General features: G+C 46.7%; 8 protein-coding genes, 2 long non-coding RNA genes and 2 pseudogenes across 10 annotated transcripts; 8 read left to right on the top strand and 4 right to left on the bottom strand.

Moving 5' to 3' along the window:
- Nucleotides 1–14,726: 14,726 nt before the first annotated feature.
- On the bottom strand, nt 14,727–20,102 carry LOC112268601. Its single transcript, XR_002959943.1, has 2 exons — nt 19,858–20,102; nt 14,727–16,095 (listed from the first exon to the last, which is right to left on the bottom strand). It is a non-coding gene; the product is annotated as an uncharacterized LOC112268601 (long non-coding RNA).
- LOC100840454 (cysteine-rich receptor-like protein kinase 10) lies at nt 15,297–19,298 on the top strand. Its single transcript, XM_014902981.2, has 7 exons — nt 15,297–16,122; nt 17,168–17,269; nt 17,394–17,572; nt 17,781–17,991; nt 18,074–18,311; nt 18,407–18,557; nt 18,965–19,298. Exons 1-7 carry the CDS (start codon nt 15,312–15,314, stop codon nt 19,247–19,249), a joined length of 1,977 nt encoding a protein of 658 aa, XP_014758467.1. The 5' UTR covers nt 15,297–15,311; the 3' UTR covers nt 19,250–19,298.
- A 23,804-nt stretch (nt 20,103–43,906) lies between the features above and the next one.
- On the top strand, nt 43,907–45,705 carry LOC100839849 (omega-hydroxypalmitate O-feruloyl transferase). Its single transcript, XM_003575843.4, has one exon. The coding sequence runs from the start codon at nt 43,989–43,991 to the stop codon at nt 45,390–45,392; it is 1,404 nt and encodes a 467-aa protein (XP_003575891.1). The 5' UTR covers nt 43,907–43,988; the 3' UTR covers nt 45,393–45,705.
- A 10,663-nt stretch (nt 45,706–56,368) lies between these two features.
- LOC100839239 (probable methyltransferase PMT2) lies at nt 56,369–59,335 on the top strand. The gene is made up of 5 exons (XM_014902979.2): nt 56,369–56,676; nt 56,770–57,959; nt 58,045–58,416; nt 58,548–58,625; nt 58,715–59,335. The coding sequence occupies exons 2-5, from the start codon at nt 56,788–56,790 to the stop codon at nt 58,983–58,985; spliced, it is 1,893 nt and encodes a 630-aa protein (XP_014758465.1). The 5' UTR covers nt 56,369–56,676; nt 56,770–56,787; the 3' UTR covers nt 58,986–59,335.
- A 168-nt stretch (nt 59,336–59,503) lies between these two features.
- LOC100838932 (transcription factor BHLH062) lies at nt 59,504–64,013 on the bottom strand. The gene is made up of 5 exons (XM_010239269.3): nt 63,782–64,013; nt 63,032–63,121; nt 61,693–61,808; nt 60,626–60,753; nt 59,504–60,201 (listed from the first exon to the last, which is right to left on the bottom strand). Exons 2-5 carry the CDS (start codon nt 63,103–63,105, stop codon nt 59,701–59,703), a joined length of 819 nt encoding a protein of 272 aa, XP_010237571.1. The 5' UTR covers nt 63,106–63,121; nt 63,782–64,013; the 3' UTR covers nt 59,504–59,700.
- A 12,739-nt stretch (nt 64,014–76,752) lies between these two features.
- On the top strand, nt 76,753–77,567 carry LOC104584497. Its single transcript, XR_732216.3, has 2 exons — nt 76,753–76,991; nt 77,099–77,567. It is a non-coding gene; the product is annotated as an uncharacterized LOC104584497 (long non-coding RNA).
- Nucleotides 77,568–80,799: 3,232 nt separating this feature from the next.
- LOC100842993 (HVA22-like protein a) lies at nt 80,800–84,796 on the top strand. Its single transcript, XM_003577336.4, has 6 exons — nt 80,800–81,151; nt 82,620–82,646; nt 82,745–82,867; nt 83,256–83,499; nt 83,936–84,408; nt 84,491–84,796. Exons 1-5 carry the CDS (start codon nt 81,096–81,098, stop codon nt 84,395–84,397), a joined length of 912 nt encoding a protein of 303 aa, XP_003577384.1. The 5' UTR covers nt 80,800–81,095; the 3' UTR covers nt 84,398–84,408; nt 84,491–84,796.
- Nucleotides 84,797–85,102: 306 nt separating this feature from the next.
- LOC100842688 (40S ribosomal protein S9-2) lies at nt 85,103–87,963 on the top strand. Its single transcript, XM_003577335.4, has 3 exons — nt 85,103–85,261; nt 86,536–86,917; nt 87,489–87,963. Exons 1-3 carry the CDS (start codon nt 85,234–85,236, stop codon nt 87,664–87,666), a joined length of 588 nt encoding a protein of 195 aa, XP_003577383.1. The 5' UTR covers nt 85,103–85,233; the 3' UTR covers nt 87,667–87,963.
- Nucleotides 87,964–89,013: 1,050 nt separating this feature from the next.
- Nucleotides 89,014–92,204, bottom strand: LOC100838025 (annotated as a pseudogene).
- Nucleotides 92,205–96,186: 3,982 nt separating this feature from the next.
- LOC104584944 (alpha carbonic anhydrase 8-like) lies at nt 96,187–96,522 on the top strand. The gene has a single exon (XM_010240786.1). The coding sequence runs from the start codon at nt 96,187–96,189 to the stop codon at nt 96,520–96,522; it is 336 nt and encodes a 111-aa protein (XP_010239088.1).
- A 988-nt stretch (nt 96,523–97,510) lies between these two features.
- Nucleotides 97,511–112,142, top strand: LOC100837717 (annotated as a pseudogene).
- A 2,714-nt stretch (nt 112,143–114,856) lies between these two features.
- On the bottom strand, nt 114,857–115,264 carry LOC112268640 (BTB/POZ and MATH domain-containing protein 1-like). Its single transcript, XM_024454551.1, has one exon. The coding sequence runs from the start codon at nt 115,262–115,264 to the stop codon at nt 114,857–114,859; it is 408 nt and encodes a 135-aa protein (XP_024310319.1).
- Nucleotides 115,265–116,162: the final 898 nt, after the last annotated feature.

Genomic DNA, 116,162 nt, shown 5'->3' with positions numbered 1-116,162 from the left:
CCGAAACTCTACATCAAGTGAACATAAGCGATATGAAGCTACTAGAGAGTTTGTGTTACTCAGTAACATCTTATAGCGTTCGATTGCAAATTGTGGAGACGGATGATCTGCACAGCTTAGACCAGGTGTTATCATTCAGTAACCTGACAAAGGTTGAGGAGCTTACACTCAAGAGTGCCCACCTCTGGAGTTGACGCACCTTCTGATGCTAACATCATTGAAGAAATTGGTTGTAGAGAGTTCAGATGCTCTTTTTGGGCTATTAGGAGGTCGCGGTGATGTGGAATTGCAGCTAGGACCGTGTGCTCCAAAAATTACATGGCGCTAGTGGGGAAGAATTGACAAAACTCCTCATCCACCTCCCAAGTATCCCAAACCGGTAATCTCTTCCATGTATCCAAACCGTGCCGCAAAGAGTAATTACCAGTGTTTGACTCATGACCAACGAACCACCGGAGATTTTACACACTCAAACAATGAAGACAAAGGGATTTAACCATTAGCATAGATCCTTGTTCGAACATAGAAGGCACTGCCATAATGTCCAAGAACCTGCACACTCACATGGGAACGTATCTCAATTCGGTCGGATTTCCGAACTCTTTCAATTCTTCTTTGAGAAAAATAGACCACTTCCAGAGTGCTTAGCTCTCGTGTGGACACTAGGTTCCCTAATCCGCCCGACATCTTTGTGTGACTATCAACACATAGCCGCATTAATTGTCTTAGCCGAAAGAAACTCAACGATATATCTTATAAACATGTACCTCTTATTTCCAGTTTCTGCAAAACCCGTAACTTCCCTATTCCCATGGGAAGTTCCCTCGTCTTGGTTCTATTTAATCCTAGGTACCTCGGGTCTAGTAAACTCACGAGATGCTAAGATTAATCTTATCTTGTCTTCCAGAATCAAAGAGATCACAACCTTCTAAATCCAATACCCGTAAATCTTGAAGCTGTGGAAGGCATAAGACTACTAGTACGATTAAAGAGGCAAACCGACCGCGCTTGTGGCATGCATGTTCTACGAAGCTATGGGGTGATGAGCTCTACCATGATAGTGTCTTATTAAACCCCAAGATTGTTGTTTATTCCTCAAGCCAGAATTTTCATAGCATGTGGACAAGATGAGAAAGGAAGAAGTTTATAGCCTGAGCATCCCATGCTTGAGAGAGAAGCATGTAAAGCTTTTAGTAATGACATATTTAAAGAATGGAAACTCTATCTGCCAGAGACTGACAAAGGATCTATTATAAAAGAATATTTTGTAGTATTCAGTTTGTCCTCATGAGCACCAACAAGTGTATAAAGGTACATTAAATAAATTCTGTAGGCTGTTGTTAGCCATCATTGTTATAGCTCGCCTTGTGGCTAATAATGAGCAGATAAAGTCAAAGGATCATTGGTGCTATTTGCTTGAGTCTATTGGACGAAGATTTACTAACTGTGCTTTTGTGAAGGCATGAAGAGGAATCATTAATTTAGCTATTGGAACCTACTCTCTCGTTTGAAGGGTTGTTGATTGTATTTAAGTGTTTTTTGTTCAAAGGACTAAGATTGAGAAAGAAAGATTGATCTGGAGGTGGATAGCCAAAGGTTTTATCCACATGAGAAAAAAAAAGTGAGCCTATTCGAGATCGTTGAGAGTTGCTTCAATGAACTTGTAAACAGAAGCATGATCCAACTAAGTAAACATGGATTACGATGAAAAGACCCCATGCATGTGGAAGTTGTTGCTGTGTGCATATATGGCATGGTTATTTATCCCATATGTTCATTGTCACGTGATGAAAAATTTGTTACTCCCTCCAATTCATATTAATTGTCTCAAATTTGCCCAAATATAGATGTATTTATGCTTCAAAAACGTCTAGATACCTGTAATATTTCGACAATTAATATGCTTATGAAGATTTAATTAGACTCATGCTAACGCATGAACAGTTTTTTTTACTTAAATTATTGGCCCATTAGGAGTGCGAGCAGCAAGGTATTCATGAGAATTTGTGAGGCTATACGCTCCATCTTGCCCTCTCGTTCAGGCTTATCAACAGTACCTGCACTGTTTGACAGATATTATCACAAGGAGTTCACCAGTGCTCAATAAAATAATTCAGTAGATCAATGGACCTCACGAGTTTGGTATGCATTAGGTGCAAAAACCATGTGCGGCACGAGATTCTCCATCAGGATCACCATAAATGCATTTTCTAGCTTTTCGTTTTGCATTTGCATCTGCATCAAAAAACATGAGCAGCATTATTCTTCCAATCGCAATTGTTTGTGAAGGAGAAATTTCCCGTGGAAATATGCACAGACAGAAGTATTACTTGCTACTATCAGGTGCAAAAACTTTCGCTAAGAAACTGCAGCATCATTAAAACTGAATCAAGTTTACATACTTCAGATTTTTCTTGTCTTAATCATAGTCGGCAGCATTGGATACTTGAGAAGTTTCTGTGTCATTCGTTTCGAGAAACATCTTCTATGATCCATTTGCTAATTTGATAATCCATGCCTTACCCAATCGCTGCAATCATGTTGACACTTCTCAGCTCCTTAAAGGTCTTAAGGAGACCACATTGAAACACCCCCGAATTATTTGATGGTGCACGCTAATGTCTGGATGGCAGCATGCATTATCTTCTACATAATTTAATGACATAATTAATGTAATGAATGTTGACAGCAGGACAATCTAGTCAAGTATTCAAACCATAAGGCCTGACAAGTTCTTCATCTGATGCAGATCAGCGAAACGCTTCAGAGGCATCTGATAATTGAAAATTCGTAGCACACCAAATAATCATCTTGACCCTTGGCAGTTCCTTCAGTCTCACGAGGATCACCTCTTCTCCTTTGACGAACCCAAATGATTTTGAATAAATTTCAGAAAACTACATCTTTTTGGACTAGAGTTTCACTCAGACACACACAACTCTAGAGGTTTGTAACAGAGAACCACAACTTCAGGGGTAATTATTTCTAGAAAATCCAAATCTACCAGATTAACGAGTTTGACAACGAAACTGACAGACCGGGTCCGCATCCATTTATCAACCAGCCCCCTTGCTTCCTATATATTCTTCTTGTGAATCCATTATCAACCCAGGCCCCTTATTTGGCCGCGAGTCTCGTCCAGTGCGCGCCCGTGCGCCACCGTGGTTATAGCCCTCCTGGAGCCACAGTCACGACGACCCTCCCGGCGTAAGAGCAACTCCAATGGGATCCCTCAAGTTTTGTCCCAAAATGTTCTTTTTTTGGTCATTTGGGGGAACAAGTGGACATATGTCCTCCCCATGTCCACCCTCATCACGCAACCACATTCCCCAAATTCCTCTCCCAAATTAGTTTTTTCCTTCTCTTTATCCTTTCTCCTCTCTTTTTCACTTTTTCTTATTCTTTTCCCATCTCTTCTTGTGGGCTGGGGCGGACAAAAGATAGCACCGGACAATGTCCGGACACCCCAAATCTCCCCCAAATTTGGGACAAGTTTGGGGGATGTATCCGGACAAACATGCCATTGTGTCCGTTTAGGGGATGCCATTGGGAGATGATTTTGGGAGCAAATTGTTCATATCCCCCAAATAGGACATTTGGTATATATAGCTTTGGGGCATGACATTGGAAATGCTCTAAGGAATCAGCCTGGGGTGTCCGAAATCGCCGCCGCCCGCTCGTCTTCTCCAAGTTCGGCCACGAGCCACCGTCGTGCCGATCTCCCTCTCCGGTGACCCCCAGTATTCGGCGCTGCCTTCAACAGAACTCAGACGACCTCTGAGCCTGCCGGTGCTTCTAATTGGTGCTCCGGAGCCCTGCTTCGTCCTCGCGCCATTCTTCTTCTCCGGCCACGAGATGCGCCAACGTCAGATCACTCGACCAATCGGTGCTAATATTGGTATCAAGCCAAATCAGTACTTAGGGCATCTTCAATAGCAAGCCGTTACTAATTTTCATCTCTCTTCTCTTTCTTTTGTTCATTCTCTTCTTTTTTCTAATGGACCCACATGTTATTCTTTTTTCATTCTTGGTACCCGTGCACAAGCTGTTACTTCTGCAAGAAACTAATACTAACTTTTTCTCTTCATCTCTCCGCCACGTAGGACTAGTACCTGCTTAGTAACTCCTATTGGAGATGCCCTTACCCCCGTCATCTCACCCATCAGACTCGACGAATCGGTGCTAATAAGTAATAATATCCCAATTGGAGAGACAGAGAGAGGGTGGTGGTGCACTGGTGCAGGCGTTAATTGTACCTGTACGTACAATGAGTTCGGCGGTTCGGCTGGGCAGCGACTTGCATATATACTCGGAGCGGTGGGTGGTAACAACGAAGATAACCCATGCATTTGCCATATTAGATTTCACTCTTGTTGCCGAGGGCGTCTACAAACGTGTTTAAATTGTCTGGGTTTTACATCGCCACAAACACGACGATGTATGCACTTACAGGCGTAGGGTAAATTGTCTGGGTTTTACATCGCCACAAACACGACGATGTATGCACTTACAGGCGTAGGGTAAGGATATTGCACTATAGAGGTCTGTTTTGGAGCTAAACCAGTTACATATTTCAGCTTTCACCAACAACTCATGTAGTACTGCGTTTCTATTTTCTCGACAGATCAAAATCACTGGTTCAGTCTCATTCTCACAGTTTAGTAGAAATAAGCCAACAAACAAAATATCAAATTTAGAAGCACAAAATTCTGCTCCCTCCGTTTCATAATTCTTGTCTCAAATTTGCCCAAAATGAATATATCTATCCCTAAAAAGTCTACATACATTTAATATTTCGACAAGAATTATGAAACGGAGTAACAAGTACATGTTGGCAGTGTTGAGATGTCTATGTGTTTATATATTGCTTTTGTTATATAACACGAGTTTGGTATGCATTAGGTGCAAAAAACCATGCGCTGCACGAGATTCTCCATCAGGATCACGAAAAACGCATTTTCTAGCTATTCGTTTTGCATTCGCAGCTGCGCATAAACAAACATGAGTACTTGAGTAGCATGATTCTTCCAATCGCAATCGTTTGTGAAGAAGAAACTTCCCGTGGAACCAGTACAGAAGTATTATTTCCTGCTACCATCCTTTCAATAGCTAGCTAGCTGAGGTATCGAACTAATTTAACTTAGAAACTGATGCATCATAAAAACTGAATCAAGTTTACATAATTCAGATTTGTCTTGTCTTGTTCAGAGACAACAGCATTTGCTACTCCCTTTTATCCTAAATTCTTAACTCAAATTTGTCAAAAAATAGATATATCTATTTTTAAAAAGCGTCTAGATACATGTAATATTTCGACAACAATTTAGAATCGGAGGGAGTAATTGATAATCCGTAGCTTTCCCGATCACTACAATCATGTTGACACTTGTCGGCTCCTTAAAGGTCTGAGAAGGCCTCTTCTACTTCGACAAAAACATTGAAACACACCAAATAATTTGATTTGATGGTGCACTCTAATGCATGTCTGGACGGCAGCAGTATTATATATATTCCACATAATTTGATCACACAACCTAATGCCTGTTGACAGTAGGACAATCTAGTCAAGTATTCGAACCATAGGTCCAGACAAGTTGTTCATCTGATGAAGATTAGCTAACTGCTTCAGAAGCATCTGCCAATTGAAAATCCATAGCATACCGAAGTCCGAATAATCATCGTTACACTGGGCAGCTCCTAAATTTAAGACCTCTTCTCCTTTGACGGAAAGGTTGAAATACTCCAAATATATGAGTTTACTGGAGTACACGCTAATGCTGGGACGGCAGCAGCACCATTATTGTTTTCCACGTAATTTTATTACACGAGTTAAAGCCTGTCGACAGAAGCATCTAACAAGTTCCTCGTCTGATGCATTAGGGAAGATACCATCGTTGGGTCAGCCAGCCATGATCATCGTCATCATCATCCTGCTTAGCTACAAGCAGTTCACGGCTGCTTCCTTGGGCAATTAACCTTACCCGGATCACTGGTTTGGATCTTTGGATTGTTACGCTTCCATACAAGCTTCATTTTTTCACTTCTCTGAGGCAGGATTGGATTGGGTCACATTTCGATCATTAGGCGCCATGGCAGCTGCCATGGTTGTCGTCCTCCTGCTCGTTCTCCGCTTCGATCTGGCTCCTGCCGCCCCCATGGCGCAGGACTGCGACACTGGCGGCAACTACACGGCTACCAGCACCTACCGAGATAACCTCAAGCTCCTCTCCACTGCGCTGCGCAACAAGGTCTCCACCGAGCAAGCCCAGTTCGCCGACGTCTCCATCGGCACCGGCCCCGACACCGTATTCGGCCGTGTGTGGTGCCGCCCTGGCGACAGCGCTAACGCCTCCGCCTGCGAGGAGTGTGTTGCCGCCGCGTTCCAGGACGCGCGGCACAAGTGTGGGTTAGCAGACGCATCCATCCTGTACGACGCCTGCGTTTTTTTTTACTCAAAACTGTAGGAAAGATTCCTACAGTATATAAATTAATAAAGGAAATATTTACAAGGGAAGGGGGAGCAGGGAGAGAAAATTACAAGGTGTTGGGTAAGCTCAACTTTAAGGAACAGAGGAAATAGAAACAAGCCAGTCTAGGAGGAGAAGCCTATTGCTATCCGTGAGTCGCACAGACTGACGGCGAAGGTCATCTTCGAAATGTTTGCGCCAGGCAACACGAGAAGGATGTTCCTTATCAAAAATAGATCTATTCCTAAGCTTCCAAATGTTCCAGCACGCCGTAGTGAAGATTTCACTAGCACAATTTGTCGGAAGAATTTGCTTGGCATGAGCACACTTGTGATAAAAAGAACCGAAAGGAAAAGAACCCGCAGACAATCGCCCTCCCACTCATCATTTCAAAGGGAGATTGTCATTCCATTGCCAGGAAGACACTTAGCAGTGTCTTTGAAAACCGAAAGGAGGGAAAGGAGATCGTGCCACCAGAAGGAACCTTTCGAGTCATCTTGAGAGGGTACAATTTCAGAATAGTGACTCTTCTAGATTAGGCTGACCCAGGGAGCATCATGTTTATTGAAAAATTTGTAGAGAAATTTGAGTAGTTGAGCCTCGTTATAGACTCTGAGATCAAGAACACCGAGCCCACCATGTCTCCTGGGTTTACAGACTTGTTCCCATGCAACAAGAGCCTTACATTTGCCAGTAAATTCAGACTTATTCCATAGGGCAATTCTCCTTCTTTTATCAATAGATTCGATAAAACCCTCCTGATCTTTAATGATGCTGAGGGTGTAAGAAGGAAGGGCCGAAATGACTGACTTGACCACCTGCAGACGTCCTCCGAAGGAAAGATATGATGAGCAAACGGCCAATCGACGATCAATGCGATCAATAACGGGCATAAGATCTTTGATCTTAGGTCTAGTGGTTCCAACTGGCAAGCCAAGGTAGGTAAAGGGGAAAGAACCCACTTTACAGTTCAAAACCCCAGCAAGAAGACTAGCTTTGAGAGGGGAAGTGTTGATCGGTATAATGCAGGATTTAGCAAAGTTAACTCTAAGACCAGTGGATTGTGCGAAGGTCTCCAATAAAGCCTTAAGGCAGAGAAGCTGTGAACTGGAGGATTGCATGATCAAAAGCGTATCATCCGCATATTGAATTATGGGAAATTCCGTGTCACCATTGGGAATGGGGAGGGAAGGAGATGCATGTAGAAGGTCTTGTTGATAATTGACTGAAACAGATCTGCAGCCAAGACAAAAAGAAGGGGGGAGAGGGGATCACCTTGTCTAACACCCCTCCTGCAGTGAATTTATTTTCCAGGAACGCCATTGAGAAGAACAGCCGATGTTCCTGAGCTGAGGATGTTGTCGATCCAATCTATCCACTTCTTATCAAAACCCAAACTCTCAAGCATGAGAAGAATGGCAGAGTGATCAATAAGGTCAAAGGATTTCTCAAAATCTAATTTAATTACAACAATTTCCCTCCTAGAATGCTTGCATTGATGAAGATATTCCAGAGTCCAAGCCAGGCAGTCCTGTATGGTTCGAGACTTGAGAAAACCATATTGGTTTTTGTGGATGAGCTTCAGAATCACTTTTTGGAGCCTGTTGGCCATGATCTTGGTGATCAATTTAAGGCAGGAGTTGAGCAACGAAATAGGCCTGAAGTCATTGACCGTCTCCGGGGCAGTGATTTTGGGAATGAGTGTGATGAAAGAAGAATTTAAGCAAGCTAGATCCACATTATGGGAGCAAAAGTCATTGCAGAGATAGAAAATATCCCCTTTGATGATATCCCAACATTTTTTGAAGAATAAACCATTAAAGCCATCTGGTCCTGGTGCTCTATCCGAAGGCATATCCTTGACAACATTTTCAATTTCAGTTTGAGAGAAAGGGGTTGAAAGAAGATAAAGATCCACATCATGCGAGGGGATTAAATCTTCCAGATTGAAGTGCATGTGGCAGTTAGAGTGTTGCCCCATTCTACCCTGAAAAGTATGCCAGAGAACTTCAGCCTTGCCGTGGTGAGAGTCAGCAATGGAACCATCCGAGCGCCTCAGGTGAGGGACTGTATTTCTTCTGAGGGATCTGGTGGCCATCGAGTGAAAGAACTTAGAGTTCTCATCACCAAACTTGGTCCAACGGATAGTGCATCTGCTTTTCCAATAGATACGCTGATTAGTCCGAAGGTTGACAGTGTGCTGCTTGAGGAGTGTTCTAAGATTCCATTCAATGTGACTGAGTTGTCTTAATTCCTCCAGAAGATCAAGAATGATGATGATTGCTTCACTATTTCTTATCCAAACATCAAATTGAGATTTGCGCTTGCTCCAAATTCTAAGGCCTCTTCTCATATATTTGAGTTTGGAGCTAATAACACCAGCAGAAGTACCATGCCTAGTGGGCAGATTCCAATAAGCGTGGACAACTTGAAGGAAGCCCGGCAGGTTAACCCAAAAATTCTCAAATCCGAAGACATTTGCCCTAGGGATGGCTGAAAGAAATAGTAACGTGACAAGGCACATGATCCGAGACGTCACGAACGAGAGGGAAAACCTTGGTGCTGGGATAGTTGATGCTCAAACCACTGGAGGTGAAAAACCAATCCACTTGTTCAAGGAGTGGATTAGTTTGCATGTTGCTCCCAGTAAAAGCTCGACCAATGATGGGGAGTTCGGCCAGATCAAGGGCTGCAATAGTATTGTTGAAGCGTAAAATGTCCTGGCAGTTGCCCCCCGGTTTATTGCGGTTGTCCATTGAGCGATAAAAGTTAAAATCTCCCAGGAAAAGCCAATTTTCAGCTTCATCGATCTCCAGGCCCATTAACCAGTCTAAGAATTCTGTTCTATTGGGCTCTGAACAAGGCCCGTAGATGTTAACAATGTGAAAGTAGTCAGAGGAGATCCGAGAATTCAAGCGAATATAAAGCCCAAAGGAATGGGCTTCGACAACAGCCCCTTCAAAAAGTTTTCCATCCCAAGCAGTGAGAATGCCCCCAGAATTGCCCATAGAACCCAAAGCGGGAACAAAAGCAAAATCAGAGATGTTAGATGGGGCCAAGCGACGAATGAAGAAATGATCAAAGTGAGTTCGCTTGGACTCCTGAAGACAGATAACTGAAGCTCTAATTTGGGAAGCGCGAGCTTTGACAGCATCCTGTTTTTCAGAAGCATTCACCCCCCTAATATTCCAACATAAAAGGTTCCAGAAGCGACAACAAGTGGCAGGAGTTCTAGACATGACCACAAATTAACAAAGCGATCCCACAGTTGGAACACAATTCCAACTCAAAAGCTGCCATAAACAAGTCTGGCACAAAATAAAAAGTCCACCCCAAGCCGTCTTCAAAGGCACCTCTAATCTCTTGGATCCTCGTCTCCATCTCTTGGGTCTTCATCTTCATCATTCTTCTCTGTAACTGGTTGATCAAGCGCTCACACCTCACCAGGGGGTACACCACAGAAATCAGCAGCAATCGAAGCTGCAAGTTGAAGCGTGATTGGGTCGGGCACTGCCTTCATCTTAAGATGCTGACTAGACTCCGTTGGGAGCTCATCCATCTGCAACCCAGAGGCCTCAATATTGAAGTCAGGAAGGGGCGAGGATCTTGTTGGCTTTCCTTTTGCCATGGCAGCATAGTCTCGCTTGAATCCCCGCGACTGCTCCTGAATTCTGGAGCTACGGCGGACCTCAGAGGTCACTCTTGGGCTGGGTCTGGACTTTCTGTGAAAGCGGCCCACATAATCAGATTCAGAAGGGCGGGAAGAAATGTCCCCATGTGACGCCGCAGGGGAGGAGGTCTTCTTGCTCCTGCAGGAGTAGGTGATGCTGCAGCTCTTGGCGCGCTTGGGTGATCTGGAGCCAGCAGAGTGAGGATGCTCCTTGTGAATGAGCTTGGCAGATTCTTCAGAAGACGCTTGAAGGTTGCATTTGCGAATAGGAGAGATCGCTTCTTCAGAGTCCACATCAGGCTCATTGGAGAGCCGTGCCAAGAGCTCATTGAGGTAACGTTGCAGGAGTTTCTTCTTGCCACTAGTGGGAGCAATGTTCGGCATGATCTCTTTGTTCTGACAAATGATATCAAGAACAATAGCGCCAACCGAACCAGTTTCACTGATAGGGGCAGGAACTGGGGGTGTGACGATCGGTTCAGTGGTAGCTTGGTCCCCAATTGGTCCAGGGATCTCCGATTGCCGAGGCATGAGACCCGGGATTTGAGGTTGGATAAGCTGCATAGATTTTTTAGCGAGGGCTGGACCCATGGCAGCACCCATAGCAACAGATCCCTCCCCAAAAGGTCGAACAAAAATCGGTGTTTTCCCTTTTCTATCAAAAGGATTCTCCGGTGGAGCAAGAGACAACTGAAGATTCTGGTCTAATTCATGTTGTTCTAGTAAAGCTAACTGAATCTGAACATCAGAATCAAAGTGTGAAGACGGGGGGGGGGGGGGGGGCATGAACCTCGCCAAGTTGATGCAGCAAATCTTCAGCCGAGTCATCTACACGGGCAGCACGATCTTCTCTGATGCAAATCCCTTGTTGCTTGCCACAGACGGAGGAAGGAGGCATCTCGTGCCCACACGCCGTGAACATCGACCTGGAAGACGGAGGTTCAGAGGAGCTAGATCTCGCTGGCCCCCTAATAGTGTGTCGGTGGAGAATGTTGGGCGCTCGACGATCAACCGGCGAACCCGACAACTCCGGTTCCTCCGGCAGGTCCTCCTGACCTGGCCAGCCACCAATATGGACGGGTCCCTCTTGGGGGGCACCCCAGGTATCCCAGCCTTCGTCATGTGGGGAGGGTGGCATGAGGATGTGCCTATTGCGATTCTACGGGAGCTCCTGCTCAAAAGGGAGCATGTCGTCAAAGTCTCCGACAAGGACAATCGTGGGAACCGTCCTCTTTCGCCCGTCTCACTGATGTGCTCGATGATCGTACTGCGAGGAACCATGAGGTCGTCCTTGATGAGGCAGCGAAGGAGGATGTAAGTCTTCTGGTTGTGCCGGTCTATCCAGTTGAGCGGCACGCCAAATCTTGAGACCGCTCGGCGGAAGAAGCTAGCATCGATGGAATTGAGCGGCCAGCCGAAGTACATGATGTAGTAAATCCGGGACGCGTCGGTGCGGCGCGCATTGACGGCCTCGTCGTGGCGGATGAAATAGAGCTCGCGGCCACCTTCCTTCTGTATGAGCGGTTGACCGACAAGGCGGTCCCGTGCAAGAACATCTTCGAGCTGAAGGACTCCAACTCCGAAGACGTGTGTCCAAGCTCCCTGGACGACGACATTGAAGGGGGGGGGGGGGTGATGATGTTGATGATCTGTTGCAGCATCGAGATGCGCTCGAAGACCGGCACCTCCGGCTCAACAATGGCGATGGCGTGGTCCTCCTGGCGGCGGGCCGAGAGACCGCCAAAGAAAATATGCTCCTCGGGATTCTGTTCCTCACCGCCATCCAGCCATTGCATTCCGCCGAGGACCCAAGGCGTGGGATCAAAGTTGAAGTTGCCCATGGCGGTGTTGGGTGGTGGTGGAGGCGATGGAATGGGGTGCGGCGGGGTTGGGGTTTTCTCCACCCAGGCTAAGCGAGAAGGAAGCCCAAGAGATAGAGGCATTAGAACCGAGGCAGCTAGGAGTAATGCTCCAGTGGGATCCAAAACCCCGAAGCTTACAGGGGGGCCCAGGGGAGGCCACGTGTTCCATCGGGAGAGGGAGAAGCCCATGCGCGGTGACAGCCCAAGAGGGAGCTGAGAAGCTATGCCCCGTAGCCCGCATACCGAACGAAAGGCTATGCGGTAGCCCTCTCGGGACCGAGCAAACGTTCAGGACAGTGGGGCGAGGGGAGTCCTTCGAAGTTGACTTGACTAGGCGAGGACCAGAGATGGAGTGATGCCTGCTCAGGTCATCATTGCCTTGCAAAAGGGGATTAGAATAAAAAAAAACCTGGTTGATAGAACACTCCAACCCGTTCTGTCTCATCCCATCAAGTGCCTTAGCCATGACCCGATTGGCCGGTGCAGGTCGGAGCCCAAGAACCAAGGAGAGCTTGGGTTCAGAGAGCAACGGGACTTGAATCTTGCCGACGGCAAAGGAGGAAGCAGAACGCCGATACCTGGACGCCGGGTGGTCATATCCAGGGCAGAGCATCATAGGAGAGGCGATCCGCGAAAGCCAGGCGCTTGGAGCTTGAACGTGCATGACCAGGGCGCTTGAGAATGGGGCGAATTCCGAAATTAATGCCATTAGACATGGCTGCGAAAGCGGCAGAGATCCTCCGGCGATTTGAACAAACCACTTGCCATTCATCTTCCTGCTCTTTAGACCAAGAAGAGAACTCCTTCCTCCAATTTGGTCCTCCCTCACTCCAGAGATGGAAAAAGCATTTGAAGCTCTTACAGGAGAAGGACCGCAGATGGATGAGCTCGAGGCCAACTTTCTTGCTACAGACAGAGAATCTGAACACCCGTCCGCTTAGGTGGAGGACCTGTAGAAGATTTGCTCTCCCACCTGTAGCAGCTTCAATAGCCTGAGCGACCGATGCGTGGGATAGACGGAAATTAGCCCGCCCGAAGGAAACCACCAAGAGGAAGTTCTGCCGTTGACTGAGGGGATGAACAGGTTGCCGAAGCTTGCGGAAGATTTCCATGGCAAAGGAGTGACCTGGACTGTAATCCAGCAGGGGAAGCTCTTCTAATCCTGACGAAGGAACCGAGCGAGAAGAGCGAGTGGAGGATAGTGGGAGGGAAGGAGGTGCAGGCAAAGCAACGAGAACGAACCGAAGAAAAGCTTGAAGGAACTCCACAAGAGGCGGTGCTGTGACAGGTCCAGAGCGACGCTGAGCGGCATCTTCGCGGCAGACGCAGCGGAAAGCCTCCAGAGGAGCTTAATCCGCGTCAACCAGGTCCTGGAAGAGCTCCACGAAGGAGAAGGATGAAGGCGAGGGGGCGTCAAGGACGGTGGAAGGAGAGGTGAGTTGGTCGAAGTAAGCTTGGAGACGAAGGGCGGCAAGGGTCCAATCCTCATCCGGGGAAGCCAAGGTGGAGGAAGAGGTGAGCGGCAGTGCAGTAGGCCTAGAGGGAGGCAACGAGGGGGACGCGGTGGTGGCCGGAGATGGGGAGGAGGCGGTGGGTAGGGCAGGGGCGGCGATCGCCTTCGGAGTCGCCTCCGGAGGGGAGGAGACCATTGGAGCCATCCCCCCCCCCCCCCCCCACCCCCCACCAAGGTGAATGCTTATTGCATTGGGACTTCCACTTGTCACACCGTAGCCAAAGAGGTTTACTGATCTTTCCGGAGCAGCTCCGGTTCCCCGTCAGCTGGCATGCCGATGCCAGCATCGTCCATGTGCTGACATGTGCTGATCCACAAGACGGCCAAGATGATGGCCAAGATAGCGGCGTACAACTCGACGTCGTCGAGGTACGCCACCGGCTGCTCAACACCAACAGCACGCTCCCGCGGCTCTACTCTCTCGTGCAGTGTGCGCCGGACCTGTCGTCGACTGACTACTCGGACTGCTTCCACAAAATCAGTAGCATAGTAAATGATCACTTCGCCGAAAGGACTGGCGGACGGATTGCTACCGTGTGGTGCGACTTCAGGTACAGCACGTTTCAGTTTACCAGGGGGAGCCCAGGCTGCGCATTAGCTCACCCAATCCAGTAGCTCCTGCGACAAACACGAAGGCCAGCCAGGTCAATGGGAGTAAGAAAGGTACAAGGACATATTAGCTCGTCTTCTCTAGCTAGCTCTTGTTTTTTCTTCTAAACAGCACCTGCTTCCAGCAAACATGAATAATGTTCTATCTGTCTATGCCTGATAATTTCTGTATTTACATCACTTTTAAGGTTAAATGAGCTTATTTTCTATAGAACTTGTCCATCTCCCCCATTTTTGCCCCAAATTTGGAGAGAAGGGGGTGGAGTGTCCACTTGTTCAAACTTGTCCACTTATCCGACTGGCTCACACATTAAGACCCATGAGAAGTACAAATGAGAGCTCTCATGGGACACCATGCTATTTTGCCCACCCCATTTGTCCGAAAACCCTCGAAATGGACAAATGCACCCCCCCTCCCCCCCCTTAAGATGCCCTTAGATTAAATATCTTATTATGTTGCCCTTTTCTTGGTACTTGGATGTTGGCTAGTTTCTCTTCTGAACTACACAGATATTGTGCATCACATGGTTAAGTTGTTAATATATGCCACTGATATAAGGATAACTTTTTAAATTACTTTATTAAAAATAACATAGCGTGTGATCTATCAGACAAATAACACATATGTGACTGTACAATTTGGTGTCCCAATATTCTTAGTTATTTTAATTCATAAACAAGGAACTGTAGTAACCAATGTAGAGTTCCACAACTTAACACAATTTTAGGATCCAATGCAAGGAATCGCCATAGTGAATAACGATGCCATAGCTTGGCAGCTCCTTCTAGATCTAAAGATGTCCTCCCTTGAAAGGAACCCTGAAAATACCTCGTTTGTGTCGCATAAAACATTGTTTAGTTAGGCAACAAACTTATACTGACAGTAGCCTGAGGTCTCAATCTGGCAGCAGCTGATCCTCCAGTATGCATAGCGTTGTTGTTAATAGCCTTTTCTGTCCTCATCGCTGTACCGGTTTCCTCTTCCAATCTTAATAAAATTAGACCGGCCACGGCCAGCAAGAAGACTAATCAGTCAAACTATCAGGACGGGTAGGTTCCAAATGATGCTGATTAGGAATTACTTGACCTGGGCAATTAAGCATTTGAGTTGCAATAGAAATGATGAACACAAACTGCGTGCTGTGCCGAGACAGAGATAAGAGCAGATTACCAAGTTGGGTTACCCAGCCATGATCCTCCTCGCTCTGCTCATTCATGGCTTGACGCTCGCCGCCGGCACCTATCCAATTGCCCTCACCTGCAACACCAGCAGGGGCAACTACACGGCAATGAGCACCTACCATACCAATCTTGAGCTCCTTGCTGCTGCGCTCCCCAAGAACGCGTCATTCACATCAACCCTGTATGCGAAGAGCTCAGTCGGTGCCGCCCCAGACACCGTCTATGGTCTCACACACTGCCGCGGTGACACCACCAACACCTCCACATGCAGTGAGTGTGCCACTGCCGCGTTCTGGAACGCCCAGGAGCTCTGCACGTTCAACAAGGACACAACCATCTTTTATGACATTTGCATCGTTCGCTTCGCTGATTGGGACTTCAGTGGCGCTGCCAATCATGCCGTACTCTGGAGGAACCCACGTGACATCGAGGAGCCCATGTTGCCAGGTTGGGATCCTGACAACTCTGAGAGTGTCAGCATCATCATCAACATGATCAAGGTGCTGCTGCAAGGCACAGCCAAACAGGCGGCGTACAACTCGCCGATGAGGTACGCCACCGGCCACATGGATGCCAGCAGCACTTTCCCGCCGCTCTATTCTCTGGCGCAGTGCACGCCGGACTTACCACCCAGTGAGTGCTGGGCTTGTTTCCAGGAAATCAACAACCAGGCAACAGAATTTTTCAACGGGATTCGAGGTGGACGGGTTCTTGCTGTGCCGTGTAATCTCAGGTACGAGACATCCAAGTTCTACCAGGGCAATCCCATGTGGCAAATAAGCTTGCCAGCTGCTGCAGATCCCAGCCAGAAACACAAGAGTAAGCAATATGATGCATTCAATCTTCCCCCAAAACTAAGAATTTGTTATTAGAAGACCATTTACAAAAGCACAAACAATATATGTCAATACTTCTCCGTACCATTGCATAACTAGTGGAGTTGGACAATACCATTTATGTGCACTTGTAGAACTAATAAGTTTACTTTTTCAGATCTACAGCGATACGGTAGTGAGCTATTTTGGCACCAATCTATATGATATGTCTATTGTATCATCAAATAGCATGTCAGATTTACATGTCACCAATACGGTATTTTAGTTTTTTCAAGTGTTCTCTTGCTCAAGGTGTATTGCCCCTCGGGCCTCCTTTTGGGAATATATTCAGATGGGGATTCCCTCCACCCCCCCCCCCCCCCATCCACCCCACCCCCCATGATCTCTCAAAAAACAAAAGATTGACATGTCACACTTAAATATCACGAATATTTTGGAATTGTGCTACTTCAAAAGATAGCATTTTGGAAGAGATGTAAGAGATGGCATCACAGAGCTACTTCTGTGCTTGTTTCTCCATAGTTTTTTTCACTTTAACTTTGCTGGGATTGCTACCCGCATAATATTTCTTTCCAACAGCTCATTCATCCTACCAGCATCATTAATAAAGTATAGCACACATAAGAGGAGGTGATAACAACGACCCAACAAAACCATAGAAAAATACTGAAGTAAAATTTGGATTGGAATAAATTCTAGTGAAGTAATTCCATCTATTAGTGTGGCATTTCTAAGAATGGCATATATCAAAGGGGTACATATATATAGATTCCCCGATATTATTTACAAGTTTTTCTTAAAGTTGTGTGGTTCCCTAACTCACCACTTCTAGTGATCAAAACTAGGTGTGGGAGGCTTTCCGTTCCCGCCTCTCCCATAAAGTGACTAAGTGAGACAGCTCATCATTGTACACTAAATATAAATATGCATGGATTACATTGTATAAATACTGTGTAATCATACGGCCATATGCATGAAACTATCTAATGAACTAAGCATTTATACTTATGTGAAATCTTCCATGCTAGGGCGTAAGATCAAGGTTCTCATAATTGCCACAGTTGTTCCTCTGCTGGCATCAACTATATGCTTCATATTTTGCTTTGGATTGATCAGAAGAAAAATGAAAGGTTGGTTATGTAATTGCTGTTGACTGTTCTACTTCCATGCCTCTCCAGCGACTGAATCTTAATTAACCGTATGTGCATCAACAATAACTGAAAGGATGCCATTCATTCTGATTTCTGGATTTAGGAAAAGTGAGCCTACATGACAAGCCTAACATAAATTTGCATGAAGAAGAACTAGTTTGGGGGTTAGAAGGAGCCAATTCAGAGTTCACATTTTTCGACTTCTCACAAGTATCAGACGCTACAAGTGCCTTCTCAGATGAAAATAAATTGGGGCAAGGTGGCTTTGGTCCCGTATACAAGGTAAAAAAACTCATGCATGCTAGCTATGTTGCATCAATATCTCATCAATGATTACATTGAAAATAGTAGCTTTGTATGTTATACAAGCAACATTAATTTATTTTACCCAAAAAGATGGTCAGGAGATAAGTCAAACTAGAATAAAAATACTGAGAAAGAAAAAGGTTATTACTGAACAACCTATTCGGATTTCGGAACTGCTCTGCAGGGCCAGTTTCCTGATGGGCGGGAGGTAGCTATTAAAAGACTTGCTTCACATTCAGGGCAAGGTTTCATGGAGTTCAAAAATGAAGTTCAACTTATAGCCAAGCTCCAGCATACAAATCTGGTTAGGCTCTTGGGTTGTTGCTCGCAAGCAGATGAGAAAATACTGATCTATGAGTATTTGCCAAATAAAAGTTTGGACTTCTTTATCTTTGGTATTAGTACTTCCTGCAATGTACTATTTCTTGTTCTGAAGCTACTCCTCTACAAAAAATTAATATTTTAACTGATGTGCAGATGAAACAAGAGGAGCTTTACTAAATTGGAATAAACGCATTGTGATAATTGAGGGGATAGCACAAGGACTTCTATATTTGCATAGGCACTCTCGGTTACGGGTCATACATAGAGATCTTAAAGCAAGTAATATTCTTTTGGACAATGAAATGAACCCTAAAATTTCAGATTTTGGGCTTGCAAAAATATTTAGCTCAAATGACACTGGAGGGAACACAAAGAAGATTGCTGGGACATAGTAAGCTTTTCCTATAAATTATATTACAAGTCAACAACCAATAAAAACAACTTGATATCAATTTTTTTTCCTATTTGACTCATATATCCTTTCAGTGGTTATATGGCCCCTGAGTACGCTTCCGAGGGCATCTTCTCAGTCAAATCTGATGTATTCAGCTATGGTGTGCTAATGCTTGAGATCATCAATGGAAAAAGAAACTCATGTTTCCATCAGTTTGGAGACTTCTTCAACCTTCTTGGATATGTATGCATTCTCCATGTCTGATATGTACAATTAGGCCTCTTTGGATTGTAGGATTTTCACAGGAATTTTGGAGGATTCTAATCCATAATGTAGGAAATTTGCCTGCAAGGGCCATTTGCTTCATAGGATTGAGGTTGTCATATTCCAATGGAATGCGGTTCCATATGAATCTCAACATGAGCCCAAAGCTAATGTCATTTTTCCATTGTGAAGTCCACTGCACTCTCTCCATTCCTCCAAAACTTATGTGTTGGTTTCCTATGCACCATCTAAGTGTGTCATCTGTAAAAAATCCATACTACCTGGTTACGTTTTCTATTCTTAGTTTTTCTAATTCCTTCAATCCAAAGAGGCTACTATTTTCTTTATAAAGTAACCTTAACGTATTGGGTTTAAACTCCTTGAAGGCATGGAAGTTATGGAAAGAGGAGAGGTGGCTTGAATTTGTCGATGCAGCAATAGTTCCAGAGCTTCATGCATCTGAGGCAATGAGGTGTATTAACATTGCATTGCTGTGTGTGCAAGAGAATGCAGCTGACAGACCTACCACGTCAAGTGTGGTTGCAATGCTAAGCAGCGAGAGCGTGACCTTACCGGAACCTAATCATCCAGCATATTTTCACGTAAGGGTAACAAATGAAGAGCCGTCTAGTGGCAATGATGTGACTGTGTCTGTTCTAGATGGTAGATAGTTTGTATTATCTGGATTATCTTTTCTGTACTACTATTTTTTAAGGGATCTTTTTCTGTTAACACTCAAATTTCCTGCGTATGCATACTGTCTAACGCGCATAAAGAGCAAAGGATGACTAATGTATATAACGAACCATATGCCGACAACTCAGTAGATCAGTAGTGACAACTCTGTGCTTATGAATTGTGAAGTACAGTCCATGGTTTGTTTGACTTTACAGAGTCTCTAATTTGTTCTTTCACCACTAATTTATGTAAGCCACATATTAAAATAAAAATTGTATTGTCACACTCTTTCATTGCAAACTTACTGCATTTATTTTGGAACAGGGCTACTAACGTTTTGCCTTCGGGTTTACTTCTGATGTACAAATGGTAATGCTTAATCATACAAGCTATTTTAGGAAAATCACATGGTGAATGCCGACAACAAAACTTGGCATCCCCGATGTGGTGCGTCAGCCGATTCAGAGGGCTATTTTGCATGCATCCAATCGATTCAACTCACTGGAGTACTCGATTCCATACCAGAAACCCCCCAAAAGCCAACGTCGCGAGTTGGGCAGCTGGGTCGATTCGACAAACGAGGGCAAAATCGAGGGCGCACCTTTACTCTGGACGATGAAGCTGGACTGCTGGAGAGAGACCGTCCCTCGCCGCCACCACGGTCTCACCTCCAGATCCGTATGCGGGATCGACGCTGGAGGTCGCCGTGCTCGTCGCGCTGCTCGCCGCTCGCTTCTGCTTGGTGGGAACGAGAGAGAGGGAGAGAGAGACGCGGACGAGGAGTTGCGGCCGGCTTTCGCGACGAACCGATTCAAAAGCGACCGGAACAGAGAAAACAATTTGCCTTCCCTTGACTCTTTCGTCTTACGGAGTATCTTAGTTCGGGGGAATTCCACTTTTTATTCACTAATAACACATTAAAAAATTTATTACTCCATTTCAAAAACTTGAAGCAGTTTTACTCATTCTTACATGTTTGCTTACCTTGAAATAGTGGTCCCATATGTTAGGCTTGCATGGCATCTCCAAATTGGAGTTTGAGGGGTATCTTTTGATTACGCTTCGACACGATTTAAAATGAACCCCAAAATTTCAAAATCCATTGTGGAATTATTTTGACCGAAAATTCAATAAATCTAGACGATTTTTTTTCCAAATTTTATGGCACGGGCGGATGGCGCCCAGCGACGCTGCCCCGGCGAGAACCGAAAGGAGGTGGAGAAGGAAGAAGCGCATGGTGGCTAGTAGTTTTTTGGTTTCTGCTTGCAAGGTGTTTGCAGAAATGGGGATGAGGTCGTGTGCTTTATATAACACGTAGGAAAGAAAGGTCTCTCTCCGTTGCAAGTTGTAACCACGACGAAGGATATCAGGAATTTTGTTATTCTGCATAATCAATTTAGAATCTTAAAAATCACAAAGACTTTTGCAATAGCGAAATGGTTATATTAGTTGTTCATGCAACAAAGGTTTAAGAAAACAAATACAATTATTTCCTGGTTAATCAAAAAGGAAGGGGATATAGAGAAAGTTCGCTCATTGATCATCAAAATGAAGGTTTCAGAAACCCAATAATAGTCTTTACAAGAAAAAAAAAATCATCTGTTGGCTTTCGGATAAAAACAGAAAGAGTATTAATTGGCTAACCAAAGAAAAGTACCTTGAGATAGCCCACGGGGGATTTCAGATACTACGAGACCACATTTATAAGACAAGAAAAGTATCTTGTACTGCTTTTAAGCCTTTAACTGCTGTTTCGGTGTCAATCGTTTCTCTTGTGCTATGAATACCCAATCAAGAGAAGTATGATAAGGACTTTTTTTCTGGGACGGACGGAAGGTGTTCTATTGTGAGCGCAAGTTGTTCACGGCCGTATTCAGACACCTCTAGAACTGCTTTTTTTGCAGGTATTCTTAACCAAAATGTGTGCAGGTAAATGCAAACATGAAACATCATATCCCTATATTAATCAATCAATCAATCATAGAATATATATGTTAAATATAAATTTTCCTGATATTATATGTCAAATCAATCATAATCGAATGATTGTAATAAAAAATATTTATAACATAAAATATATGACTACTATTCTGATGCAAATAGTTCTTGAACGAAACGAGTAGATTACCAACAACTTAATTTTTTATGAGTAAATATATAGTTATTTTACTTCCAAAGATACTTTCATACTTACCGACCTAAAAATATCAAAGATATTTTGCATAATAAACAACACCTTTTCCATATTTCAAGAGATATGCTATCTTATCAACAAAAAATTACACGATCTGAAACATGGTCTGTTAAAATCAGAACTCACTAAAAGAAAAATACACGACCTAAGCATGATTATCACATCTTCTGTTATCAAGTAAGATGATTTTTATATCAACTTTCTTTTTTTACAACATTTCTATATCAACTTTCTTTTTTTACAACATTTCTATATCAACTTTCATTAAGCAAGAAATACAATTAAAGGAACGACAGTTAAGACATCAGTGAGCAATCGTACATGGACATCAATACCAGATAGCCAAAATAACTATAGTACGGGAAGTTGGGTCTCTTGAAGAGCCGGTCTTTGTTGGCCATATCGCCGTCGATTGCACAAAGGCACGTTGGAATGCACACGCACTGCCTTATGTGGGCGTCTCCGTCGAAGTACGCAACAATTGACCTGCCGTTGCTGTGTCCTATGACATTTTTCTCGGACCTGGTCCAAATGCGTAGCTTGACAAGTCATCACCGGCGTTGTCTCTATTGATCGAGAGTTAAATTAGTTGAAACTTTAAATATTTATTTTATACAGAGATGCAAATACAAATTCGCACAAACAAATGTACATCTAATAAAGATTTAATAATTTGTCTTAGAATTAATTCGAATAGCTAACAATTTGATGCAATTGTTACAGTACCTAACATGATTTTGTCATTCTTTCGTCTATCATGTATTTCTTAAACAGTATCACTAATCCCAGTTTAATACGTTGTTCTTGCGTTTTATAAGTTTGTGAACCAAGGTTCAAACAAGCGCTAAGCGAGCGGTGAGGCACCGATGAGAGGAATTGAATCTTAAGCCACTACTCCAGAAAACCCCTCCAGTGGCGGTCAAAAAATGGGGTTGGTGGCGGTGATCACGCCCGTCACCAACTTTGCGTCACTAGAGATTTTGGCACCGGTGGCGGGTAAAATACCCGCCACTGCTGCTCCGAGATCAACAATGGCGGGTAAAATACCCGCCACCGAATACCCACAAACCGCCACTATAAACACCCAAAAGTACAACTTTTATATTTTTTGGGAATGCAGAGAATATAATAGGATTATAATAGTGCATTCTGAAATAATTACCAGTGGCGGGTTTAAAGAAAATAACCGCCATTGGTGAGTTGGAGAAGATTTGGAAAATCACAAGTCCTGCAGCACACCAGTGGCGGGTTTTAGCGAAACCACCGCCACTGGTGTCTGCTTCCAGTGGCGGTTTTCCTGGTAATAACCGCCACTCGTCCACTTCCAGTGGCGGTTTTCCTTGTAATAACCGCCACTGATGTCCTTCTGCGGGCTCCGTGCGAGGCGAGGTGGGAGTTTAGTCCCACCTCGCTAGTTTACACGCGTTTCAACCAACATATAAGACTTTCTCCCATCTGTGCATTAGCTTCCGATTAATCATCTCGCCTGTCTCCTGTGCTCCTCGCCTGGCCCGTGGGCCCAGTGCCTGTAATGTTCTTTGTGGGCTCGGTTAACTGCCCTGTGGGCCCGGGTCCGCTCTGGCCTAGTTGGTAGTAGGCTGCTCCCGGGTTCGCCTAGCTGGGCCCGAACCCGAACAGCCTAATTGACCCGAGCGGGCTTAAAAACTTTTTTTTCTCCTTTATAATGATGAAACAAGCAAATAAAATATGCATTCACAGTAGAAAAATATTGCGAACAAATTTACGGCATTTGTTTTCAAATTTGAACAAGTTAAGATTCGAACCTCGTTAGAATTGAAATTACATTGAAAATCATCAACGAGCATAGCGAACAAATTTACGGCATTTGTTTTCAAATTTGAACAAGTTAAGATTCGAACCTCGTTAGAATTCAAATTACATTGAAAATTACACAAATAGTGAACTATTGGACAATCTTGTCTTTCTTCTTTGTTGTCTTCTCTTTCCTCTTATACATTTGGACCTCATCGTGGCTGCTTCTGGCGTAGCTAGGCGAACCTTCTTTCTTGTCTGGATCGTCCGTCTTGCCACCTCTTCTTCTTGCCTGGTCGTGGGATCGGGGAAACCTTCATAGTCTTGTTGTGAAGTTACTCCATCGACCCCAACAATGCTCCTTTTACCTCTCCTCACGACTACGCGGTTTTTCGCTATCGGTCTTCTACGAACAAGACTTGTTTGCATTTGGAAGCAAACTGCCATGGTTCATGCCGTGCCGAGATTCTTTTGACATTCACCTGATGACGGGGAATCTCTTTTGGCAGAATCATTGTTGTGAACCTATGATCTTCATGCCTGACATCGCGTGCCCATCTGATGCGAAACATGGCGATGGTGGTGAAGGTGTAGTCAAGCTCCCAGATCTCTTCGACCACGCCGTAGTACGCTTCAGTCTGGCCTTCGCTGTCGGTCCCCGTCTCAGCTACGAGCACTATACCGTTGTTTTGGTACGTACTCTTACGGTCTTGAGCCTTGGTGTAGTACGTATACCCATTCATTGCGTACGACTGATATGTCACGACGTTGCGGTCGGGAAGCCGTGACAACTTCTGGACAATCTTCTCATCTTCATTCGCCGCAGCCCTCGGATACCAAAGATCCTTCAGCCACATGGCGAATGTAGAATTGTGTTTTTGCTGGATCCAATCATCATTCCTGTTAGGGTTGAGGTTTCGAAGTTCTTTGATGTGCATGTCGATGAACGGCTCGACCTCTGGTGTGAGTTGCAGCAACATTGTGTGTGCTCTTATAAAGTCGTCCATTCTTTGGCGGGCATGCACAACAAGCTCCTTCCGGCCAAGCCCACCTTCACCTTCTAGCTTCCCCTCATGTCATGATTCGGGGACCCCTATGGGTTTGCGGTCCGCCAACCAATCAGTGCAGAACTCAACGCACTCTTCTGCATGATAGCCTTCCATGATGCTTCCTTCGGGACGCCCTCTGTTACGAACATATCGCTTCAGCACCCCGTTGTATCGTTCGGGCCCAAACATGTTGTGCAGGAACGATGGCCCTAACAACAAGATCTCATCGGCGACGTGGACCATCAGATGGACCATAATGTCGAAGAACGTTGGGGGAAAGAACATCTCACATTCGCACAATATCTGTATCATTGCGTCCCTCAGTTGCAGGCAACGGTCCACCGTGATGACTTCTGGCCGATCGTGTCGAAAAAGTCACAGAGCTTCATGACCGTCTCTCTCACCCATGGCTCCATCTAGCATCTTATTGCAACCGGAAGTAGCTGCGTGAGAATCACGTGGCAGTCATGAGACTTCATGCCAACCAGCTTGTGGCTCTTCATGTCAACGAGTTTCTTGATGCTGGATGAGTAGTTCGATGGAACTTTGATGCCATGGAGACACTCGCACATTCTATGCGGCTCGGCTTTGCTCAGACTGTAACACGCAGGTTTGCATCGCGTATATATCGTGCGTTCACCATCCTTGTTTTCCTGCGGCGCCTCTTCCTCTATCGGCCACAGCTTCTCCCTTATCCCCATCCACTGCAGGTCCTTCCGTGCCTTTGGTCCATCTTTTGACTTGTCCGCGTGGTGCATCATCAAGCCCAACAGGCTGTCGCACACGTTCTTCTCGACATGCATGACGTCTATGGTGTGACGGCTCTGTAAAAACCTCCAGTAAGGCAGGTCCCAGAACACAGACCTCCTCTTGTACGTAAGGCCGCCACCATCTGGACCTGCAGCCGGCTGTGCTTTCCCGGCCATAACTTCGAGGTTCCTGACAATTTCGTATACTTCGTGTCCAGTCAGCTCCCTCGGTTTGTGCCGCCTCTCTGCCCTCCCGTTGAAGCTTTTCTTATCATCCCTCCACGGGTCCTTCATCTCCAGCCACTTACGGTGTCCCATGTACACAATCTTTTTTGATTCTGGCAGGAACAACCCGTCTGTCTCGTCCCCGCACTTTGTGCACGCTTTGTACCCATGTGTTGACTGGCACGATGAGTTCCCGTTCGCCGGGTAGTCATGCACACATGTTAGGAGAGCTGCTCGAAGGGTGAACTCCTCCTTCTTATGAGCATCTCAAACCTTTCGACCCTTCTCCCAAAGCTCCTTGAGCTCATCCTTCAGCAGCTCCAGATACACGTTCAGATTAGCTCCAGGCTGCTTAGTGCCCTGTATGAGCATTGATAGGTGCATGTACTTCCTCTTCATGACAAGCCACGGGGGGAGGTTGTATATGAACAGGATCACCGGCCATGTGCTGTGTTTGCTGCTCAAGTTTCCGAACGGATTGATCCCGTCGGTACCCATCCCGAACCTGATGTTCCTGGGCTTTGCGCCTATAAAATTCCAATTTTTAAAACCCTTCATATGCATTGCATTTTATAAGCATCATGTCACCCTTGCATTTAATCACATTTAAAACCCTAAAGTTTAACTCGGGAAACCCTTTAACAAAAGTACTTTTATTTGAATCTGGCTTTCTTGTTGCTTCAGTTAATTGCATTTTAACCCATCAGGGTTTTGGCATAAAAAGGGGTTTAATGCAGTTATAAAGCTACCCCATATCTTGGCATTGAATTTGATTTGAAACACTAATTATTTTAATAGCTAAAAAGTCCTGAAGGCTAGTTTATAGGCAAAAGTATTTTTAAATATTTTATTTTGAGGGAATTCTTGTCCCAAAAGTTGAATCATATAAAAATATGATTTTACAAATTTTGTTGCATTTTATTTGGTTTGAATTGGAGCTTTGAATCAAAAATTGGTATTCAAAAGAAGAAAATAGAAAAAGAAAAAGGAAGGAAGAAAAGAAAAAAAAACGGCCGGCCTGGCCAAATGGGCCGAACCGGCCCACCTAACGCGCCCGACCGCACCAAGCCGCAGCCCCGGGTGCGTGCGCCCGAACCGCCAGCCACTGACAGGTGGGCCCCCGCAGTCAGCCGTCGTCCAACTGCACGCCGAAGTTCCCGGCCACGACCGCGTCCGAACCCCGCACGAATTCGCCCGTTTTCTCCGCGCACACAGTCCCATCTTTGATTTTGAGCGCGTCACCCCGAAGCCCACGACCCCCTCTCTCTTTTCCCCCTCCACTTTCGCCCGATTGCGCTCCCACCTCGCTGGAATTCCTCGCCAATTTTCGCCACTGCCGCCGCCGATGACTCGCTGAGTCCCTCACGCCGCCGCCTACTTCTTTCTCATCCTCTCTCCCTGGCACTGCTTGTGACACGATTTATTTCGTTTTTGGAGCTCCGCAGTCGTCGCCCGTCGTCCGCCCGAGCTCCGCCGCCGACTTCCGGTCGTCCTAGACGTCGCTGCCGTCGCCCCCGAGCGTCGCCACCGCCGTCATCTTCCTCACCGGAGCGAGCCGCGTCATCCCCGAAACGCCACGCCGGCGTCTTCCGTCGCCGTCGCCGCTCGCCGGATCCCTAGCACCGCCGTCGGTAAGCCCCAATCCTTCTCTTCCGTTCGATCTAGGTTAGACGGCCGTGATTTAATCACTTACTCAAACCGGTACCGGCCAGTAAATCGTGCCATGTGTCACCCGTTAAAATTAAAACTTAATTCCCGGCCGAATTTATTTAGTAGTTTTGCAGAAAAGTCCTTGGAACTTCAAATCATCATATCCTTTAAACCGTTTGACCAAATTTAAAGTTCTATACCTTTCTGGAATCCTCACAACGTGTAAAATCTTTTGGCGTAGTTTAATTTTGACTTTGAATAACTTTAACCGAACCAAATTGCAGGATGCTTAATTATGGTTTAAAAATTCATATGAATTGTTTCAAACTAGTTTTGAACATGTTAGCATGTTGAAAAATGTTTTGAGTATACTCCCTGTCCATTATGACCAGAGGGGAAATTATTTTGTAAATAATATTGCCACACCAAAATTAATCTTGCAGCATGCCTTGTAAAAAGCAAACAAGCTTTTAATTAAAGCTCACCTTTGTTTTCTACAAAGAAAGCATCTTCTTATTATTGTATTTATTATTGTATAATCTGTCCAAACCTTTTGTGAAGCTCCTTAAAACAGAAACTAAACTTGTTAAGTTTAGAACCAACCTAAGTGTGCATCATCATGACAATTGCATCATAGCATGTTTTTGTGTTGAATAGCATGTTTATGTGTGTGTGTATTTTTTTATTTTAGATTGTGTGGATTGTGAACCTTGTTGTTGCTGCAAAGAGTGCGAGAACTACCACAGCCTTGGACAAGGCAAGTTCACTTTGATCATCTCCCAAATATTTTCACTATGCACTAGTTGCTTTATTAGTTGCATTAGGAATATTATTTGTACCTCTATGCTAGCTATAAATCCCAGGTAGTATAGTTTTACCCTTGCCATTACCTTGCTACCAATTCGCCATCGATTGTAGTTGAATGCTAAGCTATAATAGTATCGTGGGGGAAATTACTACATTATGATAATGTCATGTTTATAGAAATGAGATGTTTTATTAGAGTAAGGCAAAACTATTAATTTAATGAACCATCCTAGGTGGACGGCTTTGAGGTTTTAGATGTTATGCGACGTCAGGTCCATTTCTATGGGTCCATTTCTATGAGTCGTCTTTCCATGTCTATGGAAGCACCTGCGTCGCAAATGTGGAATGCCACCTGGGGTAACCGAGACTGGACTAGTTTCCTATTTAGTAGCTTCCAGTACAACCACATGCTAAATGGGCTCTGTCAAGATTGAGTAAGTTGTTTGAACCCAGGTCCGGAGAATTTTAGTGAGGTAGCATGTGTAGGGGGAGCGTGATTCTACCGTGGTCTGGGGAATGACTTCTGAAAGTCTTGTAATCGATGCCGTTGCTACTCTACCCTGAGGACAGTAAGTGATTAACACGTCAATTTCTTGTGGGGAATGTGTACAACCTCTCGAGAGTGTCAAACTAAGTACTTAGCCATGTCCTCGGTCGTGGACAATTTTGAGCAACTGGATAGTGGAGCTGTAAAGAAAGTCTCACTCACTCTAGTTTCTTAAATTAAAATGAACGGTTTGAACTTGGGATAGGAGCACTCGTTGATGTCTATCCAGTGTCCTTAGTTTAATAGGAGCATGGGTGTGTCTACCCCATGTTCAATAGTGATAAAGTTATTTTGTTTAAAATGATAGGATGAAACAAAGATGCTTTTATGCAAATAGCCTGAACTCCACCTTGCCAGATTATGCATGTACTTGGTAGGTTCTGATATAATTATTAGTGATCTTGCCAATACATTCAATGTATTGACCCTAGTGGCTGCATTGTTTAATGATGCAGGAAGCTCCGACGAAGAGTAAGGGTACGTTCTGGTCTTTGGATTACGAGCCTACATTCCAACACGCTCTCACCGTGGTGTTGATGTAGCCCTTGTGTCTTTCACTTTCCGCTGTTGAACAATTGTTTTACTTCCAGCTAACCCATGGGGTTATGCGAGTTTGTAAGTACTCTTAAATTCTGGATGATGCGTTGTAATACTTGAGACCTTTGTTCTATGATAGTACATCTTGAAACTGTGTGTGCTAGTGAGTCGATCCAGGGACTAGCACTAAAAGCACAGAGATCAAATCCGTGTACGGGGGCGGTCGCTTCAGATGGTATCGGAGCATTGTGTTGCCTGTACGAACGTGACCCTACCATGGAGTAGACCAAAAGAGACCATAGGATTACTCTATGTATTTCATACCCCTTTGAGTTTGCATATTGAGTTACATTCATATTCATCTACACTTGCAAAACATATCATTGTTTAGTACATACATACTACATGTGTTTTACTTCATACTACACTTGCAATATTATCTCTTCTCATGCATCTTCAGATTTTATATGCATTTATATCAATCTCATACTACATTGTCATGTTTATACCATTGCATCTATTCGTCATGTTTGCATAACATACACACCACCTTGTCATTGCTACCTTTATGCATTTACCTACTTGAGCATATATCTGATTCTCTCCTTCCACCAAAAATCTTGTAGATGAACGGCCCACCAAATTTCGGCGACGAACCTCCCTTCACTCACGTCCACTACCCAACAACCGTCTGTACTCATCCCGAACGGATTGATCCCGTCCGTACTCATCCCGAACCTGATGTTTCTGGGCTCTGCGCCGAACTCGGGGAATTCGTCGTCCAGAGTCCTCCATTGTGCCGCATCTGCGGCGTGTCTGAGGACTCCATCATCGTTGTGGTACACGCCCTCAGGATCGATATCCGCCTGAGTCGCTTCGTGGTAGATGAACCACCTGACCTCCTTCTCGTTCTGGAACCAACGCTCCAGCCTGGTGCCACACGAGAGATACCAGACCGTCTTTGCCGCGGCACCACGCTTCAATTCTTCCTCCTCGCCGCCGTCAGGATTGGGGTCTTTCTTCCTGTATCGGGATGTTTTGCATACTGGACAGTTGTGCATGTCTTTGTAGTCGCCCTTATATATGATCAGTCCAGCGGACAAGCATGGTATCTGATGGCCTCTAACCCGAGGGGGCATGTAACTTTCTTTGCCTCGTACGTGCTCTTAGGCAACTTGTTGCCCGGAGGAAGTATGTAGGTAACTCAGAATCTCCATGAATCCCGAGTCCACGATGTTGTATTTTGCCTTTATACGCAAAAGCTCGAGCGTTACTTCTAGCACACTGTTATCCACACCGGCATTTTCATATAACGGTGTCTCGGCATCCTCCCTGAGCTTCTCGAACTTACGGGACACCCTCTCATCCTCGGGGTCATCCAACTGATTCTGCAGATGCTGATCGTCCAGCATTTCAACCATCTTACCGGTTGGAACGTCCTGTACTGGATCCTCGCCACTGTATGCTTCTTCACCAGGCTGGTCGTGAGACTCCATGTTTTCCATCTCAATGCCGTCATCACCTTAAATTCCATCCTCCGCGTGAGAAGTCCACCTTGAATAACCAGACACAGATCCTCGCATGAGCAAGTGCATCTCGACATCCTCTGGCTCGTACAGCTTGCTGTTCTGACATCTCACACAGGGACAGCACATCTTATCGCCCCCTTTCCTATGCATATCTTCCACGCCGGCATCAACAAAAGTCTTCAGCTGCTCTATCCACTCAACACGTAACCTGTCCTCGTACATCCAAGCACAGCCCATCGAGCTACAACACAATTTTTTTAAAAAAAATAAACAAATCAGCTTGATCGACAAAAATGGAAAATTTCGGCATGACCTTTGCTAAAAAAATAGCATTTTGCACTACGAAATTCGATGCCTGCATAAAAAACAAATTACCCCCACCCACATCGACACGACGGCCGGTATCACATCACATAAGAAATACACGGCACGAAGGCCGGTGTCAACACACATTTAATATGCTTAACATGCACGCACACCGGTCCCGAGGTTAAGCTTAACCCTAGGGCTAACCCCCAGGGGCTAAGCTCCCCCATAAGCAGCAGCGACCATGGACTCCAGAGAGAGAGCTAGAGAGAGAGAGCTGCAGAGAGAGAGAGCTAGAGAGAGAGGGAGCTCATCGGAGCAAAATTAAAGCAAGAGAGAGAGGGATCCGGGAGGGAGGGCCCTCACTAGGGTGAGGGGAGCTCCAGAGACAGCGGGGGCAGCCCGGGAGAGCCGCTGGAGAGAGATTGGGGCCGGATTTGCCACCACTGGCCACCGCGCCATTAATGGCTTTTTGGCCAAATTGAAGAAGAAGAAGCGGAGGAAGAAGGGAGAGAAAGAAGAAGGAGAGGGGGGGGGGAGAGCTACCTTCGAGCCACCGCCATCAATTTTGCAGGGCTTCGCCGTTGGTGAGGAGCAGAGCCACAGCTAGTCCAAGACAGACGCGTGAGGTCGAACAGCTTCGGGCTCGCACAGTACTTATATATAGGAAGGTCACCAGTGGCGGGTGTACGGATAAACTGCCACTGGTGGCCTCTAGCGGCGGACGGAAAAATAAACCGCCACTGGAGGCCCCAGCAATGGCGGGTAACCTGAGGCCCGCCACAGGTGCTCTCCCACCAGTTTCCCCTCTTTAGTCCCACATCGCTAGTTTACATGAGTTCCGACCAGCATAAAAAGGATTCCGCCGTCCCACTTACCGGTGGTTACTACTCAGTGCTCAGTGAGTTCCCCGTTCCGGTTGAGTACTAAACGAATGATCGGGCGGTTCTTAAGGGGTTCAGGGAAGGTCACTGAGACTGAGTAGTACCATCATGTATCGGGTGGCCTACCAGTGGCGCATCTTTTTTACAGCCGCCACTGGTGGTTGTTAGGGTTCCATGGCCATTTTTAGTGGCGGTGACAAACACCGCCACTGGTGATGGACCACCATTGGCGGTGACTTGTTTCGGGACAATATTCACCGCCACTGATGGTGGGGCACCACCGCCACTAGTGGCGCTCATGGATGCCTCGAGAGGCCTCCAGTGGCGGTGTGTTTTTTGGTCCGTTTTAACCGCCACTGGAGGAGGATCACGGATGAGGTTTTCCGTAGTAGTGGGTGAGCAAAAACTCTTCTTTGTAACGCTACATAATTTTTGACTTGAGTTTAGCTAGCAAAGGAATAAATTTCAGCAAGAAAATAGCAACAAAAACTCAGCCTAAAAACAATAAATTTCAGCAGCAAATCCCCTTATTTAACTTAACATCACAGTTTTCAAAATAAATTCTAGCATAATAATATACCCAAATACATCATATTTCACAACCAAAATAGTGTTCATATAATATATTCAAATAGTGTTCAACATTTGGCACTTGACGGTCAACTAAGGGTCAGCTAATGTGTACTCACAATAAACTGAAGGTAGTGGTTAATCTGGACACGATGCAAAATTTGAGTGGTGGATTCGGAAAACAAAAATTCTGAGTGCTATAGCGATTTGGAATACAAAATTTCTGAGTGCAATAGCTAGAACCATGCTAATTTGACAGTTGATACACAAGAATTAATTGGGCATCTAAAATGCTGATGCTGTGAAAACACGGTGAAGCCAACAGAAATATGTATGGGTCACACCTGCATGGATAGTCATGCTACGCATGCCTTGCAGCTTATATATGATGGGTTCGTTGCATGGAAAACAAAAAATTTCCTACGAGAAGTGCGGAAGAAACCCAAGATCATATCTACTAGATGTAAGTAACGAGAGGGATTATGAGCATCATACCCTCGTAGACCACAAAGCGTTACGATCACAGGATCGTTATTGGCGAAGTGGAACTTTCGATGAGATCAATCTCAGTGCAGAACCGACGACACCTCCTTGGTATCCACATGTTCAGCTTCATGTCGTCTCCTCCTTCTTGATCTAGCAAGCGAGGGAAAGAGGTTGATGAGATTCCAGTAGCACGACGGCGTGGTGGTGGCTATGGTGGAGAGCTCCGCGGGCAGGGCTTCGCTACGTGCGAGAGAGGAGGAGAGGGGCTCAGGGGAGAGAGATCCAGCTGAGGGCTTGGTGTGTTCTCTCCCCCTGCCCCTCACCTCTATTTATATAGGGGGTGGTGGCCAGGGTTTGCCCCTCCTCCAAGAAGGGGCTAGTGCCGGCCAGGGGAGTCCCGAAGGATTTCTCCTTCTGCCCGGACTCCCCACGTATGTGGAGTTCCACCACGTGGTGGAGAGCTCCACCGAAGGCTTCCTTTTCCCCTATGGGCCTAAGAAGCCCCATCAGGGGATAATCCGGAACATTTCAGAACCTTTTGAGAACTTCCGGAACCTTCTAAAATATTCCCGGTCAATACCGAAAATACCCCGAACTTTTTCGAAACCCTGAAACAGCTTTTCCATATATAAATCTTTATCTCCGGACCATTCCGAAGCTCCTCGTGATGTTCTGGATCCCATCCGAGACTCCGAATCAATATTCGATATCACCATCTATTATCTCATCGAACCCTAGCGACATTAAGCATTAAGTGTGTGACCCTACGGGTTCGAGAACATATGGACATGACCGAAACACCTCTCCGCTCAGTAACCAATAGCGGGACCTGGATGTCCATAAAGGTTCCCACATATTCCACGAAGATCTCATCGGTTGAACCACGATGTCGAGGATTCAATTAATCCGGTATTCAATTTCCTTTGTCTCGCGATATATTACTTGCCCGAGATTCGACCGTCGGTATCACCATACCTAGTTCAATCTCGTCACCGGCAAGTTCTCTTTACTCGTACTGCAATATAATATCCTGTGACTAAACACATTAGTCACATGCTTGCAAGCTCATTAGGATGTTATATTACCGAGAGGGCCCAGAGATATCTCTCCGTCACATGGAGTGACAAATCCCAGTCTTGATCCATACAACCCAACAAGCACCTTCCGATATACCTGAAGAACACCTTTATGGTCACCCAGTTACGAGATGACGGTTGATGTCCACAAAGTATTCTTCCGGTACTAGGGAGTGACATGATCTCTTGGTCTAAGGAAATGATACTTGACATAATAAAAACATTAGCAATTTAAACTTAAGTGACATGATCAAAAGCTATCCTTAGGTTTGGGTCTGTCCATCACTAATTTGTTGCCAGTGATGTGTTTAATTAACAACAGTGACGGGTGGCCTGCCGGTTACTAATGTATAACCCATCACTGGAGGGCACCAAAACACGACCGACACTGATGTAGTTTTTGGAAAAAATAAATACAAATGGCCCTAATCCCAAATCCCTAATCCCTAATCCACGGCAGCGACTCCATGACGACGAGACTCCATGGCCGCTCCACGGCGGCGAGACTCCACGACGGCGGCCTCGTCATCTCCACCTGCAGTACAGTGAGAGAGAGGGTGTGAGAGAGAATCGAGAGAGAGAGAGAGCAGGGGGATACGGAGATACCGGCGAAGCGTGCCTCGCCGTTGGAGGTAGGGAGGCCGGATCCGGCCGTTTTGGGGCTGTAGGAGTCCGGATCCGGCGATGGGACGGGCGGCGGGCGGCGGTGGATGGCCGCCATGGCTCCCTGACCATCTCCTCCGTGAGCTCCAGCCGGATCCATGGCCTTGGGGATCCATGGCGACCGAGGTCCACCATGCTGCAGTAGAGAGAGAGAGAGAGAACGAGAGAGAGAACGAGAGAGAGAGAGAGAGAGGGAGAGAGACTAACGGAGGTCATGGGTTCTGGGGCTCGTCGGGCGGCAGCCGGGGCTTGGGTCGGGGGCGGCGGCCGGGGATGGGGCCTGGGTCGGGGGCAACGGCCGAGGTTGGGATCGGTGTCGGGGGCGGCGGCCGGGGTTGGTGCCGGGGCCGGGGGCGAGACTGGGCTCCAAGCGGGGTGGTGGGAAAGAGGAAGGGAGGCGGGCGGGATGGAAGGGAGGCTGGGAGAGAGGAGATCGAGAGGGAGAGGGAGGAGATGAGTCGGGTGAGGGAGGAGTAGGTGGCGGCATCGTGTGAGGGAGGAGTGGGTCTGTGGGTGGCGGAGTGGATTTTTATATGTGCCCCCAAAACCCTAAGGGCAAGTTGGGCTGGGCCAAAATCTTCAACGGTCTTCAGGGGTCATCAGTGGCCGCCACTGATGTGTAATTTTGTGAATTTTGCAATTTTTCGCAGTAGGACATTAGTGGCGGACCTTCCGTGCCCGTGACTGATGTACCATCATCAGTGACGGGCGTAGTCTGCCCATGACTGATGTACCATCATCAGTGACAGGCGTGGTATGCCCGTAACTCATGAGGGGTCATCAGTGACGGGCCTGACGCGCCCGCCACTGATGTGTGGTCATCAATGACGGGTTTGCTATGCCCCCGTCACTGATGACGCGTCACCTATGTTCTGTTTTGTAGTAGTGTTCCCCCCTCCAATTCCAGAACGTTTGTGCGGAAAATGTCACTTTAATCTTCCTTAGTGTTTTCATGTCACTTTAATCTTCCTCAGGGTTCTATTAGCACACGGGGCATGAAAAAGCAAACATCTACCCCATGGACCGACTAAATTATGTTCCGCCGGTCTGAATTGAGAGTTTCCCCTCAAGTGTGGAACATTCATGCCCATTCGCTAGTATATATAGTTTGCAAAGGAAGTGTCACATAAGGGCTATGGATTTGATTTTGAAAGGAATATGCCCGAGAGGGCATAATAAAATGGTTATTATCTTATTCCATGTTTATGATAGATGTTTATTTCTCATGCTAAAATTGTATTAACTGGAAACATTAATGCATGTGTGTCTAATAAACAAACAAGAGTTCTTAGTGATGCCTCTCATTTAACTAGCTTGTTGATTAACGGATGATCAAGGTTTCCTGATCATGAACATTGGATGTTGTTAATAACAGGGTCACATCATTAGGAGAATGATGTGATGAACACACACCCAAAGTAGGCATAGCAATACGATCAAATCATTAAGTTACATTGCTATATCAAACACATACGAAGTAGCCCTAATCCTTAGACCATGAGATCATGTCAATCACTGAGTGCTTTGATGACATTAAACATCACACCGTAACAGGGTGACTATAAAGGTGGCGTTGAGTACTCTGAAAGTATTATTTGAGGCTCATGGATCAAGAGTGGGATTTGTCCATCCAGATGACGGAGAGATATACTTTGGGCCCTCTCGGTGATATCACATCGACACCGCTTGCAAGCACGTGACTAGGTCACAAGGATGTCATATCACGAAACGAGTAAAGAGTACTCGTCGGTAATGAGATCGAACTAGGTATAATTGATGCCAATGATCGGATCTCGGACAAGTAAAATATCGCGAGACAAAAGGAATTGCTTACGACGTTTATGGTTCACGCGAGATTCATCGTTGAATGAGTGGGAGTCATTACGGATCTCCAGATCCCGCTGATGATTATTGATCGGAGATATGTATGGATCATGTCCACATCATTCACGAACCGTAGGGTGACACACTTAAGGTTCATCGACGCTTTTGAGTGGATACGGAACACCAGAGAAAAGATTGGACAGTTCGGCGATTGTTTTTGAGGAGCACCGAAATTGTTTCGGAATATCGGAATAGTTCAAGGGGATAAGTGTTAATGTTTGTTGATTAAATGAATTGACAAATATTAAATAAAAGAATTAAAATGTTTTATTCATTTATGGGAGAAAAACCCCTTCATTTTGACCAGAGTTTTACACCCATTATGGGGACTTTTGAGTTTGAGTGGAGTGTCCACTCACATGAAGAGGGCAGAGGTGGGGGAACCCCTTGGGCTGCTGTCCTTCCACTCCTATATATAAAGGGGGGGTGCTCCTCTCTCTCTTACACACTCATTTGCACCTCTTAGTCCCTTCCTCCCGCTGCTCCACCTCACGAGCCATGGCTTAGGTGAAGCCCTGCTCAATTAGTTTCTCCACCACCACCACCATGCCATAGTGTTGCTGGAGTTCCCGATGGATCCACTACTTCCGCTGCCCCGCTGGAACGATGGATCGGAGGTCGCAGTTGAGCCGTACGTGTGACCGAGTGCGGAAGCGCTGCCCGTTTGCACCGCTCATCTTCGTGATCTTGAGATTCGCAAGTGATCGTCTACATCATTCATGAGAACCGTTCTCGTTAACAAAGCTTTTGGTCTTCGAGGGTGAGTCCTTCTAAGACGACGGTTTACCCGTTACTTTCATCTCCTAGATATTATCTTGGCCCGTTTGTGGTTTCAACCGTAGGAAATTTTTTGTTTTCTATGCAACGAACCCTTCAGATTTTAACATTAACACACCCTTCGTTCACGTATACATGGCATACCATGCACAAGGGGAAAGCCGGAAAACCATTTGTTTCGTCATTTCATGCGTCGATGAACCGATCGTAACCAATTAACTCACGGGTATGCAAATTTATGATTTGGGAAACTAAATTTTATAAGTACAAATTGGGTTCAATCTAAACAACAATATATGTTGCTCTTTGTGTTTACAACATGGTTCATTTACATCACAACTAGACAAAGAAAAAGAAAAAGAAAAAAGCTTTGCCGGCGGCCATTTCTCGGGGCCTCCGGCAAAGCAATCTTTGCCGGCGGTCTTTTCTCATGGCTGCCGGCAAAGAGTACTTTTTTTTTGGATTTCCATCGGTTGGCGGTTAATTTCGGACGGGGAGACGCGGGAAAACAAATAGTTTGCCGGCGGCCTGCCTTCGGAAAAGAGTTTAAAAACAAAAAAGGGAAATCTGAAAGATTAAACTAAAAAAAGTGAAAGCGAGCTTTGCCGGCGGCCTATTCTCGGGGCCGCCGGCAAAGATTTAATAAAAAAAAAGTGCCCGCCCGGCCTGACCAAGGCTCAACCAGGCATACCCGGGAGCAAAACGGCCAGGTCGGGCCCACGGGGCAACGAACCGACCCCACATGCAAGCGTACGGGACACATGCTCCACAGGGCAGCGAACAGGGATCAAATAGGGCGGTACTAGTGTTTGGAAGGAAGTCAACCCGTTAAGGGTGCTTCCCTATTTAAGCTGGTCGGCGCCCCCTTAAAGTGGCGAGGTGGGACCCTGCCCCGCAAGGCACTGCGTGCGGGCAATCGGGCCGCGCTTGGCCAGGCCGGCCCAGGAAACGGCCTGCACACGAGCAGGTCAGGCCAGGGGCCGGGGGGCTATTCTTTTTTTTCCTTCGCGCCTGCGTCAAATTTCGAACGGGAATGTGCGGGAAACTAATTTCTTTGCCGACGGTCTTTTCTCGTGGCCGCCGACAAAGAGTAATTTCATATTATTTTTTCAGCCGCCGTTTCGCTCGCCGTTAACCGCGCAAGCGGGCCCACGTGCAGGGTTCATTTGTCGGCAGCCTGTTGTTTGCCATGGGCCGCTTGCGCTCTTTGCCGTGGGCCACGCTTTGCCGACAGCCTTTTGCTTCCTTTGCCGGCAGGCCGTCGTTGCCGTCGGCTTATCAGGCGGCCCACGGTATATTGATCACTTTGCCGGCGGCCCGATGGAAAGCTGCCGGCAAAGCCCGGTTTTCCCCTAGTGGATGGAGGACGTGCATCCCTAATCCAGGCCACTGCTCTTGCGTGCATTGCGTTAAGCAAGCAACCAACCAATCAAGATATCACCCACTTAATTGGTGATCTGGTGGAGCGATCCATCATTTCGGTGCAGTTGTTGTGGTTGATGGATTCGTCACGACATGCGCGAAGAAGCTGTGTGGTGGAGCCTGCAACTAATGTATTGCTCCCTCCCTCCGATTTATAATAAATGTTATTTAGTACAAAGTTAGTATAAAACTGTACTAAATCTAAGATATTTATTATGGATCGGATAGAGAATATGCTGGAATGGTCTGAGTTTGTTTATATGGGCTAGCTAAGCAAATACTCCAAGGGAGAATATGCTGGAATGGAGTACTGACATACTGTACACCAAGGACGATCTCAAATGTGCATCCCCAGCTAGCTTGAGCCCTGAGCTTAGTGCTTAGTATAGCTGGGCAGGCATGCAGCCACGTATGCTTGCTGCAGGTGAGTTGGAGTTAATTTCCGGGTGGTTGCGCTATCCAGCCTAGCTAGCCGTTGCACCCCCGGCAGGTCACCGTCCGTACGTCCCATACGTACCGCATCTGATCGGTCGATCATTTTCCTTCTTCTTTTTCTGCTGAAGAACATTAATTATCCGTGGCTACCTTTAATCTGATTTTCGATTTTTGCGTGCAATTAATGGTTCTAATTAGATGGAACAGATGCATGCACGCTGGGAACTTCATCAGATCGACAGCCCTTTTAATTAGTCAACCACTAGAATTGGATCTATGTTTAGTAAACTAGCTAGCTTGTGGCCGGCCGGACCATTCACTTTTTGGTGCTGTATTGGTACACGTATGTACGTGTCTGTTTAGATATTGTGGTAGAGCAGATAAGCAGAGTCATTAAGGCTACGTACCTAGATCTAGGACTTTGATTAATCGGAGCATTCCATTCTAGATCCATGCTTTCCATACCCTTTTTTTTCCTAGGAGATTACAGCTGATATGTGCTTCTTGTTTTTTAACAAGGATGTGGCTTTATTGATTTCACAAAAAAAAAGTTGCAACTAACACATTGAAACGAACATCAGTAGTCTTCGATAAAAACAAAACACTTGTGTGCATGTTCCTGACGTATGTGTGCAGGTTCCTGATGCTTCCATGGCTCTCATCGACGGTCGCCCTGTCACTGGCGATGCCGAGGACCCTGAGGCCGACACGGAGGTGGGCTTGGAGGTGCCGGACGACTGCACCCTCGCCGATAGCTGTGCCGATCCTCTCTTCGCCGACCCCGTCTGCGCCAACCACGGACAAGGAGATCCCGCCGGCTCCCCCAAGACGCAGCGGGCGCTTGGCCTCCAAGAAGAAGGCGGCGTCCTGTTCTGCTGCTGTCCAAGAGCTTCTCGCGCGCGTCTGCGGTCTCATGGACCCTGATGCCACCTTCGACGACAAGAGCCATGACGCCTGCGTGTCGCTATTCAAGACGCCGCTCTCTGCCCCTGTGATACATGCCATTGAAACCTTGGTCAAGCAGGTGAAGAAGATCAGAAGCAAGCCAAAGGGGACCAATCGCAAGGCTGCTGCACCTAAGAGGCTTCCTGTTGCTGATGATTAGTGCCTGCTACCAAAGGTGGTGCATGGTTCTGCCTGCGTGTATGTCTCTGCATGTTTGTATCCCTAGGATTTCCCCAAGCAGAGGGGGTCTCTCTCATGTTTGTGTGTCATCGTACTTCATTAAGACTGTCGTCGCCTCTTCTATTTGTTCTCGATGTTTCCAACTTCGGCCGCAGGCTGCTGCACTGCGCTACTATGTTGTTATGTCGATTCATAATGTTAACCTCCTGTGTTGGAACGTCAGAGGCCTCAACAACCCGGCTCGCCGCTCCGCGGTCTGCGACATCATCCGCGACACGCATGCCACTGTGGTTTGCATTCAAGAGACGAAGCTCCAGCTCGTCGATGGACGCCTCATCCGCGACATTCTCGGACCCAAATTCTGCAACAACTTCGCCACTCTTCCTAGCGCAGGGACTCGCGGTGGGATGATCATGGCCGTCTCTGATGATTACTTCATGCTCTCTGACATTCATTTGACTACTCACTCGATCACGGCCACCGTCACTATGCGCAGCGAGGGGATTCCTTGGTCTTTAACGTCAGTTTATGGGCCCCAGAGTGATGCCGAGAAACTCCTTTTCATCGACGAACTTAGGCTACTCCAGCCGGTGGTGAAGGCGGAATGGGTTCTCATGGGCGACTTCAACCTCATCACTAAGGCCACAGATAAGAACAACACGAACATCAACCGTCGGCTCATCGGCAAATTTCGGGGGGCACTGAATTTCCTGCAGCTAAAGGAGATTAGCCTAGGGAGGCGACGCTTCACCTAGTCGAATGATCAGGAAAACCTAGTACTCACAAAAATCGACCACATCTTCTGCACTGACGATTGGGATGTGTTGTTCCCGAACGCCCTCCTCCAGGTGTTGCCAACGCTTTGCTCCGACCATGCTCTCCTATTTCTCCAGGGGGAGCCGACCTGGTGGCATCGCCCGTCTTTCAAGTTCGAAGAGTTTTGGCTGCAGATGCCTGGCTTCTAGGACACGGTGGCACGTGCGTGGAACAAGCATGTTGTGGCCCAAGATGCCCTTCGCAGGATCCACATAAAGCTCAATCGCGCGGCGAAGGCTCTTAAGAAGTGGCAGAAGGAGCGATTTGGTTTTTTGGACTATCAATTGGCCTTTATCAAGGAGGTTATTTGGCGTATCGACATCGCCGAGGAAGAGCGACCGCTCTCGGTGGAGGAACGGGGGCTGAGACGGCACCTCAAGAACAGCTACTTGGGTCATCTCTCCGTTCAAAAGGTTAAAATGCGGCAACGCTCCAGGCTTACTTGGATCAAGACAGGGGAGGCCAACACCTAACTTTTCCACATCCGGGTGAATGATAGGCGAAGGAAGAACTTCATTCAGCATCTCCAAACGCCGCAAGGGATGGCCATCACTCAGGCTGACAAAAAAACGGAGCTCCATTCCCACTTCCAGAACCATCTTGGTGCGGCGCACGTCAGAAATGAGACTCTTGACTGGACTGCACTTGGCTACCAACCGGCTGACCTGTCTGCTCTTGATGCCGATTTCTCTGAATCTGAGATTAAAGAGGCGGTCTTCGCCATGCCCTCTGTCAAAGCCCCCGGCCCGGACGGCTTCATTGGTGCCTTCTTCAAGTCCTGCTAGGAGACCATTAAGAGTGATGTGGTGGCGGCCATCCTCCAGATGGCGGAGCTGCGAGGAGACTGCATTATTCTCTTGCCCAAGAAGCCTGATGCCGCTCGGGTTGGCGATTACCGCCCCATCAGCTTGATACACAGCATGTCCAAGATTTTCTCCAAGATGTTGGCTTTGAGACTTGCCCCGGAGATGGGATCGTTGGTGTCCAACTATCAAAAAACGGTGCATCCATGATAACTTTCTCTTCGTCCAGAATTCAATCAAGGCGCTTCACTCCTCTAACACGCCAAGTCTTTTCCTCAAGCTTGACATCTCAAAGGCCTTTGATTCTGTCAACTAGGCTTACATTCTGGACGTGCTGGAGCAACTTGGCTTTGGCCTGCGCTGGCGGAATTGGATTTGTCTATCTTTCGCCTCGTCCTCTTCGCGGGTCCTCCTCAACGGCTGCCCGGGAACCCCCTTCCGGCATAAGCGGGGGTTGCGCCAAGGGGATCCCCTCTCTCCCATGCTCTTCATTTTAGCGATTGATCCCCTCCAAACCATCCTGCGCCGGGCGGAGGAGTGTGGTGTGCTCCAACAGGTCGGGGCCCGGCCGGTGCGCTGCAGGATCTCTCTGTACGCGGATGACGCTGGCATCTTCGCCAACCCTTTCAAGCAGGAGCTCGCGACCATCTCTGCGATTCTGGAGCACTTTGGAAATGTGAGTGGCCTCATCACGAATGTTTCCAAGTCTGAGGTTTTTCCCATCAGATGTGAGGGCATCGACCTCATAGACATTCTGGATGACTTTCCGACTAAAATCTCGGCCTTTCCCGCAAGTACCTGGGGCTCCCCCTCCACTTCCATAAGCTGTGCAAGATTGACTTTCAGCCTCTCATTGATAAGTTTAGGGGTTGCCTTGGGGGTTGGAAGGGCAAGAACCTCTCCCGTGTCGGCCGGGTCACTCTCGCCAAGTCTGTCCTCACCTCCACAGCCACGTACCAGCTCACCGTGCTTAACCTTTCTAAATGGGGTAGGGCCACACTTGACAAGATCACCAGGGGTTTCATTTGGAAAGGCAAGGACAGCGACACTGCGGGCGGCGCCCATGTGCTCGTCAACTGGAAGACGGTTTGCAGGCCGAAGGGCCTTGGTGGCCTGGGCATGGCTGACCTTGAGCGGTTTGGAAGAGGTCTTAGGCTTCGCTGGCCTTGGCTAAGGTGGACGGAGCCGGATAGGCCTTAGGTAGGCTCTTGCCTACCTTGCGACAACTCCGACATGGCCCTCTTTCATGCTTCGACCCGTGTCTCTATCGGGGATGGTAAAACGGCCCTGTTCTGGCATGACAATTGGGCCTTGTGTTATCGCGTCCCGGAGCTTTTCAAGATCGCGTCCAGGAAGAATAAAACTGTTCACAAAGAGCTTCTCCAGGACAACTGGATTCGTGCAATCAGTCAACTTTCGACCGTTGCCCAGTTTCAAGAGTTTGTTGACCTGGCTTCGATGCTCAGCGACATCACTCTGGACCCTCAACGCACAGACTCCATCACTTGGAATTGGACCTTTGACGGTATCTACTCTTGTCGGTCCGCGTACCTTGCCCAGTTCATTGGCTCCCACTCGAAGTTCTCTGCTTCTAAGATTTGGAGTGCTCATGTTGAGCCTAAGTGTAAGATCTTCTCCTGGCTCCTTCTCCAGAACTGTATCCTCACTACCGACAGGCTTGCTATTCGTGGATGGCCCCACGACCCGATCTGCCAGCTTTGCCTAGGGGCGCCCGAAAACTCTACCCACCTTTGCAAGGACTGCCAATTCACAAGGAGTGTTTGGCGTCTGGTGGCCGATTGGACCGGGGAGTCCGCGGCCCCGGCCGACGAGTTCGGTTCCATCGATGGCTGGTGGGAGGCCTCGCTCCAGCATGCAGGCAAGGTTCCGAGGAAAAGGCAGCGCTCCTGCCCGTTCCTCAAAAAAAAACACGCTTCATCAAGATCCTTCAAAATTGACATATCTAAATCGATTATTATCCCCACTATCTTCCATGTATTTTCCTATTGCCCAGTTAAATGTTTTCTGGATAGTTAAAAATTGGTTTTTGGATCTTATTTGTTATGTCTGGTAATACTTTCTGAGGTGCCATATATATTGTGTGTTGGGCTTGAAATGACCACAAAGATGCAGTTCACTGTGAATCATAGCAGATTTTTATGCATATGTTAAATACTTAAGTGGTTTATACATCCAGCTAATAGCCGGCTTACTGGTGCAGTGGGCTGTAAGTTGCCTTTTAAATGACATGGCATGACTATCAATCGATCTTGCTCTTAGTAGTCTAGCTAGCTGGGCTAGGCCGGTATCAAGGACTTGCTATAAAATAGGCAAATGTAGAGAGACTAGAGACGCATCGATCGGTAGTACGTATCTGATTCTTCTGGAGCTAGCTAGGCCGGGCGGGCGGGACAATTGAGTGGGAATGCATATCCGCGTGGTGAGCCACCGGCTGGTGAAGGCCTCCGATCCCTCCCTGAACAAGCCACGGGTGGATGCCGTTTCCAACCTCGACCTCGACCCCAACTCCATCCAAGGCTCCGTCACATGCGTATACCCCAAGCCTGCCAAGGGCGGCGACTTCAACGGCGTCGTGGCTGCCTTCGAAGCTCACTTCCCCACCTTGCTCAACCATTTTTACCCTTTGACAGGCCGCATTGTCTTTGACCCCAGCTCCCCCATGATCCCCGAGCTCCACTGCCACAACCAAGGCGCCGAGCTCATCGTTGCCGATGCCGGCGTACCCTTGTGTAGCCTCGACTGGGGCTCCTCGGAGGAATCCTTGAAGAGGATCCAGCTGCCGTACGCGGAGGAGATCCCACTATCCGTGCAACTCATCTCCTTCACCTGCGGCGGTTTCGCCGTGGTGTGGTCCGGCAACAACCTGATGGGCGATGGGAATATGGGGATGAATCTGGTCAAGATGTGGTCGGAGCTCGTGCGCTCCGGCGGCACGTCCTTCACCGGCCAAGCTCCAAACCATGACCGCTCCTTGTTCCGCCCTCGAGACCCGCCTTCGTACCGTGCCTCCATTGAGGGGCTCTTCACATCATCGTCGGAGGGCGGCATGGTCAATGCCCTCACGGCTGAGCAGAGCTTCATCGAGCGCCTCTACTACATCGAGGCCAGCGACATCGCCAGGCTGCGCCACATGGCAAGCACCGCCTCCCGCGCCCAGGCTGTGTCCGCTTACCTGTGGAAGGTCTTTGCCGCCGTGGTGGGCTCGTCCAAGCTCCTGGCAGAGTCGGATAAGCGTTGCCGCATGCTATGGTGGGTGGACGGGCGGCGGGTGCTCGCCCCTGAGCTACGGTCCAAGCTGGGTAACTACGCAGGTAATGTCGTCGCGTATGCGGTGCGGGAGGCCGACGTGGAGACGATCCTGGAGAAGCCGCTGCCGGAGTTGGCGATGATGGTGCGGGAGACCATCGCATCCATAGACGGCGAGCACATCCAAGGTCTCGTGGACTGGATAGAGGTGCACAAGCCGCACAAGTTCATCGAGACACCCATCGTTGGGCTCGGGAGCCCCACGCTGGGGCAGACCATGTGGTCTTCCTTCCCGACCGACACGGATTTTGGCTTCGGACATGCCTCGCTGGCCTTGCCGGTGGACTCTAGGGGGAGACTGTGCGCCGGTGTACTGTGCATCGGCCAGCGGCCTGGAGATAGCGGCTCGTGGGTTCTCAGCGCATACATATGGCCACGTCTCGCCGCGGCGCTGGAGGCTGACAAGGAGCGCATCTTCAAGCCTCTAACTCCCGAGTATCTTGGTTTCACCCCTGCAACTGCAAAGTATGATCTTCTGCCAGATCCCAGACCTCGTTTATGATCTTCTTCAATTCTTCGATCCTCCTGTGCTGGCGCGCGCGCGCTTCTGGAGATCGATCGATCTCCAGAATTGTGCACGTGGATATCTTGTGTTTTTCTTTTGTGTCTTTGAGTTGTAAAGGAATACCGGAGTACAAGGTATGTCCTAGTCGTACGCGTGTCGCGTCTCGTATTGAGTCGGTGTGGTTGAGTCAGTTTAAAGCGTGTGATTGAATGTAGGTCATGGCCCGCGTCGTCTTAGGCGCTGTGTTTCACGTCAAGTTGGGCTGTAAGCACGTTGTTGCGGCACAAAATTCACTCTCCTCTTAATCTCAGGGCTTTCTTGCTCTCGTGTAAATGTTCACGGAAAGTTGCTACAGCGAGGTTCTGGCCCGGCCAACAACTGGTATCAGAGCTTTGTTTAGATGTCCAAATTAAGAAAATGGTTGATCACGCACGTCAGATGAAGGTACATTGAGTGCGTCGAAGTAGGCGGTGTCAACGGCCACTTACCCTCTCCTTGAGAAATTAAACACATTGACTATGCCGTGTGGGTACGTAACGAAGATGACTTGTGTGCCGGAGGCACAAGATATGTGTGAGGCCGTCGACTCTAGTGGAGCGTTGTCTGCGAACGGAGCAGTGCAATATACCTCAAGGATCGACAAGCCTTGACAGTGCCAGCATCGCCAGCGACTCACGGCCTCGCTCGCACTCGTCAGCGACTCAGCGTTAACGAATATCTCGACAGCAACAGCTTGATCATGCCTCTTGTGCTCACGATCTTCTTTTTGGCCCCGCGTCCACGACCAACTAATGTAGATCCATGTGCTGTTGCCCATGCTGCAGGATCCCACGGAGGTTGCTCACCGCGAACACGTTCTCTCCATCTCGCCAGGATCCAGCATGCCCAAGGACCGGATGAACCTCTCGCGGAGCTCGTGGACGCTGCTAACGGCGAAAGAAGGAGCGGAGCCTGCCAGCCCCGACCCGGCGACTCGAGGAGGACCGGATCTGGCATCGAATCCGCACAAGCATGCCGAGCTTAGGGTTTGATTAGGTAATTAGGTTAGGGATTAGGACAGGATCTGACGCAGAATCCGCACAAACAGTTTTCTCCGGATTAGTGGGTTAATTGATCGGGATTCATTAGGTCAGGGGCCAGAACCCGGGATTAGAAGGTCAGGGACTTCAAATAGTTGTGACTTTGGTGTCACCGTGGATTCGAATTTTATCTGTCGCAGAAAAAAGAAGAAGATGGTGACGAGCAGTAAAGGGGCAGCGATATGTGTGGCACCTGCACGTTGCGCCTGCACCAGAATCAAGGCCCAAAGTTTACGGGCCTCTTCCGACGCTTTGCCATCTCCCAAATGGCCCAAACAAAAAGAAAGAAAGAGAAGCCGCGTCGTCCCGCCAAGCTAGGCGGCAACTGCCAAAGGGGTTACCGCGCGGGGAAGAAGAAACAGGCAAGAAACTCAACTCAATTCGGCGGCCGGACACGGCTACATCAAATGCATCCTAGAATGGATGAAAACCCCATCAATATAAACCCAGGGCATCCTGCCTCCGGGTGGACGCCAAGCCAGCTCGGCCCAAGCTCGCCGCTGGCGAGCCGAGCCAGGCTCGGCCCGAAAACCTGCCGAGTCATTTTGGCCGGCTCGGCTCGGCCCGACACCTAGCTCGGGCTGGCTCGGTGTGGCTCGGTCCAGGCGGCAGAGCAGCGTTAGCAGCAAGCCGGCAGCACAACAGCATTCAGCAGCAGCCAGCACGGCACAACAGCAGCAGCGTTCAGCAGCAGGCAGCAGCAGCACAGCAGCACAGCAGCGATCAGCGGCCGGCAGCACAGCAAGCATTTGCCGGCAGGCAAAGCAGCAGCAGCAATCAGCGGCAGCAGTAGCCGGTGGCCGGCAAGCAGCAGGTAGCAGCAGCACACGCACGCAACAGGCAACAGCGGGGCCTTGTTCTTCTCCATGGCGGCGGCCTGCGCGTGGTCGGGCCGGGGATTTCCACTGGCGGCGGGCGGCGGCAAGATGCTGGCGGCGGCAAGATGCGGGCGGCGGCGGCGGAGTCGGGGGCCTGGTGAGCTGTCGGCGGCGGCGGGCACTGCCTTGCCTCGCTCCATGGGGATTGGGGAACGACCGAACGAACGGGAACTTGACTTGGGCCGTGCAAACATAAACCTAACCGCGTAAATGGATTGGGCCGAGAGCATCGGGAGCGCTAGTGGGCCAAATTCGCCAGCTCGCCGAGCTGGACCGAGCTGGCTCGGCTCGACTCGAAGATTTAAAGAGCCATTTTCGTGGGCTCGGCTCGGCCTGAAAAAAAACGAGCTCGGGCCGAGCTGGGCTCGAATGTCCACCCTAATCCTGCCTCTCCGGCTCTCCCCGCATCACAAACCCTCACCACCATTTTCCTCCGATCGTCTCGACTCTCAACCATCCCTCCTGCAGCTTCATTCCTCTCTACTTGCTCTAGGCACCAGCCGCCGCCAGAGCAAAGAGATCCTGATCCATCCATGGGAAAGAGGAAGGCGTCGGTTGAGGTCGAAGAAGAAGGTGCAGAAGCTGGCGACGTCCTTCTCCTGCCCGTTCTGCAACCACGCCGACAGGCTCCTCGGTCAATTCGGGATCTTCTCCACTCCGTCCCGACTGCACCATCGACCTCAAGCTCAAGATCGCCGAGGTCGCCTGCCATGTCAAGGAGAGCTACTCCACCAAGGCGCACGAGCTCACAGAGCCCCTCGATGTCTACAGCGAGTGGATCGATGAGTGCGCGAGAAGGTCAACGTGCCCCTCTCCGATGACGACGATGACCAACGGGACTCCTCCAACGGCACACGAGCTTGAGCCTCTCGAGGTCGTGCGCCGGCAGGAGGCACAGGGCCATGTCCTCGTGCGGCCGCCCCGTGGAGACCCGGCTGTCCTCGTGGACCACCTGTTGGAAAATTAAGCAATTTCGAGAATAACAATTCAATGAATAATTTCAGAATATAGATTATGACAACAGTAGCAACTAACAGATGCATCTCAAAAATAATAGAAGTATTAAACAGCCCAACGAACAGCAATATGAACTCGCAGATCATAACTAAACAACAGATCGAATCACAATGTACATACTGTTGCGGTGGACAGGAAGCCGTTGCTGTTGCGTTCGCTTGACGAAGTTGTTGACGAAGAAGACGGCGGCGCGTCGCACACGCACCGGTTCGAGGAGGTAGATGACCCGTGGTTGCAGGGAAGCGAGCAGTCGCGCGAAGCGCTTCCCAAAAACCTTATTCGCCCTCTCACGTACAGAATCGCAAAGGCAAAAGGTTCCGAAGACCTGCTCTTCCGATCGCTGGTGCACGCCGGCGCTCGAGATGGAGTAGACTACGACGACGGCGCAAAAGCGAGAGACGGGCGAAACCCTAGCTTGGTTGTATTGCGTACCGATCGGTGGGACGGGGCGGCTGTATATATAGTCACGCAGGTATGGGTCGGTTCGGTTTAGGAAACCTGAACCGACTCCACAAAATCTGCACGCGTCCATAACAGATTCCAAAAATACGTCGCGCGCGTGACAAAAAGATAAGAAGCCCGGCCCGAACTCAAACTGGATCCACGAAACGCGGCACGCACGCGTCGTGACGACGCGAGGCGAGCGGAGGAGGAGGAGGAGCGCGCGTGGAGATTTCCCTTGCTCACTTGCTCAATACTCCCTCCGTTCCAAAAGACAACTCATATAGATTTGTGCACTTGGATCAAGACAGCTCTCGTTCTAGTGCCTAACCACTCATATTGGATTAATAGTAAATGGATGTGAGTAGTTATTAGCCGGGTGTGGGTATCAAGAGAAAAATGAGGTATGTTGTGGAACAAATGAGAAAAATCTATATGAGTTGCGTTTTGAAATGGAGGGAGTAGGTGAGAACCAACATCCTTATATGTTGGTCTCACTCACTCTAAACTAGCAAGGTGGGACTATTCTCATTCCCACTCTTCTCATCCCATTTCATGAATGGGCTTTTGAGATTTTCAGAATTTATTAAAACTTCGGCTTGGACTGATCAGACCCACCAACACCAAATTCTAACAATCCCCCACCGGATCTCAAATACCCATTTAGAGATTTACCTGTTCTCGCTACTTGTTTATATACTAGTGTTTCAGCAGAGACTGTTAAGTTGAACTTCTGTCTAGAACTTTAAGTTACATCCATCCACATTCACAATGGACTAAGCCTTGAATTGCAAGCTGGCGTGAAATAGATTTCAGTCACAGTCAAATTACAGCAATTTGAGAGTCGCCAACTTGCCTTACGGCATTTGAGAGTCGCACATCTTCACATATAGAGGGTTATAACATACTCTCCTCTGTTATACCGATAGCTTCGCTCTTCACAGATCCTACTTCACGGGATCTCCGATCACATAGGTTGGGTTACCACTATGGCACAGCGTTCATAGGTCTCAACCCCATCTCCCTCGATGCACTCTCTATCACATTACATGATAGTCCCTTGGTAAAGGGATCTGCCAGGTTTTTCTCTGTTTGAATATATGTAACAATTATCACTCCAGAGTTTTTCAATTTCTTGACAGACTGCACACGTCTCCTCACGTGTTTTGATGACTTCGCGTTATCCTTTGAACTGTTTACTTTAGTAATAACCGTTTGATTATCACGGTTCATCAGAATAGTCGGCACTGGTTTTTCAACCACCGGCAAGTCCATCAAAAGATCTCTCAGCCATTCTGCGTCAAAGGTGGCTGTATCTAAAGCAGCAAGCTCTGCTACCATAGTTGACCTCGTCAATATGGTCTGTTTGCAAGATCTCCATGATACTACACCACCACCAAGTATGAAGGCATACCCGGTTGTGACGTAGAGATCATCTGCTTCAGAGATCCAGTTCAAATCACAATATCCCTCAAGCACAGCCGGATGCCCTGAATAATGTATTTCGTAACTCATCGTACCTTTTAGATAGCGCAATATCCTTTCTAGTACACACAAATGATCTACAACCGGGTTTGACGTAAACCTACTCAATTTTCTCACAGCAAAAGAGATATCAGGCATCGTAGTGCTAGCTAAGTACATAAGGGAACCGATTATTTGAGAGTATCTCAATTGATCTTTCCCTTCTCCATTGTTCTTCTTTCTGAGTATCACGCTGGGGTCATACGGTGTTGGTGAAGGTTTGCTGTCAGTAAAACCGAAGCGACTCAATACCTTCTCAACATAGTGGGATTGCAATAAAATAATTCCACTCTCATCTTTAACCAGCTTAATGTTAAGAATAACATCAGGCTCTCCCAGATCTTTCATATCAAAGCAATTTGACAGAAAGGACTTGACCTCATTTATCACTTTTATGTTTGTACCAAAAATCAGAATATCATCCACGTACAAACACAAAATAACACCTTCGCCCCCACCATGGCGATAGTACACACATCTATCAACCTCATTAATGACAAAGCCTGCAGAAGTTAAAGTTCTGCCAAACTTCTCCTGCCATTGCTTAGGTGCTTGTTTTAGTCCATACAAAGATTTTAGTAACTTGCACACCTTTTCTCTCTTCACCCTTTACCACAAATCCATCTGGATGTTCCATGTAAATTTCCTCTTCCAACCCTCCGTTAAGAAAAGTTGTCTTTACGTCCATTTGATGAACGACAAGACCATAGGAGGTAGCCAGGGATAGTAGTACTCGAATGGTAGCAAGTCTAGCAACGGGTGAATAGGTGTCAAAGTAATTTTTGCCTTCTTTCTGAGTGTAGCATTTCGCCACAGGTCGTGCTTATACTTTTCAATAGTACTGTCAGGCCTTAGCTTCTTCTTGAACACCCACTTGCAGCCTACTGGCTTGCAACCGTGGGGTCGCTCAGATAGCTCCCAAGTCCCATTAGAAAGAATGGAATCCATCTCACTCTGGACAGCTTCTTTCCAGTTATCTGCATCCGGAGATGTATATGTCTCTGCAATGGTTTTGGGAGTATCCTCCACAAGGTACACAACGAAGTCATCACCGAAGGATTTTGCAATCCTTCGTCTCTTACTCCTGGAAGGAGCTTCATTGTCATCCTTCTCAACATCATCCTCAGAATGTTCAGATTCATTATCAGATGTATTAGATTCAGGTATGCTAGACTCAGGTAATATTTCAAAAGAAATTCTAGCAATGCTATGTATATCTTTCATAGGAAAAATATTCTCAAAAAATGTTGCATCACGAGATTCCGTGTGTTCACAGCCTAAACCGACTTCACAAAATCTGCATGCGTCCGTAACAGATTCCAAAAATACCTCGCTCGCGTGGCGAAATGATAAGAAGCCCGGCTCGAACTCGAACTCGATCCACGAAACGCGGTGCGCGCGCGTCGCGTCGTGACAAGGCGAGCGGAGGAGGAGGAGCGCGCGTGGAGATTTCCCTTGCTCACTTGCTCAATAGGTGAGAAGCAACATCCCTTATATGTTGGTCTCACTCAGTCCAAACTAGCAAGGTGGAACTATTCCCATTCCCACTCCCCTCATCCCACTTCATGAATGGGTTTTTGAAATTTTTAGAATTTATTAAAACTTGGGTTTGGGATGATCAGGCCCACCAACACCAAATTCTAACACCACCGCCTTGATCGTTGCCGTGCCGTTCACTCTAGGATGTGAGATCAGGCTGTCCTCGGCGAGGAGCTCTTCCATGGCTCCTGCGGCTGTGTCGTAGCTGCAGAGCTGGTGGATGGGCTTGTTGTCTACTAGGGCCAACACCGTCGACGGCCTTCTACCCATCAGCGTGCCAATCAAAACGCTGTGTGATTTTAAAATTTTAATTCATTTGGTTGAACAAAGGTACGTTGAGAGTCACATTTTTTGCGGCCCTAAGTCCACCACCCCAACTTGACGACTTCTGCAGCATATCCCAAGACCCCGACCCCGATGGCCCGATCGATCAGCCCATAGTCACCACCCGATCTCAGCCCACTGCCCACGCCCGTCCCTGCGTCCCAGATGCTGCTGCTCGCCGCTCTGCAGGATTGGTACATAATAGTCCTATAAATCCTCCGCGCGGTAATCAGCAAACACAAAAATCTGATGCACACTCCGAAACCCGGTGCAACCAAGCATGAGGGCACTGGCCGGTTATTCCCGTGTGTTCAGAACTTCAGTGTGCAAGTTTTCTTCAAAAACATATTTCAAAGTGCAACTAGTGGATTTATATAGGTATAAACTAAAGTTCCTCAAGTACTTATACTTCTATTGTATCTGTAGCTTCCGTTTCAGTTGCATTTGCATGCTCCCAATTTAAGTTTGTCCATCTATCTGCACACACGCACATTCTGCTTCAGCTTGTTCGGTCATACCATAATCGAGGTTCGGTCAGGACTCGGTGATGTTGCGAAAACATGCATGGTGAAACTAACAGAACATGTATAGGCCACCACATTCATGGATAATCATGCAATACATGCCAGATCAATGGTACCACTGCACCAGGGGTCCGATTCCGTCGGATGAGAAAAGGAGCAAGATCTCTGACACATCATAAATGTTGTGGTTTCCGCTTAAACAAAGTGCCAGCGTGCTAATTACCTCTGGGTTTGGTGGTACAGAATCTATCTCGAATCCTGGGCCTGAAGCTTTTATGAATGCCAGTGGCGATTCCGAAAACAAAAATTCTGAGTACTGTAGCGATTCGGAAAACAAATTTCTGAGTGCAATAGCTAGAACCTTGCTAATTTGACAGTTGATACACAAGAATTAATTGGGCATCTAAAATGCTGATGTTGTGAAAACACGGTGAAGCCAACAGAACTATGTATGGGTCACACGTACCTGCATGGATAGTCATGCTACGCATGCCTTTGCAGCTTATAGATGCATGCCAGCCAAACCAATGGTGTATAGAGGACAAAAGCAATATATATTGCGTAGGAATCCTCAATCTCTCAGCGCCTTTCCTGTCGTTGTGGTTACTGTAGCCATGTTTCACGTGCAATTAAGGTAGCCCTGGCTCACCTTCTTTCCGATCCGTTCCGCCTCCCCTGACTCTCTCGGTCTCCCGTTTAAAACCCACCATACCGAAGCTCCCTGATTCTCTACCCCATCGACCCTCCTCCCTCCCTGCAGATCTCCTCCCTCTTTCTCCATGGAACCATGGGAACATGGAGTACGTCTCAGCATTTAGGGTATCACAAGATGAGATGTTGGTGAACGCTGAAATGGCTACGCCGTACGGAGAAGAGTCGAGGTCGATCCCGCTTGCCGGATTCTCTTACGGCATAACAGAGCATGTAACCAAATCACACCTCATATTGAGTGGTCCGGGCCAACTTAGTCACCAAGTGCAAAATGTGTTGCCATAAGTAACCGTCTTGGTCGAAAGCTTTTGCATAATTAGAATAATCGTCTCACTCTATTGGAGTGTATTCACAAATTTATAAACTCTATAAAGTTGAACCCCACTAAGTGCAGTTAATTTAGCAAACTAAACAAGCAGCCTATCCACATCATCATTCTCTCAAAAAAATCCACGTCAGCATTTGTATCTAATTTTTAATTTCTAAACCATGTCACCCCTTTTCGTACGAGTTTTTCAGCCATACAACGTCGTCCCGGACTCCCGTTCCCGCATGAGGCTTCGCTAGAATCACGAATCTACCAAGTTCACAGCCCACCCAAGAATCTGGCCCAAGTTTTCAGCCCACCACGTCCACCAGACCGTTCTCATGGGCCTTCCAGCACGCACCTTTTATTCTCCCAAACGTTGCCGTTTCCTCTTCTTCTCTACCGAACGTTCATTTACTTCCCACATTCATCGGCAGCATCTAATCCGTCGCCACGTCGGATACTCTCCCGAACCGACCAATCAGTCATGTTCCACTGTTCCCTTTAAAGGCCTGCCCCCTCCTCCTCTGTCACTGCCCCGTCTCTAGGATTCGCCCGTCGCCGTGATGCCCCAGCCTCAGCCCGGCGTCGCCTCAACAGGCGACGTGGGGCACCATCCCGTCGTCCATGCCGCCGCTGCAGCACTGCGTGCCCCCTCAGCAGCACCAGGGGCCTCACTCGCCATAGATGTGGGACCAGGTGCCTCCACCCTAGCAGGCCGCTGCGTACAGGCAGGTGCATGTCCGCCTCACCATGTCGCCTTCTACGGTGCACCGGCAGCCCCTGCACTGGCAATGGCGTCGAGGAGGCAAATGGTGATGATGACAAGCCACCATTAACACCATCGCTTATATGAGCACCTGGTGAGTTTCCGCAGTCCTCGACTCGATTTTACATGCTAGAGGGGTTTCTGACATAAGCGATGGTGTTCCTGGTGGATAGGCTACAATTTCAGTGTGTTTGATGCAATCATCAATCAGCCCAATATGATTGCTATTGGGGTTAGGCATGTTTGATGCAATTTTACTATCGTGCCTAGGATTAGCAGGATTCACACGTTCAAGCTTGTGGCTTCAACAATGTTGTGCTCCATTTATTTCTACTGCAGGTCTCTGTAGGCCGTAGCTTCTTGACTCTAATGCTTGGTGTTTCCATTAGTACACAAGACCTATATTTTTTTCGTTGCTGCTACTCATATGTTGCAGGAGATATGGACTACAAAGACGAGAACATCACATGTTCATGTATCATTTTTAATGTACTTCACAAATTGAGGTTAGTACCTTCAATTTCATCTATTTTTTTTCTTCGCAAAGAAAATTCATCTGTTCTTTTCACTTAAACTTATATTCTTTCCATCTTCGTTACTCTCATTCAGCTTAGCATAGTTCAGAATGTTTTAAAAAACATTTGACGGAAAAGAAAATTTAAATTTTAGAAAGTTAAAACATTGAAATTTTGCGGCGTATTTTTTTAGCAGTCGAACATTGCTTCATATTTGAGGTCCTGCTAATTTTCTATCTTGCAGATGTAAATGTGCAGATAATGATATTCCCATGGGAGTAAATTTTCTAATTGACACTTATTAGTTGACTTTTACCATAACCGATTGCTAATGTCTCAGGCTGCAATAAGTTTCTGAACTGTGGTCTCTACTGGGTGAGAGCAAAAATCAAGTTGTCACACCCATGACCAAAGAAGAGAGCTACATGTGAGTTAAGCTGGTGATGATGTGCATACCATAATCTGACGACAAATGAAATTTGGTGTTCAAACATATATCCGAAGGACGACTAAAGTTTATGTGAACATGTTCCAACTACTTCCAACGAAGGATTTCATTTCCATTCTGAATTGTAAGCATTCATAGGTTTCAAACCCACTACACGGCAATACTAAATTTATGTTAAGAGTGTCATGCAATGGACTTTCTTTTAACCATGCTTTTCCGCGGCAACGCGCGGGGAATTCATCTAGTTAACCTATGATTCTAAAGCCTGAAGGGGTGTGAAATCAGATGATACGCTGAAATAGCCGGATGAATATATTGAGACTTGTAAGCCAGAAATTGAATTTAGAGAGAGCCCGAAATTTGTAAATGTGGAAAGTTGATGATTATCTATATAGAATTTTTATGTATCTCTACGAGTGTGTCTTCAAATATCCAAGATGTAACAATACGAGCCAAACATAAGCCAGACTCGTGAACTGCTTAAAAGTTTGGTTCTGGGGTATATAGACAATTATTCATTTGTACAATATATTTCTTATAATTAATCGGCAGTCGTGTTTATTAATTCTCCTGCACTTGGCAAGTCTTTTTTTTTTATGGAACAGCACGGGCGTTCTATTCACATGTCAAAGAGGGTCGAAAAACCTCATCCCGGAGGAGGTGGTGATTCTAGGAGGATTGGAAGGCTGTCAGTGTTGGTCTCTACGGATGATGATTGGGAATGAGGTTTGTGCGGTAGCGAGGGGCTCTTTTGCATAATCTGCATGCAAGCATTTCACACAAGTGGTCAGCTTAGGTGTAACGCAGCACAACTTAAATAAATTAGGGACCTAAATATGCATTTTCAAACAAATTGGAACAACTTGGAACCTTCGTAACAATATTAGGACCAGGAATACTTTTTACTCTGCTTCATTTGTTTTAAAAAAATGATTCTCGACTTGAGTATACTACTGCATTTGCATGCTCCTAAATTTCTGTATCTGCCGGCCTCCTTTATCTCACGCCTCTTCTCTTCTGTGATCCCAAGATCCGCTTCTTCCTCCTCTTCTGTTGTGCATTCCGAACAAACACTAACCACATCTCCTCCTCTCTCCCGCAACTCTGATCAGATGCTACCGCACTGTCCCAAATTCATCACTCCACCTCACATTTTGAGTGATCCTCTAAAAACTACGGCTTGATCGTACCATACCATAATCAAGGTTCGCTTCGCCACTTCGATTCGATTGATCACTCACCTTTCTTCCCTTGCTCGATCGATCGATTATATTTAATCCGTTCTTGACATGTCGCAGGCTTTCGATCCCTGAGGCATGGCGATCAAGGGCAACTCGGGCGAGTCCAAGGCGCGGAGCCCGGTGGCCATAGTGGCCGCCGTGGTCCTGTGCTGCTTCTTCTACATCCTGGGCGCCTGGCAGCGCAGCGGCTACGGCAAGGGCGACCGCATCGCCGTCGCCATCACCCACCAAACCGCCGCCCCCTGCTCCATTTCCTCCTCCACCCCTTCCTCCAACCTCAGCTTCGACACCCACCACACCTCCCCCAATTCCACCGCCGCCGCTCCGCCATTACCGCCCTTCCCTCCCTGCCCCGCCTCCCTCTCCGACTACACCCCGTGCCACGACCAGGACCGCGCCATGAAGTTCCCCCGCAAGAACATGGCCTACCGCGAGCGCCACTGCCCCGGCCCCGAGGAATCCTCCGCCCGCCTCCGGTGCCTCATCCCGGCGCCGTCCGGGTACGTGACGCCGTTCCCGTGGCCCAAGAGCCGGGACCTGGTGCCCTACGCCAACGCGCCCTACAAGAGCCTCACGGTGGAGAAGGCGGTCCAGAACTGGGTCCGCTACGAGGGCGCCGTGCTCCGCTTCCCCGGCGGCGGCACCCAGTTCCCCCGCGGCGCCGACGCCTACATCGACCAGCTCGCCACAGCCATCCCCTTCCCCTCCGGCGCCGTCCGCACCGTCCTCGACACGGGATGTGGCGTCGCCAGCCTGGGCGCCTACCTCGACTCCCGGGGCGTGGTCGCCATGTCCTTCGCGCCCAGGGACTCCCACGAGGCGCAGGTGCAGTTCGCGCTGGAGCGTGGGGTTCCGGCGTTCATCGGCGTTCTGGGGTCAGTCAAGCTGCCGTTCCCGGCGTCGGCGTTCGACATGGCGCACTGCTCCCGGTGCCTGATTCCCTGGGCCGGCAATGGCGGGATGTACATGATGGAGGTGGACCGAGTGCTCCGGCCCGGGGGTTACTGGGTTCTCTCCGGCCCGCCGATCAACTGGAAGGCGAATTACAGGAAATGGGAGAGGACGGAGGAGGATCTTGCTGGGGAGCAGGCGAGGATCGAGGAGTACGCGAGGATGTTGTGCTGGGAGAAGGTCGCCGAGATGGACGAGATCGGCGTCTGGCGGAAGCGGCTCGACACGGCGGCGCCATGCCCGGACCGGCCAGCCAACGTCCGGCTCTGCGACACGCCCAACCCCGACGACGTCTGGTAATAATGCATCCATCACCGTCCGATTGAAAAGTCAACGGCCAACATTCCATCCTGACCGTTGATCACCCATTCTTGCGTCCAGGTACAAGAATATAGAGACGTGTGTGACGCCGACCACGGCGGCCATCGGAGGCCAGCTGGAGCCGTTCCCGGCGCGGCTGAAGGCCCTCCCGCCGCGGATAGCCGCCGGGGCCGTGCCGGGGTACACCGCCGAGTCGTACGAGGAGGAGAACCGGCAGTGGGAGAAGCATGTCAGGGCGTACAGGAAGGTGAACTACAGGCTGGACTCGGAGCGGTACCGGAACATCATGGACATGAACGCCGGCGTGGGCGGCTTCGCGGCGGCCGTCTTCTCGCCCAAGTCGTGGGTCATGAATGTCGTGCCCACTGCCGCTGAGTTCGCCACCCTTGGCGTGATCTATGAGAGGGGCCTCATCGGCATCTACCATGACTGGTGATTAAGCTCGGTGCCATGCCATTCTTCCCATTTCCCGCCTTGGCTTCAAGACTGAAGCATCATGCAGATAAACGGTGAATTTTGTTTATGGAGTTCTTCTCCTTCTTCTTCTTCTTCTTCTTCTTCAGGTGTGAAGCATTCTCCACTTACCCAAGGACATATGACCTCATCCATGCCAATGGAGTCTTCACCCTCTACAGGGACAGGTTAGTCACTCACTCAAATGTCTGACCAGTCTTGCAAATGTTGTGTTCCTTTCTGAAAATCTGATGATGGATGGATCAATGTGGAGCAGGTGCAAGATGGAGGACATCCTGCTGGAGATGGATAGGATTCTGCGGCCCGAGGGCACAGTGATCCTCCGGGACGACGTCGACGTGCTGCTGCAGGTGCAGAGGGTGGCGACCGGTATGCGGTGGAAGATGATGATGGCGAACCATGAGGACAGCCCGCACATCCGAGAGAAGGTGCTCTACGCTGTCAAGCGGTATTGGACCGTCGACAGCGATAAGGTCTCAGAAGAGAAGAAGCGAGGCCCTTCGGAGGGAAAGGATTCGGAGGCATGAAATGGTCAGTGAGCCGAGCTGAGGCTGGTGTTCAGGACTCAGGAGGCAACCAGGGAGCAGCAGGATTTGGGGGTAGGCATGTGATTACTTCAAGTTATTGTGGGGATTTTTAGAGGGTAGCAGGGTCATGAACAGGTGCATTTCTTCTAGGAGTATTACATTTCGTAGGATGGACAATTCTTTTTTTTTTCAGAAAGTAGAATGAACAATTGGACTTAGCATTTCTGCCTGAGTGTAACAGATTTCAGAAATGTGTTATTACACTCACAATTTGCATTTGTTGATATTTTCTCAATTGTGAAGACTGTAACAGTTATCAATAAGAACACCTGGGGAACATACAAGGGTGAGATAATGGGCAGATAGTGGAAAGCAAAAGGATACGTAGGAGGCATGAGAACCATCAAATCACATCATCCCTCTTCCAGCTAAAGAACTCTATCTATACTGTTTGGTATTCTAGTGATCCATCTTACAGTTAAGAACCTCGGTGAAAATACGTCGCACAGGCTAGTGACTTCTAGATTACAAGTTTGATTACCCTGTAACAATATTATATCCAAATAATTGTACGTTATTCGATTAAAGGCTACAACCAGACATGTTTCAAATAGAGAGCAACTATAGTTGGTTTGAAACAGTAAGGTGAGTGGCCTCTTGGTATTTACAGGAGAGGTGTTATCACCAAGTAACGTTTTTTAACACTGTCAATTGGCTAACAATTTTTTCGTTCTTTTCTATTTCCTGACACACCACTGCTGCTGCTCTCCCCTTGTGATGCTCGTGGAAGACTGAGACGAAGCTGTCCAGGCATGGAATCAGCAAGGCTTGAAGAAGTAGCTGGGTTGCTTCTATGTCGTGAACGTTCTCGGTCCAGTGATGCCGATGTCCCTGGGAAGAGTTGGAGCTCCTGTGGCCGTGATGCAACCTCACCAGAACCAACAGAGTGCGGATGCTGATTCTGCAACAGAGACGGTGTGTTCATTGGGTGCGCCATGGGCAGAGTGCTTAAATTAGAAGCATTGCTCCATGTATGACGCGGTCTGGGGTGAGTTGCTAAATTAGTGCTGTTGCTCGCTACTGGATGTGACATTCCAAGACTGCTTAGATTGAGGCTGTTGTTTCCCATCCTTGCACGAAGCTCATCCTGTAGTTGCATTATTTGAGCTTTGAGTGTAGTATTCTCGTCCTGCAGCTCATTCTTCTCTGAACCGACCTGTTAGTAAGTGTAAATTAGGCTTAGCAGTGAAGGCAATGAAGCAAGTAACCTGAAACAACCATAAAAGTTTAATAACACAAAAAAGAGGCAATATTGTATAGCAACCTCCAATTAAAAAGAAGTAATGCTAATGGCAATTAATTTTACATGTCAGCGCATTTCACATATACAGTTCAGTGAAGTCATTGGCTACAAGTACAACAGACACTTTGTTTCCTTTTAGAAGCAAAACTAATGCTAGATGTACATCCTTATAGTAAACAAGGAAAGCCATAATCCTGTAAGGCATGTTTGTGTTTGACAGGTTTCATTGACCCTTTTGCCCTTTGGAGTTTGGCATATAATTTTGACTGTTCGGGAAAGACAAGGATCCATGGAACATATAACAACATATAAAGGCACTTGAGTTTTGAAAACTCACGTATTGGCGTTCAGTTAGAAGAGCAGATTGTTCCTTTCTAAGAGATTCTACTTGAGTAAGCAAATCTCGTAGTACTCGAGCAGCATCACCCAATACTGTAGCTTTTCCACTATTTTGCCGATCGAGATCTGAAATAGCAGAACTATGTTCATTAGAATAATAATATGTCCTCGCAAAAAAAGAATAATAATATGTGGTAGACTTTCTTGTACAATCAATAACAATAAGCATGCAAAACTGTACAGGCAGCCATAGGCCTAGTGAGTACTGCATAGTGATAGCATGACTGACGCCAATGGATGAATTACATACAAAAGGTCTATTCATCATTCATGGCATGATTTATTCATCATATACAGTAATGTGATGACCAAAAAAAGGACAATGCAAATAATGGCTTTCAGATACTTTCATGATGACTAATAACCTTCTATAGGGGCTAAAGAACAAGTTATCAATGACAACTCTCCCCTTCATAATTGTTCTCAGAGCAACATGTGGTGGACCACTCAAAAGTGGGCTTGGAAAAAAGCAGGAACCAGCCCTTCTCATGGGAATATTTAGCAATTTCAACAAAGTGGGGCCTGTATAGACTTTTAGAATCCTAGAAAGGATTGCCAGGATAAATGATGAGATGAGTTTCACCCGAAAGAAAACAGGAAGATGCTCTTCCTGTATGCACCCCGTGCAATGCTTAGGAGACAGCAGCGAATAATTAAATCAAGAAATCAACATATGCTCTCTCTCTCTCTCTCTCTCTCTCTCTCTCTCTCAGTTGCTGCATCAATACTATGAACGGGTGCACACACACTGCGCATCGGATACGCATGACGCTAGTAAAGGAAGATATAAACTAATTTTAAGGTATACCTTCATCCTCTCAGGATCTAAATATATTGTATTGCTTGCAAGTTGCTACCATTGAGTGACTAAAAAGACAAATGACTTCAAGTGGAAGGAACAGAATGAAGGACTCTATGTGCAATAACTGGCAAATATCTCAGAAGATCAAATTGAATCTATTACAGATATAGCCATTTATCGATTATGCACTGTAGTTCACTAACCTAGCATACTGCTGAGCTCAACAAAAAGGTCATTCAACTGGTCACGCTTAAGTTTCTCCCGTTCAGCCTTATGGTTTTTCTTTGGAGCTTTTTCCTGGGATCTTCTGTCGAGAAACCTGCAGAACACAAATATTCAGTAAGAAGAAGAAAAAAACATAGTTGCAGCAAGTGAGATCATTAGAGGAAATAAACATGTGAAAATAATGGATCACTGATTACAAATATGAAGGTTCAAATGTACAAATATAGACTAACTTCAAGTAATTGCCAAAGAGGTAAAGACTACTGCTAAGCAACTGTAACTCTGAATTCTGAAAGATGTTTTAATAAAAAAGAGTAGCACAAAGCATTCAATAACCACATTATTAGCAACTCATGGTAGAGATTCACTTAGACCAGATTTCCATGCAACAAACCCTACAGTTTCATACAAAAGGTTCCCAACTGCAAGTTTACATGGTGAGTACTGTGTAGTGAGTACTGCTCCCAGCGTTCAAACAACTGATCACAAGATAAAGGGGCAAGGGCTAAACTGCAGAACCCAGCGGTTACTTTCTTGTCCTATTTCATAAACTAGCATAATACCCATGTGTTGGTACATACTGAAAAGCTACACTATATGCTTAAGATCTTTGTGTCGTTCATGCCAAATCAGAATAACATAGCCACTCACATTTCAACTGTTTATGCCAAATCTACATGTGGTGTAGGTGGGCAGACTGCCACCACCAGATATCTATATAGGAGTAAAGATAGTCTTCAGTTCTAAAGGAGTTCTTCCATTTATGCTTGTATGTATAGAAAATTTTGATCTCTTGGATTTATCCGTTTATAATTTAATTTGTACTTAATAACATTTTTCTATTAAAGCTGGTTTTCGGTTCAGATAACAGAATCCAAAACAAATTACAGAAAACAACTTCCAGCCCCTACATGATGGAGATGCAAATGACTTGAATGACTTGTCAAAGTAATCAGGTGAAAATTAGAGTCGAATATGGCTAAGCTAAATGGTAGTAACAAGTGATAACATGTCACTTGATCCTTTATTGGGTAAAGAAACAACTACGTTTGAAAACAGAACTACTCAGCATGTAGCTTTATGGTTACCAAAAAATAAGCATAAAGAGGAGAACTGGATTGAGCTAGGAAGTTTGTCACAAACTATGCAAGTTTCAGCCTATTAAGTACTGGATTAGTCTCAGTGTCGCAACTTCTTAAGCTTTTGAAATATCTATTTAGAAATTACGATGAGTATAATATTGGGTCCAAAGTGACAAAGCGAAACAGACCACTGCTACAAAATTAGATACAATAATATAAGTAATTAGAGACCAACCCATCAACACGCTTCTCGGCAGCTGAATTTGAGCTGCCAGACGGTGAATCTGAGCTCTCCGTGTCAGCCACCATCCCAAGATTCTGGTTCCTGCATCACATAAATGTTTATTAGTGTTACTAAAAGAGGTAGAACTCCAAACCAAGGTAGCAAGAAAGCCAGCTAATGTAACTCAAGATAAGAATCAAGTGCTCGTAGTACCATCAAGAACTGCACTTTTACCACCGCAAGCAACGAAGTGGAACATAGGAGCACCGCAAGCAAGGGAGTGGAACATAGGAAATTACAGATTTTTATTTACAGGAGGTAATGAATAGGAGATTAGGAGCTGCATATAATACCACCAAGATAACAAATTTCATTTGGAGAAAGATTTAAGTCAATAACACAAGCCTATCTGGATTCATACTTCCATACCAATAACTAGCTTCAAAGAAATGATACTACTATCAATCACACCCATGATACCACGACTCCATGAGTCAGCCCTATAATCCGCACAAACAGAATTCATCACGAGCTGTTCATGGTACGCTAGGCCCAGACCACCCCAATGAATCTCAACCAACACCCCAAGAACACGGGAGAAACCAAGCTCTCGTCTCCATACTCGGCGCCACCTTAAGTATAACCAGCCTTTCGACAAACTAGCTAAGCCCACCGAAAGAAACCCACACGATCTCCTCCCACCAAACCCCACCTGAATGAATTCACGACTCAAAGGGGCGACCTTTGCTTTGCTTGGCCTACCTCAGTTTTGCGGATCTTGATTCCGCCGGGGTACTGTCCTGTCCTGCCGGGCGGGCGGCGCGCTGATGAGGGTGGAGGCGTGTGGGGCTACTAGCGGGAAGGGGTTGGGGGGCCGCCTAACTGGGGGAGGAGAAGAGGGAAGGGGAGGGAGGCGAGCACGCGACGGGCGTGTGGCGGCCACCCACGCCCGCACACCTGTGTGATGCACGCGCCAGCGCGGTGACACATGGCGGTGCGCGTCGCCGTCGGACCCCACGGGGATTCCGGGGAGATGACCATCGGCTGCCGGTTGGATCGGGATGGTGATGGAATGGAATGCTCGTGCCATGCTTCGCTGGCAGCTGTGGTGGGCCTTGACCTTGTGCCCGGGCCGGGCCGGGCCGGGCTAAACAGCCGGGCTGGGCTGGGCGGGGCGGGGCGGAGACAAACCGGTTTTCTCAGTTTTCTCAAATAAACGTCACTTCCCAAATTACATGTTTATTGCTCTACCAATTTATGTAATATAATAAAGTAGATTATTTGTTAATGTAACATAAAAAGTAAAAATAGTACAAAAAGTAATTGGAGATGGAGGAATCAAACCCCGAACCTAACACAAGCGTTGCGATTGCTCTACCAATTGAGCTACATCCCCTTTTTAATTAATTAAAAAGTACTTCCTCCGTTTCATAATTCTTGTCTCAAATGGATGTATTTATTTCAAAAAGTGTCTAGATACATGTAATATTTCGACAAGAATTATGAAACGGAGGGAGTGATTTTTAATGTAAACATGAAAGTAAAAATAATATGAAAATTAACTAAATATGCGAGGAATCGAACATGTGCCTAACACAAACGCTGCAAGTGCTCCACCAACCCTTTATTTATTTATTTATAAAGTAATTTTGAGTATGAACATAAAAGTAAAAATAATACGAAAATCAATTGGAGATGCGAGGAATTAAACCCCTTTTTTATTTATTTATAAAGTAATTTTGAGTATAAACATAAAAGTAAAAATATATGAAAAATTGGAGATGCGAGGAATCGAACCCCGTACCTAACACAAGCGCTGCGATTGCTCTACCAATTGAGTTACATCCATTTTTATTAAATTATAAAGTAATTTTTAATATGAACATAAAAAGTAAATATAATATGAAAATTAATTGGAGATGTGAGGAACCCATACCTAACAGAACTGTTGCATTTGCTCTACCGATTGAGCTACATCCCATTATTTGAATATAAACATAAAAGTAAAAAAGTAATACTATGAAAATCAATAGGAGATGCGAAGAATTGAACCCTGTACCTAATGAAAGCAGGGCATTCCTCTACCTTGAGCTACATCCCCTTTATTTAATTTTAAATAAACCAAATTTTAAGCTTCTCAGGGGATTGTGATTGAAGATTAATTCGATGATTAGAAGGTTCTGGTGGGGAAGCAAGGGGAAGCAAGAATGGCAAGCGCAAGACTCATTGGGTCTCATGGGAGACAATGACTATGCCGAAATATATGGGCGGACTTGGTTTCAGAGATATCGAATTGTTCAATCTGGCTTTGCTCGCAAGACAAGCATGGCGACTACTTACGAGTCCTAATACTTTGAGTGGAAGGATTCTCAAATCTATTTATTTCCCTGACTGCAGTTTGCTTAATGCTCAGCTTGGGCCTCGGCCATCTCAGATCTGGCGTGCCGTGGTCGAAGGATGTGGAGTGCTTAAACTCGGCCTGATCCGCAGAATAGGTGATGGTAAATCAACGTTGATTTGGGACCATAACTGGATCCCGCGGGATGATCGCATATCACCTTATACTGCAGGTTTGCATGACTCTCCGACTTTTGTTTCAGAACTGATCAATGAAACTGAAAGGGCTTGGGACTTGCAGCAGCTGGAACGTGTTTTCCTCCCGATGGATGTGGAGTCTATTCGCACCATACCTCTAAGCACAGTTAATTACGGTGATTATTGGGCTTGGCACTTTGAGAGCACGGGTACTTTCTCTGTTCGTTCTTGCTATAAGTTGATTGTTGCCACTAAAAAAGTGAGGGAGGATCGGTTGGAGCAGAGGCCTGCCACGAGCTCTACCCAGTCGGAGAAAGCATGGACAAAGCTATGGAAGGCAAAAGTGCCATCTAAAGTATTCCTCTGTCCAACAAAAGATGTCTCAATTTTGATTAAATTTGAATGCATCTATACACTAACTCATGTCTAGATACATTCAAATTTCGACAAACTTGAAACATCTTTTGTTGGACGGAGGGAGTATGTGTTTTTGCATGGAGGTTAGCTCAACACTCTCTGCCGACTGAGGATGTTCGTCACCATCGTCATATGACTGTATCGTCGCTTTGCCCAATCTGCAAAACAACGACTGATTCGTGGCGCCATTCGCTTGTTGACTGCACTATGTCACGGTGTGTGTGGGCTCTCGCTAATGAAGAACTTACAGAGCATCTGTGTGTCTCGGCTTGCCCTAGCGCAAAGGAGTGGTTATTTCACCTCATGGAGACTGTTTTGAATGCCGAGTTCGTCGAGATCTTACTGACATTATGGGCTATATGGTCTGCTCGTCGTAAGATCGTCCATGAGTCCATCTACCAGAGTCCAGTTACAATCCATGGCTTTGTGATGAAGTTGATGTCGGAGCTTCAGGTGGCTCGTATTGCCTCACAGGTGAGGCCGCACATCTGCACGCCGTTGGCTCCGCGTTGGGTGCCGCCCCTGCCTGGTTTCTTCAAATTTAATGTCGATGGTGGTGTGGCCAAAGTACAGAACAAGGGCGCGTCTGCGGTTGTCTGCCGCGATGGCAAGGGGCAGTATCATGGTTCATCCGCTAGGGTTTTCGACGCTATGACTGACCCTCCCACCCTTGAAGCTCTGGCTTGCTGCGAAGCGCTCGCATTGGCAAAGGATCTCCAACTGCAGAAGGTATATATTGCTTCTGATGCATCGGTGGTGATCAAAGGAATTATTGAAGCAATTCTTCGTGAGATTGGAGTTAGGAGCCAGGAGTTCCAAGATGTTTGTTTTGTCCATGAAGGGAGAGCTTCGAATATAGATGCCCACAATCTAGTTAAGAGTGTTTTATCCCTTGATCACGGTCGTTTCGTTTGGCTGTCCAAGCCTTCGGATGAATCAGTTGTACCTATTTCAATTTATTAATAAAAGACCGTGTGATTCACTAAAAAAAAACTCAAATAAACGTCACTTCCCAAATTACATGTTTATTGCTCTACCAATTTATGTAATATAATAAATTAGATTATTTTTTAATGTAAACATAAAAAGTAAAAATACTAAAAAAGTAATTGGAGATGCAAGGAATCGAACCCCGTACCTAACACAAGCGCTGCAATTGCTCTACCAATTGAGCTACATCCCCTTTTTAATTAATTAAAAAGTAATTTTTAATGTAAACATGAAAGTAAAAATAACATGAAAATTAACTAGATATGCGAGGAATCGAACCTGTGCCTAACACAACGCTGCAATTGCTCCACCAACCCTTTTTTATTAATTTATAAAGTAATTTTGAGTATGAACATAAAAGTAAAAATAATATGAAAATCAATTGGAGATGCGAGGAATCAAACCCCGTACCTAACACAAGCGCTGCGATTGCTCTAACAATCGAGCTGCATCCCTTTTTATCAAATTATAAAGTAATTTTTAATATGAACATAAAAAGTAAATATAATATGAAAATTAATTGGAGATGTGAGGAACCCATACCTAATAGAACTGTTGCATTTGCTCTACCGATTGAGCTACGTCCCATTATTTGAATATAAACATAAAAGTAAAAAAATAATACTATGAAAATCATTAGGAGATGCGAAGAATTGAACCCTATACCTAATGAAAGCAGGACATTCACTCTACCAATTGAGCTACATCCCCTTTATTTAATTTTAAATTAAACCGGATTTTAAAATTAACATAAAAGGTAAAACAAAAATCAATTGGATATGGGAGGAATCGAACCCCGTACCTAATGAAAGCAACTCTACTAATTGAGCTACTTCCGCTTCAAATCCTCTTCATTACCGATTCAAAAATAAAATATAATTTTAGATGCTACGAATTGAAACCCACCTAATTGCCAAACTTAGCATTTGCTCTCTTCTTTGGGGAAACATAACATTTGCTCTATCCATGAAACACAGGGCCTGAAATAAATGGCCTGAAACGAGTGGGCCGAAGCAGTTACTCATTCCTGTGTCAGGCGACTTACCGTTGTCCGAACAAGTCCATTACACATTGAGCCTCTGTGATACGATACATTTACATGTTGTCCAGATAGATTTGTACTACATGTTTTGTTGGCTTGGTTTGTCCCTTAAGTCTTAATCATATTTCACTTAGCTAAGATAGGTATTTGTTATCCATGCATTTCAATCTGTATAAAAAATTGTTGAATTATGCTCACATTAGATACATCTTGATCTGCTTTAAAGCTTCCTCATCTGGCTCATCGAAGTTTCAATTACGATCTGGATGGAACATTCAAAAATCGACCAGTAGCTACCTTGCTCCTTGAAATAACAAGGGAACCCAAGCAAATTGGACAAAATCGAAAAAGTTACGCTTTCGACAAACAAACACACTATCTACAGTTCAACAAACATATACTTGTTATTTGTTATAACTAGATCCAAATGGTGTGCGTTGTCGATCTGTCAATTTGAACAATAGAATGGAAGGAAGAGTTCAAGTTAATGAAATGATGTATCTACTTTTCAGTAAAGCAGGAGGGGATGTTTGTTAATAATGAAAATGTGATTCTTAATTGTTCTAAAGATATTTGGGCCTCTGCTTGAGTGATAAGTCAGAAGCAATTCTTTCATTGTGTTGGTTATCGGTTCTTTCTTGTGGCTCGGGTGATTGTATCGAACTTTTTTTTCCCGAGTTTTGATGATTGGATCGTACTGCATGAGGCCGTGAGCTTCTCGAGGGCTAAATGATTGCCTAATAAAAAAATTATTGTTGATGATCTACTAAATGAGTTTTGCGTTTCATGTAGGTGAGAGAATCCCCAACTATTAACCGGTGGCCATCAAAATTCCTATAACAATAACAAATCCATGGCCTAGGACCTGGTTAGCGGGTAGTGTGACGTACACTTGATGAGTTTTGGGTTTTCTGCTGGAGAAGAGCCAAGTAATCACTGGCCACCGAATTGAATAGCATCCCGTCAGGACATATGAAAGGAAGTTTGGCGCTTAATGGATTTCGTTTTTCCATGGGAAAAAAACTTAGTCAACCACTGGCCACCGATTTTGTTTCATAGGAATGTGAAACCTTAGTATATTTGGTCCATATTGTGGGATTGTGTTGCGTTGAATGTATAGTTTTAAATAGCGCGCTATAACGTTTGGAGAGTGCTCCCGCTAAAGCTACGTAGTTTTGGGATCGTTAGCGCGCTAACCTAAGAAAAAACGCTACTAGCACCGCTAATCACGCTATAGCGTTATATTTTGGGATCGTTAGCACACTAAGCTGCCCCTCTGACAATTCCTTTTGGGCTTTTGGCACAAGCGCTGCCTAAAATTCTATCGCATCTCAAGCAGTGCCTTAGCTCATTGTAGTTTTCTAGATTTGAGCAAAAACATCATATTAAATGTTGCTATTGTCCCAATATATGCACTCCTGGCATTACTAGCGTTAGGTACCACCTTGCTGGTATTACAAGTGGTGTTTCTAAGTGTCTAGAAGTTCCTACTGATGTCAAGGAAGAGAATTTTTTTTTATCATATAATGCCTCATTTGTTGATACTTTTGTATGATTTTTAAAAATGTCTTAGCACCGCTATAACATCGCTATAGCACGTATAGCTTCTGGATTAGGCTGCCGCTAAATGATTTAACCGGTTATTTAAAACTATGGTTGAATGTTATGAACTGTCCACCTAATGGCTAGAAACAACATGAGAGGTCTTATAGGATGTCTGGTTTTAATGTTCTAAATAAATACTCCCTCATCCATAATAAGTGTCTGAGATTTTGTACTACTTAGTACAAAGTTCTACTAAATCTGTGACACTTATTATGGATCGGAGGAAGTACTCCTTTCATTCCAAAACACAATTCATATAGATTTTTCTCATTTGTTCCACAACACACCTCATTTTTCTCTTGGTACCCGCACCCAGCCAATAACTACTCACATCCATTTACTATTAATCCAATATGAATGGTCAAGCACTAAAAACGAGAGCTGCTTTGGTCCAAGTGCACAAATCTATATGAGTTGTGTTTTGCAACGGAGAAAGTAGTTCTTTAGGACATGTAAACATAAGGGAGTGACCCGATGGCCTCTACATGAGGATGGCCTCTACATGTTGGCATATCATTTTGGATGACATCATGGACTGTTTTCGGGCATTCCATGCACTTGATGCTCATGGCTTCGACGCGGTCAACCAAGCCTATATTTGTCTTCCTCCCAAGAAGCAGGACGTGACGTCGATACGTGACTATCGCCCTATTAGTCTTATCCATGGTGTGGGGGAGTTGGTCTCCAAGGTCTTGGCTAACCGTCTCAGCCCAGAGCTTCTGAGACTTGTGGGGTCCCATCAAGGAGCCTTCATCCGGGGTCGCTGCCTACACGATAACTTCCTCTTGGTGCAAGGCACAGCCAGGAGGTTATCCGCTTTGTGACGTCCGGTAGTCCTTCTGAAGTTAGACATCACGAAGGCGGTTGATTCCGTCCACTAGTCCATCCTCTTTGATGTTCTACGGTGGTTGGGGTTTGGCAACAAGTGGCTATCGTGGGTTGGTGCTGTACTTGGCTCAGCATCGACACGTCTGTTGATCAAAGGAGTTCCCGGTGGGTCGATTGAGCACAGGCGTGGACTGCGACAAGGTGATCCTCTGTCGCCAATGTAGTTCATCCTGGTCATTGATGTGTTGAACTGGGTTTTGAAGAAGGCGGAGTCGTTTGGCCTCTTTGAGCATCTTGCCGCACGTCTGCTCTCTCAGCGTGCATCCTTCTTTGCGGACGATGCCGTGATCTTCATGCAACCTGTTGAGAGGGAGTTGCGGGCTGCTGTGGTTTCCGGGCTTCATGTCAACTTCCAAAAGACCTCGGCACATTTGATCCATTGCTTGGATGAGCACGACCAGTTGGTGAGTGGAACACAAGGTTGTGCGGTGAAACCGTTTTCTTGCACCTACTTGGAGTTACCGTTTGGGCTTCGCAAACCGACCGCATCCCAGCTTTCCCTATGGTGGATAAAGTGGCGAACAAACTCCAGGATGTGGTCGGCACCAATGCTTACCCTTGGTGGTTGGCTCACTCTTGTTAGATCGATCCTCTCAACTCAGGGTGTGCGTTCGGTTTTTCGGTTCGGTTTTTCGGTTAATACGGTTTGCATACTTCGCTTAATACGGTTACGTATAAAATTACGGTTCGGTTTCGGTTATATACAAATTAACCAAAGTTGACATGAATTTTTGAAAGACAGGTAAATTTTTACAGACATATTTGCTTCCCTGAAAAAAAAATGCACTGCGTCAGTGCGTCCGCAGCTGGGCTGGCCGTCTGGCCTATTTGCTTTAAGTCCAAATCAAATTTCCTCAGATTCGACCCATATGCCCTATAGCCAGCCCAACCGGCCGGTAAAAATCACACAAAATATTGCTGGCGGAGTGACTCGAACTCACAACCAGCAAGCAATTCAAGCGCAGTACAAACCTTTGGGACAATGCAGTTCACCGGTTACCTATCACACGATGAGTTTTATATCCCTTCGGCTTTTTTCGGTTTAAACGAAAAAACCGAATCCGATCCGGTTAGCTGTTTGCCTAACCGGAACCGAAAACCGGGAAAACCGAATTTTTGGTTCGGTTTCGGTTAATTTCTTCCGGTTTCCGGTTCGGTTTTACACAGGGTGACTCTCAGCCATGCTGGTCTACGCCTTGATGTCTCTCGATCTACCTATGAAGACCATTGTGGGGATCGAGAAGATATGTCATGGCTTCTTGTGGAAAGGTAAGAAAGATGTATGTGGTGGGAACTACTTATGATCCGTTTGTTTGGGCTTTCAGAGCAGCTTTCAATAAAAAAAAGCTGAAGCTCAACCAAACAACGAATTTGGATCCACTTTCTCACCAAAGCCCAAAGCTGCTTTTAGTTATATTGAACAAAGCACGTGCACGAGGCACTTCTCGGGCTTCTTGAAAACCCACGTCTGATGTCCACTGGAACTTGATAGAAATTACCAGGCATATGCCACCGCTAAAATGAATTCAGCCCGTTATTTCTCTCTCGTCTCTACTAGCCCGTGAAATATCTCTCCATCTCCCCCTCGATCGATCCCATCTCCATCAAGCAGGGTCTCCCGCCGCACTCCTTCCCCGGCACCCCTCCTACCCCCACGTGCCTCGCATCCTCCCGCCCCCGCCTGCCCTCCCAGTCGCTGCTGGCCTGACGCCCTCCTGGCCCGGCGTTCTCCCGACGTTGCGCTCCCTCCCGCCGATGCACTCCCTCCCCGACGCCCCGCCTGCCTCCACGTCTGTATCTCTCTCTCCAGACCAAGCCGTCTGCATCTCTCTCCGGCGCCCGCCTGCCCCCGCCGTGGCCTGACCTCATGCCGCCGCCCCCAGCGCCCCCTTCGTTCTTGTCGTCCTCGTCTCCTCCGGACCAAGCCGGCATGTTTTTCTCTAATTTTGTATGCTTGGTTGTGCTTTGATTGGTAGTATTTGTTGATAATTTTTGGCTATAATGGTACTTCTGTGATGTTGTCGTTGTTAATTTGTTGACGGTGGTCATAATACTCTTGTATTGATGTTACTAGATAATGCCGCTAATGTTGTCGGGTGCTTGTTGTATGATGCGTTGTAATTATGTTGCAACCATGTAAATATATTTTTGCTAACGGATGGGTCAATGCAATAGATGGAGAAGGCAGTTTGGGACGCATACCATACTAGAATCTTTTGTGAGGTATGTGCAAAGGAGGTTCAACTTGGCAACAGGCCAGGGCCGTTCTTGAGTTCAAAGGGCTATAAGAACCTTAAGGATAATTTATTTACTATTACCAAGAAAAGTTATGTGAAGAAGCAATTTAAGAATAGATGGGATGCACTAAAAAAGGATTACACTCAATGGAAAGAACTGAAAATTGCTGCATCTGGACTTGAGTGGGATAACAAGCTGAATACAGTTGATGCTTCGAGCGATTGGTGGAACACTCACATTGAGGTAATTTTTTATTTGTACTATTTTTTTTAAGTTTGCTTCTGTTATGCTAACTCATTGTTACTTGTAAAATTTTCAAAAATATCCAGATCATGCAAGGTATAGGAATGGTGGACTGGCCAATTTGGATGAGATGGATATCATGTTTGATGGTCGTCATGGCACCGGTGCTACATTCGCTATTCCTGGAGAAGTACCATCTAATATTGTTGATCTTGTTGCTGATGATACCGATGAAGATGATGTGCCTATGCAAAAAAAGACCGGGAAGCGAAAGAAGTCCTCTCATGATGATTTCGCAGCAATGGAAGAGAAGAACCCATTTTTTCGATGTACAAGAAGGCTACTGATGCGATATGTGTTACTGCTGAGGCCACTACCACCAATAGGACTCCACCTTCAACCGCCCCTAGTATGTTGGAGGCAATGGAGATGGTTCGACAATGCGGAGTGGAGGAAGGGACTCCTCTATTTTTCTCTTCTAGCATGCTTTTTATGAAGCCTGAGTACAGAGAGATGTTTGCTTCGGTGCAGACCAAGGAAGGAAGGTTTGATTGGCTTGAGAGGGCACATGATATGTAATTTTTATGTTAGATTAAGTGTTGAGTTATTGGATAATGGTATGTGTTGTTTGTGTGAACGTACTATTTGTATTATCGGATAATGGTATGTGCTGTTATTTTGCATCATTTACAAATAATGAAATTCTATGTTGTTTTGCATCAGTTAACTTATGGTGTTGCCATGTTGGGCCAGATGGCTACTCACTACAGTGACACATATTTGAATAAGAAACCTAGGAGAATTGCAGTGCAAACTGGCCATGAATGGGTGATGGAGAAATTACAGCGTCCAAAATCTTGCTACAAGATGTTTAGAATGTACCCGGATGTTTTCATGCGCTTGCACGATCTTCTAGTGAGTAACTATAATTTGCGGTCAACAAGAGAGATGGCTTCGATAGAATGTCTTGGCATGTGCTTGTGGATGCTTGGGGGTCCTCAAACATTTATCCAAGCCGAGGATCGCTTTGTTCGCTCAACCGAAACAATTCACAGGAAGTTCAAGCATGTCTTGGAATGTCTGAATTCATTGGGAGGAGACATCATTAAACCAACAGATCCTACATTCACATCCGTGCATCCAAAAATTAGAGATAAACGTTTTTGGCCTCACTTCAATGGTTGCATTGGTGCGATTGACAGATCACACATCCCCGTTATTGTTCCTGCTAGTCAGACAGTGAACTACACAGGACGACATGGTTACACAAGTCAAAATGTGTTGGCAGTATGTGATTTTGACATGAGATTTACCTTTGTTGTCGCCGGCTGGGCAGGGTCTGCACATGCCACACGGATTTTTAATTATAGTATGGACAAGTATGCGAGTACTTATCCCTCGCCTCCTGAAGGTAATTTATATGTTTATTACCTATGCAATACCAATTTATTATTTTATTATGTACGTGTGGCTAATAATTTTTGTCCCATGGATGTAGGTACGTACTACCTTGTTGATTCCGGTTATCCAAACCAGAAGGGATATCTAGCTCCTTTTAAAGGCCAAACGTATCATCTTCCGGGATATCTAGCTCCTTTTAAAGGCCAAACTTATCATCTTCCGGAATTTCGGAATCGACGTCCACCGACTGGGAAGTTAGAGGTGTTCAATCATGCTCGCTCTTCTCTTCGGAATGTGATTGATCCCTCATTTGGTGTCTTGAAACAGAAATGGCGCATTCTAAGGGATGTGCCGCAGTACAAGATCGCGAGTCAAACGATAATTATTAATTCTTGCATGGCGCTTCACAATTTTATCAGAAATAGCAAACTATGCGATAAAGAGTTTGACAAATGTGATGCAGATGAAAACTACATGCCTGGAGGTGAACGAGTTACACCCTTGCTTGGCGAGGACGTTTCAATTTCACACGACGAGAGCAACATATGAACAACACGCGTGACAGAATTGCCAACTCTCTCTATATCTCCCGACAAAGATAGACTGTTACATATTTTAGTAATATGAAAAACACTTATCTATATGAAGTATTAAATGTTTTTGATATTTTTAGGACCATACAAGAGATAAGCAAGCGATTTTTGTGAGTGCATGTGTTTTTGTATTTGTGTTGGTTGTCATGCACATGTTATAGTGGTTTTATCATTAAAGAGTCATTTCAGGTATTTCTTTAGCTCGCAGCTACTACACAGCTATGTTGCCAAACGGCCAACCTTAATCACAGCCGCTTCCCCAGCACAGCCGCTTTCCCAGCACAGCCAGTCCACAGCTGCTTCCGTCACAGCCGCAACCCAAACAAATAGAGCGTTAGGACTCCTTCTAGACAGCTTGTCATATGGTTTTAGGTCCCAGAAAACCTTAAGGGTCCGTTTGTTCATGATCTGTTTGTTTAGGCTGCAGCTTGTGTTTATTTAACTTCGAGACACAAAAGGCTAAAAAGCTAAAACAAACCGCAGCGGAAGCGACAATCACCAGCCCCGTTTGCACCATTTGCACTGCCCCGTTTCGGCTGGATCTGCAACAAATTCCCACGCCCTAATACCCTTGTCACTTATTCGCCATTCACGCCGAAATTGCCATTGGGTCAAATATCAGCCCGAATCGTTTTTTCCTCTGTTCCCGTCCCCTCCCCTCCCCTCACCCCAACTCCCGAGCAAGCGAGATCTAGACCGAGCGGGCGAGCGGCGGCGGCCCGCCTCCGCCGGATCCGCCACCTTCCATCTCCTCCGACGGCCTCCTCCTTCTCCCCCGCCGGCCCGTGTCCTTCCTCCGCCGTCCCGAGTCCGTCCCCTCCAACGAGATCCTGGCCGTGATCCCCACTGACCCGTACGAGCAGCTGGACGCCGCGCGCAAGATCACCTCCATGGCCATAGCCTCCTGCGTCTCCCGCCTCGAGGCCGACCTCCGTGCCCGCCTCCGACTCCGTTGCCTGCCTGCTCCAAGCGACGAAGTGTTGTGACCGACGACTTGATTTTTCTGTGCTCATAGTGAAGGCCCCGATGGTAGATAATGAGTTGCTCTGCTTCCAGCCTCTCATGGATCCGGCTGGCTCATTCCCGTACAGGAGGTGACCTTGTAGAACATGCAGAACACGAATTGTGCTACTGCTCCGAACTGCCTCCGATGTACTATTCTTTATCTCAATTCGTGTGATTGTTCAGTTACAGATAACCTTGTTAGGGCTGGTTGTCTGGCGAACAAATTTTTCTTTTGATTTTCTTCTTATCCAGTATGGTTAGCACTTTACATAATGCAGAAGTCAAAGGACTGCAAACTACTTTTCGCAAAAAAAAGGACACAATTTCAGTATGGATTTTGACGGTGTACGTTCCATAATTCTTGTCGAAATATTACATGTATCTAGTCGCTTTTTAAAAATAGATACACACATATCTGAAATTTTGAGACAAAAATTATGAAACGGAGGAAGTAGTATTTTCTCATTGTCAAGCTTAAATTATATAATATTTGAAATCAAGACTCGTGCTAAATCTATCCAAAACACACAATTTCAGGTAAACCCTATTAACAACACCATATTTTACTCTAAGAACAGTTCTTAAACTCGTTATTTATACTTATATCAGCAAATTCAGCACTTGATCAAAATTTGCAGCAAACGGGGATATTTCAGACATTCTATCATTACTATACTAAACGAACAGCAAGTCAGTTCCAGCTCCAACCTTCAAGTTACAGCAAAAAATTAGTTTGCTTGTTTTCAGCTCCAGACTAAACAAAGTCGGCCAAAACGGAAAACTTCTCGGTAGCTTATTTTCGGAGCCCATGTCGTTGGTACCCGGAAGCACCATAAGAGACGCTTCCCGAGATGCCATTTCCCGTATCGCCCCCCTCCCCTGCCTCTTCTCCCGAGCGACGGTGCCATGACCATGCAGCTCCCCTGCCCCTATAGACCCAAGCCTCCACGCCAGGATGGGACCGCCGGCGAGCATCCTCCGGTGAATATACATCACCGGAGCATCTCCCCCGCTGGTGAGCTGTTTATTTTCTTTACCGCCGTCGAGTTCCGCCGCCGCCACCGAGTTCCTCCGTCGCCGTCGGTCGCTGATCTGCAACTGTCTTCTTCCGAGCACCTGCAGGAGGATACCCCCCCTGCACCACCCTCGTCCTGCTCCGCCTGCACAAATTCACTTCGATCTGCTCTGCCCTGGCCCAAGGCATCTTCGCCCTGCACAGATTCACTTCGATCTGCTCTGCCCTGCACCAATTCACTTCGATCTGCTCTGTCCTGCCCCAAGGCATCTTCGATCTGCTCCGCCCCTTCTTCTCCCGTGTACTGCTGCTAGCTCCAGATTTATGCACTAGCCAGTTTGTTGGGAATTTCATGTGTATGTACAACTCCAGATTTTTTATGCGTCCGCTCTAATGCTCTGAGCTTCTGATGCATCGTGCTGATGCAATGTGCACAACTGATTTTTGCTTTGTGCATTTTTGGGGAATGTCTAGCTGTTAAACTTGTCATTATGTAATGCTAGACTTTAAAAATATATAATACTCCCTCTGTCCAACAAAGAATGTCTCAAGTTTGATAAAATTTAAATGTATCCAGACATGACTTAGTGTATACATGTATTCAAATTTAGTCAAATTTGAGACATTTTTTGTTGGCCGCATGTTTGAAATTTATTTCTTGCTCAGCCGTGCGTGGAAACAGTATTAGCACAAACAGGTCCGACTTTGCACAATTCTACGGAGAAAGTAAGCTGCAGTCCAGAAGCTGTTTGAAACACTCAGGGCTTCTCTGCACCGGAGCTCGTGTGGAGCTCGTGTGGGCAGTTAAGCTTAAACTAGTTTTTACACAAGCCAAAGCTGTCTAGTGGCATGGAACGAAGTTTGCTCTCCTCAGGAAGTTGGGGGGCTCGGCATCCCCAGTTTGAAGCTTCTGAACTTGGCGCTTAGGGAAAGATGGGGCTGGCTGTGTCAAGCGGACCCGGTGAGGCCATGGTCTTAAATCAACATTCAAATCCCGGAGCAGGCCGACGCTCTTTGTGTGGGGGCGGTTGAGATTATCTCTGAAAATGGCAAGTCCTTACAATTCTGGCATGATCCGTGGCTTAGGGATGGGCGTTCGCTTGCGGATTTGGCGCCAACGGTGGCCGAAGCTTTGGACGGCAACGGATGGCTCCGGGCTATCCAACCTGAGCTCTCACTCCAGGCATTGGTGGATATACTTGCGATTTACGATCTCGTTGCCGGGGTGACACTTTTCAGAGGATGATGATGCCTTTCGCTGGAAGTGGAGCGGCAATGGGAGTGACACGGCCTCCTCGGCGTATGCGGCATTCTTCCGAGGCCGTGTGATCTCAGCTGGGGCTACGGTGATTTGGCTGTCCAAGGTGCCGATGAAGTGCAAGACCTTCACGTGGTTGGCCCCGAGGAATAGGTGTTGGAATAGACTCGCCAAGTGAGGTTTGCCCCATCCGGCTCGATGCCCTTTGTGCAACAAGGAGCAAGAAACCATCGACCATCGCTTGGTTGCGTCGTGGCCAGGGAAGTGTGGTTGTTCTTGTCGAGGAGCTGGAACAAACTTTGCTGGCCACCATCCCTGCATGACTCTCTCGCCGACTGGTGGACGAACCTCGGGGTGCAAGGCAAAAAGGAGAGGAGGAATTTTAACACTACCATCACTCTCATTTGTTTGTGCCTGTGGAAACACAGGAACTCGGTGGTTTTTGATGCGGTGACGCCAAGCGTGCTAAACATCAACGGATGATCACTCTGGGAAGGCAGGGCGTGGTCGAGTGCGGGTACTTTTCATAACGTAGATTTTTTGCTTTCTAGTCTAGCGGATCCTGTGTGGAATGTAATAGAGTAGTCGCTTTACTTTCGCCTACGGACATGTAACCGCGTCGCGGTATTCTTCTTCAACATATGAGTGTATTCTAAAAAAAACAATTTTATAGCACGAGAAAGACTGGTACATTTTGACAATAGTGGAATTGCATCCCAGTGGCCAACCATGTGCATAATTAAAGCGACCAGTGAAAACGAGTCCCTAAAAGTGACTAATGTTAACGATGTTCTATTCGCAGGGACAGGACAGATGATGACAAGGAAAGATACAAATGAAAACAAATTAGTGCGAATCAGTATTAAATCTGAAATATACAGGAGCTGACCGGTGGTTTGCTCATCGAACTCCCCCTCTTCTTGTTTAACAACCTCTAATCTAGCTATTTATTTTCTCTGCTCCAAAATATAAATGTACTTTATTTTGTTTTCTTTGATCAAGAGTTAAATCAAGAACCACACATAATTTATGTGACATAAATAAGTGGATTCAGTAACATAATATGAATTTTACGTCACATGAAATATATATTAATATACTGATAATTGGTCGAAATCTTACTCAAAGAAAACAACATGCATTTTATGTTTTGAACAAGGGAACACATCTCCTTTTTTGGCTAAGAAAAACTTGTCCTGTTCATGGAACATCAAAATATGTTGAAACGACCAACAAAGATTATCATAATCCCAGTCCAAGGCAATGTACATCGGAGCAGCCGAGCTCTGGAAACATCGACCTACAAGTATTTAGATACGGTAAAATCGAAAATAATAACCACCTCATAGATTGCCAAGAAGGTACCAAATCCCGGATATTCACCATTCTTTACGGCGATTATTGTAAATAATGACATATACGCCATGATCCAGCTAATAATGGAGATGCGATATACTCCATGAGTATTCGATCGATAATTTTGCACGATACAAACAAGATCGTCCATGGAATAAACTCGTGGATTATGCTCCCCTGGAAAAGAGACGGTTGGATTATACGGCTGCAGAGCATGGAGCCCTCTGGCGGCGAGTGCGTGTGCCAAGGACAAAGGAAACAGAGGCCGTGCAATTATGGCCTGCCTCACATGTATCTTTCCTTTCTCACATGTGTTCCTGAACTAACCTGAAATTATATTCAAGTCCTATGTGTCGGAAGCCAAAATAATCAAGTTTCTACGTGGCATGCAAATCCGGCACCCTATCTGTTTCTAAATCATAATGCAAATTGTTTTAGATACCATTTAATCATATGTCTGTATAACTATATTAGTAAAAAAAAAAAGAAAGGCCGTCAGTTGTCGCAATAGAGAACAAGTTAAGATCTCTCTCGTTGAAACCACTCAACTCAATTGCCTTGTAATGTTGAACATCAAAATTTAATTTAAACCTTGTCTAGAGATGAAACATCAATTTCATGACTTACACTGAACAACGAAAATATGATAAAATAGAATCGATCCTTTTATCTTGATTTTTAAGTTAACTTTAGCATCATGCGACACACTTGTTCGCATGCAACTTTGGTTTCTATAGTCCAAACTTGCCCTGCCAAATTTAGCTTTTCAAATAATTTGACAATTTTTGTTTGCCCATTTTCCCATAAATTGGCGCTTTTGAGAAAAAAAATGAAGTAGAGTTGGTTAAAAAAAAATGGACATGCCAAATAATTGGTATCCATCTAAACAAGACCAAATTTCTGGTCATAACCAAAAAATCGCCACGATATTGTTCGGTAACAATCCAAACTTAGACTAGTAATCCGAACTTAGACTTATTTGCCACACCGCTCCATTGTCGAAAATGCCATTGTCGAAAATGCCATTGTCGAAATGAATCCAGATAAATGTTCAAATGTAGCGGTTTTAATAATTACTCTGATTTTAGGGGCTTAACTGCATAAGCCGTTTTGAATCGACACGACTTCAGGGGCTTTACTGCATAAACGCATCCTCTGTACGCGTGCCCAGTTCCACGCGGCCACGCCGATATTGCTCTGCGCCGTTTCGTCATTTCCAAGCCGGTCTGGTCCTCATCTCCGTCTCCGTCTCCGTCTCCGTCTCGTCTTCCCCGCCTCCACTAGCACGCTTTCTTTCCTCTCCAGTTTTTGCTCCCCTCGAGACGCAAAAAGCACCGAAAGGGTTGGGAGAAAGGACAGGTTTCGAGGACCTCAGAAGCCGTTGCTATCTCCATCTACTGCTGAGTAGAGCTCTAGGCTCCCAGCGCCGATTTTCTTGATTTATTCTGCGCATTTTCGTTTCCTCCCCAAGAAGTGGAGGAGGGGGAGGCATGGGCTCTGGATCCTTGCTCAAGGTTCTCGCCAAGAACTTCGATGTTCTTTCTGGGTCAGTGTTTTCTATTCATTTCGTTTTGCCGTTTTCTTTTTTATTCTTTGTATTTTCGTTTTCTCCCCCCTTTCCTTTCTTTGCTCCTAAAATGGCGGCGTTAGCAATAGCTTCCGGAAATCGTGCGATTGAGATTTTTGATTTGTCTTTGGATTGCCCATTTCCTTTTGGGGAATAAACCGATCCGCTTACGGTGTTTTTCATGAAGTTTCGCATAATCTCATTCTCACGAGAAGAACGCCTCCATCGATACAATCCGCACTTTTATGGATGATAATCCTTGCCAAAGCCCAAAATTAATGAGTACACAAAGTTATGTGTTGGCCGTGTACTAATGTAGATCGCAAATTCTGAAGTCTGAATATGCAGGTCAGCTGTAGAGTTCCACTTACCGTTGGATTCTGACCCTTTCTCGGTGCTTTACAAAATTATTTTTTGGTTTTGTAGTTTGGATGCTGAGTAGCACAATTTTAGGTTGGTCAGTCTATTCTCACTTTGAAGATTAGTTTCTCTTTGTCTGGTTTAACTTTTTCACATTCCTGATTCCTCTGTGATGTGTAATAAGCAAGTCACATGTGGAAGAATGGCTCTGCACAGATTGGTATTATTTCTTACTCCTATAATTTAGTAGATCTTGATTCATGTCGTATAGTGACCACGATTTATTATTAAAAAAGGAGCTTCTGGGCACTGGATCACTTTTCACAGGACACTGTTAATTTTTAATGCCACGACATGTCTGTTGTACCAAGGCACACTAACTCATGGATCTGATTTCACATTCAGTTCATATAACATATTTTAATTTGATATGTTGTACTAGAAAATATGACATTTCTTGTACGCTGTGCCATTCCAGTGATGTACTGTAAAAGCAACGGAACATAATATATCAGTTTTATTTGATCACCAATGCATATGATCTTCGACATTGAATGGGTGTTTAGCAACAAATTATTCATTTATTCGTCAAATGGTCTATGATCATGGACCATTGGATCTAAAACGTGTGGTGCAAATTATAGGTTGGGAAGTGTTATCAAGCATAAGATAAGTACAGGGGGTTATGTGAAAAATGTGTTTAAGTGGGTGTTTTGATTTTCACCTTTGATCTGCACCACACGTTTTAGATCCAATGATTCACGTGACTAGTTTGCAAGTTTGCACTGGATGAAGGTTTGCACTGGATAGCAGCCTAGGATTATAGGATGCGCATAGGTTTCTAATTAACTGGCCTACGGTGTGCGTAGGTTTCGAACTGCATACTTTTTCTGTTGGCTGAGATATATTGCTGACTTAACAAACATACTATTTGACACATGTATAGTGGAAATGTTTGTTCTTTTGTAAATGTAGAGCTACTCTGTTTTTAAGTCCATAGATTGCTTATATGATTTCAATTGTATTACTGAGGCCTGTACATTCTAATTCGCCTTCAGGCTAATCCTTTAATACTTCTGTCTTGCAGGCCTTTGGTTGCACTGGCATATCCTTTGTAAGTTGCCTATCATTTTTACCTTTTTCCTACAAGTTCATTTTTTGTATGAAGTTATTGATATTTGTAAGCACAAACATAATACAGTGCTATTACAGGTATGCTTCGGTTAAGGCAATAGAAACCAAGTCCCTTGTGGATGATCAGCAATGGCTCACATACTGGGTGCTATACTCATTAATAACTTTGTTTGAACTTACTTTCGCATCAATTATTGAGTGGTAAGTACTCAAAATCTTTTAGATGTCAAACCACCATCTTGCCTTCAGTTGGCTAGATATCCACTTTTCACTTTGCAAGTGCTTCCTGAAGGAAAAGGAAAAACTTTGTGTTTTGGTTCATGCTTTGTGAAAGGTGTAACACCGCGGTCTAACCTGCATGATTTGGAATAACGCAACTATGATGTTATATTACACATTTATGACATGGTGATTGCCGGATTGTTCAACATTATATTAAGGAACATAACGTTTCCCCTAATTTTCTATTTGCCTACTAATTTATTTCTTCTCTATATCTCCTTTCTTTCTGTCTTGGCCTACACTTAGAATTAGTTATGATGGTTGACTGACTTAAAATCTATGGTCTTGCCATATTTGATTTTTACAGGCTTCCCTTTTGGTCCTCCATGAAATTGATTTTCATTTCCTGGCTTGTCTTGCCGTACTTCAATGGTGCAGCCTATGTGTACCAAAATTATGTGAGGCCTGTGTTTGTTAAGAACCAGATGGTCAACATTTGGTATGTCCCTCAGAAAAAGGGCCTTTTTGGCAAATCAGATGACTTTCTCACAGCACTTAATAAGTACATTGAAGAAAATGGACCTGAAGCGCTGAAGAAATTGACAGACAAGGTACATAAACCTGAACATAGTTGTATGTGCCCCTACTTCATGCACTAAATGCTTGTCTATTGTACATTACTATTTTGAATGTCATGCTGCTCATGCCAGTTCATGTTGGGGATAGGTGGTCTTCAGTAAGTCCCAGTTACATCCTTTTTGTTTTCGAAATTGGAATTTGCTTTTTGGTGGAATTCATTTTTTGTGAAAATAATAAAACAGGTAGTTCAACAAGATATTGAAAAATATATGAAGTGCCTGGTTCTAATGTAGATGATACTTGCAACTCAAATGTTGTCAAAATCTATTGTTGTGCCTGGTTCTAATTTCTTTGGGGTCGTTTGAACAGTACACCTGTTGTTTACAGAAGTGTGAAGTCCAGAAAGTTGCTCGTTCAAAATGGCAAGCTGGCTATTGTTGTTCTGATGTCCTGTATCATATGTTGTAGGCTGGCAAGTCATCCAAACAGTCCGGGAAATTGTGGAAAGGATCGAAAGAATCAAAATCGTCAAAGGAGTCGAAAGAACCGAAGGTATCGAAGCCATCAAAGGACTCAAAGCCCTTGAAGGATTCGAATGAAAAGAAGAAGCCAGTGAAGGATTCGAAGGAACAGAAGAAGGCGCTGAACGACTCAAAAGAACTGAAGCAGTCACTGAAAGACTGGAAGGAGCTGAAGAAGGCACTGAAGGATCCAAAAGAACCGGAGCAACTGAAAGATTCAAATGAACCTACACCAAAGAAGAGCAGCAAGCGTGTGACATTCGCAGAGGTTGAGCCTGAGAAAGAATTCAGGGTCTCCAACAGTTACTGGAATCCATCCACCGACTACCACAGCACATACCCCGAGCATAACTCATGGAACAGTAGCTTTATGATCTTTGACGAAGGACATAGTTACTGGAACCCCTAGTTTCTATACTGGTAAACCCTAACTTCTCTAACCATCACTCTGCCTCAGAACCTTAGCATGTGCTGATCGTTGCGTTTCTACTTTCTTGTTCAGACCAATGCAGCTGCAGTAGGGTTTCGGTTGATTAGAAGCGGTGAAAGGGCGTGTTTCGTCATCAACCATGGGAATGGAGCTCACCCCCTATTGTCTTTTCTTTTTCGTCTGCGGACCGTCCGCTCTGACCTGTCGTTGTGTAATATATTTGTCCAGTGTTTTGTGTAACAGCAGATGAGTATATGCACAATGCAGTAAACGTAGGTCTATGTAGATTGGGTTACAGTGGTGATGCTGTTTTTGAAGTACTGCTGAACCTTATTATTAGCTGGAATAGTGGAGATGATACCGAATCCATTATCAGGACGTGTTGCATGTGCCTTTTTAAAAAAAAAGGTGTTGCCTGTGGCTGTGTTGTGTATTCTTCTTTCTTTTTTTCTGTTTTTTTGAGAGGAGTGTATTCTTCTTTCAATCCATTTTCTGGGTCTCGTACTCTCGTGTGGTTATCAAAGGGGCCGAGGCCAGTCTAGCTGAATAGTTCCTCGAGCCAGGCCGGAAGGGCCGACCAAATGGAAAGCCCCGAAGCCCAACATTCCAACTTCAGCTAGGCCCAGAAAGGCCACACGGCCCACAACATAACAGCCGAGCCGAGTCATACGACCCGACCCGCTAACCTCCCCGGTGTACATCAAGGGTGGGAATTTAGGGTTTCCCCGAGCCGCCGCCGTATAGGAGCCTTCTCCTTCCTCCTCGCGAACGACAGCTTCAGCAACCAGCGTCGGGGCACGGGCGGAGCTCCGACCATGGTCCACGTCAACTTCTACCGCAACTGTACGTGCCCCCCTGTCCTTCTCTCGCCGTCTCCCGTTCCACAAATTTTGGTTCTGCGATTCTGCGAGTGGCGTAGCGAGGAAAGTTGTCGTGCGCAGGCGCAGCGCGGCGATGCTTCCGCTCGTTAAGGTGATCTGGATGGTGGCTGGTTGACGTAGTCGTTTCTAGTGTGATCATGCTTGGATCCGAAGCAGCCTGACGCGGATTAGTGTCGTACTAGCGCTGCTGGAATGTTTGATATGTTTTCTCTTAGAATTCAGGATGCTCGCAGCAACATGCTTGTTTCACTTGGTTGCTTGTGTTGCCGCGTTTGAAAGCAAGTGTGCTCGGTGTGTGCTGTTTCTGTTTACCAGGTGGCGGTGATGGTAGTCATGTAGTCGTTGATTAGAATGGAATGGACATTGATGTCTGATAGCATCCATGTTCTTATGCAAGAGCCTGATCTGCATTGTCACGGATGAACGAGAAAATAGTAGCGAGCTAGTGTACTTTACAATGTGTGAGGCAGTCAGTGCTGGACTGTTGGTGGATATTGAGCACAAGAGATTGTTGCGTTTTTGTCACCAATTGGGAGCATATAGTTTGAAACATTTGTTACAAAATTTGATGATGCTCTAGTTTTGCACCGAAGACTTTACAGTACCTGGTGTACTCATGGTTTTTGTACAAAAGTAATACAACGATGATAAGCACTAATGTTGTTGATGCCACCCAATTATGACAGAATTTGAGTATGGAACTATTTATATCCATGGATGTGAACTTTGTATGAAAATGGAGCACCGTACTTACTAAAGGATATATGAATTGTTAAAAAAAATTGTTTTTGAATCATGTTAAATATTGAGGCTCATGTTACAGTAATATGAATTCTCTTTCAAAATGAATACTGTAAGTTGTAAAGTTTTATGACCTCTTAGTAAGTTGTAATGGACCATTTGTGGGTCTGGCTTAGAGTTGTAGTGCTGATGTATTCCTAGTGCTGATGTATTCCTAATTATATTGCATAATAGTTTGAGCTGTGGTCTTTGAACCATTTTGCTTGGATTGATAACTTCTGAACTTCTATAGTATTTGGTTGTTTTGTTTCTTGTTTGGGTACTTGGGGTTGTTTTTCTCCCTTTTTGTTTCGGTGCAAGGAAATGCTGGGGCTATAGGGCTTCTTCCTCATTTGTGGGCTTCTTTCATTCGTGGTTTTATCTATAGTGGCTTCTTTCTCCATTATTTTGTTGAAGTATCACTGAGCAGTTTTATCTATAATGCTTTTAATTCAGATGGTAAGACATTCAAGAAACCAAGGCGCCCGTATGAGAAGGAGCGTCTTGATGCAGAGCTGAAGCTGGTGGGTGAGTATGGACTGAGGTGCAAGAGGGAACTGTGGAGGGTTCAGTATGCTTTGAGCCGTATCCGCAACAATGCAAGGCACCTGCTTACACTTGATGAGAAGAACCCTCGCCGTATCTTTGAAGGGGAGGCATTGCTCCGCCGCATGAACCGCTATGGGCTCCTTGCTGATGGGCAGAACAAGCTTGATTATGTCCTGGCCCTTACTGTGGAGAACTTCCTTGCAAGGCGTCTTCAGACTCTTGTCTTCAAGGCTGGTATGGCGAAGTCCATCCACCATGCCCGTGTCCTGATCAGGCAACGCCACATCAGGTATGTTTCTGAAATTCTCATTTTTACATCTTACTTTGGTAAATCTTACCACCTCTAATTATTACTCCCTCCTAAAGTTGTACTAAATCGGCGACACTCATTATGGATCGGAGGGAGTATGCGTTTATTTGCTTTGCTCAGCCAAGTATTCTGTGTTAGTTCTTGTAGTTTATTAGCATTATTTTCCAATGTAGTAGTGTCAACATATGCTATCTGCGAATGGTTTGTTCTATTACTGATGTAGTGAATGAACTTCGAAGACTTGAATGGCTAGTTTGTTTCACTTCATTACGTGTAGTTTGGAGGCTCTTTTCTGAATGCAAGTCGATGATTTTTTAGGTTGAACTGGAATATCAACTAAGCAGGTGATGTCTTGTGATCGGTCTCCTAACAACTTATTTATTTCAACAATGTTCTCTGCTGCTCCGAACCAGAATATCACTTTAGAAATCATGTGCACTGATATTTGATACCATAGTGCAACCATGATAGTACTGTTTATAATTGCTTATACCGGTGAATCGATATCTTTTCTGAAGACCAATTACTGACATTAAAAATCACTATGCAGGGTTGGCAAGCAAATTGTGAACATCCCGTCGTTCATGGTGAGGGTCGATTCTGAGAAGCACATTGACTTTTCACTGACAAGCCCATTTGGTGGAGGTAATCCTGGCAGGGTGAAGCGAAAGAACCAAAAGAAGGCAAGTGGGGGTGGTGGCGGCGGTGAGGAAGAAGATGAGGAATGAGTGACTAGCTGGTTCCTATAAGAAAAATAGAAATCTGTTGGTATGAGTACTTAAACCTGAGCTCCAAAGCTTTTTGGCTCGAGTTGTAGGGTACTAGGGTTTCAGAATTTCGGCAGGTTGACATTCTTATGTGTTGTTATGTCAAGTAGTGCAAGATAAGATATGTTCGGAGATGTTTGATTCTGGTGCAGAGTTATATGGCGGAGTATATGTTGTGTTTTTTATGCATGGTTTGGTTGATGTATTTTGGTGGATCCTGAGTTGCATCGTTTTTCGTAGTTGGTGTTGCTCGCTTGCTTACCTACAGTGGATGCAATCCTGTTTATCGTTTGCTCATCTCTTTTTTTACAGCTCGTTTACTCATGTATTAGTTGGGTTTTCTTACTTTGAAATTAGATCAATGTATCTCTTATGAATATGTCAAGTCATTGTACTCTGTTTGGCTATATAGGAACGAGTATTCATAGATCATCAATTTGACCGACAAAATATGAGTTATATGCCCTTGAAATATGTAATTACAAGCATGTAATGATATATTTTTGGTGGCATATAACAGGCATTTCGTTAGTTAAATTATTTATCTAGTAACACACACAGGTCTTGTATACCCGAAGCGAACGCAACCGGAGATAATTACAGAGTAGAGGAAAATGCTAAAAAGGGACTGCAAGAAAAGAAATGTCATCAAACGTGTGCTCTGTTTCAGGTACTGAACCACATGCAGCAGCAAGGTATTTTTACTCTGCTTTCCAAATATTCGGTAACAACAACAAAAATATATAATGGTTCTTTTGAACGTCATAACTATTTTACATCATTTTATGTCCTTTTATTTTCATAATAATATTTGCAGTAGCCTTTTAGTGTAATAAATCCTCTGTGTTTTGTTAGTCGAAGTATTTTGTGCTCTGTTCAGCTACAGAAACCACGGTAGAAAACTATTTTTTGGCTGCTCTGCTTTTGAAGCCAGCCGTTTGGAGTAATTAATTAATAATCTTCAGTGTTAGTTGGCAGAAATTTGTGCTCTGCATCTGCTTCAGGTGCTGAAACCACATGCTTGCTGCATTAGCAAGCTATTAAAAGTTCATCTAACGAAAGAAAAGGTTGTAACAAGAGCACAATGCAAAATAGCTCTTCTGAGTCTTGAGAATTCTTTCACATCATTTCTATGTGTTTAGTATATATTGTATATTCACACTCGGAGTAGGATGAATCTTATGTTTCCTGTTAGTTGAATGCTTTGTGCTCTGTTTGTTCAGCTACAGAAATTCAGAAACCATAGCCGAAAACAATTTTTTTTCTCTGCTTCTTTTGAAGCATGTAAATAAACAAAACCTTCTGGGATATGGAAATCATTTGTGATCGTTTGCAAAAGGAGAACACGGTGACAACAAGGACATAACACAAATTAAAATAGCACATCTGAATGTCAACATTTGAAAAGACAGGTGCTAATTTAGTGATTACTTGGATCGTAAATCACACTTATGGACAATATAACAATATCAACAAAAGATAACAAGATATTCTAGATCAACCCCCATTTATGTAACTATGCCGACGTATGGCAACTCGACGGAGCCCATGTAGTATTTGCCGTTGCTCCTCTCAATTATCTTCGTCGGCCTCACGCTCTTGGGCCCCCTCATCTCTTCGACTATTTTTCCGTTGGGTCCAACCCTCACGGCGAGCAAATGGCTACCGAATTCAAAGGGAAGCTCATTCTTCTCATGGTGCAACGCCATCCAATAACCACCCCTCCTGTCTTGCCTCACGTTGTCAGGGTAGCCTGGCAGGTCGGCAAACGGCTCGGTCTTGCCAGAGTTGGGCCCTTTAATCCAGTATCTTAGGAGTTTGCATGGGCCCGTAAACTCAACCACGAGGTGCGTTCGGTCATGGGAGATAGAGACGCCATTTGGGTACGTGATGCCTGACTGCAACGTAGTAACGTCATTCGTCTGTGGTCATACCTCATGAGACGGCCCGTTGAGTCCCCTATTCTGGTAACCATCTCGTGTTGCGACCTCTGATAGTTCATGGAACTATCCGTGAAATATACTTGGCCGGTGATTTGGTCGATGTCAACCCCGTTGGTGAAGGGGAGAGGTGCACCATCCACCTGATTGACCAACACCGCCGCCTCACCACCGGCAGGCCCAACCCGCATGAGCCCCTTGTAAGCGTCAGCTATGTATAGGTTTCCAGTCTTATGATGAAACTGCAGGTCGAGTGGGCGGCTGCAATGGCTCTCCGTAACGGTCTCCGGACGAAGCTTGGACGCGGTGCATGCCTCGCTACTGTAGTCGGGGCCGTGGGCATAGTTGGTCCAGCCGATCTTGTTGCCGTTCCACTTGAGGACTCCGCCATCGGGACGCCGCTATAGGGGCCATGGCCCTGACTGTCGAAGGCGACGCTCTCCGGCCCACGCAGATATCCGCGAAGGAGTGGCAAGTGCTTGATGGGTTCGTTGCATAGAAAACAAAATTTTTCCTACGAGAAGTGTGGAAGAAACCCAAGATCATATCTACTAGATGTAAGTAACGAGAGGGATTATGAGCATCATACCCTCGTAGACCACAGAGCGTCACGATCACGGGATCGTTGTTGGCGTAGTGGTACTTTCGATGAGATCGATCCCAATGCCGAACGTACGGCACCTCCTTGGTATCCACACGTACGGCTTGATGTCGTCTCCTCCTTCTTGATCTAGCAAGATGAGGGGGAGAGGTTGACGAGATTCCGGCAGCACGACGGCGTGGTGTAGGATATGGTAGAGAGCTCCGCGAGCAGGGCTTTGCTGCGCGCGAGAGAGGAGGAGGAGAGAGGCTCAGGGGAGAGAGATCCAGCTGAGCATTTGGTGTGTCCTCTCCCCCTGGCCCTCCCCTCTATTTATAGGGGGTGGTGGCCAGGGTTTGCCCCTCCTCCAAAGATAGTCTAGGGCCGGCCAGGGGAGGGAAAGGAGTCCCGAGACTCCTTCCCACGTGTGGTCTCCCCACATACGTGGTTTCCACCTCATGGTGGAGTCCCCCACGGTTCCCTCTCTCCTAATGGGCCTAGGCTCATTAGGGGATAATTAATTAGATTGCTCCAATTAATTCATATAGAGGCCCAATTAAATTCTTAGGAATATTCTGGAACATTTCAGAACATTCTGAGAACTTGCGGAACCTTCTAGAATATTCCCGGTCAATACCGGAAAATATCCCGAACTTTTCCGAAACCTTGAAACAGCTTTTTCATATATAAATCTTTATCTCCGGACCATTCCGAAGCTCCTCGTGATGTCCTGGATCCCATCCGAGACTCCGAATCAATATTCGATATCACCATCTATTTATCTCATCGAACCCTAGCGACATAAAGCGTTAAGTGTGTGACCCTACGGGTTCGAGAACATGTGGACATTACCGAGACACCTCTCCGATCAATAACCAATAGCGAGACCTGGATGTCCATAATGGTTCCCACATATTCCATGAAGATCTCATCGGTTGAACCACGATGTCGAGGATTCAATTAATCCGGTATCCAATTCCCTTTGTCTCGCGATATATTACTTGCCCGAGACGAGATTTGATCGTCGGTATCAACATACCTAGTTCAATCTCGTTACCGGCAAGTTCTCTTTACTCGTACCGCAATATAATATCCCCGTGACTAAACACATTAGTCACATGCTTGCAAGCTCATTAGGATGTTATATTACCGAGAGGGTCCAGAGATATCTCTCCGTCACATGGAGTGACAAATCCCAGTCTTGATCCATACAACCCAACAAGCACCTTCCGAGATACCTGAAGAACATCTTTATGATCACCCAGTTACGAGATGACGGTTGATGTCCACAAAGTATTCTTCTGGTACTAAGGAGTGTCATGATCTCATGGTCTAAGGAAATGATACTTGACATAATAAAAGCATTAGCAATTTAAACTTAAGTGACACGATCAAAAGCTATGCTTAGGTTTGGGTCTGTCCATCACATCATTCTCCTAATGATATGACCTCGTTATTAAATGACAACACATGTCTATGGTTAGGAAACCTTAACCATCTTTTAATCAACGAGCTAATCTAGTAGAGGTGTATTAGGGACACGGTATTTGTTTATTTATCCACACATTTATTTAGTTTCATGTTAATACAATTATAGCATGGATAATAAACATTTATCAAGAACAAAAAAATATGATTATAACATATTTATTATTGGCTCTAGAACATATTTCCAACAATGCTGGCTGCGTGAAGCGTCGAAGCTGGAGACGGCTACCACCATGGCGCCTGGCATGAAGAGCAGAGCCAAGATGACGAGTGAGATGGTGGCCTTGGTGAGGCGGCTCATGCTGCACCCCATGGTACGTGTGTTTGCTTGGATTCGATTGGTGTCGTCTCCCGTAGTGTAATCGCTGGGTGGCGAGTTTCTGTGATCGATGTATGGATCTCTTGTTTGCTGGATCGCTGGAGCGATTGATGTTTGTGGGAGAGAAACGGCTTGGGTATGTTGTGCAATTATAGTCCATGGGCAGCTGATCGATGGCAAGTACGACTCGGTGTATTCCCTGTGGGCCTTACGCACGTCCGAGATCTAGTCCGAGTCGATGTCCGACTCCGAGCGGAGCCAAAACTTACAGAGTTCAAACGAAACGAGAGCAGTAACTAAATGGTACTGTATGCTTTTCAACAACAAAGATTATCAAGATCCAAGATTGTCAGCGTCACTCAAACTCACACATCAGTCCTTTATTGTCTCAGGTTTCAGGAGTGACCAACTCTAAAGGTACCGGTGAATTGAGAATTCAATCGGCTCACAAATATAACAAGACTCAGTATCATAAGACCAAAGCTGGTCCCATTTATTTTCTAAATGGTGATTACAAACAGAGCTCTCGGCCTGGAAGGAGGGGATGCTAGTATTTCGCTAATATATGACCAAGAATATCCAAGATTGTCAGCGTCACTCGCTCACTCAAACTCACACATCAGTCCTTTTGTCCCATGAGTGACCAACTTTTTTTGAGGTAAAAGGAGTGACCAAATCTAAAGGTACCGGCACACAAATATAATAAGTAAGACTCAGTATCATGAGACCAAAGCTGATCCCATTTATTTTCTCGGTTGATTGGTGGCCGCAGCGCACCAACAACTTATTTCCATGTGGAGGAACACAACACTACTATTGTGTCAGCACTCAACAGATAGACTGCAGCAAACAGGAACAACTGCAATTACAAGACCAAGATGCCAACTTGAACCGTTGAAATTCCTCCTCTCTCTTCATACATCAGGACGTCTTCGGGCTCGGCGCTTTCGGAGCCGGTGGTGGTGGTGGCGGCAGCAGCACCATGGCGGCGGCGACAGGAGGCGGCGCAGTTGCTGCCGGTGGCCGCTGCCGGGCAGGAAAGGGCGCCGGCGTTGGAGGAGGTGTGGTAGGGGCCATGGATGGCGGCGGGGCGATGATGGGGCTTGGCACCGGCGCCGGGAACACGTTGGCGGCAGCGCCGCAGTGGCAGGGCGCGTGGTGGTGGTATATGTAGCCGGCGCCGAAGGAGGCGCAGATGATGACCCAGGTGAGGACGAGCCTGGCAGCCTGCCACGGGTAGAAGGAATCGCACGTCGGCATGGCTTATGGGCGATGGATTCTTCCTCTCCTCTCCTCTCCTCTCTTCTCTCCGCTGCTAGCTGCTGCTCTTGCTGCTCCTGCTAGGCGCAGCTCTCATTCTAGTGAACATTTGCAAGTGAGTGAGGTCTATTTATCATTCCTCTAATTTGGACCCATACAATATTTATTTTGAGCAAAAAGCAATACACAATTGGTACCATTAGTAATAAACCAGGAGAAAACTTGTATTCGTCGGCGTTTCTAGTGTGTCACTTGGTGCCAGGTTCACTGCTGTTCACTTGCGAAGCACGGTGTAGGTTCCTTTTTCAGATAGTGTGTGGGCGAAGCATGAAGCCGTTTGGCGTAATCCGAGGTGGTACCGTCCACGCCACCTAATGCTATCGTCTATCTTCTCGTCAAGAAGCGCAACATTATATGAGCAGTAAACATGTGTCATCTTTTTCTCTACTTTTCTCTTCACAAATCATTCCCGAGACATTTCTCTTGTCATTTGGTACCAACCCGGTGCCGTTTGCTCGTGGAGTACGTAAAGTAGTTCACTTTTTAGGTTGCATGTAGGTACAACAGTTGGACTTAAGCCGATGTGGTATCGTCGAGGCTATCTAATCTTATCATCATCTCCTCTCGAAGAATCACATCAGTAAAGAAACTTATATTCACCAGTTTTTTTCCTCGTTTTATGACAGTAAACCGAACATGTCTCCTATCATTTGGTACAAGCACGCTTCTGTTTGCTTGTGGGCTACAGAGTAGTTCCCTATTTAGAAAACTATATATAGGTGTAGTAGTTGGATGTAAGCCGAGGTGGTATCATTGATGGCATCTAACCATATCATGATCTCCTCGGGAAGAAGCACAAAGGTAAATGAGGAGTAAACTTGTTTCATCACTTTATCTTCTACTTTTTTTTTTGACAAATCAATCTAAAACGTTCTCGTGTCATTTGGTATCAGCTTGGTGCCATTTGCGTGTAGAGTACGCAGTAGTTCCTTTTTAGGGAGCCTGAAGATGTAGCAGTTGGACGTAAGCGAATGTGGCCACGTCGACGCTATCTAAATCTATCGTCATTTCTTCCGAAAGAAGCACAAACCTGATGGGGATTAAACTTGTATCATCTCTTTCTCTTCTTCTTTTTCTTAACAAAAATAATGTACAACATTTCTCTTGTCATTTGGTATCAGCTTGGTGTCATATGCTTCATGAGTACATGTGAATTTCTTTTTGGGGGAGCATGTGGGTGGAGCAGTTGGACATAGGTGGTACATTTGATACTAGTTTGGTTTTACAGTATAGCAACTCACGAGCATTTATTAGTTACTATTTATTAGATACTAAGTTTATATTGTTGTTGTAACTTATCGAAAATGTTATACATAAAAGTGGCGACGATAGGACAAGACTACCATATGGAATGTTATCCCAGAGAAACATTTACAGTGTTGTGCATCTTCCAGAGGTGATGACACATAGCATCAAGGTACCACCTCAAGATATGTCCAATTCTTGCACCCACGAGCTCACGTAGAAATTTTGTAGATTGATTTGTCAAGAAAAAGAGAACAAGAGAAAGTAATGAATACAAATTTTCTCTCGCTTATTGTTGTGTTTCTTCCGGATCAGATCTAGATATATGGCATATCGATGGTACCACCTTGGCTTGTCTCAAATGTACCACCTATGTCCAACTGCTCCACCCACATGCTCCCCCAAAAAGGAATTCACATGTACTCATGAAGCAAATGAAACCAAGCTGATACCAAATGACAAGAGAAATGTCGTACATTATTTTTGTTAAGAAAAAGAAGTGAAAGAGATGAGACAAGTTTAATCCCCATCAGATTTATGCTTCTTCCGGAGGAAATGACGATAGATTTAGATAGCGTCGGCACGACCACATTGGCTTGGCTTACGTCCAACTGCTCTATCTAAGGCTCCCTAAAAAGGAACAACTGTGTACTCTACACGCAAATGGCACCGGCTGATACCAAATGACACGAGAAACGTTTTAGATTGATTTGTCCAAACAAAATGTAGAAGATAAAGTGATGATACAAGTTTACTCCTCATTTACCTTTGTGCTTCTTCCCTGAGGAGATCATGATATGTTTAGATACCATCAATGATATCACCTCAGCTTACATCCAACTACTACACCTATATATAGTTTCCTAAACAGGGAACTACTCCGTAGTCCACCAGCAAATTACAGAAGCCAGCTTGTACCAAATGATAGGAGACAAGTTCAGTCGACCGTCAAAAAACGAGGAAAAAACCGGTGAATATAAGTTTCTTTACTGATGTGATTCTTCGAGAGGAGATGACCATAAGTTTAGATAGCCTCGATGATACCACATAGGCTTACGTCCAGCTGATGTACCTACATGCCACCTAAAAAGGGAACTACTTTACGTACTCCATGAGCAAACGGCACCGGGTTGGTACCAAATGACAAGAGAAATGTCTCGGAATATTGATTTGCAAAACAAAAGTAGAGAAAGAGATGACACATGTTTACTGCTCATCTAAAGTTGCGCTTCTTCACAAGGAGATAGACGATAGCTTTAGTTGCCGTGGACGGTACCGCCTCGGCTTACGCCAAACCGATTCACGCTTCGCCCCACGCGCTCTCTGAAAAAGGAACTACGCCGTGCTCCGCAAGCGAACGACGGTGAGCCTGGCAGCAAGTGACACACGAGAAACGCCGATGAATACAAGTTTTCTCCTAGTTTATTACCGATGGCATCAATTATGTATTGTTTTTTGCTCAAACATAAATAAGTATGGGTCCAAATTAGAGGAATGATAAATAGACCTCACTTACTTGCCAGTGTTCACTCGAAGAGAAGCGAAGAGAAGAGACGAGAGGAGAGGAGAGAAGCCATCGCCCATCAGCCATGCCGACATGCGATTCCTTCTACGCGTGGGAGGCCACCAGGCTCGTCCTCATTTGGGTGACCGGGGTCATCATCATCTGCTCCGCCTTTGGCGCCGGCTACAAGTACCACCACGCCACACCCTGCCACTGTGGCTCCACCGACAACGCACCGATGCCCAGGCCCATCATGGCCCAGCCGCCATCCATGGCCCGGCCCACCACAGCTCCAACACCGGCGCCCTTTCCTGCCCGGCCGCGGCCACTGGCAGCAACTGCTCCGGCCGTCGCCGCCATGGTGCTGCTGCCTCCACCACCGCGGCCGTCTCCGAAAGCGCCGAGCCCGAAGGCGTCCTGATGTATGAAGAGAGTGGAGGAATTTCAGTGCTTCAAGTTGGCATCTTGGTCTTGTAATTGCAGTTGTTCCTGTTTGCTGCAGTCTATCTGTTGAGTGTTGACACAGTAGTAGTGTTGTGTTCCTCCATGGAAATAAGTTGTTGGTGCGCTGCGGGTACCAACGAATCAACCGAGAAAATAAATGGGATCAGCTTTGGTCTTATGATACCGAGTCTTACTTATCTTCTATACCTAAGTAGGAGAAACCCACTACTTGATTTCTCTCAATATGCAAGCATGCCACATCATCACATCATTAATTTGTTCACACATCTATTTAGTGAGAAACTCATAATTTTTGCACATGCATGCATGTTACTTTTCATCAAGTTATTTCCATCAAGTGAAGAATGTATAATCTATCATACAATTACATTATATGTTTTCAATGAATACTCTTTTGTTGCTACTTTTTACTCATGTATGTTAACTAAGAATTTCTTTCAACAACATGGGCTCACGTATGTTGACTAAAAATTTCCGCGACAACGTGCGAGGCATCATCTAGTTATATTTGTGTGCCGATCGAATTCAATTAATTCACCAGTACCTTTGGAGTTGGTTACTCGTGAGACAAAAGGACTGATGTGTGCGTTTGAGTGACGCTGACAATCTTGGATCTTGGTAATCTTTGTCGTTGAAAAGCGTACCATTGAATTACTTCCCTCGTATGAACTCTGTAATTTTAACTCGGAAAGAATATCGGGCTCTGCTCGGAGTCGGACATCGACTCGGACTAGATCTCGGACGTGCGCAAGGGCTACCAGGAATACACCGAGTCGGACTTGCCCATCGGCTCCCCATCGACTATAATTGCACAGCATACCCAAAGCCGTTTCTCTCCCACCAAATATCAATCGCTCCAGCGATCCAGCAAGCAAGAGATCCATGCAGCGATACGCTACGCGAGACAGTCAGACAGACACCGATCGAATCCAAGCAAACACACCATGGGGTGCAGCATGAGCCGCCTCGCCAAGGCCACCATCTCGCTCGTCATCCTGGCTCTGCTCTTCATGCCGGGAGCCATGGCGGCAGTCGTCGCCAACTTCGACGCTTCCCGCAGCCAGCACTTGCCACTCCCACACGGATATCTGTGTGGGCCAGGAGCGTCGCCTTCGACGGCCAGGGCCATGGCCCGTATAGTGGCGTCTCCGATGGGCGGGTCCTCAAGTGGAACGGCAACAAGATCGGCTGGACCAACTACGCCCACGGCCCCGACTACAGCAGCGAGGCGTGCACCGCGTCCAAGCTTTGTCCGGAGACCGTCACAGAGAGCCATTGCGGCCGCCCACTCGACCTACATAAGACTGGAAACCTATACATAACTGACGCTTACAAGGGGCTCATGCGGGTTGGGCTTGCCGGTGGTGAGGCGACGGTGTTGGTCAATCAGGTGGATGGTGCACCTCTCCGCTTCACCAACGGGGTTGATGTCGACCAAATCACCTGCCAAGTATACTTCACGGGTAGTTCCATGAACTATCAGAGGTCACAGCACGAGATGGTTACCAAAGCAGGAGACTCGACGGGCCGTCTCATGAGGTATGACCCATGGACAAATGACGTTACCACGCCGCAGTCAAAAATCACGTACCCAAATGGTGTCCCTATCTCCCATAACTGGACGCACCTCGTGGTTGCCTCTGCCGACCCATGCAAACTCCTAAGGCACTGGATCAAAGGGCCCAACGCCAGGAAGACCGAGCCGTTTGCCGACCTCCCAGGCTACCCTGACAACGTGAGGCAAGATAGGAGGGGTGGTTATTGGGTGGCGTTGCACCGTGAGAAGAATGAGCTCCCCTTTGAATTCGGTAGGTGTCGTGGTGGTGTCACGACAGATGCCATAGGATGGCTTAACTTGGGACCGATGGATGATGGAGGATCCGGAAGAGGGAGGACGTGAAGAGAAACACGCACAAGTTGCACAAGCACACACGGATTTACCCAGGTTCGGAGCTCTCTTGCCGAGGTAAGACTTCTACTCGTGCTTTGTTGTATTAGCCAAAATAGAGAAGCTCTACAATGGCACTCCTTAAGTTGTATTCTTGAAGAAGAAGGACAAACCCTAGATGTCTAAGTGCCCTTCTCTTTTTACAGAGAGGTAAGGTTTTATTTATAGGCCGCCCATGTCACACTGACATGTGGGCCGAGTCTAACGTCATCTTCTTTGGGCCCCGCCGGGCACGCGGCTTGGTTCCCTCCGGGTGGCACCGTAGGGGACAAGACAACTTTACTTTTCCCTGGCACCCTGCAGAAAGTACCGCTATCCTCTGCCGGCTTTCGTCAGAGATTCTCTTTCAGTGCTTCCTCTCTGCAGTCGCCTGGCATCGGTACGTAGGCGCTGACCGCTTTTCCTGAGATGATGATGGCGCTGCTTTACTTTGCACCGCGTGGTCAGGATAAGACCGTTGAGAGATCTTGGCTATCGCCGAGATCAAGATGCTCGTCCTTATCCTGCAAACTCATAAGACAAAATAGCCATGCCGGCATACGCCTGGGATGCCGGCTTAGTGTTAGTTTGATTTTACGATGCCGGCATATATAACTATGCCGGCCTTGCCTTCGTCATTTCGGCTAGAGTTGTGTCGCGATGACCCTACCCGGGGTCATTCCCCCGACACTAGTCCCCGAAGTTGTTGCGGTCCGACAGAGAAGAATGCCGGGCCACGACAGTTTCCCATAGACAGGCCACCAAAGCCTACTTGGGCTTGGCCGAGAAAGATGCCGAGACAACCCTAGGTTCTCCTAGCCGAGATCAATCCATTCGGACATTCCGGGTCGGCATGCTTATCCAGCCCTTAGCCGAGATTTTTTTCTCCTCCATGGCCGACAGTTGAAAACTTACTACTGCCGATATAGATGCCACCTCTAACTTGGATAATACACTCCTTTAAACTAACGGGAGGATAAGGCAGGAGTTACTGCCTTTGCGCTTTTTGAGGCGAGCGCGCCATCCCATCAGACAGTAAAGCCGACAGAGCCATTAAGTGGGGAATTTCGGTTCCCACACAGACACTTATCCTCCCGGATCTTGCAGGATTCTCGGCGGCACGCCGCGCAGTAACCAAGCGTGCACTTTGATGGGAATAACTGCCCCAAATCGTGCGCAATCTTCCCGTTAGCCAGTGAGGTGGTGGGCATGGGGAACCCACACCCCATTACTGTGCCACGGGTATAGGTAGCAGGGGAGGGCGAGGGCAGAAAACCCTTCACACTCCTCGCACTCTTCGTCCTCCTCTGTTCTCCTGCTCCTCGCGCACTCCTTCGCCACCTGCTAGCTCCGAGCTTCCCCACCGCCGCGGTTTCTCACCTCCGAGCTCGCTGCTGTCGGTTCGCTCGCCCATCTGGGTCTCTACCGCATTAGCTTGCTAGCCCGAGCCTTGCCCAAGCACCATCTTCACCGAATCCTCCAAACCCTAGATCTGTTCTCCATCCATGGCTTCTTCTTCTCTCAACCCCGCCGTCGACCCTGCTGCTCAGCAGGCTGAAGAGAGGGCCGGCTCTGAGCGAGCCGGCTGGGAGGGCTCGGACATCACTCCGGCGGACATCCAGTGGCTCCGCCGCTCCCGGCGGATCACGGAGGACGTTGAGTGCCGGATTCCCGGCGGCGAGACCGTGCCAACTCTAGAGGCTGGTGAGCGCGTTGTCTTTCTTGCTCACTTTGAGTGCGGTTTTGCTCTTCCTGCTAGTGATTTTCTTAGGAATTTCCTAAATTTCTTTGGCCTCCAGCCGCACCACCTTCTGGCGAATGCCATTCTTACTCTCTCGGCATTCGTCACTTGCTGTAAAGGCTATCTCGTCCTTTGGCCCTCCATCGACCTATGGTCCCGGTACTTCATGTTCCGGCCACAGGTTCTTCCTGATAAACACAATCCCGGCACCGCGAAACCGATGACCCAATGCCACTGTCATTCCTCACCGAGGTTCCACTTTCCCCTGGATTCAGGGTCTTGAGTCATGTAAAAAATGGCTCAAGACCTTTTTCTATGTTAAAAATTCCTCTGAAGCCGACAAGATCAATCTACCGGGATTTGAAGTCGGCCCCTCGGAGGAGAAGAGAAACTGGTCTTACGACCCGAAGGAGGGCCTCCCGGAGATCAACGAGATCCACGCCGTCATCCTTGAGCTCAAGGACAACGGGATGACGGCTGACGATCTGTTGGCCATTTTTGTGTACCGGCGGCTGTGTCCACTCCAACAGCGGGTACACAAGATGTGTTTCTATGGCGGCCAATTCGACCCGGACAGGGTGTCGACCTTCAAGCTCACCCACGCTGAAGTCCGGCGCCGGGTCAAGGCGATCGCCAAGACGAACATGTCCGAGAAATGGACATGGGGTATGCCGGCATACAGCCGGGATCGCCGCGCTCCTCCGGTAAGTTTTAATTTTTACTTATCTCCTGTTCATATCCGACATATGGTTATGCCGGCCCTTATCTGACGAATACCATTCTCGGCTCAATGTGACTTCTTTGTGCAGAGGTTCTCTCTTCAGCGACGCGAAGACAGGAATTCCCCGGACAAACGTTTCGCAGCCCCGCGCAGGTCTATCGACGCTGAAGATCCGGATTCAGAGGACTTCTTGCCGATCGCCCATGCCTGCCCTCGACGTACCGAGAGTAAGGATCTCCGACATCCCCTTGTAATCCTTACCATACTTGTTAGCAAAGTATTTACTCTTGCTTTATCCCGTAAATAGCCGACTCGGACGAGCCTGCTGCTGAGGCATCGGATGCAGGTGCCGCTGCGGCACCGGTCCGGGAGAGGCGCGCAGTCTCGAAGCGTGCCGCCGAGAAAGATCTTCCGCAGAATGTGAAGCGGAAGAAAACTGCGGCACGCGGCCCCAAGCCTAAGCCCCTGATCACCGGGTAAGGCCAATATTACCTCAACCTCTGATGTCGGTTTTCTTCTTTTGTTGTCAAGCAAGCAACTAATTTCTACAGGGAGGCTCTGACGGCCACGCAATCTCAGACATGCATTGCGTCTGAGATCCCGGCGGCTCCGTCTTCCCATGCCGAGGCTTCAAACCCGGCCATGGGTGAGGCCGAAACCACCGCGGATCCGACATCCCCCACCCGGGACGTCGGCCGAGCGTCGACGCCACGGTCGTCGGCCAGACGGAAACTCCTGCGGCCGGAGCATCAGCAATCGGGGCCGCTCCTTCCTCGGCCGCAGTCGAGACGTCGACGGAGCTGCAAGCCTCGGAGACGCCACGGCAGCCGTCAACGGGTCCCCAGGAACCCCAAGGACCACGGCCGACTTCGACGCCGCCTCCGTCTCCATCACAGCCGGAAGCCACCCAAGTTGCTGCCGCGTGGGCCAAGAAGGCTAAAGGCCCCGCTGCCGCAACAGGATCAGCAGCTCCGGGTTCCACTGGTCCGCAGCCTTCCGGCAGGCATCAAGGGGTTCCCCTCCGAACGACCAGCGGGCACAGTTGGGGGTCACTGGGCCAGTTCGTAACGGACTGGAACAATGCCGACAGTTATGAGGTGACCTCCAGCACCCTCCAGGCGGCTCGGCAAAGCCCGCTGGTGGGACCTCCACCTGCGGCGACTCCAGAATCGGTGGCCACACGGATGTACCAAGCAAGGGTGGCCTTGTTTGAGGCCAACCGATCTGCCAAGGTATGAAGGATTCCTTAAAATATTTTTCTTTCAATTCCAGTATAGTACCCATACTCCTAGTCCCCGAGTTTTAGGGCGAGTAAGAATTAGTCGGCCTAAAGCTTAACCCCTTAAAATTTGAAACACTCTGCAACACTTTGAAATGTCAAACACTTATTCTCTGAGACTCAGGCCGGGTTTAGAATAGTCGGCCTGAAGCTTTAGAAGCTTCAAACACTTATTCCCCAAGATTCAGGCCAGGTTTAGAATAGTCGGCCTGAAGCTTTAGAAGCTTTAAACACTTATTCCTCGGGATTCAAGCCGGGTTTAGAATAGTCAACCTGAAGCTTTAGAAGCTTCAAACACTTATTTCCCGAGATTCGGGCTGGGTTTAGAATAGTCAGCCTGAAGTTTTAGAAGCTTTAAACACTTATTCCCCGATATTCAGGCCGGGTTTAGAATAGTCGGCTTGAAGCTTGTAATTGCCGACTTCTTTACTGTACCAAACTTATCAGCGAATTGTTGCTTTGCAGTCCTGCCTGAACAAACGCACCGCTACCTTCAAGACTTTGCTTGCAAAGTACAAGAAGCTGGAGGCGGAGCACGAGGCTCTGAAGGCTGACCGCAAGAGCCAAAGTAAGTATATTTTATCGGAATAAGATCTTTGTCCGAGTATCAATGTTCTGCAAAGACTAACACTTGTTCTTGTTCACAGCCGGGGACACCGCTCAAGTGGCGGAGCTACTGAAGCGCGTTGCCGAGGTCCAAGGTAACACTTCATCCCTATTCTGGGTTTCATCCATATTAGATGTCAGCCTCTGTAATATATGTCTGCTAAACAGATGAGAAGACTTGACTGGCCGAGCAGCATTGGGAGGAAATAACCCGGCTGCAGGCGCAGGTTGCGGCGCAGACCGAGGCGCACCAAACCGAGGTGGGTTAAGTCACCTCGGCCCTCTCTTCCCAGGCCGATGAAAAGATCTGCCTGGAAAGTGAGGTGAAAAAGTGCAAGGGTCTAGTTGCCCAACTCGAGACCCGCGCCACTGCCGCCGAGTTGGAGGATGCCGAGAAGACCCAGCTATTCAAGGTCGTCCGGCACGAACTCATCAAAATTGACAACATACTGACAAGTAAGTCTCCTTGGTGCAAATCTCCTTATCTGATCATTTGTCCGAGTAATAGCGATAGGGTGCCGAAAATCACTACTATTTGCCTGTCTTTGCCAGAATTCTTCCCTCAATCCCTCGAGGGTGCCCAAGAGGCCGTGAGGACGGTCCGCCGAAAGAGGGATCCGGCAGCAGCAGCAGGGGTGCCGTACGAGTATGACTTGGTGGACCACCTGGTGAGCATTGCGAGCCGGGTCAAGCCACTCAAGTCATTCGGCGTCAACATGCTGAATGCCGGCATCCGGACCTTTCGCGCGCTGTGACCGGGAGAAGAAGCTCCGATGGACATCCCGGAGTTGGCCAAGTGCTTGCTGGAGGTTGAGTCTCAGCTGAGTGACGGGCGGGAGTCGGCCGCGCGCATCGGCGCTGACGAGGCACTGTCGTTCGTACTGTCCTGGTACAACAGCATCAACCTCGACATGCTGCAGTCGATGCGTGTCGGCTCCCCCTATCTCACTGATCCCGAGTTGGTCGCCAAGCGCAAGGAGCGGGCTTACTCATTCATCTAGTATGCCAATGTGCATACGTTTGTGGAAGGCCCGCCATCCGATGCCGAAGCCGAGATGACCGACGGGGGCGAAGAAGTAGCGGACGAGGAAGCTGTTGTGGAGTCGGCCTCCACCGCGACGGATGCGTCGAGTTCCGGCGCCAACAACCCCTCCGTCTCTTCTTAGCTAAGTTAGAAAAAAACTTTAGAAATATCAGATCCCTGAAATGCTGGGTACAAATGTAGCCGGAATACTTTTGTTTGTAAGACATCTTGTTTTTAATTTAATTAAGTCTTTTGCTTATCGAATTCCCGACCGAGTCCCCGAGTTCATTTTTTCTCTTAGTGAAATTTTATGACTTCGGTTCTTTTGTCTGCCTTGCCGGCGTTCGACGTATGAATCGCAAAGTGATAAAACCACCCTTTCGAAAAAAATGACTCGACAAATTCGCTCGGCAATAACCGAGTTAAGAAAGAAATGCCGAGTTAAAATAATGTGTTCGGTTATTTTATACCCGTCTCTAGCTTGCCATGAAGCCGGGTTGCGGACAGCAGCGAAGTCATAGAGGGGATTTTCAACACCGACACACTACTAGACCGACATAAGATTACGCAACTAAGCCACGCCGACATACGAAAGATAAATGCAATTCAGCACTTAAATGATATGGAAGTCCCCGAGTTTCTTTTAAGAACTCGGCGGATAATTTCACTGTCTTAAAACATTCAGCATATGGAAAAAATGATACAAATACTCAGCTCTCAAGTATAGAATGAACGAAGCAAAGCTACGTTCCATGGCCTCTTGGTCTCCTCGCCTGACCGGTCCATCCTGTTCCCCTTGGGGTCTTGTGCATCTATAAGATAATAGGAATCATTGTGGAACGTTTTGCTCACAATGAAAGGTCCTTCCCATGGAGGTGATAGTTTGTGGATGCCAGTTGTGTGTTGCACAAGTCGGAGGACAAGATCTCCTTCCCGAAAAACTCGCGGGCTAACCTTTCGGCTGTGATAACGCCTTAGATGTTGTTGATAGATGGCCGACCGAGATAAAGCCAATTCTCGTGCTTCTTCGAGCAAGTCGACATCATTTTCTCGGGCCTCTTTTACCTTGGCTTCCGTATACATGTTACTCATGGAGAGTCATGTTCAATGTCGGCTGGTAGGACAGCTTCCGCCCCGTATATGAGGAAGAATGGCGTGTAGCCTGTAGAGCGATTAGGAGTCGTCCTGAGACTCCATAGCATGGCCGGGAGTTCGTCGCCAGCATCCCGGAGTACGTTCCAATGGCTCAATTAGCCGAGGTTTTATGCCAGCTAAAACCATGCCGTTTGCTCTTTCAACTTGTCCATTGGATTGAGAATGTGCTACGGAAGCGACATCTAGCTGGATTTTCTTCTCCGCACAGAATCGTGCGAAAGGTCCCTCCGCGAAGTTCGTTCCATTATCCGTGATGATACTGTACGGGTACCCATATCTCAAGATGATGTCCTTCAGAAATGACACCGCGGTTTTGCCGTCACACTTTTTTATCGGCTTCAACTCAATCCATTTGGTGAACTTGTCGACCATAACCAGGATATGTGTCATGCCTCCTCGCGCCCGCTTGAACGGTCTCACCATATCCAAACACCAAACAGCAAACGGCCAAGTGATTGGAATAGTCTTGAGTTCGGGTGCCGGCATATGAATCTTGCTGGCATATCTCTGGCAGCCGTTACATTTCCTGACTATATCTTCTGCTTCCTGCAGTGCACTCGGCCAGTAGAAACCATGTCGGAAAGCTTTGCCCACTAGCGTTCTCGAAGACGCGTGATGACCACACTCCCCCTGATGAATATCCCGGAGTATTTCTTGCTCTTCTTCCATCTCGACGCATCGCTGTAGGACGTTAGTGACGCTCCTCTTGTAAAGCTTGCCATTAATGATGGTGTACGCCTTCGTCCTTCTCTGAATTTGTCTTGCCGACACTTCCTCTTCCTGGAGATTTCCATCTTTGAGGTAAGACATTATCGGTTGCGCCCAAGCCGGCACATGACGAGTAGTGAAGATCGGCTCATTCGGTACATCTATATCCATTGGCTCAACCGCCATTGCTTCTGCCGAATTAAGGCACTCAGTCCCCGGGTTACTGGAACTGTTGCCACTGTCAATATCCATGGGGGTGCCGTCGGCTTCTGAGCTCGCCGGGATAAATATGGACTCCGATTCTGGTGATGGCTTGATGGATGGTTTGCGTAAATGCTCTAACGCCACACCAGCCGGAATAGCCTGTCGTGTGGAGCCAAGTTTCGACAATGTGTCGCCTGCCTCATTTTCCGCCTAAGGTATGTGGTGAAATTCACACCCTTCGAAGTGGCTACTGATCTTCTGAACATGGAACCGGTATAGTGCCATGTTGGCGTCCAATGCATTCCAGTTACTGGAAGCTTGCTGGACGACCAGATCGGAATCACCAAAGCATTGAATCCGGCAGACTCCAATTTCTTTCGCCATCTTTAGTCCGTCCACAAGTGCCTCATACTCGGCAACATTGTTAGATGCCGTGAAGTGAATTTGCAATACGTACTTAAGTTGGTCGCACTTTGGCGAGGTCAGAACTATGCCGGCACCAGGCCCACTTTTCATCTTAGAGCCGTCAAAATGCATTTTCCAGTAGTTAATTTCCGGGGGCGGTGGTTCATACTCCATCTCGGCCCAATCCACCAGGAAATCCGCCAGAGCCTGAGATTTCACGGCATCCCATCTGTCGTACTGCAGCGCATAGGGTGCCAACTCGACAGCCCATTTTGCGACTCAGCCGCTCGCATCTTTGTTACTCATGATATCCGAGACGGGCGCCTCACATATAACTCGAATCTGATGTGCCTCAAAGTAATGCTTTAGCTTCTTTGCCGCCATATATATGCCGTGCGCCATTTTCTGGTAATGGAGATAATTCTTGGACGACAATAACACCTCGCTCAATTAATATACCGGCCTCTGCACCGATTTGCCGTTTTCATCCCTTTCCACTACGATCACGACACTAACGACTCGGTTCGTTGCTGCTATGTATAACAACATAGGCTCCTTCTCCATCGGCGAAGCTAATATTGGTGCCGTAGCAATCATCTTCTTCAGCTCTTGAAAAGCTAGGTCTGCCTATGGCATCCACACAAATTTGTCGGTTTTCTTCATCAGTTGATATAAGGGCATAGCCTTTTCACCTAGCCGACTAACGAAACGACTCAGCGATGCTAGGCATCTAGTGAATTTCTGCACATCTTTGAGGCACTTCGGCAATTTCATTCTTTCTATAGCGGCAATTTTCACATGGTTCGTTTCTATACCTCGGCTTAATACCAGGAACCCAAGCAATTTTCCTACCGGCACACTGAATGTGCATTTGGCCGGGTTCAGTTTCATTCAGAATCTCCTCAGATTTGCGAATGTTTCCAGGATATCATCCAGGAGCATGGCGCTTCCCTTGGTTTTTATGACGACATCGTCGACATATACTTGCACATTTTTGCCGAGTTGATCGTGCAAGCATTTCTGCATTTCTCAAACCGAACGGCATAGTGCGATAGCAATAAGCCCCGAACGGGGTGATAAATGTTGTCTTTATTTGATCATTAGGGTTCAGTGGTATCTCGTGAAAACTAGAGTACGCGTCTACAAAAGACAGCAACTCACACCGGGCAGTGGAGTCGATCACTTGATCGATCCGAGGTAACGGAAATGAATCTTTGGAACATGCCTTGTTTAGGCTCGTGTAGTCGATACACATGCGCACACCTTGGCAGCAGTTGGGTCGTCTTTCTTCTTCTCGACCATGACCGGATTTGACAGCCAGTCAGGATGCAACACTTCCATGATAAAGCCAGCAGCTAGAAGCCGGGATACCTCTTCCGATATGACTTTCCTTTTGTCGTCAGTGAAGCGTCGAAGGGGCTGCTTCACCGGTCTTGCGTCTGGTCTGACATGCAATGAGTGCTCAGCCAACTCTCTCGGCACACCTGGCAGGTCTTGAGTTGACCATGCGAAGATATCCTGATTCTCACGGAGGAAGCTGCTGAGCTCGCCTTCCTATTTCTCTCTCAGGGCGGCACCAATGATGACGGTGCGGTTCGGGAACTCGCTATCAACCTGTACCTTCTTTGTCTCCTTGGCTGCCTGAAAGGCCACACTTCCATGGAGATTGGTCATAGCCGGCAGGCCAATTTGTGCCGCCTGAGCCATCGCAACAGCGTCTTGTAACTTCTTTTTCTCGCCAGCGATGACCAATGACTTGGCCAAAGCAGACCCGGCCGCTGCACATTCCATTGAGCGTTTGTAGTTGCCAGTGATAGTTATGGTACCATTTGGTCCCGGCATCTTCATCTTCAGATAACCAATGTGAGTAGTAGCCATGAACTTGGCGAGTGCTGGTCTGCCAAGCAGCGCATGGTATGGACTGCTAAGGTCCACCACCTCGAACACTAAGTTTTTGGTCCGACAGTTCTCCCTGGTGCCGAATAAGACGTCCACTCGGATCTTGCCTACCGGGGCACAAGACACTCCCAGCGCAATACCGTGAAAGGTAGTCCGGCTGGGCTCAAGCATGTTATCAGTAATGCCGAGCTTAAACATCGTGTCCCGGTACAGGATATTGATGATGCTCCCATTATCAATGAGAACCCGAGTGAACTTGACGTTAATGTCAGGCCCGATGAGTGTCGGGTCGACCACCAGGGCATATCCGTTAGGGTTGGGCATAACCTTGAGATGGTCTGCCCGGTTCCAGTTGATCTCCTGCTTCGACCAATACATGAATTTTGGAACAGCCGGCATAACAGCATTGGCCTCCATCTCTCGCCTACGCTGACTTTGCTTGTCAGTGGGCTCAGTGATGAAAATCATGTAGATCTGGTGATGCTCCTTGTACTCATTTCTCCTAGCATACCCCAGGATTTCTTGTTCTTCCACCTGGTTGACTGCATTGTTTGCCTGAGGGGGTCCCTGGATCTGTGCGTTTGCGCCTGTGAGCGGTGGAGGAGGGGGTAACCGACTTGCTTCGCCCTTCTCGGCCCGCTGCATCAAGCTGCATTGCCGCGTTGTGTTGTTCGCCGGCTTATTGGGGTTAGTCGTGTGAAAACGACAAGGCTGATCCAACATCACCTCGAATGTGTACTTTGGCTTATCCTGCCATGGCTTCTTTTGTTCTCCCTTCTTGACCCATTGCTGATTTCCTGTTTTCTGACACTGGCTGGAGCCGGCATCAGGTTGATCCTGAATTGCGGCGACATGGGCTAGCCCGTACCGATAATCCGGCCTATCATCTCTTCTCTTGTTGCGATGATCTTGATGATCGTTCCTCCGGAATGCCCCGGCAGGATTGTATGTCGGCTGCTCCCTTTGTGGTTCTGCCGGCATCAGCGATGGCTGAGTCGGATCGCTAAGCGCATACATGTCAGCGATTCTGATCATCTCAGATAGAGTGGCCGGCATCTCTCTTTGCAGCTTCTGCCATAGCATGCTGCCGTGTCGGCATCCTTGGGCAAACCACGTTATGACTTGCGATTCCACTATCCCTTCGCAGGAATTGCGGAGATTGTTCCACCTGGTCAGGTAATCCCGTTCAATCTCGTTGTCTCTTTGCTTGCACATGGACAACTGTTGAGAACATTTGGCCTCTTGTAAGTGCTAGTGAAATTGCTGACAAAAGCCTATCCAGCAATTGATGCTGCCTTCCGGCGAGTTGTTCAGCCATATCCTTGCCGGTCCTACCAGCATTTGAGGTACATAACGTACAGCCCATCTGCGGTTGCCGCCTGCCACGCTCACCGCCGTGACATATTCTTCCAGCCAATCTTCCGGCTTAGTGCTGCCGTCATATGTTCTCGTATCCCTGGTCAGCTGGAAACCCGGGGCTGGTCTCTCCCTCATGATCCGATGCGCAAAGCAACGTGGTCCCGGAGGGCCTTACTCCTCTAGAAGCTCGGACAAATAAATTATGTCAAGCCGATGTCGGGCATCTAGAGGTGATACTTGTCTGTTCCAAACTCGGGCTCCGAGCGGGCGGAGATTGTCACGCTCTCGCCTAATATAACCCTCGTCGCCCATAGCCGAGTACCCATCATCGTAACGATCATACCGGCGATCTTCACCTCGATAGCCGGGGTTGCGCCCGACACCCTATTGTCCTGTAGCAGTATTGGGTGCTGGACCCCGAGGTCGGTGTCCATGATCAAACGAGTAACGTTCTTGCTGGTCTCGACAATTGTCGCCGGGACGCAGGCCGCTTTGGCTGTCATCAACCATTCTGACTATCTGTTTCTCTGCCAGAGCCGGGTCATAACGCTCCAGCTGCTTATTCCAGCCAGAGTTTACGCTTTTGTCCCGTTTGCCACCAGGTGAGGACGCTTGCTTGTCAACGCGGCCACCGGCATCTGCAGCCGAGTGAATAACCTGAGATGCGTTGGGTTTGCCGTGCATTCTCATATACGCCTCATTCTGCTCGTTAGCTGTTTGGATCAGCTCTTTCACGCGCAGCTGCTGCTGCCGAAGTGCCTCTCCCGCAAGATTCGGCAACTCCTCAGCCGCAGCCTCGGCAGCCCTGAGATTTTTGCCAGGGGTATTGTATTTCGGCTTCAGTGCTGAGGCAGAATTTGCCGACGCTGCTGGTGCACCCCTGCCATCTCTTGTCATCTCGGCATTCAAGTTCTTACCACGATTACGCACCTCCCCAACTCGGCTAGGGTTAGTAAACTCAGTAGAACTAAGACCATGGGCTTTGTTATACTCACGGAGCGAGATATCGAGCTATTTTCGAGCGTGAGCGACATCGACTGCTTCCTTCAGCAGCTTCTGTCTCTCCAACTCCAACTCCGCCTGCAGCTGGGCCGGGTTAGCGTTCGACGCTACCAGCGCGATCAGCCGTTCGATGGAGGCCTGGATCTGAGTTGGCTTCGGCGGCAGAGTCGATGTGCCGGCTTGAGCGGCGATGTTCTCCGGCTTCTCCAAGGGGAGCTTCACCGTTCTGCCTGACTTGGTTGGGACCGCACCACTTCCTGCAGCGTCCCTTCCCGCATCGACGCCATGAGCCGTCACCATGACCTCCACACAGTTAGCGAGGCAGTCGGCGTTCCGGCCGCGGACCGTGTAGATGGCAGGGGGATCTTCAGCCATCGCCACCTGCTCTAGGTACCTGCAGGGACTGTCAGTGGCAACATAAACCTCGTGCATGCCGAAGTTGATGAAGCGGCCTACACAGGGAAGCGATGCACCGTTGAAGCAGCCCGCGTTGTTGTCGATGAAGCCCAGAAAGCCGAATCTCTGGACCAAACTGGAGACCACGCGCTCCCCGGTGACAAGGAAGCTTCCCGTCCGGATGAAAACTCCAGCTAGCGTCGCTGCTGGCCCCACGGTGGGCGCCAACTGTCGTGGTGGTTTCACGGCAGATGCCATAGGATGGCTTAACTTGGGGCCGATGGACGATGGAGGATCCGGAGGAGGGAGGACATGAAGAGAAACACGCACAAGTTGCACAAGCACACACGGATTTACCCAGGTTCGGAGCCCTCTTGCCGAGGTAAGACTCTTACTCCTGCTTTGTTGTATTAGCCGAGATAGAGAAGCTCTACAATGGTGCTCCTTGAGCTGTATTCTTGAAGAAGAAGAAGGAGGAGAAATCCTAGATGTCTAAGTGCCCCTCTCTTTCTACAAAGGGTAAGGTTCTATTTATAGACCACATGTGGGAACGTCATCTTCTTTGGGCCCCGCCGGACACGCCGCTTGATTCCCTCCGGGTGGCACCGTAGGGGACAAGACAACTTTACTTTTTCCTAGCATCTTGCAAAAAGTACCGCTATTCTCTGCCGGCTTCCATCAGAGATTCTCTTTCGGTGCTTCCTCTCTGCAGTCGCCTGGCATCGGTACATAGGCGCTGACCACTTTTCCTAAGATGATGATGGCGTTGCTTTACTTTGCACCGCGTGGTCAGGATAAGACCGTTGAGTATCGCCGAGATCAAGGTGCTCGTCCTTATCCTGCAAACTCATAAGACAAAATAGCCATGCCGGCTTAGTGTTAGTTTGACTTTACGATGCCGACATATATAACTATGCCGGTCTTGCCTCCGTCATTTCGGTTAGAGTTGTGTCGTCATGACCCTACCTGGGGTCATCTCCCCGACAGTAGCCATTTGGTCGCCGTGAGAGTCGGACCGAATGGGAAAATAGTCGAACAAATGAGAGGACCCAAGAGCGTGAGGTCAACGAAGATAATGGAGAGGAGCAACGACAAATACTACATGGGCTCCGTTGAGTTGCCGTATATCAGCGTAGTTACACATAAATAGGGATTGATCTTGCAAATATCTTGTTTTTCTTTCTTTTGCTATTCTTATCTTGTCCGTAACTGTGATCTACGATCCAAGTAAGTAATAAATTAACACAGTATTTTCAAATGTTGACATTCGGATGTGCTATTTAATTCGTGTTATCTTCTTGTCAGTTGTCACCCTGTTCTGCTTCTGCAAACAATCACAAACGATTTCCGTATCACAGAAGGTTTTGGTTATTTACATGCTTCAAAAGAAGCAGAGCAAAAAAAATGTTTTGGGTTATGGTTTCTGAATTTCTGTAGCTGAACAAACAGAGCACAAAGTATTCAACAAACAGAACACAGAAGACTCGTCCTACTCCGAGTGTGAGTATACAATATGCTAAACACATAAAAATGATGTGAAAGAATTCTCAAGACTCGGAAGAGCCATTTTGTACTGTGCTCTTATTACCACCTTTTTTCCGGTAGATGAACTTTCAGTAGCTTGCTAATGCAGCAAGCATGTGGTTTCAGCACCTGAAGCAGATGCAGAGCACAAATTTCTGCCGACCAACACTGAAGATTACTAATTAATTACTCGGCTGGCTTCAAAAGAAGCAGAGCCAAAAAATAGTTTTCTGCTGTGATTTCTGTAGCTGAACAGAGCACAAAGTACTTCAACTAACAAAATACGGAAGATTTATTACACTAAATGGCTACTGCGAATATGAAAATAAAAGGACATAAGAATGATGTAAAATAGTTATGACGTTCAGAAGAATCATTTTATATTTTTGTTGTTTACCATCTTTCCCTCCGGCAGACGAATATTTGGAAAGCAGAGTAAAAATACCTTGCTGCTGCATGTGGTTTCAGTACCTAAAACAGAGCACAAGTTTGATGACATTTCTTTTCTTGTAGTCCCTTTTTAGCCTTTTCCTCTGCTCTGTTCGTAATTATCGTTGGTTGCATCCGTTCGGGTATACAAGACCTGTGTGTGTTACTAGATAAATAGTTTAACAAACGAAATAGTATGAGTTATATGCCACCAAAAATATATCATTACATACTTGTTAACATTGAGGGCATATAACTCATATTTTGTCGGTCAAATTGATGATCTATGAATACACTCATTCCTATATAACCAAACAGACGGAGTACAATGACTTGATATATTCACAAGAGATACACTGATCTAATTTCAAAGATTAAGAAAACCCAACTGATACATGAGTAAACGAGCTGTCAAAAAATAAAGATGAGTAAACGATGAACAGGATTGCATCCAACTGTCGGTAAGGAAGCAAGCAACACCAACTAAGAAAAACGGTGCAACTCTGGATCCACCAAAATACATTAACCATAGCATTCATCCAAAACACAACACATACATAACTGTGCAACAGAAGTGATGAACCCTTATAAAGGGCCTTCAATTTTAGTTCCAGATATATAGAAGTTTGCTAATTATGTCCTTACATTCAACACAACTTAACTATATCTCATAATAGTTAAACAGTTTCTTGGAGTGAGTAAAAATTGTACACATGACGGTACGAAAGTGACTTGAGTGCGTCGAAAATGAAAAGAGCAAAATCATAATAGCACTGTTGGGCGTTGGCATGTAAATGAAAAATCATGATCAGTATAAAAGCATGGACAGTATAAAATTATGATCATGATCAATATAAAAGCATGAACAGTATAAAATCATGAAAGTACAATGATCAATTATGATTCATGGGAATGCTGAAAATGAAAAATCTTGAACGCATAGCACTGTTGGGCAGGTAAGTTTTTTTTGGAAAAAATGAATCCTCGTTTTATTTGTCCAGCCAAGATTGCCGTTAGTTTACATTAAACTGTAAAAGCATAGACATCATAAAACCATGAAAAATCAATTATCACTATGAAATCATGGACTCAATGGGCGTGTAAAAATTTGGAAAAACTGAATGCTCAAATGCTCACCGTGAAATTTGGAAAGTTGAAACCTCGTTTTACTTGTCCAGCCAAGATTGCAGTTAGTTTATATTAAACTGATTACAAAGTAACCATGCCTATCAGTGGTTGTCAGCTTCTGTTGTTAGAAACTTTCAACCTATGCATGACACCAGCACTAACACAGTAGATGCACCCCTTAACACAGCAGAGAGTACCTATTAACTGATCCAGATATTAGAATGACAGAAATACATGTGGAAAGCATATATACTCAGCGTCAATGTACATGAAATTCAGTTCACTCATATCCAGCTTATCAGCCAATGTGTTGGAATCAGCAGCGAGTCAAAAAGGAGCCAAGCTAAATTGTGCAAATTACAGCAAGAAAGAGTGCTTGTGACAGCAGGAGATGCAATATAGAATGTCATGGTATATAATTCATATGAGGCTATCAGAAAAGAATAAGAGTAAAACAAGATACCACAAAGATAATGACGACAGTTGATTCTACAGTACAGAGGCAGAATTCCAACCTCTGCCTTTTCAACAAATAAGAGTTGAGCCAGAACAAACTAAGGACCTCAAAATAATTTAATTACAATGCATGATTGTGTCTTACACCGTGTATAATATCCATTCCTGCAGCATACTAGATACTACATATCGATGCTAATATTGCATTACTCTCCGACTCCTTAATATTCCAACGAGGGCCTAGTCTTAGTTGCAAAAATTTGATGGTTACCAGGAGCCGAGTGGAGCTGGACGCACGAGTCCTTGAGCACGGAGCAACCATGGCGGTCAGCCAATGCCAGGGTTGCAGCCACGGAGCCCATGTCGAGGTTCTCGCGCTGCAAGAAGAAGCCGCCCCGCCATCGCCTCGAGCTGGTCCGTCTCCGGCGCTGACTCCGTGTAGATGAACTGGAGCAGAGCCTTGCACACGTCGGCGTCCATGCCATCGATGCGTAACACAATGGTCGTAGTCTTCTCGCCGGTTGCTGAGGAGAGCTCCGCCTTGAAGACGGGGGATTGGTCCTCGAGAACCGTCCGGTGCGCGGGGAACGTCTCTCCGGCCACCTCGATCTTCACGTCCGCTTCGTGACTTTTCCAAAAGGTCTCTGCGAGCTGCCCGCGCAAATCGAACGGCGGCGGCGGCGGCGCAACGACTTGGCGCAAATCGAATTGCCCACCTTGGCCCTGACATGACATGCGCGTACTCGCCGATCCTGAACACATGGGACCCCGTCGCCTTCCTCATGCCGGGCAATGCAGAAGCGGAGAGCTGCTTCCGGCCACCGGCGCCAAGGGCGGCCATGAGCGCTGACATCGACATGATGTATGGGGACCCAAGGAGAAGATCCACCGCGGGCTTCTTGCAGATATAGGAAGGTGCAGAGTAATTTACGGGAATCGATAAGTAGATACGATACCCATATCGTACCTTCAAATAGTGTTGACTTGCGCTACAATTAAGTAATTACAAGACATCCCGATCAAAAAAAAAAGTAATTACAAGACATTGTTTCGTCCACGTCTCGATTGTACACGGTCACCATAATAAACCACGTAACTAACTATGTGCAGCTTTCTGGCCAAATATACCAAGTCTGTTTCTAAATATAAAATACTTTAACTTTACCGTCAGTCAAACATTTTTTTACAAAAAGTCAGGAGAACGACCACGGGCAAAAGCCCGCCTGCACCATTTTAATTAAAGAGTAAAATACACCACTAGTATAAACTCGAGTGAAATAATCAGTTTAGTGCATAAACTCGCAAAACGCATAGATTAGTCCATAAACTGGAATTAGTGTAACAGTTTGTCCAAAAATGGTTCGTCGAGGCATAAACACGCAACGTCAGCTAAGGCCAGGACCGCGGCTTCTAATCCCTTTTTCTCATGGTGTTTTTTTTTTCTCAAAATCAACCGAACGATACGAGGAGACGAACCGTTCGGATTTCCACATTGCCCTCGTGCAATGGCTTCAGCAGGCCACGTAACCCACAATTCGGCCACTCATGTTCAAGGAGAAGGGCATACGCGAAGTGTACGTGCCACTGTGGCTACCGATGCTGTTAACCAGTACTAGACTAGCAAAGTTCAATT

This window comes from Brachypodium distachyon, chromosome 4 (genome assembly GCF_000005505.3).
Source record: "Brachypodium distachyon strain Bd21 chromosome 4, Brachypodium_distachyon_v3.0, whole genome shotgun sequence".
Taxonomy (NCBI): Eukaryota; Viridiplantae; Streptophyta; class Magnoliopsida; order Poales; family Poaceae; genus Brachypodium; species Brachypodium distachyon.
The sequence above is the reverse complement of the archived record's forward strand: the minus strand, read 5'-3'. Positions and strand labels throughout refer to the sequence as shown.

Coding starts and splice junctions, on each gene's coding strand:
- LOC100840454 (XM_014902981.2), top strand. CDS start 15,312: ATGATCCTCCTCGCTCTGCTCATTCATGGCTTGACGCTCGCCGCCGGC. Junction 17,270..17,393: donor GATCAGAAGAAAAATGAAAG/GTTGGTTATGTA, acceptor TTCTGGATTTAG/GAAAAGTGAGCCTACATGAC. Junction 17,992..18,073: donor TTTGGACTTCTTTATCTTTG/GTATTAGTACTT, acceptor ACTGATGTGCAG/ATGAAACAAGAGGAGCTTTA.
- LOC100839849 (XM_003575843.4), top strand. CDS start 43,989: ATGCATATCCGCGTGGTGAGCCACCGGCTGGTGAAGGCCTCCGATCCC.
- LOC100839239 (XM_014902979.2), top strand. CDS start 56,788: ATGGCGATCAAGGGCAACTCGGGCGAGTCCAAGGCGCGGAGCCCGGTG. Junction 57,960..58,044: donor CCCAACCCCGACGACGTCTG/GTAATAATGCAT, acceptor TCTTGCGTCCAG/GTACAAGAATATAGAGACGT. Junction 58,626..58,714: donor TTCACCCTCTACAGGGACAG/GTTAGTCACTCA, acceptor AATGTGGAGCAG/GTGCAAGATGGAGGACATCC.
- LOC100838932 (XM_010239269.3), bottom strand. CDS start 63,105: ATGGTGGCTGACACGGAGAGCTCAGATTCACCGTCTGGCAGCTCAAAT. Junction 60,754..61,692: donor TGAGCTCAGCAGTATGCTAG/GTTAGTGAACTA, acceptor CTGCTATTTCAG/ATCTCGATCGGCAAAATAGT. Junction 60,202..60,625: donor TTCTAACTGAACGCCAATAC/GTGAGTTTTCAA, acceptor ACTTACTAACAG/GTCGGTTCAGAGAAGAATGA.
- LOC100842993 (XM_003577336.4), top strand. CDS start 81,096: ATGGGCTCTGGATCCTTGCTCAAGGTTCTCGCCAAGAACTTCGATGTT. Junction 82,868..83,255: donor TTCGCATCAATTATTGAGTG/GTAAGTACTCAA, acceptor TGATTTTTACAG/GCTTCCCTTTTGGTCCTCCA. Junction 83,500..83,935: donor TGAAGAAATTGACAGACAAG/GTACATAAACCT, acceptor CATATGTTGTAG/GCTGGCAAGTCATCCAAACA.
- LOC100842688 (XM_003577335.4), top strand. CDS start 85,234: ATGGTCCACGTCAACTTCTACCGCAACT. Junction 85,262..86,535: donor CGTCAACTTCTACCGCAACT/GTACGTGCCCCC, acceptor CTTTTAATTCAG/ATGGTAAGACATTCAAGAAA. Junction 86,918..87,488: donor ATCAGGCAACGCCACATCAG/GTATGTTTCTGA, acceptor ATCACTATGCAG/GGTTGGCAAGCAAATTGTGA.
- LOC104584944 (XM_010240786.1), top strand. CDS start 96,187: ATGCCGACATGCGATTCCTTCTACGCGTGGGAGGCCACCAGGCTCGTC.
- LOC112268640 (XM_024454551.1), bottom strand. CDS start 115,264: ATGTCATGTCAGGGCCAAGGTGGGCAATTCGATTTGCGCCAAGTCGTT.